This window comes from Ruditapes philippinarum, unplaced genomic scaffold (assembly GCF_026571515.1).
Source record: "Ruditapes philippinarum isolate M1 unplaced genomic scaffold, ASM2657151v2 ctg292_1_1_1_1, whole genome shotgun sequence".
Taxonomy (NCBI): Eukaryota; Metazoa; Mollusca; class Bivalvia; order Venerida; family Veneridae; genus Ruditapes; species Ruditapes philippinarum.
The window spans coordinates 174370-318548 of NW_026861516.1; the positions used below are offsets into that span (position 1 = coordinate 174370).

At 31.3% G+C, this 144179-nt stretch overlaps 3 protein-coding genes across 6 annotated transcripts; 1 reads left to right on the top strand and 2 right to left on the bottom strand.

Annotated features, from left to right (window-relative positions):
* Window positions 1-7919: 7919 nt before the first annotated feature.
* Window positions 7920-14838, bottom strand: LOC132715896 (uncharacterized). Its single transcript, XM_060699001.1, has 3 exons — window positions 14631-14838; window positions 10823-11886; window positions 7920-9718 (listed from the first exon to the last, which is right to left on the bottom strand). The coding sequence occupies exons 2-3, from the start codon at window positions 10918-10920 to the stop codon at window positions 9088-9090; spliced, it is 729 nt and encodes a 242-aa protein (XP_060554984.1). The 5' UTR covers window positions 10921-11886; window positions 14631-14838; the 3' UTR covers window positions 7920-9087.
* A 6262-nt stretch (window positions 14839-21100) lies between these two features.
* LOC132715897 (actin-related protein 10-like) lies at window positions 21101-43177 on the top strand. The gene is made up of 12 exons (XM_060699003.1): window positions 21101-21282; window positions 22076-22148; window positions 23173-23252; window positions 25351-25459; window positions 26312-26419; window positions 29243-29310; window positions 29818-29894; window positions 31067-31102; window positions 33299-33378; window positions 37417-37572; window positions 38282-38483; window positions 41339-43177. Exons 1-12 carry the CDS (start codon window positions 21212-21214, stop codon window positions 41446-41448), a joined length of 1170 nt encoding a protein of 389 aa, XP_060554986.1. The 5' UTR covers window positions 21101-21211; the 3' UTR covers window positions 41449-43177.
* Window positions 43178-46716: 3539 nt separating this feature from the next.
* LOC132715898 (alpha-mannosidase 2-like) lies at window positions 46717-115698 on the bottom strand. 4 transcript variants are annotated; one of them, XM_060699005.1, is made up of 4 exons: window positions 112584-112638; window positions 112202-112400; window positions 80337-80391; window positions 46717-55528 (listed from the first exon to the last, which is right to left on the bottom strand). In XM_060699005.1, exon 4 carries the CDS (start codon window positions 55468-55470, stop codon window positions 52240-52242), a length of 3231 nt encoding a protein of 1076 aa, XP_060554988.1. In that variant the 5' UTR covers window positions 55471-55528; window positions 80337-80391; window positions 112202-112400; window positions 112584-112638; the 3' UTR covers window positions 46717-52239. The 4 variants fall into 4 exon arrangements, with proteins under 4 accessions (XP_060554988.1, XP_060554991.1, XP_060554987.1 ...); XM_060699008.1 differs by lacking the exons at window positions 112202-112400; window positions 112584-112638 and adding an exon at window positions 115677-115698; XM_060699004.1 differs by having other exon boundaries at window positions 112202-112655.
* Between the last annotated feature and the right edge of the window lie 28481 nt (window positions 115699-144179).

The following is a 144179-nucleotide window of genomic DNA, read 5'->3' on the forward strand; positions in this document are numbered from 1 at the left end:
TTTTGCACTACATATCTCCTGAGTGAGATCTGTCCACCTTTGAAGGTTCATGTAGATATCTCAAAGGCTTTTGTAGTTATACCCTGGACAAAATTAAGTATGAAAAATAACAAAGGGCAATAACTGAAAAATAATGCACGGTTAGTTATCATTCTAGTGTGCTGCACTTCTCATCAAAAAGAGCTATCCACCTATGAAGTTTCAAGTTGTTACCTCTACCACGTTTTTAGATATTCTCCGGACAAAAAGTAAGAAAATAACAAATGTCAATAACTCAAAAATTATAAAGGTTAGAGTTATCCCTCTTTCGCACAACATTCATCCTCAAAAAGATCTATCTACCTATGAAGATTACATTGACATCTCAAAGTTTGTTTTTTTAGTTAATTTATGCTCCACTCAGGTGAAAAATTAAGTATGAAAAATAACAAAGAGCAATAACTCAAAATTTAGAAATGGTACAGTTATCACTCTTGCATTGCACACCTCCTGAGTGAGATCTATCCACATGAAGTTTCATGTTGATATCTCAGAGGCTTTTTGCTGTGGACAAAAATTGAGTTTGAAGAATAACAAAGGGCAACAATGAAAAAAATATGCAGCGTAGAGTTATCATTCTTGTGCACTGCACTTTTCCTAAATATGATTTATCCACAAATGAAGTTTCAAGTTGATACCTCCACCTATGAAGTTTCAAATTGATACTTTTTTAGATATGCTCCGGACAAAAATGTAGAGTGACGGACGGAAGGACAGACGGACGGATGGAGACTAATTCTATATCCGTCTTTTCGGCGGGGGGTAATAAACATTTTCTTGTTCATATCTAAAGGAAACTCAGAATTTTGCTCACCAAGTCTCATTTTAGAGAATTGCGCAAGAAAAATGAAATTATTAAACAAGAGGGCCATGATGGCCCTGAGTCGCTCACCAGAAACAACTGTTTTTCAGTGTTGGAAATTATTTTTTAAAAGAACTTGCTGAAAGGCAAGTCCAGCTCTTTCGGCATTTCATCTCGATCAACTTTAACTTGGCCCTTTAGTAATATACTTTCACAACACTGATTGTTTTAGCTTTTTTTCTTCATAATAAACAATAGGACCACTAAGTTGGCCCTAGATGACTCATCTAACCCATCATCTCATTATTAACTATAAAAATTGTAATATTTTGCCCTTATATTTTGGAAAGGATTTGTTAAAATATGTATGTTGCAAGTGTGTTCCTGTGAGACTATGTAGAATAAATGCAGAACAACTGACCACTAGAGCAGGATTAATTTTGATTGGACAATTTTTTAAAAACTTTTTTTGAATGAAAACACAAAATGTCACATGCAAAACATGTAAGGTGTAGTTGTTTGAAGTTCACAGTTTGGGACAATTTTTTTTTTATACATTCTGTATGGTAACATAACTGTACCTCAAAAAAAGACAATAGGTCAAACATTGTAAAAAATATGAAAAGTAGGCCAGTTAATATCAAAATTCAATTCAGCATCAGAAATTACACCCCTAGTCCAAATTTCAAGTCTGTATGTCAAGAACACAAGAATGAAAGTCAAATTATATCAAAAATATCAAAAGTAGGTCAGTTGGTATCAAAATTCATTTCGGCATCAGAATTTACAAACCTGGTCAACATTTAAAATCTGAATGTCAAAATACAAGACAGTAGGTCAAATGATGTCAGTAATACCTAAAGTAGATCAGCTGGTATCAAAATTGAATTCAACATCAAAAATTACACAAATTACACCGATAGTCCAAATTTCAAGTCTGTATATAAAAAACGAAAAAAGTAGGTAAAGCGATATCAAATATATCAAAAGTAAGCCAGTTCATATCAAAATTCAATTCAGAAACAGAAATTAAACCCCTTGTCCCTTGTTAATTCAACAACAAAAATGAAAAAATACAATTTTTTACAAAATTCAATAAGAGAATTGAGCAGATAAACTCATCTTTGATAGTAAAGTACAGGAGAAACAAATTTAATGTTTCTTTAGGCCTATTTTTTTCCTGGTTAATGACCTACAACTGACCTTACAATGATGCAGTAGTCCGAATTCCAGAGCTGAAATATATTTACACATCATAAACAGGTCATGACCCAAGCCAATGAAATTTATGAAATTCTTGCTGAAAATGTCTTATTTGGATAAAAGAATGAATATACTATGTACAGGAAACTGCATATGCTATTACAGGCAATGTAAAGATGGTCTTTTCTATAAAAAAAGAAAAAAAGTTTTTTGTAATGACACTATCATTATATTTATAATGTGACCACGAATAGTGTTAAGAGTTTAAAACATAACATATCTACTTTGTGTGAAGTCAAAACACGTATATTTCATATTTATATTTATAAGGAGACTGTGTATCCATTGTCAATATTTTTTTATATTAAAATTAGAGCTTAGAATATCTTTAAACTTTAATTTAAAGAAATGCTAGTGCATTTAAGCTTTAGCTTTAACAGGACCAATCAAACTAATATGAGCAAACTTGATTAAAGACTACCCAAGAATGCTACAGACAAAGTTTGGTGATCATCCATCAATTGGTTCTGTAGAAGAAAATGTCTAAAGGTTTTCTATTTTAAGCCCTAGTGACCCCTAAAAGGGGCCAATCAAATTAATATGAGCAAACTTGATAAAAGACTACCTTAGGATGCTACAGACAAAGTTTGTTGATCATCCATCAATAAGTTCTGTAGAAGAAGACGTTTAAATGTATTTCTATTTTTAGCTATAGCAGCCCCTACAAGGGGCCAATCAAATTAATATGAGCAAACTTGATAAAAGACTACCCAAGAATGCTACAGACAAAGTTTGGTGATCATCCATCAATTGGTTCTGTAGAAGAAGATGTCTAAAGGTTTTTCTATTTTTAGCCCTACTGCCAATCAAATTAATATGAGCAAACTTGATAAAAGACTACCTAAGGATGCTACAGACAAAGTTTGGTGATCATCCATCCATTAGTTCTGTATTAGAAGATGTTTAAAGGTTTTTCTATTTTTAGCTCTGCTGAACCCTAAAAGGGGCCAATTGAAATGACATGAGCAAATTTAAGTGTGACTATCACAAGGATGCTACAGACCAAATTTTAGTTAAATCTGCCCAGCAGTTTCAGAGAAGAAGAAGATTGTTGACGCATGACGACGGACGACGGAGTATCCCCCTTTGATACTAATAGCTCACCCTGAGCCTTCGGCTCTGGTGAGCTAAAAAAAGAAGACAATTTAAGTTCTTAATTGCAAATTGGAATGTAATGTTCAAAGTCATTTTACACGTGAAAAGATTCACTCCGAGAGAGATATAGATCCGACATGAGAACACATTAGTCAAAATATGTCGTCCCTTCGTGTTTTCGCATTTTCGCATTTTGAGGCGAAGACGCGAAAATATTTGGATGGCATTAATCAGCTACCATACATAATCCATTCAAGGCGAAGTTCTCAAGCATGTCGAAAGGATGTCCGGAAATGTGTAAATATAAAACGCTGATATTTCGTGTGTTGATAAAAATACTGTTTAGATTCTATATGGTTTTGAAAAAAAACTGTTTCTATGTAACTTTTCACGGAAATGGGCTGTACAATGATTACGTAAAAACAATAAAATGTCGGCTGTAGAAATCGAAAGGCATTTTGTCACGTGACTTTTGCCCATGCTACCGAAAACTACCCATCACAATATCACGGCGTTGAGACGCCGTGAAATAAGATATAAATTGTGCTGAAGCTTCAGGTATATTGTTTATTAATAAGTTAATAAATTGATAAATAAATTAATTAATTAATCAATTTATTTATTTAATAATTTATTTATTCATTAAGATGTTGTTTATAGTTTTCTTACAAAGTGAATTGATAGCAAAAAAAAAACAACAACAAGAAACAACAACTTGGAGTATTGATATCAATGTCAATTTTTGACAATATGGGCACTTAATCATTTCAAACAAATGCAAATGAGGTTATCATGTTCAAAAGACAAATATGCAAGTATAGACTACAGGTTTTGTTTGCATTTTCTTGATGCATATCTATTTTATTAATTGTCTGAAAGAAATTAAAGAAAATGTTGAGATATGAATGTTATATGACAGCAGAAAAAATGATAAAGGTTTTGACACGATAGCCGGAAACCAACTTTTGGAAGCGGCACGTTTCTGTTTTGTTTCTTTTATAGTTTAAATATTCAAACATCACTACGTAAGTGCTGTGCTTATTAGGAGTCCATTTTCAACAATACATTTTTTTGTCATTTTGTCTGCATTTGTTAGGAAATCAATGCTGACAATAACAGTAAAAGCGGAGGCATATAGGGTAATTTAGTGTATTGATATTGTCTATAAGTTTTTGTCAATATGAACACTAAATCATACAGAACATGCTAAAGCTATCACAATAATAAGAAAACTCATAGTCTGGAACAGACAAATATGGAGTTACTAGGACTCATAATAGACTTTACAGAATGTACATGTAAAGCATTGTACCGTCTTCAAGAATTCAAGTCAATACTGCAATATAATTATTTCTATTAGTTGCAGTAGTAATAATAACCAGGATCATCACTATTACTATTATTAAAAATGTTTAAAAAAGATTAAATGTTCATACCATTTTATGAAACACGACATTCGCTCAGTTTATATATTAAAACACCCTATTTCTAACGTGTTTTCGAAACACAGCACAATAAAAAAGAGAAGTTTCACCCCTCTTGTCAAAACATGATTGCTTATAACAACAACAACAATGGAGTGTAAACGACAATTTACAGAATTTCCACTTTTTGTACTCTTGCTGTCAGTATAGGTTCTAAATAAAGAAGAACTTGCGTCAGCTCTCTAATAGTAAGCAAACTTTACATAAAGTTGACCAGTACTTATTTCAGGGTTATTAACTTTTCAAATTCTAATCGACTAAACGTTACTAATATTTTATTATAGAGGACTGAATACGAGTTCTAAGCGAGGAAAGTCGAGAAAGATGTTATATTATATTTCGCGAACAGACTCAACTAAACCGAGTTTCTGTTGTGTGTGTTTGTTGTGTTATTTTTTTTTTTATTTTTTTTTTTTTGGGGGGGGGGGGTGTCATAGCTTTTATCGTGACAGTGTTTATTATCGGACTTATTGTAATATAACCACTACAGACTTGACACTAATTTATCATTTATATTACTATAACCTGTATACATTTATATATACACAAAATTACGTCATCTTAGATCAATGACAAATATGTCATTATCATAAAGATCATATTACACTAGAATATGTATTATTGATCATTCTTTTTCCTATTGTACGTAAAAATGTAAAAGCGCAGAGTTGTTAATCAGCGTGACAGGACAACGTCATTTTGAATCTTGGCATTCCTTTATGTTTATGTAAAAGTTTATGTAATTGCTTGGTCGCTTCGGAGTTTAGAACATCCTTTCAAAATATGCACATTAAAATGTTCTCAAAGATTAAAAGGCACATAAAACATCATTCACAATTAAAAATTATGTTAACTCTGGAGTCGTCAACAAACAATTATGAGATTGTGAACGTTTAAAGTTCAATATCGAAAGTGAAAAATGGTTAAATATGTTATCAATTAAGCTCCATCTTTATGATTATCTTACAGTGTAATATTCATTTGTCTCAAGTGATTCCATTTCAGCAACCTTAACAACAAGGTCACATAGACACCTTTACGAATTACAAAACTTGTAAATCATATAACAACAACAATTCCAAGATTGTCTAACATAGAAAGAATTTAACAGTTTGCGAGTACATTTTGATTGATTCGCTACATCGTTGAGAATATAACCAATAACTATTTTTTTATTATTATCGTGTATAACCATAAAAAAAAGAAACCCGTATATGTCTTAATGAATTGAATATGTTATACTCTGTAACATGTGTTTGCTATCGATATGAAAACGAATAACGTGCATTTAAAAGCGATCGATTCAGTGATTTTTCAACTGTTTTAAACATGTGTTTCCTTCCGATATAATATAGTTGAATTATACAGAATAACTAACATTATACAAGCAAAGATTCTTACTTTTCATACCGGATCATTGTGTACAGGAAATACATATTGTTGAATAACTAACAGAGTGAAAAGATACCATTTAGAATGACGAGAAAAACGGTCTGCGTGAAATGTTAACAGTCAGTTTGTATTTCGCCATCATTAATTTGTGAAAGAAGCTAACAGCTGTAGCTTTAGAAATATCGTATTTTTAGCATTCCGATTTCATTATCCTGACTGAAATCAGATATGCTTTTATCTAATCTTTCTGAAATGTCACTTACTTTCATCTGTATGATTTTGCAAAACAGCAGAAAAGGCTATTTCTAAGAAAGACAGATAGGGACATTATAGTTTTATGAAATCATTCGTTCAACGAACTAACGATTTCAACTTCTTGAACTTGCGATGTCAAGGTATTGAATTTACGAATTCACGATTTCAACTTTATGAATTCACAATTTTATCTTGATCGTAAATTTATGAAGTTAAATTTGTGAATCTGTGAAGATGAAATCGTGAATTCATTTAGCTAAAGGTGTGAAATCGGAAATCGTGAATTTGTGAAGTTCATACCGCGAATCCGTGGAATTCAAATCGTCAATTACTGAAGTTGTACCTAATCGTGAATTTGTTAAGTTGAAATTGTGAATGCATGAAGTTTAATTAATGTGAGTCTGTCTTAATACCGATCCAATAGACTGCAAACACATATAGTTTTCTTGGATTAGATAGTAGAACACATTTTGGCCGAGAGCATATTAGAACTTTGGACTGGTTACGGGTGTCATTGAGAGTTTATCAGCTTACTCTTTATCAACCCCTGAATACCTCAAAAATATTTTTTCCTTTTAGTTCGGTCCATGACCGGTGTACAAAAGATCTAGTGTCAAACCTTGTGTCAAATTATCATTTTTTTGTAACAACCGTCTTTAATTCTACATGAAGTAAGCAGGAAGTTTAGGTAAAAAATCTTTTGCCTTCAATGGTATTCTTTTGTGAAACGATCTTCTACAAGAGTTAAGAAATATCACCTGCTTGACCAAATTTAAAAATGCCATCAAAGTCCACTTAATCCATCAGCTTGAGTTTTATCCTTTTGTTTGATGTTAAGCTGTTTAAATCAGTGCTTTTAAATGTTTGTATGGTGTAACCTTTGTGGTATATAAATTAATGTGATACCTAAGAATCTTGATCTCTGTTTGCTGTAATCTCTGTAATATCCTTATTACAATAACTATTACGTAATACATATAATTATCATGATTCAACATGATACATTCCATAATGAAACTATCATCATTTTGTTGACAAACTTGTACAACGCCACCAATGACAGTGACAATGGAAATAAGGAGAAATTTATTTCCCTTTTTATGTAATATCTTATAATGGTGTGCAGTTGTTATTATAATTTTAAGATAAAGTACATGTTGATTTAATATTCAATATAGCCTGTCTGTTGCATTATGCATCTCATTTCTTGTAATGTTTTAAATGTATATGTTCACTGTACTGGATTAAAACCTTTAGAAAATCATCACACATTTTTCTTAACTGAAACATTTTTATGCAGGACTTCAACCATTAATTAATGAGGCTTCTGCATTATATTTAAAATACAAATGTCTCACTCGCAAACACTATGGTGGTACTATAGACGTTTTGTGTTTTGGCAATTATTTGTAGCATGTAGTATTGCCTAAATACCGGTTCAATATTCAGTTGATTTCAAAACGCTAGACAGAACACAACCAGTACTATAAATACATTAACTGACTAAACTTAACTAAATTAAATTCACAAAATATATTATGATGTAGGTGATACTCAAACTACATATATTGAAACAGTAAATAACAACGTGAAAAACAATAAAAAAATCTTTATTTATAGTTGAACATTTTAATTACTAGCAAAAGGGTTTGAGATATGCATGTATATATGAATGAAAATAAATGTGTATCGATAATTTTGGCAAAAAGTAAGTAAAAATTACTCAAAATGCCCAATAATCTAAATCATTCGTGTATACATATTTTTCGAAACATTAATAGAAAACATTATGTATTATATATAAAATGCACAGCATACATTATCCTAACAAAGAGATACAGTCTGAATGAATTGTGATATAATGAATAAGTTAATGAAAACACAATATTACAATGTATGTGATTTATGTTAATTCACATTTATTCTCTTTTTTGCATAATATAAGCAATTGGAAACGGCGCTGATTGGGAACGATACTGTTGCAGCATTTGCCACTTCTATAAAGCCAGGCCAATCGGCAAATCTGTGCAGTTTGACCAAAACTCTATTCTATTAATAGTTTTTTGTTTGTTTTTTTTTCTTGCTGTTGTTGTTTTGTTTTGTATTTTGATATATTGAAATCCCTTACACTTTGAATGGACTGTTCCAAAATCAAGGCAGGGCAAATCCATAATACAACATATACAGATTAAGGGTAAATTTGAAACAAATACAACATGAGATCTTGGCTAATCAGGATATACTTTGCATAGGGATATGACCTCCATCGAGGCTCTTACAGAATTGGAAAATGTTATATTTCAGTCTCATGTCTATCTTAATATATGGTAAATTTCCTAGAGTTTATTGCGCTGTGTTAACTTGACATTTAATTGATCATCACATTCTTTGTACCTGGAAAGTATACTGTGGGTTCATTTTTTCTTTTTTTAGTCTTCCCAGTTTGAAGAAATGAAATTATGCACAATTGTATGAGTCTGATTGTTCATTACACCATACTTTGATACAACTCGTTTCTATAAGTCGTTTAGGACATACATATTTCAATTTTAAAACTCATTCAATTTCTTCCATCTTCGCTTAACTGAAAAAAGATGCATTTGTACAATAATGGAGTGTGAATAATCGTAAACTTGCTAGTAATTAATAATGCAAATATATTCATAAAAGAATATACTATTTGCTATGTTTTCTTTTTTAATCAAAAATACTTATCTTAAAGCTCATTTAAAACAAACACATACTTTTGATTTTCGTTCACGTCTTTTTATAATCAAATTTATCAAAAGCCTTATTTTCGAATCCAACTTGTGACGTTTTCACACTGTTACCATTATTTACACCATATCTGTATGTATTAAGAATACTTTGTGATGGTGCAAAACACGGAGGTTCTTTTGGCAACCAAGAATTTTCACAGACTGCAATTTCATATGAATGTCTGCGCATCATTTTCTTTATAGCAAGACACTCTGTCGATAAATGATCAAGATTCCGTTTCCTTCGAAAGTTTGCGTCTTGAGATTTAGCGCGTTTAGGAACTACATTTTGACCGGAAGGCACGTATTCAGCAGTTACTTTTGATTTCTTTGAAGTTAAATGCGGGTTCTCGTCTATAGTATTAATACGCGTGGTACTATGATTAAATGTTAAGTTATCAACACCTGTATCAACAGAAAACACTGAACATTCGGCATGGTCTTTAACATCATTTAACATTGAAGTACCATTCGAGTATCTATCATTCATCAAACTTTGGGGTTGATTATGAGATGAAGTCATTGGTTGATTTTCTTCTATACTTAAGTCGTTTTCTTTATCTCCATTTCCTTTTTCAAGTTTTTCTTTTCTTCGCATGTCTCTTCGTTTTTGTATACGTGACCTATCCCTTAAACAAACAAGAATATTTTGGAAAATTTTAAATTGTGTATGAATAATTTTGACGAATAAATACCAATACATTTCATGACTTGTAAGTCTCCATGTAGGACAGCATTTTGTTTTTAATTTAACAGTAACTGTATGTTGTAAATCTTTGAATTCCAGATGCACTTTAATGCATAATATTACATAATTTAAGAATAAGGTATAATTCGTTTTATATACGTTTTATTCAATTTTGAAATAAATAAATAAATAAATAGTAACATCATAATTTCCATTCTGGTATTTATAATATGAAGGTTAGTATTCTGATAGCTTTTTCGTTATCAGTTTGACTTCCTGGAAAATTAAATTACTGAATATAAGAAGAATTGTCATTGGCCATTTTAAAATTACAAACTGAAATCGGTCAATCTCATTGGTCATTTTAAAATAAAACGTAAAGGATATGTCTAACCATTCTAAAATAAAATGTAAAGGTTAGGTCTTATCATTCTTAAATAAAATTAATGATAGCTCTAAAATAAAATATAAAGGATAGTTTTTGCCACTATAGAATGAAAAGTAAAGGATAGTTCTAAAATAAAATGTTTAGGAATGAGGATAATTTTTATAACTTTTAACTTAATTTGTGAATAATTATAAAATTTATAAAGTCAAACATGAAACCAGTAAAAAGAGACACCTAAAATAGAACTTATCCTTCTTTGTTTTTTGTTTTGTTTTTGTTTTGTGTGTGTGGGTTTTTTGAGGGGGAAGGTGGGGGAAGGTTTTAACTGAACTGGAAATTTGTTTTGTTTGTTTTCGAGATTTTTTTCCATTTGATAGAGTTCTATAACGATAATCTGTGCAAAATTTCAGATTATTCGTTCACTCCTTTTTTCTAAAGTAATTTCATTGCACAAAAAGACATAAAATGAAAAACATTCAACGCTTTCATCTTTCATTATCTTTCATTATAATTTCATATTTTCGTATTAACTGCTTGTTTTGATCTATGTAAGATTTTCATTTGTTTTTGTTATTTTTTTTAGCTTTTGGGCTCCTTTAATTTAAGAGTAATCGGCAATTCGAGAAATACGTAAAGTGTAAATTTAGATAAACTTACCTTACCGCCTTTATTGCAGAAATTATGCATGTGAGAACAAACACTGAGCCAAAAATTGCACAGAATACAATTCCTGACATTCCATCAAGAGCTGCCATTGTAGATTAAACTTTAAAAGTATCAACACTATTCAATCTTTAAAATCAATTCCATAATGTTCTCCTGTAAAATCCATTTCTCGATAGAAAAATCATCATCGTATACTTACGCTCATATGGTTACAAGTCCCTTTTTTAATTTTCTCTTTTCACATCAGCAAGATAAAAATAAATATCATCAATGTCTTTTTTACCTGATTGTACTGCACTGGTTTTCTGAATACTTAGTTATATATCCCACACTTTTTATATCCTAGACATGTACACGTTTGATGTGTGCATGCTACTCAGACATTATTATCCATTCTTCTGGCAGCCATATCATTTAGCACTGTAGCATGGATATAATTAATATACGAGTTTCCATTTATGGCATCTGCCATATTTTGTAATTTTTCACCAATTAAGAAATTTTCCTCTGAGGATATATTGTTTCACCTAACGGTATCTTGATTCAATATCATCGTATTTCATTCGTGCACTATCAGCATTCTTCTTTTCAGTAGCAATCAGACTTTGTTTCGTGAAAATCCTATTATGAATAAGTAAGTGCTCGTAAAACTGATACACCTAATTTAGACACGAGAATCAACCACGTGGCTTTAAATCACAACATTCATATCAAATGATTAGAAAGAATTGCTTAAGATTTCTTCAGTTCGGAGAGAATTTGGATTAGGTTATCCTTTAAACATACTTTCAAAATGAACCGAATAGTGTGAAAGTTGTTTTGATTAATCCAGAAGCCAATCTGCTATTCCTTATTTCCGTATATCTGCCCCACTTTGTAGTAACAGAAGATGTTTTTATCTGGCATTCAGTGTTTTCTTTTGATTTATTGATATACACTTACTTCTAGTATGCATTTCAGTGATAAGACTTGGCGCTGTTCAATATAATATTGTAGTATTTTCCTATAAAGCAGTTAGCAATGGCGGTAACAGATGTACTATAGCAAAAATACACCTGAAATAGAAATGACAACAATAATGTACCGATCAATGATACTGATTCTGAGCACGCAATCCTTCAGAATCGCTTTGTTATCAAATTAACTAATTGATATACGTAAGCAATGTATGTAGGCCCTTGTGGCGTATTGGCTCACAATTCTATTCTTGGTGTAATAAAATACATATACCACGATTAAGTATACATATAATTGGAAAAAATAATGTCCTAGATTGTACGTGTTTCACATTATATATCACTGTGCCCGATAATTATATATAATGTGTACCAATAACCATTGTATTACTACGTACATTCTTGCTAATTACTTTTTTCTGATGGTTTCAATAATTCTAAATCAGTTTTGATTTTTTAAATTGGCCGATGTATGTTCTAAAAGTGTGGCTACGGTACATAAGAAAAGGTAGAACCTTTAGCATGTGATATGGAACCTATGATGGAGAGTTGTATATTGTTTAGTTTTTTGTTTGAAAATACATGTATCCAAAAGATAAATTTTATTTATTCATACAGAATGCAATGTATATGTAAATGCTACCAGCAGATGTTGAATTGAAAATATACATATTGTATGTAATATAATTCTAATGTCTGCACCATCTAATTTAAACTGAATTTGTGGTTGGTGATTAGTACATTTCATTGCATATTTTATTGATCTTTTTAATTCTACATTACAATATTGGTTTGGTCTATATAGTTGAAGTTGTTGTTTCATTCTTTCGCTTTATCTTATGAATGTCTAAAAAAAGTTCCAAACAAATTTAAGCATTGCGTATCATTTTTTAAGTTTCAGATGTAAATGAAAAACACTTTTACTCACTATTGTTACAATTTCTAACGTTTTTTTATGCGACCGCTTTCCATATAATACAATATGCAACAAAAAGAATTCATATCTAGCTGTGACACTATAATTACACAATACGATCCGCAGCAGACCACACGATATCAATCTATTTTATGGTTATAAGAATAAAATTGAACCCGATCTTAATTGAAAGAGGGTCTATCTAAGGAACAAAGTGGTAACATATTAAGAGGACAAATATATCCACGATGTTAATGTTAAAATACTTTATCACTGTCTTGATTGAATAATCACAATGTCATTGGCGTTTCTCATAAAATAACTCCCAGATGAAATAAAAACAAAAAAGTGACATAAATTATCTTTAGCCTGGAATTTTATATTATATTTTATCGCTGTCAGATATTTGTTTATCTTTAATTTACAACAAGAAAAAGACAATGTTATGCAGTAATTACAAATGAGCCGCGTCAGACACACAAACAATCATTTATGGTTTGCGAACAAATGGATCCAAAACAGGCGTCCATCTAAGGCAAGTGTCTATCAAGGACCATATTTCCGATTATGTTATCTTCTACCTTTTCTATGATTTGATAACAACAGCATGGTTTCTCTAAATCAACTCGCAGATGCGCAGGCTAGGTTGATCCCTGCTGGATTTTAAAACGCTCAGATATGTTTTGTTTTTTCAGACACCTCTCAAATGATTGTTTATACACTATGACGTCTTAGATATAAAATCAAGACTATATGAAAATGTGCCTAGATGTATATGTACCAGCTACTTTTTTGAACTTCAAAGCACATTTGACATTTTAACATGCACACTTAGTCATATTCCAGCATAACCCTGAGTATAAATTACAAATCAAAAATTAACAATGGACAAAATATTGATACGCTGTTTTACCTTTTATCTGGATCCAGCAATTTCAACACTAAATGGAATTGATATAATAATAAACTTCATTTTATTTGAAGAAGACAAAACGTCAAAAACTAAAGAAAAGCGTTTGTTTTTAATGAACTGATTATATAAATGGAATTGATGTTATAATTTCTGTTTAACTCCCTTTCATCTAGATTAACAATGTCAGTAAAGAGCGAATCAATATTCATAACTGTTACAATACCGATTATATCAAGATATCTTATCAATCAAAGCACGTAAAGCGTATATTAAACGGAAAACAATTTATATAGCCTATAAAATGCTGGGATTTTCTCACAAGATGTTGTTTTATCGATAACGTATGTTCAAATCAGATTAAAAAAAGAAAAACAAAAGAAAAACAAAAAAACTTTACATGCAATAATATATTTTTGAATTTCAAAGCTCATAATGCGTTTATTATGCGTTTATAATGCGGAAAGCAATTTATATAGCTCATTATATGATGAGATTTACTTACAAGATGCAGTTACATCAGTAGTATGTAACCAACAAATTTAACAATAATAATATCACTTGAAACTGAGGAGTCCACTTTTTTAACACGTTTAGCTATAGTTATTATATTATCATTTCATATTTCTAGTAATTGCCATACGAGCATTCGTGTTTTACTAAAGAATAGCATAGAAATATACTCCGGTGAACTGTCAAAAGCTATTTAGATCTAGTTTCAATCATGCGATAGAGTAATAGGAAATAAAATAAAATGACATGTCTTCTTTAACTATCACGACATATGTTGATAAAGCATTATAAAAGTCGCTGAAATGTCGCTAAATAGATTATTATATGTTTGGTCTAGTTATATTTTAGTAAAGATGTTGTTGTAAAGATTCCTAATGCTATAAAACTTTCGAAATATTAATGCAGTTAAATAATTCCCATCCATATTTAAATATAGTGGAATTTCTATAAAAAAATAAGTAAGAAAGGGAGAGAGAGAAAGAGAGCAGTGCAAATTATACTTACCGCGCATGTAAGTAAATTCAGTTGTTTTTTACTGTTAAACGTATAACAAATGTATCACCTGTGAACGAAAATCACATAAATAATAAATCACATGTTGTTTCACAGTCAGCTCATGGTATAAAAGGTAAAAATCTATATACATACAACGTAAACATGAAATATGCTCATTTAGCGCCTTGTATTATTCAATAAAAGCAAACCCGTATAAGAGAATGAGAGCGGGAGAGAGGAAAATGATATCGACCTATACAAGTTGACGTTTAAGCTAGTGAAATATCGGATTATTTTCTTCATAAATTCTCCCTGTTCTGTTTTCTTTTAATGAATGATAGTAATTAACCGCTTTTTTTATAAAAAAAATAATTTGGTCTGGCGTTTTGACAAGAATACCACATCTAATTGCGATTTTTAATTTCTATACGACAATAAATTTGCTTTCATATTTCTATTTTGGTCTGTTACATACTTATCATTGCTTTATGTAAAAGAGTTCACAGAAAGGGAACCAGCAGACTGTACCAAGCAAAAACACGTCCCGGGTTATCATCTATCTTAAATTGCAGACAACTAATGAACTTTTCCCACTAATAATATACATGTAGATACAATTTTAATTGTGTCACTTTTTGTAAGTTTATAATCAATTCATTTCCTTAAATGATGGTAGTTTATATGAGCCTGTAATTATTGTGTAAAAATGGAAAAATACAAACCCGACGCATCAGACAGAAAAATCCGTACTGCATACTAGTGGTCCGGTTTCGTTGGTTTCGCCAGTCTAGAGCATACAGTCCTGGCTATTGCTCGGTTGATGGACAAAATAAAGAAAAACAAGGATATACCGCGATACCGAAAGATACACTGTAAGCTGCTGAAACCGGTCTCGTTGGATTTACCAGATCACAGAGCACACGCATGTGTGATTTATTCATAGCTCGAGCGCGGCTACGGGAAGCAGTGAAGAAAAAAGAAGAACCTGTGGTCTTGAAAGATAAATAGTCGGACCGAAAAAGCAAGTCCGTAAGAGGGTCTGTTCTTCTTTGTTTTAAGAATATGTTTTATTTCCAAATTGTACAACATGTAAATTTACAATAAACAATCAACCACAATGATAACTTTTGTGGATCGTAGCACAAGTCAAATATTGATATGTTTAATACTTGCAAAAGAAAACATATATTCAGTTAGAATAATATATACCGAACCAGAGCAGATAGCTAATTAAATATATCCATTTGTTAGTAATATTGTCTTATGAATAAGGAACATTTTATTTCACAAACATTTCATTGTCACAAATATTTCATTGTAATGCGAGATTAGTTTGCGGGAAATGAGATACAGAAGAAGTGGACATCAGTTTTTTAAACTTTTGGAAACTGGGATAATGAACTGACTTAGGTGCTTGTCTCTACACAAGATATGGCATGGAAAGGTAACAAAATACATGATTCTGATAAGATCATAACGAGGGCATGATTAGAAAAGTGCTGCATTGTCTCTATTTCGTCACAACGAAATGGACTTCCTATGAAGGAAACATTTCAGGGAGCTACAATCTAAAAGAAGGCGTACTTGTAATATTTGTCTTGAAGGACTTTCTACAATAAATAAAGTGGATTTATTATACATTGATTAAAAGCAACTAACGTTGCATTCAATGAATTGCTCCTGCGCTAAATAATACTAAAGGTAGCAATTAAGCAAGTATAAATACGAAGAAATGTTCAGTGGTGATATATAATGTGTTTTTGTCAATGCTTCTAGGTTTTGTCTGTAATACTGTCATGTTTTCAGGTATAAACGAGATCATGGAGGATGGTATCGAACAGCAGTCAAGTAAGGCGTCGGAAACAAATGCATCTGTTTCGTTCTCCACAAAAACATCCTGTAAATGTGAATTGAAAAGACGAAAAGAAAATAATGAATAAATAATAAGTTGATGGTAGTCATAGTGAGACTTTTGGTACGGAAAATATAATTGAAGTTTTTTATTTATCTATCTATCTCTGAGTACTGCCAACCCCTCTCTCGAGTGTTATAGGCAGGAAATTGTGCGCGTCGGGTGTGTTAGTAAAAGGTGTGAGAGAAAGTAAAAACCTGAAAATGAACATGATCAGGACAGTGAGAGACAGTCATTGTTAAAATATTTTTATTAGTAAGGGTGAAAGAAAGATTTAAAAGTAAAAACACAACAAGTCAACTAATACTGTATCTTAACCACTGCCTGTTTGTATTGATCTAGATCAGGCAGGGTGACAATGTTCCTTGGGAGCTGGTTCCAAAGTGTGATACAGTGGGGGAAGAAGGAGAACTTATGGTAGTCTGATGTGACCTGTATTTTTCTAAGAGAGAGGGGGTGCATATGTCTAGTAAGCCTAGATGGAGTTTTAATGTAGGTGGGAAGGCTAATGGCTACTAGATTATGGTAAATTTTAACAAACATAATAAGTCTAAAGTCTAGTCTGCGATGCTCGAGAGAACGCCAGCCAAGATCTTTCTGCATGGCTGTAACTGATGACAAAGGGGAGTAATCCTGTTTTACCAAGCGTATCGCTCGTCTTTGGACTATCTCTATTTTTTGGATGTTTGATTGTGTGTAGGGGCTCCAAACAGTTGATGCGTATTCTAACTGGGGTCTTACTATGGATTTATAAGCTAGTTGTTTTACTTTTTCATTTTTTGTATTGATATTTCGTTTTATGAAACCTAGGGTTTTGTTTGCATTTGATGTAATTCTTGAGATATGTGTGTTGTAGTTTAGGTCTGTGGACAAGTCAAGGCCAAGGTATTTTGAGCTAGGAACTGGTGTTAAAGCTTGGCCATGAAGGAAGTACTTGTTGTTGATGACTTTTTTTGTTTTTAGTGATGTGAAGGACTTGACATTTTGAGGGGTTGAATTCCATGTCCCTCTCCCTTTCCCATATTTGCATCTTATTAAGATCCTCCTGGAGGGATTGTGAGTCTGAGGACGAGTTTATAGTAATGTAAACCACAGTGTCATCAGCAAAGAGGCGAATTTGAGACTTGGAGACAGAAGATGGAAGTTCATTAATGTAGATCAGAAAGCAGAGTGGACCGAGGACGGAGCCTTGGGGGACACCAGAGTTTACAGGGACTTCTGTAGAGTGTTCATCTTCCAGTACAACAGTTTGGCTCCAACCTATCAGGAAGGAACGTGTCCAATTGAGAATTTGTGTGGAGACACCGTTTTCTTGAAGGGTAAGTAGAAGTTTACGATGATTTTATTTATCAAAGGCTTTACTAAAGTCACGGAGAATAAGATCTGTTTGTTTCCCTGCTGAGATGTTGTTGACAAGGGAGTCTGTTAGTTCAATAAGCTGTGTTTCACATGAGCGTTTCTCCCTAAAGCCATGTTGAAGGTCGAAGAGAATGTTGTGATTACTGAAGTTTGAAGAGAGATGTGAGGCGACAATGTGTTTAAGCGTTTTGCAAAGGATACATGTTAATGAAATCGGTCGATAGTTGGCTGGATCTGTGCTGTCACCTTTTTTGTAAATAGGGCAAACATAGGCTTTGGTCCAGTCAGAGGGAATTGTACCAGAGGATAAAGATTTTTGGAATAGAATTGTGATGATATCTGTGATTTCATTCCTCAGTTCTTTGAGGACAACCGGCCGAACAAGGTCTGGGCCTGCAGCTTTATCTATCTTTAGGTTGGCAAGAAGTTTCAGCACCCCATTTTTGCTGACAGATATATCATCCATTTGAGGGTATTTACAGTATTTTTTGGGGTCAAGGTAATAAAGTTTTTGCATGCAAGTTTGTTTTAGAGACAGTGGAGAGGCACTGGAGAAAACTGATTGGAACTGCGTGTTCAATATATTGGCCTTGTCGCGGTTGTTTGATTTAAGATAGCCTGTTGTTTGGTCTTTGAGAGTTGTTACATTTTGGGAATCTTGTTTGGAGTTTTTTAAGTGAGAGTACAGTTTTTTAGTAGAAAATTTAGTTTGGGTGTCTGTTGGATCATTGTCATCAAGTTCTAATATGTGTTCTAAGTGTTGATCGTAAGATGTTTTGATTTGAGTTTTGATGAGTGCTTTCAATTTTTTGAATTTTTGTCTAAGTTCATGATTTGATTTATGTTTTTTTTAGTTTTTGTTATAGATGGTCTCTTTTGTCATGAGTTTTTTAATTGCCTTTGTCATCCAGGGTAGAGATTTTTTTGATCCTATTCTTTTTATTGGAACAAATTTAGTAATTCCAGTTTCAATTGTTGATTTAAATTGGGTCCATAGTTCTTCAACTGAAAGTGTATCAACTTTATGTATGATTTCTTGGCTAAATATCTGCATATGATTTTTAAATTCAGGCCAGTTAGCTTTTTTGTAGATTGGGCAGTTTCTTGGTTTTTGTTTGTTTATAATTGGTCTTGCGTGTACACTTGTTGTGATGATGTCATGATCTGATATTCCTGGGATTATTTCTGTTTTGTTGACAAGTGTGTGGTTTGAAAAAAGAGATCTAAAATATTGTTGTGTCTTGTGTTTTCATTTATCATTTGAGTAAGGCTATGATTTTCGATGACTTCAAGGAATTTATCATAAGTGGAGTTTGAATTAAAGCCAGATTTGTAAGAATAATTATGTTCTGAGTCCCATGTAAGTTTTGGAAAGTTAAAGTCTCCTAGAATTATTTTTGTGCCTTTAAGATTTCTTGTTAAGTCTAGTGATTTTTCAAATTCAAGTGTACTTTTTGTGTCGTTTTCATGTGGTTTATAGTAGGATGCGATGTAGAATGGTTAGTTACCTTTAATTTCTACCTTAACCCATAAAATTTCACAGTCAGTGCTTAGTTTTGGTTGTTTACATGAGATAAAGTTATTTTTTACAAGTATTAGTACACCACATCCTTTTCCGGTTTGTCTATCTTTTCGGTAGACTGTGTACCCTAGGGATGTTGAAAAGATTTCACTTGTAAAATGCTCTTTTTTCAGCCAAGACTCTGTTATGGTGACAACATCAGGGTTTTGAGAAAGAATCATACTTTGAAATTCATGCTTTTTGTACACAATAGATTGGCAATTTACACAAATAATTTTAATTTTCGAAACATAATTGTAAGTTTGTGGTTTGGATGTACTAGTGTGGGGGTGTGGGTCACATTTGTATCTGAAAGGCTTGAAAAACTATTTTGTGATGTAATGGATATTATACTTGAACTGGTGTTGGAATGGTTTAAACTATAACACAAAGTGCATGTCCATATTTTAAAATTATACTTTTATTTTAGACATTTAACAAAATGATTCCAGATGTTGATATTTTTCTTATATTTAAATATGCCTGTTAAGTGTCGAAGATTAAAGGAAAATTTAGTTTCTGGTGCAGATAAACATTATTGGTTTATTGTATCACATATAGATTAGATCAGATCAGTAACAAATTGTAAGGTACAAAATGAGTACAGAAAAGCAAAATACAAAAACAACAACTAGCCAATTACTTTCATTTACAAATGTACATAAAGACAAGACAATAAAGCAAATCAAACACAGTTACAAAAATACAAGTTTATAAACTTAAAAAATAGAACCTTTTATCGAAAAATGTAAGTCGGATACACCAAGAACAGGACAGTTGCAAGTTAAATGTTTACTGCAAACATTTAATAGCAATTTTAAGTCAAGGGAAACAACCTTAATAATAGATATGTATAGTTAACACTTGCTTGTATCCCTTATATAAGTCAGCGTACTTATTAGCAAATATTTCTCTTATGGACCGATCGACGTCGTAAATAGTTAGGTCTACCCTAACTAACTATGCGACATCAAGAACGATCTACTTAGTGAATGTGTCATTTATCTTTGATATACGACTTATTTGTAAAAATTACGGCAATAGTACTTGTCGGATCTGACTCGTATAGTCTTGGTTATCAGGAGTCGAGTTTCGAGCCTTGTACACTGTTTTGTAAGATATCAATATTAGGAACATTGTTGGTTTTCGTGTTCTTTGGTTACAGATCCCACACATTTTTTGCGATCAAAGTCAAGATGACCTTGACCCACCGACCGAAATATTCCTTTGGGTTATCAACTATTAATTTTAGTCATACTAAATCAGATGCCTTAAATTTAGACCAAACTAAAGCATTCTCTAAAAGTCTTATTTTATTGTACCTCTTAATACGTATTATTTCGCTGTCTAGAAATATTTTATCTGAATCTTTCAATTCCAAGATCATGAATGTCTAATCAGATTTGACAAAATGATGAGCAAATAATTTTCTCATTTTGTTAGAGTAGGCATTGCCTACTGAATACATGTATTTTTAAGACATACAAACAGACAGCCATAAAAACGGAAAGGCTAATTTACGTTGTAACCGATTTAATTACATATTACTCATACTGTCAAGCCGTTTGAAAAAAGACATTGCCCGTCAAAAATTATCTCGAGCGATGTCTCTGTGACACAGCTAATTCATTGGACGAAGGAAAATATTTAGTGGTGTTTAACAAATTTAGTCACTTCCGGGCATAACAAAAATCCTTGTAACATAATTAAAATAAATTGATTATTTTTCATTCGTAATAACAATAGTTTGGCAGGAGCATGCCTTTGTATGAAGGATATACTAGCGACAAACATGTTATCATATTTGATATCGGAACAGCGTACACCAAGTATGATACAATCCTCGTTAATTTGTTTTTTTTTATCCGAATACTATTACACTTGTTAAAATTTATTTTTGCTTTTTGTTGCCTAGAGAAGAATTTTAGCAAAGTTCATTAAAGAAGTCTAATAGAAAATTTAATAAGTGAAATAAATACGTTCTTAGTCTTTAAAAGTTTTATTATGGTCATTTTTACTAGATCTAAAAACCATTTCAGTTTTCTATACATAGTGAAGATGATAGCCTACTGCTTCACACTACAACATTCCAATACACCTATTTACAGTTTCATAACCAGTAGACAACAGACTATTCTTATTAGTAGAATTGTGAGTAAAGAGAACCAGTTGTGTATCTCACTGTATAAATCATATGTAAAATGGTATATACTGAGATGAAGCTAAGATCACAAGCTTTTCATTGATGTAATAAATTATAAAATCGGACATAAAATCGCCCCACACTAGCAGTTTAAAAATGGCTAAATTTGTATTGTTTTAGTATTAGATCTAGAGATATCAATTTTACTCTAAGATAAGGGAAGCAACTCATATCTTTTCACTCACTATACCTTGGTTATTTACGTAGTTCATGTAGGGACCAAGGCCATGCACATATATATTCAAGTTTATTAAGAATTTAAACATGATTGCTTCAAATGGTTTATACATAATTTATTTAAGTTTGATTGTATAGGAAGCTATAAAATTGTAGACACACTTTCAAATCCCTTCTTAGAACCAACCAGGATAGTTTTACAAATACAGAAACTTGAGAAAGCATTGTTTTGTATTTGACAGATGTGGTGTGGCAGGAGAAATGTGTCCCAGATGTATCGTACCATCACAGTTGAAAGATGAAAAAACAGGAAAGGTACTGTATAGCGTATTTAAAATGGCAGGGGCTAGCCATACTGGAATGCGGGCCTGTATTGCTAGCCAAAAGTTCTAGCCGTACATGGGTCACATATGACTAGCCTCATAAAATGCACATTTTAGGCTAGTTGTACGGTAGCAAGACACTTCACCCTCCAGACACTTCACCCCTCAAATTTTGAAGACACTTCACTCCTCAAGACACTTCACCCCCCAAAATATGTAAAACACTTCACCCCTCATCCAATTTTTTCTAAAATAAACCATAAAAATGCTTTTATATCATGTGTTTATTTTAATTATTTTTAGTTTAATTTGATACGGCTAGAACTTTGGGCTAGCAATAAGGGCTTGTATGGCTAGCCACTTTGTGTCAAAATCTAGCATACATATACTTCTTTTACTTATTTAAGTTATAATATATATTTCAAATAAATCATTTATGATTTAATAGTTTTTCAAACATTTATAAGGTTTACAATGCACTTCAACACGGGATGTTGATATATATCATTATATGTCAAAGCTGATTTACAGAATTAACTGTATTTCATTATACACATGTATACATATACATATATTGCACATGTATGCTCAGGATCTTACCGCCTCCGTGGTCGAGGGGTTAGAGTCGATGACTTCTAACCCCGGTGAGTTACCTCTCTGGCGTGGGTTCGATCCCGGGGAGATGCTTTGGTAGTTTAGCGCGGAGGAAGGTAGTCTAGTACTGGTGTAACTCTCCAGGAACGATGGTTTGGAAACTACCTGCCTATATGACTGAAATACTGTTAGGAAAAGGCGTAAAATGAAACAAACAAACAAACATGCTCAGGATCATATTGGAGTCAAAATTTTGAAAAGGCTGAATGACAATTATTATGTTAATATTGATATTGTCTTTGTATTCAAATTTGACATTTTCTTCCTGAAAATTAAGTGATTAAAATGGTTGTAGGATAAGCAGAAGGATTAAAAACTGTCCATGTTAATGTTTTACAAGACATGCTGTCTACTGGTTTCAGGTTAGAAAGTTATGGGAGTATAACACTGAAGATGAACTCTTTGAAAACTTGAAAGATTTCCTGTTTCATCTTTACTTCAGGTAAGTTTAATAGTTCCCAGAAAGTATCCTGTAGTTTGTGATATTCTGTCATCAGCTATGATTATTTGTGTTACTCTGATATATGCTAGGACATGTATAGTTTCAGTTGAAAATTCCCAACTCCAGATTAGTGGTTAAGGTGGCATATTATAATTACTGGGATGGTTGTGTGTTACAGTAGAACTGTGCTAGGGACACTTTAATTTTTCTGTAAGAAAGCTTACGGTGACACCAGAGACAAAACTCACTCAATCAATCAAATGATTAGCTTTTATGTTGGCTGTTTTGTTGAAGATTGAAAAGGAATTGAAAGCATTATTGATCTGTTAAACTTTTCCAAGGGTTTTATATATTGTATCTTATCTGATCACTTGGCCAACACAAAGCCATGTTATAGATTATGATTTAACATACTGTACAGAAACCATGATTCTGTCAGCTGATTCACCGCAGTGCCAGATAGCACATATGGACCAACTTTATTGACTGTTATGACCTGGGATTGCATGGCTTATTTGGTTTCATTAAGACTTGTCTGCTAGCCTCCAGTGAATTTTGTTGAACACTACTGTTTTATGTTAATTATGTCTCCCCCACCTCGGGGGGAGACATATTGTTTTTGCCCTGTCCGTCCGTCCGTCAGTCCGTCAGTCCGTCCGTCCATTCTTCGTTTCCGGACGATAACTAGAGTTCCTTTTGACCTACAGCCCTCAAACTTCATAGGATGATTGGTCTTATAGAGCTGATGATCCCTATTGTTTTTGGGTCAGTAGGTCAAAGGTCAAGGTCACACTGACCGTTGGTCAATTTCTCGTTTCCGGATGATAACTAGAGTTCCTTTAGACCTACAGACCTCAAACTTCATAGGATGATTGGTCTTATTGAGCAGATGATCCCTATTGTTTTTGGGGTCAGTAGTTCAAAGGTCAAGGTCACAGTGACCGTTGGTCAATTTCTCGTTTCCGGATGATAACTAGAGTTCCTTTTGACCTACAGCCCTCAAACTTCATAGGATGATTGGTCTTATAGAGCAGATGATCCCTATTGTTTTTGGGGTCAGTAGGTCAAAGGTCAAGGTCACAGTGACCGTTGGTCAATTTCTCATTTCCGGATGATAACTAGAGTTCCTTTTGACCTACAACCCTCAAACTTCATAGGAAGCATCTTCTCATACAACCTTAACAATAGAAACCATCCATAGACAGCCTTCATTGAAGTGACTACCGGGTATTTACATTATCTTATCTCCATTTCCATTCCTGTTTCCATTCACAGTTATTCTCAGCAGTGGGGGAGACATGCGCTTTTTTACAAAAGCATCCTCTAGTTAAAAAATATTTTTAATCTTTCTAATTAAAGATATTGCATTATGTATACCAGAGGTACAATTATAGTATTCTACACTTCATAATGTGTTGATTGTATTTATGGACCTTTCCGGTGTTTACAGTTTTATGTAAATTGGCTAACTTGTTATCCAATCGCTATACTGAGATAATACATGTACATAGTCACTGGTTGACCTTGTTTGCACAAAGAGCACGTGCTTATGTTTGTGATACTGTTTGTGAGCAGTTGACCTAGCAATGAATGGAAAAATGTGGCTAAATGTTCTGCTACGAAAAACTGGAAAGGTCCATTGATGCGTTCAACTGGAAAGATTTGCAATATGGTCCTATATAATTATGTCCTTATACAGCTATTCATGTAGAATTCCCATTCTGATATCATTCTTTTTATTTAGCAATTATTCATTACATTATCTAATGACAACTTTACTCAGCAGACTAATCATTTTCATGTACAACTTGTCATTTTTTGGGAAGGAGGGCTTTTGTCCGGTTGTGCTTTTGTCTGTTTCCATATTTGTATATATAACCTGATCTGCTAGGTGAGGGTTATATTGCTAAGAACCATTTATATACAATCATATTACCTTTCACCAAAGTAACAATGCAGCAAACGTCCTGTATGACAGAAAAAATGAAATTAATTCATAAATTAACAGCAGCTTTTATAAATATAAGCATCGCGGTTATCCAATGAAAAGTAATGTTACAAACATGCAGTGTCTTAAACTTCTCTCTTATTATTTCAGACATTTGTTGATTAACCCAAAGGACAGGCGAATGGTTGTATGTGAGTCACTGCTATGTCCCGCCTCTTTCAGAGAAACATTGGCGAGGGTTCTCTTCAAACATTTTGAGGTAACTTGTTAAAGTGTTGGTGAGACTTTACACTTTAGCAATCCTGCTGGGTTTTGTAAACGACTTGTCCTGCTTTGATTTTAGCACTATCAATTGTTAACTTTTTGTTAGTGGCCACATGGCCAAGTGGATAATTTATCTGACTAGTAAATCTAGTGATTCCTGGTAAAGCTGTTGATTCCTTAAGCAAAAACTTTATACTCATTGCTCAGTGCAGACTTTGATAGAAATGTGTGTTAATATCTTTTTAAATAGTAATTACTTATATAAACAGTTAATAGTAAAGATTCAAACCAAATTCATGCACATTTTATGTGAGAGGCATATGCTATACTAGTTAAGTATTACACCTGTCATTTCCATGGTGCACTTTTTCTTGTAAAGTTGCTATCATTAGCATAATCTCTGTATTCTTGCACTAACCAAATTCAGTAATATTATAACATTCACTTAACACCAACCATTCTAGATTTCACTAAGTACTAAAATTTACAGCAGGAGTAAAAACAACTGTTGGTACATAATAATTTAATTCTTAAAAAGTGTTTATTAGCTATGTTTAAAATAAGCATAAAATACTTATTTAATCTTACCGCACTTAATATCTGAAATGGACTTGCCCATCATTGAATCTGGACATGATCATCATTTTTAGAGACAATTTAAATGTATGTACTGATGGAATAGTGAACACAGTGCACACCATGATCAGACAGGAAAGATGTACTGGCTGATCAAGGTCTGCACTGGTCACATGACTATATTTAGTTGCTAGTAGGCTAGGTTAATGTTCTCTAATTTTATTTTGAACATGTGTAATGTGTTAATAATGTGTTAATGTTTATATTTCAGGTCGGTTCTGTGATGTTTGCACCATGTCAGTTAACTGCATTGTTAACGCTGGGAACTAGTACTGGGCTTGTGATGGATGTGGGCTATAATGAAACATTAGTTGTACCAGTATCCTTTACTTACTATTCAACAGTTTAACTCTAAATGATGGTGCTTACTATACTAAACTACAAAACTAAAAATTCTTTAAGAATAGGCCTCTTTGAATAGGAAAGAAATTGGCATGGGTTTAAAGGAACTCCACAAGGGTCCAAAAGTTTAAAAAGGTAATATTGCAAGGATCCAGTGCTGAAATTGATTTTTAGCTCGACTTTTCTATGAAAAGGGGAGCTATCCTACTCGCCCCGGCGTCGGCGTCGGCGTTGGCGTCACACCTTGGTTAAGTTTTTCGTACCACCCCACTTTATTTCAGAAGTATTACAAGTATGGCTTTGAAACTTACCATACTTGTTCACCATCATAACCTCCATCTACAGACAAGAGTACATAACTCTGTCAAGGTTTTTGACAGAATTATGGCCCTTTTTTGACTTAGAAAGTGTATTGAGCTTGGTTAAGTTTTTTGTACCACCTCACTTTATTTCAAAACCATTGGAGGTATTGCTTTGAAACTGACCATACTTGTTTACCATCACGACCTTCATCAACAGACAAGAGGACATAACTCTGTCAAGGTTTTTGACAGAATTATGCCCCTTTTTGACTTAGAAAATACATTGAATATGGGTAAAATCCACTTATTGCCTTAACCCTTTGAGATATTGCTTTGAAACTTTTAATGCTATTTCACATCATTACCCCCATCTGTACGCAAGAGAAGGTAACTCTGTCAAGGATTTGTTTTAAAAATTAAGGCCTTTTATCGACTTACAATGTGTGAAAGAGATCCACTTGTGACCAACTGACAACATCTAAAAAAGCTTGATAAAATTTATCTATTACTTGTATTATAAGGTAACTATAATACTTTCACATACAAAGTCAAATCTATATATTATGCTGATTGTACAAAAATATACTGCTTCCTTGGCATAGATTTCTTGAAAAATTATGTTATTATGTCATTTACCAAGGTGTTCTGAGTGACGTAAAAATACCTTATTCTCTCAAAGTGGGTTTAATACTATTAAATTTATTTAAGGCTCAACTCAGTTTTTTTTTCTTTCTTACCAGCCCTCTTTTGACTTAAACATTTCAAACTTTGCTGCAGTGTTCAAGGGTATCACACAATTCAGTAAAATAATTCTTCACTAAATATCTTAATGCTCATGGCCATTGTTCACTTTAAAAATACAGAGATTCTTGTATTGCCTTTTACTGCAAAAACTTTTTTTATTGGCAAGCAATAAAAAAGTCGAGCGCGCTGTCTTACGGACAGCTCTTGTTATAAAGCTAGCCTGCTGTAACCTCAATATGGTCACTTAAGAAATAAGTTTTGTATATTGTATCAATCTGTTAGTTTTGATTATGCTTGTCTTATTTAATTTTACCCATGAAATATGGTGCTATATCAGTCAAATATATTTAGTATTTGATAAAAATGAATATGAAATATAACTATGAAAGTGGGCGGATTCAAAACTCATATTTATTTCAAGGGACTTCTTTCGCCATTTTGTTTGAAAAAAATGATAAATAAAAAACAACTTTTTGATGAATTTTGTTTTGAAAACTGTCTAGAATGATAGAAAATGGTCTAACTAAGAAATAAATCAGAACACCAATATCTTTAATTCATTCATTACCGCTGTACAGATGTTTAAATAGTTGATTACATGATGTCACAATGAAGCGCGAAACAGGGTGTGCAAAAACAGTCAAAACAATATATTACTGTACAAGTGCAGTTGCGTAGCAAGCAAGGGGATTCTCACCATTTTTCTTTGATAATGAAATTAAATAAAACAGTTATTTTTTTTCTTTTTTCATGAAATATGGTATATATTTTCACTCAACATGATAAAATGCCACATATTTTCACTTGCCGTCCCAGCTCATGAAAACGTGGCATTTATCATGTTTCGTGAAAGTATGAATTCCATATTTTACTCAAATGAAAAAATATCCTCTTATTATTTATATTTTTGTTATTATATTAGGGACTTAGAAATTTGACACAAATGAATACCAAGAGATAAGATAGTATGTATCTTGTACATGTATAAACTATTTTTTTAAGTTATAACTGTAAGATCAAGGTCAAATATAGGTTAAAATAGCTTATCCAGATCAATATTTTGTCATGGGGCCTCTGTGGCCATGTGGTCAAGGTCACCAATCTTAAATGACTTGCCCCTTACCACTTTGGGGTTAAATCCATTAAGGGACCTTGAATCCTTCATGTGAGAAATCTAGCTTATGGAAGGTCAGTGGTTCTTCTGCTATTAAAAAAATGCATGAAGCGAGGCATGTCTGTGGTGAACATTTTATTTATAACAATAATAATAAAACCGTAAATTGCAATTTCTGATGGTAATAGAAATGTATACATGTAAATGGATGAAACTTTTGTTTATTTTTACTGATATCATACAGGGTTTTAATTATAAACAGATTGGCAATCCATATTTTGTATCTTTATAATGAACATTTTGTTATTTAAACTTGCCTGGGAAGGGCCTTCATTAATGTTGGTAAAACTTGTGGCCCAACCCATTTGCTTCAAACTGTTAACATACATGTTTCCTTATCCGTATTTATTGTATTCTGTTTTGTATTAATGTAATCTTCATGTTACATGTACATGTTTCAAGCAATAAAATATGATTAAATCAAATGCTGTTAAAATTGTTTGTATTTTCAGCCTGTAAATTGAAATATCCCCCTTGACTCTTCTTTCATTGGCATTGTTGCCTCAGATAAAAATGATAACCCTGATCATGGACAATATTGACTTCTTTCACTATTATTTCCTTAACCAGTATTCCTCAGGTATATGAAGGTATTCCTGTACTAAAGGCTATACAGTCACTGCCAGTAGCTGGTAAAGCTATACATGAGTAAGTATTATAAACATATAGGTTTGTGTCTAAACTTTCTTTACAATTCTTTATATTAAACTTTAGCCTCATGGTGGGTACAGAATTTACTCATGTGACCAGTGCAGACCAAGGTCAGCTGACACATTAGTGTTCTGCATTGTTCGTAAATCAGTCTTTTTAATATGATCACAAAGGTAATGCCGTGAAATTTTATACTATGCACTCAAACTCCTTTGCTTTGACAGGGAAAGAATGCAGTATTAAACTAATTTTTGTTCCAAATAAGGTTATGTCTCTTTGTTGCTGCTTGCAATCAGTATTTAATTTGAAAACTTTTTTCTCTAAAATTAAAAGTGCATAGTATGTTGTGGAAAGAACTTTCAATTGTGTGTGAAAATTTATGTATTTAAGTTAACAAATCGCTGTCTTTGATTATTAAGAGAAACTGAGCATTATAAAAGGTAGTTTTTATCATTCTTATAGTTGTAACATGTTTTGTATGTCTTGAAATATTTAATATTATAGAAGAGCAAAGCAGATTTTGCTGACAGAAGGCAAAGTGAAAACTGGAAGTATAGAAAAACCTGTCTCAGAACAAAGAGGTAATATTATGTGATTTTATTTCTTCAAATGTGCAAACTTTAAAAAAAACAACAGAGTAACCATTAGTCCTATCAACTTACACCATGAAGTTAAACCATACTATTAGTATTACTTTAGCAACATTCGCATATTGTTTCATTAATCATACCATTTTATAGTAACATTCACATGTCATTTCAATAATAATACCTTTTCTTAGTGCAATTTCTCATATCGTTTCATTAGTCATACCTTTTCTTAGTGAGATTCTCATATCGTTTCATAAGTCATAACCTTACATAGTGAGATTTATCATATCGTTTCAATAGTCATACCTTTACTTAGTGAGATTTCTCATATCGTTTTAAAGTCATAACCTTACTTAGTGAGATCTCTCATATTGTTTCATTAGTCATACCTTTTCCTAGTGAGATTTCTCATATTATTTTATTAGCCATACCTTTCCTTAGTGAGATTTATCAAATCATTTCATTAGTTATACCTTTACTTAGTGCAATTTCTCATATCGTTTCATTAGTCATACCTTTTCTTAGTGAGATTTCTCAAATCATTTTATTAGTCATACCTTTTCAGAGTGAGATTTCTGATATCATTTTATTTACCCAGTTAAAATTAGTCACACAAATTTGTCCTTGGAATTAAGAACAATCGATTGTTTGCAGGTTTGTCATAATGGGGGCAGTTGCAGGTCAAAAATGATTGTCTCAAATGCATTTTTGGCTGCCTCAAAACTTAGATAACAGTCAATATTTTATGCCATACAACATAAATGAACCTGTTTTGACTTTAAACTACTTACATTAAGAAAACAATAATAAAAGTGTGGGTAATGCCGTGTGTAGGCTAGTTTGGCTCTATACATGTGGCATTGCGATGTCACCAACACTTCTAGCTCTTAGAGAATTAGTTCAGTAGAAATCCTGTTTGTATAAATGTCATAAAAGTTTCACTAAACTTTGTACAACAAAGAAATTGATGATGAGGTATCATGTAATGTTACAACCACTGTAAAGCTTGATAAGATTTGATACCATTGAATTCTAAATCTACTCTAGTTAATAGTGTGTCTAGACTTCATCAATGCAATTAAAATACCAAATAACAGTTCATTTAACATGGCAATATTACTAAAACAATTAGTATTATATGGATTATTAATTTATCATTGTAGATTGCCTGACTGAAGATGTTCTAGAGGACATTAAAGGTATGTCAATAATCTGTAGATTTTGATTTGTTTCATCAACAGCAGTACTCCTTATAAGATATGTTGAATGTTCAAGACCTTTAAATCATATAAAGATAATATTTGTTTATTTGGTGTTTTTCTTATAGAGTTAATGTGAATAATCTACTCGAAGTAAAGACCTTGACTTGTTCAGATATCCAGTCTTTTTTTATAGGAGTCTATAGATCCTATTATAAGACAAATTGTATTGTATAAAAGGAAAGAAAACTGTTTTATATGTCATTAGTTTCCTTCAAAGGTTTTAAAGTAACTAAGCAACAGACCTAATAAAGTGTAATTTTACCTATTCAAGAGTAAATGGTGTGTGTATAGGTAGAAGTCAAAAAAATTACATTTTGCCATAAAAAAATGATTTCCAACTTTTATATATTACTACGCTTAGATAATCAACAACCCATATGACAAATGAACATTTCAATGGATTTTGTAAGGCATTTATCAGTCACTTTCAGTTGATTAAAAGATTGCGAACAGCGTGGATCCTGATCAACTGCGCGGATGCGCAGGCTGGTCTGGAACCATGCTGGTCACAAACCCATTATGTTGGTTTTGTCTTGACGCGGTTCATTTGAATTATCAATTATTGGTCAATCATAAATATAATTCATCTTTTTGTAAAATATATTTCCAATTTAGATCAACTTGACACTGACAAAGATGAGCATAATGTCTCCTTAAACTGACATTATGTCCATCTGAGTGTGGTGGTGAAAAGAACATAATAACTTTAAATCTTGTGAAAATTGTTTTGATTCATTGTTTTGTTACTCAAAACCACCAATAACTCATGTGACCCACATGAAAATTGATATATAACCTTAGTAAGTTATTGGTTAAGTTCATTTTTATAAAAAGAGTGGGGCAGTCATTTTATATTATAGGTAGTTTTTACAGTTTACCTGAATCATTTGAGCCTTGCCATGACAAAACGAACATAATTGGTTTGCGACCAGCATGGATCCAGACCAGCCTGCGCAGTCAGATCAGAATCCATGCTGTTCGCTATCAGTTTCTCTACTTGCAATAGAGTTGGTAAGGGAACAGCATGGATCCTGATCAGACTGCGTGAATGTGCAGGCTGGTCTGGATCCATGCTGGTCGCAAACACACTATGTTGGTTTTTGTCATGGCGCGGCTCATTTGTCATTATCAATTGGTGGTCAATCCGCATTATAATTATCAATCTTTATAAATTTATAGGTAAATCAGCTCAAATTAACAATGGAAAAATAAGCATAATATCACTAATTTTCTTTTTTTCATACTCATTGTCAAGTTACTTTGAAAAAAAAAACCTGAAGGGAACATTAATTTAGCCTGAGTTAACTAATGAATAATATTTTACAGAAGTCGAAGTGTTTTAGGTATCTATTTTCTTTCAGGTGGGAAAAAATTTTCCAAACACAATTAAGAACGTCTTATGTTACATACTTATTTGCAAGAAGGAAATGACTGCATTTGTTTTAACAGGGTTTTAAAATTAGACATATAATCAGTGAAAGTAAATTACAAGCATAATCTGGAATGTTCAATTCAATTACTATTTAATATGGCTACATGTCAAATTATTTTTGCAAAGCAATATATGCAGTCGCCTTCAGGGCCATTCAGTACATATGAGCAGCAATTACCGCAGACGCTTCAATTTAACGGATCTAGTTTCTTAATTTCTTTTTTGATTTAAATTATGCCAAGTAGTAAAAGTGGTTGTCCCTGGATATTCCTCATACATCTTTTTGTTAAGGGGTTTGAATCCCTTAGAGACATTTAATTCTATTATTAGTTGATACAAGTCTAGTTATCCTATATAATTTTGATGGGTCTTTCACAGATGCCTGCAGGGGAATTAAATAGTAAAAGTGAGAGCATTTACAATAGCATTAAGGCTTGTTTAATATCATGAAAGGATAAGAACTTTAAGAAAGTTGAAAGTAAATATTTCCCCAATACTTTATAAAGAAATTTGATAGCACTTGCAGATATAATTACTTCACTCGTGGTAATTGATTTTATACCTGCAAGACACAATAAAATGTTATGACTCATTAGAAGAAGTTTAACCAGGTAATTAATTGATGTAGCTCTGGTAATTAAATCAGTCGTAATGGATACTTTTATTTTGTTGTTGTTTTAAATAATTTCCTGCACTTACAGTGAGATGTTGTTTTACGACTAAATTTGATCGGGCAAAGAAGATTCACAGAGTTACGATGTTTGGGGAGAATGAGAGTAATGTAAGTAGATAATGCTGTGTTAACATTGTGTTATAATTCTGGCTAAATGATTAAACAGGGTGAGGAATCAATGTTGACAATTTTGTGAGAGTTTTCCCAAGAGTAAGAATAAGGAAACAAATTATATTAGAACTATAGCAATTTTGAAGATGATCTCTCACATACCAGATTCTAAAGATGTGTGGTTCTACCAAGGTGCCTGATCATACATTAAGTAATGCAGAGAGGGACATCTGATATAGCTAGACAGCTGCCAGATTATCTTAACTGTCATGATGTGATTAAAACTTATCTAAGAAAAAAATGTAGGTTAATATTTTAATATGGGCATACAATTTTAAAGAAAGATGGTATAAGAATCATTGCCACCATTTAAATGAGGAACACAATGTAATGAGGTCAATCCTGAAATGCAGTCAGTTATTTGAGAAAGGAATAAGCTGTGGTAGGGACATTGGCAATGGTAAATAGATGACAACTATTGATATTGAGGTCATTTGATTAAAGTCCAAGTGCCATTAAAATCTTTGTCCGAACACTTCATATGAGAAGGAATAAGCTTAAATATATTCAACTTCATAAGGACATCACATTGTCTGTTGCCAGTAGATGATCCTTATTTATTTTGAGGTCATTAGGTTATATGTATGTTCACAATTACACTGAATAGTCTGTATGATCAATAACTAGAGAGGAAATAAATAAGCCATGGTTTATGTAACTTTGGAGGGACACTGCCAATGGCCAATATATGACACCTATTGATTTTAAAGAAGTTTGGTCAAGTTCAGTTGATGTGAAATCTCTGTCACAGATTTCTAAAACATATTAATAGTAATTCTATTTATATATATATTAATGTAACACTTGACAACTATGGAATAAGAACAAGCATGTAAATATGCTACTGTGAAAGGCAAATTAATTTGGACAAAGGTGTCACATTGACACAATCCAGTTTTGTTAACCAGGTTTTCAATTTTGAAAATCCTGGTTATTAGATTGGGGTATGGCGGGCGGATGGGCGGCTGGGCGGATGGGCGGGCGTCAAACGAAATTGTGTCCGCTCTGTAACTCTTCAACCCTTTGAAGAATTTTGATGAAACTTCAGACAAATGTTTACCACATCAAGATGACGTGCAGAACGCATGTTCCGCATGGCTGGCTCCAAGGTCAAGGTCACAGTGACATTAACATTGAAAATCCTGTCCGCTCTGTAACTCTTCAACCCTTTGAAGAATTTTGATGAAACTTCAGACAAATGTTTACCACATCAAGATGACGTGCAGAACGCATGTTCCGCATGGCTGGCTCCAAGGTCAAGGTCACAGTGACATTAACATTGAAAATCCTGTCCGCTCTGTAACTCTTCAACCCTTTGAAGAATTTTGATGAAACTTCAGACAAATGTTTACCACATCAAGATGACGTGCAGAACGCATGTTCCGCATGGCTGGCTCCAAGGTCAAGGTCACAGTGACATTAACATTGAAAATCCTGTCCGCTCTGTAACTCTTCAACCCTTTGAAGAATTTTGATGAAACTTCAGACAAATGTTTACCACATCAAGATGACGTGCAGAACGCATGTTCCGCATGGCTGGCTCCAAGGTCAAGGTCACAGTGACATTAACATTGAAAATCCTGTTTACATGATTTTAACTTGATTTGGCAGTCAAAGGTCATATCATCTTTGGAGGTAATTTAAAAAAGATATGATATATTATTTCATGTCTACTTTGTAACTTGAAAATTTTAAAAAATTTGAACTTTTCACAGAACCTTGGTCACCAGGTGCCCTGCGGCATATTGTCGGGGTTTTGCGATTGGATAATATTTGACCTAATTATTGCCCTTTGTTTTTTTTCCTTATATAGAATATATAGTGAACAATTTCTTCTGTGCTGAACTCCCTCTACAATTCTCAACGGATTTTGTTCAAACTTTCACAGAAGCTTTGTCATCATGTGCCCTGGCGCATATTGTCAGGGTTTTGTGATTGGATAATATTTGATCTAATTATGGCCCTTTGTTTTTTTTCCTTATACAGAATATATAGTGAACAAATTCTTCTGTGCTGAACTTGTCCTACATTTCTCAACGGATTTTGTTCAAACTTTCACAGAAGCTTTGTCACCAAGCACCCTGGCACATATTGTCGGGGTTTTTGATTGGATAATTTTTTACCTAATTATGGCCCTTTGTTTTTTTTCCTTATACAGAATATATAGTGAACACTTCTTCAGTGGCAATTCCTCCTACATTATTCATGTTTTACATTGCACATAGTTACATTGTTTGTTGCTTGTATTTGTATTTCAAATACAACATATTTATCTGCAATGGTGATAATTGAAAACCTGGTTTCATGGCATTGCCATGTTTCTTGTTTTGTTTTTAAATGCTGTAATGCATAAGAAAGATTGTTGTTGTTTTTATTGTATCTACGGAGTAGTGGCGACATATAGGGATCACTTCTCCGTCGTCCGTCCGTCTGTCTGTCCGCACTCACAGGACAGTAATTATGTGGCTAGAGGGACAATAGGTAACTGTACTTTCTCTTTGATGTCATTCATTCCGTAATGCTTTTATGTGGCTATTTTCTTTTGTGTGGCTAAAAAGAACAATAGAGAGAACAATAGAGTAGCCACATTATTACTCTCCTGTTCGAACATCCGTCTGTCCGTCCGTCACAAAACTTGTCCGGACTACTCCTCATAAACTACTGGTGCAATTTCATCCAAACTTTACAGGAATGATCAGTACCAAGTCTAGTTGTGCATATTGTCAGCATTTTCCGGTTCAATGATTTTTGTCAGAGTTATGGCCCTTTAATAAGTTTTATTTATAAAGTTTGTCCGGACCACTTCTCTTATACCACAAATGCAATTTCAATGAAACTTTACAGGATTGATTTGTAGCTCAAGTCCTTGCGCATATTGAAGGGTTTTTTGGTTGAATGATTTTTGGCCGAGTTATGGCCCTTTGATAAAAAGGTGTTTTTTTCTGTGTGTTGCCAATTACACAAAAGCTTGTCCGGACTACTCCTTATAAACTACTGGTGCAATTTCATCCAAACTTTACAGGAATGATCAGTACCAAGTCTAGTTGTGCATATTGTCAGCATTTTCCGGTTCAATGATTTTTGTCAGAGTTATGGCCCTTTAATAAGTTTTATTTATAAAGTTTGTCCGGACCACTTCTCTTATACCACAAATGCAATTTCAATGAAACTTTACAGGATTGATTTGTAGCTCAAGTCCTTGCGCATATTGAAGGGTTTTTTGGTTGAATGATTTTTGGCCGAGTTATGGCCCTTTGATAAAAAGGTGTTTTTTTTTCTGTGTGTTGCCAGATACACAAAAGCTTGTCCGGACTACTCCTCATAAACTACTGGTACAATTTTATCCAAACTTTACAGGAATGATCAGTACCAAGTCTAGATGTGCACTGTCCGTCTGTCTGGCCGTCTGTCCGTCTGTCACAAAACTTGTCCCAACATGAAATTGGCCATCATGAGGCGACACATGTGATCACTGATCGCTCTTGTCTTAATGTCACATCAACTCTGTAAAGGTCATATGGCGAAGACCTCAGGTGCCCCTCTGTATAGGATTTCAGGCACAAGCGGGCACCTGAGTAGAACCACTGACTTCCGTAAGCTAGCTGGATAGCTACCTTACATAAAGGAATCCATAGTCCCTGGCATGATGATGATTCAAACCAACAGTGGTGAGGGGCATGTTGTTTGAAGTCAACCTTAACCACTCAGCCACGGACACACCGGGTACAGTCACACCAGAAAGAATCTTGTTTAATAATTAGACATTTAAAATTTCTGATAGTAATTTCATTGCACTTGCTTTTCATTACTATTTAGAAATACTAAAGATGCATTTACCTATTAAAAAGCATTAAAATGAATGATGATTTTACTCATGTGCTTGTTTAAAGTGTGTGGAGTTGTTTGAAGTGAGACTCTGAATTATCACACACTAAAATACATAGTAGTTTAATTATACATAAACATATTTGACAGCTTCCAACACCACCTCCCAGTGTTCAGTACCCACTAGATGGAAACAGTATGTTACATGTGGATGGTAAAGTCAGAGAGCATGCTTGTGAAGTGATGTTTGAACAAGATAATGAACAACAATCTATAGCCACACTTATTCTTGATGCTATTGTCCAGGTAAACTTTATTTGCTTGATGCAACAATACACTTTAGTGACAATACTCATTCATACACAATTCTGTTTATTTCATGCAGAAAAAACATTGTGTATGCAATGAGTCTGTGCTTACAAGTACACATGTTTATTGCTGATGAGGAATGAACAAAATCTGCATTAAAATGGTGGCCAGCAACTTACTCAAAATCAGCCTTATTTGGCAGCCGGTAACCTAAAAATCATGAAATTCAACAAACACCTGTGTGAATTACGTCCCTGAATTATGGTGAAACAGATAATTTTGCTAAATTTTCTGCAGAAATCAGACAGTTAATGAGTTATTCAAGGGACCTTGTAATTATTTCAATTTGGACAATGCACGGATGAAAATGTCATCAATGTCCACGGATGAATTTCAGGCCATTCTATGGCTGCCATAATAAAGTTATCTTATATAACAAGAAGTGCATGAGGTTAGAATTGATAATAAACATTCAACTACAATGTTTATTATACTCTTGTGTTAGAACATTTTTTGTTAGAACTATTTAAAGCTTGTGCAATTTAGACTTTTGTGTGTCAGTGTGTGTGTGTCTATTTTAAATATTCAATGAAATATTTATAAAAAGAAGTAAAGGTAAAAATACCTGACTTACAGGATTTGATAATTGATACTTTTTGCTTCTTTGCCTTTTGTGTAAAGCAGTTTCTTTATAATACAATTTCAGAGTCCTATAGATATGAGGAAAGAGCTATCGCGGAATATAGTGATTATAGGAGGGACATCAATGTTGCCCGGCTTCTTACATCGTATACAGCTGGAGCTGCAGAGTCTTATACAGGAGCCGAGATACGTTAATTTTCTAGCTATTAAAAAATTTAGATTTCATCAACCACCTGCAAAAGCTAACTATACTGCTTGGCTTGGAGGTAAGCTTGATTATTTTAGAGTCAAACTTTTTATATGGTGTCTTGTAAGGCTCCCACGATTACACGTTTAAACGGATTCGTTTCGATTTTCATTCATAAATGTTTACGATATTGTTTACCATTTAATCGAAATGACCATATTGTCTTACAAAATTTCTTAATCATTGCCTGTAATCATGGATTTTATCAATTCTAATGGTTTATTCCAAAGTAAACAAACGGAAAATGGGTGTTTACAACCCTCCACACAGCATTACCGTGCAAAATTGCTTGTGACATAATACATTTTTGGTAAAAAATGGGGTTACAATGCAAAATCAAAGCACAGAAGGCGCTGAATTTGTTTGGGTCTCAGAATGTCAGAAAGGTGAAGGTTGTGAGATTATAAACCAATTTGTTTGTCAAGTGTCACTAAATTCTGTTTCCAGTGTTATAACTCTAGTAAATTGGCTATAAGACTAATTGCAACACTGATATTCAATTCAACTTTTATTTGGCTTAATCAATTAAAAAACAACAAAAAACAAAAACAAAAAAACATAAATTGCCTTAACTGGGATTTGACCGGACCTCTCGCTTCTAAAGCGAGCATGTAAACCCCACGACCACGGGGAATTTAAGAGAAAACCATATTATTCTTAATTAGAGTTTGTAACCCTTATTAATTTCGATATATTTTGTTCAAGGTAAACCTAGTTTAACACTGAAGTAAATAATCATGGAGCTGAATATAAGCATGTATATCTATAAGAATTACACAATATTAGAAATATTCGACCAATCGGGAACTATTTTTTCGTTACGAAAATTAATGCGCTTGTCATTTGACAATCTTTACGCAGTGATCTCCCCTTACCTTTTGGACGTTAATGTACATATGAAGGGAAGTAACCGCTTCGAGGAGTTTGGACTACTTTAGGCATTTGCAAATAAGAACATCAGGGTCTGAAATTTCGCTACCATTATTTGTTTGGTCTGACGACCCAAACAAATAAAAATGTGTGCTGACTCAATCGTGATGAGCCTTGCACATTCTTTATTTGTACATGTATTAAAAATAGAAAGAAAGACATCATTTGGCGACTCAAATACATGGTCACTGGTGTGTATAGTACACAGAGGTACCACCATTTAAACGGTATCGTTTCGGTTCTTAGCAGTCGTGTAAACGTTTACAAAAATTGTAAACGTGGGAGCCTTAGTGTCTTGGAATACTGGTAGTATTATGTGATTGTCCCTGGTGCAGGGGTGGGCGAGTGACATAGAGTTTTGTCTGGAGCAATTCTTGAATATGCATGGGCAGGTTTTAGTATTACTTGATACAAATATTGCATGCATTCAACAGGTCTCTAAGTCAACAGTCAAAGGTCAGACCTAATAAGGACTAACAAGGGTTGTCGTTAACACAGATATGACTGTACAGTGTTTCCCATGTCAAATTTATATCATTTTTGAAAGTGACATTATGCCCATCCATGGGTAGATATAGAGTGAACAGGTGAAAGTCAAAATAAGTTAATATTTTCTCATAAGTCCTTTCAATTTTATAATTTACTTGACATGAACGATAAATAACTCACTAGGCCCTGTGAAATGAGTGTAATTATCCGTCGGAATGTATCTGTAACTTTCAATTTATAAAAAGAGTGGGGCAGTCTTTTTATATAGTTAGGTAGATTTATTTTTTACCCTACACATTTTCAAATATCATGTGATGGTCAATCACCATTATAACGACCAGTTTATTGAAATATATAGTCAATTAAAGTCAATTTGACAATGAAAAAATTGACATAATGTCACTTTAAAGTCTTGGACTTTTTATTGGATAATATGCTAAAAGTGATTGTTTACTGTTTGTATATTCACAATCTTCTTAAAACAATAAATTGCAATAAACAAATAGATAATTAATAGAATTAAGTGATAAACAAAAAGATCATAGTAATTGTTTACTAAAAAGACAAGTTAGCTTCTTTAAAAAGAAGCATGCGAGTGGTCTTTTTGCAGCTATGGAAGATTTGTTGAATTCGAAAATATTTGGAGATATTTTTGCATAAAAGGCACAATAAATGTTTATAAATTACAATTATTTAACATAATAGAATTAATTATATATTTTGAATATAGTATCATAATGAAAATTTGTTTAACACTTTAAATGTTTTGAAAGATTATATGCCGGAGAAATGGACATTTTCTTGGTACATCAGTGATATTTTTCTGCAAATGGAACAATTTATGTTATCAAACTAAATTTAAAGTAAATGGAAAAAAAAATCTCGTAGATATTGATTATAATATCATATGGCGTAAAAAAAATAATGGTTTACTTTTATAATTTCAGTATTAAAATATAAAACAATATCATACAGTATTAAAATGTTGTATAATTATTATTTCAGGATTTAACATCTTACAAAATAAAAAATATTGTATTATTATAATTTCTGGATTAAAATATCAAAGATTCAAACAAAATAAGAGCATTGTATTATTCAGGATTAAAATATCTTACAAAATAAGAATATTGTATAATTCAGGATTAAAATATCTTACAAAATAAGAGTATTGTATTATTCAGGATTAAAATATCTTACAAAATAAGAATATTGTATTAATTCAGGATTAAAATATCTTACAAAATAAGAGTATTGTATTATTCAGGATTAAAATATCTTACAAAATAAGAATATTGTATAATTCAGGATAAATATATCTTACAAAATAAGAATATTTATATTATTATAATTTCTGGATTAAAATATCAAACAAAATATGAATATTGTATTTTTCAGGATCAAAATACATGTATCTTATAAAATAAAAAAATATTTATATTATTTTAATTTCAGGATCAATGTTTGGAGCATTGGATACTCTAGCTAGTAAAAGTGTTAGTAGGGACCAATACAAGGAGACAGGACAACTGTCAGACTGGTGTACACTTTCACAATTAAAATGAACCCAACTATATTCAACTGTTGAACTTACTGAACCATGTCTGCATATGGATTTTGTTAATTTATTGGTGCAACAACTGCCTACAAACATCTTGTCAACAAATAACTGTCAACAAATATATTTCAGATTGCTTTAACATGACATTAACTGCTATTAATAATACTTACTAGTTCACACTTTTGTACGTAAATATTATAAACTGGAACAAATTTTTAATATATTACAGTCTGTCATTGGAAGTGTAAACAATTTCCATATCAGTATGATAATTTGAGTAGATAAGTGTATTTTGACTAGTCAGAATGCTTGAAAACACAGACTGTCTTTGCCATTTACTAGTGGCTGTAGCAAGTCAGTTAGCTTTAAGTTATGTGGCAGAAGGTGTATTAAATTTTATTTATTAGGTTTCAGAGAACTCAGAAGTGAAGTTTGCTTAAATATTTTTACTTTATTAAAAGTGGTACTTGGATACTAATAAGATATTATTCATTTGTAAGTTTATGTTAATGTATGCCATTATTTAACCTTTTTTAAGTTTTTTTTTTAAATGTTTTATGGAGCTGGGTTTTAAAAGTTAGAAGTTGATTTTCTGGAACTTTCAAAAGTTGTTGCATTTCAGTTGGTATTAGGTAATTTCTCAGTCAAGTTATCACTGTCACTATTCATTGATGTGTCATTCTCGTATGCTGTATGCTGAAAATCTTTATTTCACTTCTTTTTACGTGAGTTTAAATAGGGAAAACAAATCAAAGTGGAGAGCATGTCCAAACATCATGGTCTATATTCTAAAAAAAATTTTAACTGTCAGTTTATACAAAATTTTCAACTTTATTTTAGAAGTCAGTTCATATCAGCAATGTATGAACATAACCTTAACTGTATGGTAGTGACTTATAATGCAACCAAACAAAAAAGAAAGTTTTAAACCCTTCAAAATTGTATTAAAAGCCAAATCAATGTAACGGAATGAAAAATATTTTAGTTTCCCCTAGATATGATCTAGAGAGAGGTTGTTGTTTTCTCTCCACCACTCGTAAGTAAGAAATCTTAAGAAAGTCTTGCATTTAGGAGAGATTTGTGTTGACAGTGATTGGTGTGAGGGAGACAATTTGTTGCTATTGAGATGTATACGACAGTCACCTCTTGTCTCCGACGATGAACCGTATGTCAGCGAAATTAATCCCGCGAGATTTTGTCCTGATAGTTGTTTATAGGAAAACAAAGACATGTGATGAAGGCTGGAGAGGAATGGAAATTAGATTATTTCTAGTTGAATGCATGCTCAGCAATCCTACACTCTCAATTAAGTAAATTGTAGAGGAAGTTTAATGGTGGAATGATTGTTTTGTGATGAAAAAGTGCATTTGATACTGTCAAACTTGTGGGTCATTGTAGCCAATGAATATGTAAAAGGTCACTATCTTTTTAGGTTCAGTAAAATCAGTTTGTTAAAAAAATCAATATTTTTTGTGCTATTTGATGATTATTTATACAATCTCATATAAGTATATATTTATTTATGTTTAACAAATCTCTATTAAAAATTTATCTCTTCTTTTAAATATGTCTTTTCATAGTGTAAGCATACCTTATAGAGAAATAACTTGTTTTCAAAGACTTTGTTATGGATAGGTGGTAATTACAGAGAAACTTGTACATAATTTAGCCTTTTGAAAATTAAAATTGCAAATACAAAATTAATACAAGTCTTATGTCATCATCATTGTGATATTTTCTTTTTAATATTTTCAGTTTAAATTTTTTATAAATTTTTCTTGACCTGGGATTTAGTACTTTTTCGGTGTAATGTTTAGATCATCTCCCTTAGATTATTAAATTGAATTTTCATAAAAATTTCTTTTATATTTATAGGCTTGAACATTCTTTTTTTGTAGGCAACACTATCCAGATAAGTTTTTTAGTTTTGTTTTTTCATTATTTGGAGATGGATTTAAAGTTTATTATCATATGTTTTTTTTTAAAAGTACATGTATTAAAAAGTCAAAGTGATTTTGATGGCTGAGAATGCATCAGTATTGGAGATTATCCTTTTAAGTAAACCAACAAAATGAAACAAATTAAATATCATCCCAAATATTCCCAAAGCCAATGACCTTTTTGTCTGCTGTACAAGTATTAAACTGTGGGTGGCAGCAATATATAGAAGAGAGATGCTATCTTAACATGACTTTCAGTGAGTTGATGTTAAAATTAAATAAATTATTTCTAAACTTAGCCTCCGGAGCTATAGAAGACTAATGAAATGATATCTAAATATAGGGTCTATTGTAACTCTTTTGTAATGATTTTAAAACCACAAATTAAACTGTTATTGTATATTTCATGAGGCAGGAACAAGGATTATTCAGTTATACAAGCACTAGATAAAGGGAGACATAAATTAAAATAAAAAACGTCCTATGCTCCAAATTAAGCATAGTTTTTGTTGCTTGGTATGGCATTATTGAATTAGTATGAAATCCAAGATAAATCCCCGAATATTCCCTTGGTATCTCTGTTCTGTATAGCAGTTGTCAGCAGTAAATGTTGATTTCCTGATAGTAAATGCATTACATATATAAAACTTTCAAAGGGCAGGAGGTTTGAATGAAGAAAAAGGAGACATTTATACAAATAACACATGGGTTTGTGAGTAACAGCAAAAATACCATCCCGCTTACGCCTCGGCTAACAGTATTTTTATGAAGGATGATATTTTTGCAGTTACTAACAAACCTAAGTGTTATTTATTTTATTACTCCGAACGAATACTTCATTGGAACACTGTTTATATAGCTTCATATTTTTCAGATTTTTACTGTGGAAAAGTACTGTACTGTTACCTAGGTAAAAGTACCAAAATTTTTTAGTCACATGGTACACTTGAATAAACAGTAAGGATAACTCCCAATTTGTCAGTGGGAAATTAACATTACAAAAAAGTGAGGGGTAATAAATACTAACATACCAAGATATTACCAGTATTATTTAAAAAAATTATTTGTCTTTCCATACCATTCTTTGTAGGTATGCTTCAACTGTTAGGCAATGCTTTACTCTATGTTCATAACACGTGAGCTTTCAGGTTCTTGGCTGTTTGTTACCTAAACATTACCCTTAATTGGGTTTTTAACAGTCACATGTTTGATTAAATCTCCGTGAAACTTTGTCAGAATGTTGCTCTGAATGATTTGACACTAGGTTATGTCTGGAACTTGAAATTTAAAGTCCCAGGTTGTATAGCAATCACAACTAGGTCACGGCCAGGTCATATCAAAGTGAACCTTTGTCAACACTCCCCACCACACTGCTCATCAAGTCTTGATTTTTTTTTACCTGCTTTAAAATATAATATTACCAACTGTAGTTAGTATTCATGTGTATGAGGAGATCTGAAGATACTACATTATACCTTCTTTTAAGTTTCATTTTAGCCAGTTCATTGTAATTTATGTGCCTATAATCCAGGCTTCATTTAGTTACTTAAGTGTTTTTGAATGAATATGTAATTAAAATGATACACTAAATGTATACATTATGATTAAATAGTAGCTTATTTTATTCTTCATGAACTGGAAGTGGTGTAGAATGTCTATTTAAGTTTACTATAATAACACATCTGTAACATTATTTTGTTTTTGAAATAGTGCAATACTGGTTGGAGAGATAACTCCGACACTAAATCACATATTTTTTGTAATATCTTAATTATCTTCCTGTATATTTTAAATATTGAACCACCCAAATAAAGTTCAGTTCAAAGACTTTACATTACACTACAAAAAATATGTATGAAAATGAAAATTGGTACTTCTTTAAGGTCCTGAATGGGGTATACAAAACATGGTCTTTTTACCCCTCAACAGTAGATAAAGTCGACACTTGAATTTTTTAGTAAAAAATGACAGGAAAATCAGCATCGTTAATTTATTTTTACATTTTTTATGTTTTATCTATTTTTTGTTGATGTAAAAACAAGTTTTCAAAAATATTTCCCAAGTCAGTGGCCTGTGGTCAATACATTTCTAACTACCTCATTGTAATTTAGTAAAAAGAACATTTTGAAGCAGTTTTTGCCAACGAAATGTTTCAGTTAATTGAAAAATATTAAAAAGTTTACAAACTTACAAAAAATCGTCACATTCTGTCCTGCTCCTATACTTCTAGGTGACCATATGCTTTTTTGTTGAAAAACAAAGTTATAAAAATTATATTTATCAAGTGTCGGGGTTATCTATGCGTCGGAGTTATCTCTCCCACCAGTATGCTTTTTTGGGGGAATTGTGTTGCTATGTGCTGAATATTAAAATTACATGTTAATTAAAAGATACTTGTTGTTTTTGTTATGTTACTTGCCTACTTTCATTCACTGATTGCAAGCCACATGTGTATAACCTGATCAGGCTTGTATAATGCAGTTGTCTGGACTTTTAAAGAACTACTCCAAAATCATTATTATTTGTGGCACACTATTTTCATGGTTTACATGGAGAGGTAAATCCTTCAATTTAAAACCCAACAAAATTAAATTTTTCATTACTGTATTTACAGTTTACTTTTAATGTCCTTTTTTAACAATGTATGATTTAAAAAGCGCTCAAAAAATGTCCTTTTGACAAATCCATGTAACTTCATGTCCATGTTATTAAGTGATTCGTATTTCTGTAAAATATCAAAAAGTTAAACAGTAAACTGCATAGAGTTGGGTTTAATTAAAAAGTATGTAAGCTGGCCTGGTACTGTATTGATGGCATTGACAAGTCATTTTTGGTGCTAGATTGATACATTGTATATCGAAGAAATAAAATGATATTTGTGTTGACTATTTCACAGCAATAATGGTGTGAAATTCTCTGAAACTTGATATGAGTTTTACTATGTATAAAGTCTATGGTTCGAGTGTTTATTCTTCTGTTAAGGCACAAAATGCAGCTTTCGCTGGAGAGTACGAACTCCCTACAGTCGTGTCACCAGTCATGCCTTTAAAGGTTTAATTTTGTGCAAAAGGTCTCTATACAGCTTTCAATGAGCACATAAACATACATTTACCTGTGAGAATAATGAAGGAGGTTAGCCCTGATATGGGCTGTTGTACCAAGCATTAAGAGCTGGCCTTTCAAGCCGCAATGTACTAGGGGCTCACGCACCCAAGTATCCTTTCTCATTATCCCTGCCTACTCTGTATGGCCACTCCCTTCAGCTTTAGTCAGGACATCAGCAACTGTTTAGTTTGATGCATACACACATATATATAGACTGGGAAAATAAATAATCAACCGAATTGTATAAAATTTGTGGTTTATTTCATTAGTACAATGTACACATATAGTCACACACAAAAAGCGCATTTTTGTACAAAATATCCCAAACATAAATTTACACAAACTTTTACAACACAACTTATTATTACAGTTTTATTCAATGTTTTACATTTTTAACATCAAGTCAAATAAATATTTCTGAAATAGTTATTTTATATGCAATTTTGCATGCTAACTTAAATGTTTCATTTATATGCAAATTTGCATGCTAACTTAAATGTTTCACAGTTAAATATTGTATTTTATAATATTGCAAAAAAAACTTTCTGAATTTTCATTGGTTGAAATTGGTTTGGTTATACAGATCTTATTCTGGTTATATCCTCCTATATATAACATCAAACTAAGCAGAAGTTACTTATAGCATAATTGCATAATTGTCTGAACTAATTAATTTTGTTCTCGTACCAAAACAATAAAAAAAAGTTTGTTTTATCTGTTAGGTGCATATTATCTAACCCAACCCAAACTGAATCCCAACTTTTTGTCTGTTGTTAAGTAGAAATATATCAAATTTTATTACTTATGCTATTAAAGACTAAAAAAAGAAATGTTTTCAGATAACATTTAGTTCCGTTGTAAACATTATAGCATTATAAAATTGAAATTCAAAATTACATGTATATACATGTGTATGTTTACTTGTTGTTTTCTTTTGTTTGTTTAATGAACAATATGTCATAGCTGATTAGATATTTCTCTTCATAGTTGATATGGAAATACCAATGATTATTTGTAATAATTAATCACTTTCAACAAATATTCCAGGCTTTTGTATTACAGAAAAAAATCTCTTGATATTTTATATTATTTCTACACCAGTCCTTGGTAATTAATTGCTTAGGCAATTTTTTACTACCATGGTGTGAAACATGGTTTGTTACATGAATTACAAGTTTCATTCTTAATCATAAATGTAATCAATATTTTCAATTTGCAGATACAGTTCATGAATATTTGAAGTAAGAAAAGGATTCAATTACATTTCTTCTCCGCTTATTGATTACCCTACAAAAAATACGAAGAAAACCTGTAAAATAGGAGGCTATTAACAATAACTAGTGCTTAGTGCTGTTCCTCATAAACTTGCAAGAAAATATGTGAGCTGTCTTAATAAGAAAATATAAGACATTACCTAAACTTGTAAATAAATGAAGTACAATGCAACTAACAGACTAGTTAATATGCTTAATAATGGAAATAAGCTAGTGTGCTTCAGACAAATTCCGAAATGTGTTGCCAAAATCTCCGTTTTTGGGTGTTGTTTTTTTGTAATGACTAAAATAATATTCCTCATTATAATAATATATTATATCTAAAAAAAACAACACAATTTTTTAAAACTTGAGTTTGCCAGATACAGTTATTTATCTTGCAAAGTGATAAAAAAAACTTAATAATTTGAACTTTAAAAACTTTTGTAAAGTGTTTAGGAAGATCTTTCTGAGTTAAGGCTTGATCGTTTCGAGTAATTTTTCATTTCCGTCTTGACAAGAATTACTAACCAAGTCATGAAATATTTTTTAGATATTATTGGATGAATGTCTTCTGAACAGAAATAAAACAATTATAGTCTTTATAATACACATATATAATTACAGTATTTATATTTTTTTTATAGAAAATGGTTCCACAGTTCAATATTTTTGCAACTGCAACATATAACTGACAAACAACATACAATGGAATGATTAAAAACAAGGAATTGCATCAAATGCAACAATGGCTAAATAGTGACACACACTAAGTGGGGATTTTATTTACATAACATTAAAATCTTACTGGTAGAATACCCCTAAATTTTCACTGCGCCTCTGCAGACCACTATATCTGCTGCATTTAATTATATACAGTTACAGCCATCAAAACTTGAGGCAACAAGATGTGCAATAAAAACAAGTGAGAAAAGTGATCCATTCCAAGTTCAATCTTCAACACATGAAATGTATATTGTACAATTATTGAAAAACAACAGTATATAGATATTAATAAAGAAAAAAGAGAACAAGTAATAAAATTACTAAAATCTTTAACATTTGTGACAGCTGAGGAGAAAACTACTTCACTAGTAAGCTAAATTTATCTTACAGCCTTTTTCTCTTCATCTGCTATGATTTTGAAACTGTACACGGTTATTGTTAAATGACTAGATTTCAATATCAACTTAATTAAAATTGAACATCCAAGAGCAAAGAATCTGGTCGGATTGCTGATATTTATGTCTAACTTGATTGCCTGGCTTTTTACTGTTACCATGGTCACGTCATAAAAGCCACAAGCACTTACTTGGCTAAAAATAAAATAATGTCTGACCAGCCTATAAAATTTAAACTACAAATCTTAGTTACTTTTTTTCAAATCTGACAAGAGATATATTGGCCCAATAAAAAGCATCTACTTGTAAAGATTTACTCAGCTATTATAATATGATGTATCATATTTTCCTACATATCAACAAGGTAAGCAAGTTAATAACATGTGTATTTGTACATTAAAACAATGACATTGGCAAAATGATCTGCATGTACAATAAAATGTAAAAGCCAGGGTGATAAAACTGCCATATAGGGGCCTGTATTTTGTTACATATATGTATATACATATTAAATGTACAATTGAACTAAATATGGCTGGCAACTACATTATGATTATTACATGCTTACTTATAGTCAAAAGCATCAAGCCTGTAACATGCAATATAAAATATCAAAATTTCATAACAGTAACAAAATTTCATAACTATCATCTTTGCAGTCATGTGTTTGATTGGGTGGTGGGGTAACAAATAAGGGTTAAAATAAGGTTTTATCTTTGTGTATATATTTAGTAAACATAATTTATGTCATTTCATATCAGACAGAGACCCTATGTATGTTCATGGCACATAAAATTAAAGGAACTCCACTGAGGTCCAAAAGCCTAAAAACATAAAATTTTAATTTCTTACATAAGTCAGCTGGGGCTTTTAAAAAAGAAAGATATGCAAAATATGATTAAAAAATATACACAGAAACAATTGAAAATGGTATTTTTATGTTATTCTTAGCCCAATTTTGGGCGAAAAACATTGCAACGCTATTCAATTTTGGGTCCTTTTTGACACAAAAAGAATTATAATCCTGAAAAAACGGATTTAGCGAAGGATCTAAATGTTATACACAAGTTATTGACCTACATCAAACGGAAAAAAATTCTCGAAAAAATTATTTTCAGTCCCGTCATGTCGATAATCCTCAGTGGAGTCCCTTTCACTTGCGACTACAAGAAAGAAAAAAAAAACAAAGTCATTGTGCTATGTTATATAAGGACGGACAGGAATTAAAAGCATTAATGTTAAAAACAACGCACCTATTACTCTATCACTGACAATAACTACCAAATAACAATGCTAAAAACACTAACAAAATATTCACACTGATGAAATATATATATATCACATTGATGAAAATATATATATCTCACACTGATAAAATACATATATATCTCACACTGATGAAAAATATATATCTCACACAGATGAAATACTTATATATATCTCACACTGATGAAAAAATATATATCTCACACTGATGAAATACATATATATCTCACACTGATGAAAAATATATATCTCACACTGATGAAATACTTATATATATCTCACACTGATGAAAAATATATATCTCACACTGATGAAATACGTATATATTTCACACTGATGAAAAAATTTATATATCTCACACTGATGAAATATGTATTTCACACTGATGAAATAATTATACAGTAGATAAGTTAGAGGCATCATGCCTGATTAACAATATATGGTAGTTTAGAATACAGATGTGCAATAGTTATACCACATGACAGATAACTTGACTGGTTAAATATGCAATTAGTTCTTATGTAATAATTCATATAAATTGATTATATAATAAACTGAACTTAATTATATAATAATCTGAACTTTATTACATTTATTCACAAAGGCAATCCCCTGACAATTTCTATTAACCTTTACTCTAATGAATTTGTATTAGGAATTGTCATGTTTTAAATTTGGTACTGTATGCAGAGACTTTAATATCAATATACATAAATTGAGCAGTCAACAGCAGAAGTTGAGGCTGTTGGCATTGTACTGTACTGGTGTCAAAAGCAAGTCACCATGGTCATTTTGGTTCAGCTGGTTTATATATAATCAATCAAGTTAGAAGTTAGCTTTTATCAGAGTTTGGAATTTATACATTTTCTACAGAAATTTGATGGAAGTCTAGTACAAAGTGACACAATTTTAAGGAACTTCACTCGGAGGTTCAAAAGCCTAAAAACATAAAATTTGAATTTCTTACATAGATCTACATAAAACAGAAAAATATGCAAAAGATGATGAAGAAATATACATGTATGTGCTTAGAAATAAATTAAAAATCATATTTTTTCTGTTATTTTTAGCCCAATTTAAGTTAAAAGCATTGCAATACTTTACAAACTTGGGTCATTTTTCACAATAAGAATGATTATTTTGGAAAAAAGGAGTGAGGGAATGATCTGAAATTTTGCTCAAAAGTTATTGGTCTAGACCTATGTCAAATGGAACATTAATCTTGAAAAAATTATTTCCAGTCCCGTCATATTAAAAAACTTCAGTAAAGTCCCTTTAACCTTTATCATACTAAATATCTTAAAAGTACTTGTTATACTTCAAACTGCACTAAATCGTTAAACATTCTTAGAGAAAAATTAAAAATACATGTGTATACTAATTGAATGGCAAACAATGTAGACAATGATCCAATGACTGATCTTTGTCTAAACTGGTCAAATGGTTGAATTCAATCCCCGCCAGCAGGCTTAGGGTTATACAAATCTTTAAGACAGTTAAGAATACAACTTAACAACTTGACAATGCTTTGCTATTTAAAATTAGAAATAATTCGATCTGTAAAGTTAACACAAAGAAAATTTGACAATGGTTTGCTATTTGCACTTTAGAAATAATTCTATAAAGAAAATGCAAATAAGCTTTCTATGACTAAGCATAAAGCTTAAAGTTTAGAAAACATATGTACACTTTCAGTGCTAAAATACAAAGAATATAAGAATCAAAGTTTTTTTTGTTTTTTTTTTTCACAGATAAATTTTAAACATTGTAAATATTTCATCTTATCTAGCTTTTCTTTTCATGATAATTTAAAAAATTACTAAGACAAATCATATAAATCTTGAAAAAATGTTAATTATATAATACTTTGTGATAGGTAATTAAACTAATTTCCCTAACTTTATATAATTAATGGCAACACTCTTGCAATAGAAAATGCTTATAGGAAGCTAGGATAAGTGCATTAAAATAATACAATTAGCACACAAAATAATATAATTGTCTTAAAATTATGAACATAATAATGAAAAGTTAATGAAAACTTAAATAAGATAACAGTTGGAGCCTGAAAATTGAGATCACAGTGTTACACAAATGTTTATATTAAGTGCTATGATAAATCAAGAAGAAATGACATCATTTCCATTGGACGTATGGAAAGCTCCATATCTAAGGGCACATTACCCTTACTGTGTAAATGTGTAAGAGTTGTTTCCCTTGTGCTAGTGATTGGTATATTTGGTAGTAATGAAGAAAGAGTTGGATTAGTCCTAGATAAAGGACACTGTAGTCCTGCTGCCAGGTAATTGCAGTCAAATTTTCTACGATGAATGATTAAACTGGAACCATTATAGACTAGGTCCGACGTAACTAAATTTTTCAAACCCACAACAGACATATCACATGGAATAGATTGATTCTTTGGATGGAATTTCGACAGGAGGATATCATTTCTCACTGTAGTGAACATTGTCTGGATAGGTTGCTGCAATCCTTCGTTTATTACACTACTAACTAAAGACGGGAAAGTGAAGTGAAAATTCTTCACAGGAATTGCTGAACTTTTACGTTCAAAATGAAGAATGAAATTACTTATGGTTGGTCTATTGTCAAACACACCCTCGCCAAGTCCTCTATTATCATCACTCATTACTTTACGATCTAACATCACTTCAACCGATCCTTGATGAAGCGAAGCCACCCCATGACTCTGTTTAGTATGTAAGGTCAGTCTTTTTACACTGTCTTCCAAAACTACCATTGTTGTAACTGGATAATAATTAGTTTCTATTCTACGATTGAAAATTGTTTTTCTCCCTATTAGTTGGTAGCCATTTTGATCTGTATAAAAAGAACCGTCAACATTTTTCACATCACTATTAATTCTCATAATAATTTCATGGTCTGACATATCCTTGGCCCTCATGTCAAGTTTGTTCTCAATATGTAAACCTTGTCCTTGTGAACTAGCTATATCAAACAATGTCATGGAATGGTATATGTTTTTATACACTACTTGAATTTGTTCCATAAATAGTCCCTTAATTACCCTGATTTTAGGAACTATTTTTTCTAATAAGGTTTCTGCTTTACCAGAGGGATAAAATATATAAGCGCCACTTCCTTCAGAAGAATAGCTCATAAAGTCTAATTCAACTTTACTGAATGTTCCTGATGATTTATCATACATTCTATTTAGCACCCCCTTCTTATCAAAGCTTGCTTTCATAAACTCATTTTCTATGTTACTTATTCTATCTATGTCTCCATAGTTTCTCACTTTGAATTTCATATTTTCGTTATTTTTCACAGGTTCTGTATTTAGTGTCTCTACAGTTGACCAATAACCATAAATGTTTCTATCCACTTGATATATTGTGTACGTCTCAAATCCAAATGCGGGAATTTCCAACTGAAAGACAATTTCAAACTGAGACTCATGAAAGTTCGTTGCAGATTTGAAAACTGGATTTATTTGGAATGGAATGTTAAATTGTTGGGAATTCTTTATTTCAATGTTAAAACTATCAACAACTAATGTAACCATTTCCGTCCGCTCATGAGCAACTGGATTAAAATAAATGAGTTTTGTGCCACGTTTCATGACTGCAACAGTATACTTTCCAGGTAGACTGTAAGCGTCCCTTCGGTATCTCTCTGGACTTAAGATAATTGGGTCATCGTGCTCGCAGTATGTAAGCAGATTTTGAGTGGTTATACTTATAACATCTTGTGACAGATTGAATGCTTTTAATAACTTATTTTCATAGTCTTCAACAACATGAGGCTTTGCAGTACCTGTTATTGCATCATGATGCAAAAATAGTCCCAAATTTCTACGCACTTCTTGTAACTGACGGGCCACATCATGATGGCGTTCAAAATCCACACCATGTTTCTTACACTCAGAATATGCTAATGTACTCAAAATGTCTGCTGAACGCAGGTTATTCTCAATATCACGTGATAATTGTTTATGAAATGGTCGTGTAGAAAAATATCCTGTCCAGTATTCTGAATTCTGGTCAGAATACGGGAAGAAATCTCCCTTCAATACTGGAAAGCTCCCATCAACATCTTTACCTTTACTCAATTCTTCATGTCTTAATAATCTAAAATAGTCTTTCAATGTTCCAAACTGAATTGTCATATTCCAATTCTGTTTATTTATATACTCAATCACCTTCTTGTAATTATGATAATGCTTGTCCCATTCTTGGGAAGTGTCGAACCTAAAGTCATCACCAACAGGCACCAATACTGTACTGTACTTGTACAATCCTGCTTTCTTTTTATACTGTTCATGCAAGTATCTTGCTTGTGAAGCAATATTCTTTTTAGTTATCTCCCTACCAGTTGGTTCTTCTTTCAATGATTTTGGTTTTCCATAATCATACATTGCACAAATTTGTTTGTCTGGACCACACGCGTACTGCATTCCATAGTAAACATACGGCATGACATGGCATAGTATATCACTGGTGCCACTAAAATCCCAGTTTTGCCGCCAGTTGAATTCTAAAGCTTTCTGAGAAACAAGGGTTGCTTTAATTGCTTGGTGAACTCTTTGTATTACCATATTCTCCATACCAGATTGTTTCCATAGATACGGCATAGTTCCAGAATGTCCAAAAGGGTCAATGGCCCAGCTGTTGACTGGTTTTGTGTGTAAATTTTCAGACACCCATTGCTGGCCTTCCATCAGCTGATCAATAACAGAAGGATAGTGGGTTGATGCCTCATCAGACATAACCCAACCGCCAAGCGCGATCTCAAGCTGACCTCTTTGTAGCAGACGTCTTACCTGATACTTAACGTCATCTTCTAACTCATTCCACCACATTGACAAAAACACAGTCTCCGCCCATACAAATGTCATATCTTTATACAAATTTAATTTTTTCACCATATTATTGAGAATGCCTTTCACATGGTTCACGTAGTACTCCTCTACAGATTGAAGCCATCCTGCATCTACGTGTGAATGCGGTAATATAATCACATTTATCATCTCTTTGTTTCCTTCAACTTGCGGGTGTTGCATTTTATATTGATTATTTTTGTATAAATTATAGTTTGTCTTTTCAGGAAGATTTTGCGTAAAAATTGTAGCATTGTCTAATTTTGTAAAATCTGAATTTTGCTCACACTGAACATTCTGTAATGAAGCTGACCACTGACTTGGATCAAAATCATAGTCGATGGAGAGTGCTCTTCGATGTCGTGTAGCATGATGTCCGCTTGGCACGTGCATCACACCTGGACTGTACAGGAGCAGAATAAACACAAGCCCGAGCATGGCAGCAGAAGACACCATCATTAATCTCTGCTGAAACTTCATCCTGGAACTAGTCTGCTAAGGGTTACAGTTTTCATCAACATCTTCGTCATGCCATCATCTGAAAATATATCATAAATCATCTTGTAAATTCTATTAAAATAAAATCAATGACAGTTCTGTAAAATAATTAATTTGTTAGAATAAACTGAGCTCCTTATCAGTAGACATAATCTTATAGGAAACAGTCGACTGGGAATAATTCCAATTCATAAAATAAACCGAGTCAGCAAAAACACATTTATTTTTAATTTGAGAAAAGGTACCTGCTAGTAAAATATTCCTTATTTTTTTCTATTTACCGTATTTTTACTGCACAACACTGCAAACAACGATTATTTACACACAAAAAACCCAGATTTTAAACAATAGGTTTTATTTGGTTTAAATGGAATCAACCAATAAAATCTGTTGTTGTATCCTTGTGGAAGACTGTCAGTAAACTTGTCCTTTTATCTCTATGATTATTTATTTACCAAGTGAGCATTACATAGGGAAATGTTTTTGGTCCCCTGAGAGGTTAGACTGGTAATCAGGTTAATTGAGCGGATCTTCCCAGAAAACAATGTAATTAATTACACTGACTAATAAATGCTGAGTACTGTGTAATGCACTCCTTCACACTGATCAACAATGCATCTCAGTACACTGATTTTTTTTTTCAATCAAACAAAACAGTAAAACGTGACATTTCAGTACACAAGGCACTGAATAATCTAGTAATGGAATCGCTTCTTCTTTGCGAATTAAATACAAACAAATAAACAAGCATCTGTACACTGATGAAATATTGTGTAACGTATTAATTAAGTTTAAACATGTTTATTTATATTAGCTAGAAGCTAAATATTTGAAGCTCTCTCTAAACTGATTCCTGGAATATAATATATTTGATATATTGTGATGGAAGAAATTACCTGAGTGTTCATCAAACTTATAAATCAGTTGTTGTATATAAATGCTTAATATTTTGAAATTAAAAGTTTTACCATTTTTATATGTATCTTTTATTTATAATGCAATATATATATTTTAATACGTTATCAATTTACACGTATAAATTCTATTCAATTCTGCAATTATAAATAACCATTACTACAGACAAAATAATTATTTACAATTATATTAAAATAAATGAATTACAAATAATAATGGAGATTTATTTTATTGTTCTTTTTTTTTTCATATTATCTAATCATGTCTTGATGTTCTTGAGACCTGATCACTTTTATCAGTCTATTAAGATTTAATTGTATAAGATAGAACAACACAATGTCAGGAATTAACTCTATTGGACATCATAGCCACTAGGGTCTGAATACATGATAAAATGTAGGATTATATAAAGCTATAGAAGACATTGACACTTGCTTTCAGACAAACATTCCACACAGGTCTGTTGGAGGAAAAATGTACAGAGCAAATTATCTGGCTAAGTGGGAATCTACCTGGTTTTCATTACAACAATACCTGGACACAAACTATTTGTCTATTTGTAATAATTATCCTACACTGTTGACCACTAATAATGATGAATGGCCGGGGTTCTGACACTAATAGGAAAATAGCCTTAATGAAAACCTTTCGGTGAACGTTTCAACAGTACTTGCAGGCAACTTTGATATTTCTTTGTAGGAATTTCCTACCCAACAAAAAATTAAGATCTTCTGATGAAGAACAACTCTGGCTTTTTATGACAACCCTTTTAATGCTGATTTATGTATATTGGTACTAAGATCACCTTGACTCAAGTGATGTTTCAAGACCAAAAAATTAAAATAAAGCAGTCTATAGTGTAAGTATGATCAGATTTCATGACAGGCTGGCCAATGGTTGGTTGTATAACATGACTGATACACAAATATTGTATATGTAATTTGATAAAACTATGTGACATGAAATACATGTATATGTCTTGAAAAGTTTTATTTTTTAAAGATACAGAAATTAATCAATGTACCAACATTTTTGAACATTATAATTTCAAAGAGAAACAAATTTATAAGCCTGAAGAACCGTCAAAAGATTTCAAGATTTTTTTATTCATTTTTTTTTTACTATAAATTATAACAGGAACTATAAATTATAACAGGTAAATTTTAAATTTAATGCCACAAATGAAGTCTGAAATATACTATGTTTCCATTTTAAATAAAATTATAAAAATGATCCTTAAGTTTATAGAAAGATGTATGTTACAGTTCACTTGCATTCTACCTGTTCCTTTTACAACAATTAAAGACAACAGTTTCATAAGTAATAATAGTTTTTTCTGACCTGAAACACTATCTTAAAATTGAAAATCCTATAAGCTTATTAAAGCAGCCACATAGGTATGGTATACTATTATAACAGGGGGAAAAATCTGTATTTTTACAGAAAAATATCAAATTTATTAGATTACCATGATATGCAAATCCCCATGGGAGTTTTTTCATTTAATTAGATAAGATAAATACTGATGCCTTTCAGATAACACAGCCTATTTAGAAGAACCAATATTGCGCAAATAAATTGTCTTTATATGTGATTTAAATGGAACTATCTAAACAGTGAAATTCTTGAACACAGATGTTTAATGCCAAAATTTGATAAATTAAATGAAAAAAATGCATAAATCTTAATTTAGAGTACTTTTTCCTTGTTTTAATTGAATCACAGGATGTCGAAAGAGCATTATCTTCTGCTGCAGAATGTTTATCCAGACTGGGTCTCAGTTTCAAAGATAACAACACTATCATTAGATTTTATTCTGATAACCAGACTTAAGTAGGGAGATTTTACACAGTACATCTGTGCTTGGAAAGGCAGATGAAAAACATTAAACATTTAGCAATATCTCAAAAATTCATCTGAGATTTTGGAATATTCTTGGAGCATAATCCTACAGATCTTACCCCCTTATCATGAAATAACCAGTTTCTCTGAAAGATGGCAATTAAATTGAATTTATCATTTTGTTAAGTTTAAGGTAAGCCATTAAAATGACAGGATATAAACAGTTTACATGACAGAAAAGAACATAACTCATACAAAAGTTTTCTAACATAGATCAGCAAAGTTTTTGCATGAGGTATTTTTGTAGATACATTCAACTAAATCAATTTCAAGCTAGAAAGTTTACAAAATGATACTGATAAAATGTACAATCTCTTTAAATTTTGCAAGAAACATAAATATTTATAAATACTTGTAGAATTTATAGATGCTTTTATCATTAAAAATATTATTTATATTAATTTTGTCAAAATTTCTTGAAATAGTTACAATGGCATCTTGTTTAGTTGCTCTTTTTTTGTTACTTTTCATTATAATAATCTTGAAAGAAGAAAATCAAATTTTATTGTTCAATGTAATTTAAAGGCCCATTTATAATAACGCAGGAACAAATTATTTTTTTTACTTCTTTAGAAACATTATAATAGAAAGGGTAGTCATCAATTTCATAACCTTTAAATGATGGTAGATGCTTGATACCTTAAGGTGACAACAGACACTTTCCGTGGTACTCACATAAATGTCATTTAAACCAACTTATTTTAGTGATAATTGTTATTTATTTAATCTTTGTGCATTAAATGTCGTTGATCATCATAAAAAATAACATATTTGAAAAAAATGCCTTTGTAAATGATTGATTTTTAATAAAAATCCTAAAATTTTAAATCGTCATATCAAAGTCATTTTTTATTTTTTTGTCATCAAACTTTTGGAAAATAAACATACTTATAATATCTGGGGAACCGTGTCTCAAATTTTTTCTATCTTTTCTCAAAAAAATATTACGTAACGTCAAACATTTTATGCGACTTTTTTCACCATACATATTACGTAATTAAAGATAATTAAGCCGCTGATTGAGCAAACAAAAATCCCTGACACGGTTCCCTCCGTAAATGAATTCCCTTTCATGTGCTTTAAACCGCATGTTAATTGCTTGATTATTAAAAAAGTTATGCCGATTCAAAGTTAGTCCGACCCGCATCAAACGAAGTGTCATAAATCGGCTGTTCTCTCTCGGACCCCTACGTTTCACGCTAAATAATTGCATAATACACAAATATCGCACCAGAGAGGGTCACAAGTTGCGGTAACATACTCTAACAACATTTTATGACTCAGTGACATCTGACCAATTAAAAAGTTGATGATTAGTATCAGTTTATAACAGAAATTTCTTCAATTCTTAACGTGATTTACCGTCCGTTTGGTATCGGTCGCACATGTCACGTGTCTTTCGGTTAAATTTGAGGCACTCCGTGGGGGGAAATGGAACGTATTTGCGCACCGCTAGCGGGCTATTTAATTGTTTCACTTTTGAAGTTTATTATTATTATTATCAGCATTTCAGCATTATTATTATATTATACCAGTGTCACTCTGTGTATTCGTTTATGAAATTTCGTTAAAATATAAATTAAACTAACAAAGAACTAAGCTTCTGACGGTCTTTTAAAGTCCATGGTAGATGTACAAATAAGAACGGGATTTTGTATATTTTTTCCTCCAAATTGATATAAATCTTAGACAACCTAAAATGGTTTAGAAATTTGTCAGGGACACCTTACCACAAGTCATATAGGCGTTCACATTAAAAATGTTGTCTGTTTTTGTTGACATTGTTAGAAAATGAGGTTGAATGTAAAACAAGCCCTTGAATCCGTACAAAGTCCATAAACTCAATGTAATATCTATCAGATTAACGGGACAGACAAATTATTTTCACACATTATGGATATTTTAGCAACTATATTTTTAATCAACCCCGTGGTCGTGCGATTTGCCGCTATGCTTAATGATTTCATCGTCGGATACCCACGATTGATAATCATGTCACATAACATGCAATAAATGTTAATGGTTCAGCCGTGGCTATCCCACGATAGCTTATTTATGTTTCATACATTATGTTACGTACATTGGCCGACAATTTCGTATTTTATAAAAAAGGCTAAAAAAAGGTAGACGATATTCGGTATTTGTACGATACATGAATTACGAGTAGTATGGACCAGTATGGACCGGTAATTCACGCATATATGGAACTACCAATTTCCCTCATTGTTGCCTCAACAGGGGGCGGAGCGTTATCGATAATTGACAGGTTACGCGAATAGCAGATAAAAATGGCACAGCTACCGTTTTAAAACGTTTAAAAACACATTTTTGGACTAACTGCTCCCAAAATTAAATCACGAATGTGTTCAGAAAAGATGGATAAATCTACTAAGCAAAAAATCTCATTTTAGGTATTTTCAGTGATAATTGACTCCGTTGTCACCTTAAGAAGGTAGAGCTAAAGATGTGAAATCATTTATTTCAAATGTACAAATGTAGAAAAATGAGTAATGAGCAAATTGAATAACTTTTTGGAAAATACAAGTACACCAAAAAACTTTTGAGAAATAAAATTAAAAGCATATAAATAAGGCATAATGGGCCATTAAGTTGAGCTGACTCTAAATTAGTCAGGAATTATTTTGTATGAAGCATCTATGATGACTTAAAATCTTCACATTGAAATTATCATGGGTTAAAAATGTGATGATGAGTTATAACAATTTCAGCAATTGTTATAAATACTGTCAGAAATGAAGAAAATTTTAGAAAATTATTCTAACAAAAATAACAAGTTTGTTTTATTCTTGAGAAATAAACAAGAATATTAAAGAAAAAAAGCTATACATGATGTACAAAGCTTTGTTTGTTAGCACAATCTTTTTATCCAAAATAAACCAAACTAATTTAAAAAAAATAAACTGGCTTATAGATTTAATTATCAATCACTGTTCATTAAATTACTCCCCATTAAATTATAAGTTTTCTCATTGTAAACAATGCATTGTAATAATTAATATTTTAAGAAAAAGTATAAATTAATAGAAAGACCACCAGAACTGCATTTTAAGATTTCTTACCAATAATTTCCCAAGGGATTGATTTAATGTAGATATGCTTTAAAATCACAATTACGTACTGTATTATGTAATTATTATCTTAATTTTATACACAATCTATTAAACAAGCAGGCAGACAATCAAACTGGGAAATTCCGAAGGTTCTTAGCGAATCTCAGAGCAGGCAATAATATAAAGAAATTTTATATATTATACGAGATATACTATAAAAAATTTAGCAAAATTTTGGTGTATTTGTCCATATATCGTTGTATATTGCACTATCTTCCCATAGAGGAAGCTATACAAACATTAATGGTCTGAAAATAATTTTCTGGAAATTGAAAACATACATGGAAATGACTGTCCAAGGATAATTACTCTATATGGCAAACTAATACAATGATAACTACCAAGTTTTATCTGACATGTATTATTCAGGAATCTGGGAAAATAAAAACTTGATTTATCAGTCCATCAGTAAAGAGCTAATTACATGAAATGGCCGTCAAGGTCACTTTATTGACCTCTATTGGATTCATGTACTCTCTGGAAAACACCTTTTATATATCTACCCATGTTCCCTGCTAATTTAATGTAGTGATGGGCCAGTCCATGTTTTAATTTTAGACTGCTGACTGTTGATTTAAGGGATTTTAAATTGTCATTTATTACTACTGTTCAGAAGGTAAAAATAAAAAGTTGTAAAGTGACTATATGGCCAATCAATTAATATCTCGCTGTCAAGCTGCGCTTACAGTGTAATCTGTAGACTGACATAACAGTGGAACATAGGAGCATGAAATAGTCTAGTATGAACACATTTCCTGTTCAAAGTAAAATCTAAAATCTTTTTCATATTTCCCCCACTCTGGTGCTTAAATTACTTAATATTATTTATACATATCATTCAGATAAATATGTAGTAGGGATTTACGGTATGTAATCAACCAATATTGCAAAGGGTAATTAACTTGAGAAATTTTATGATAAATCGTTATTTAATACTCTAATTTTTTTTTGGTTTTACTGGTTACCAAAAAACAAAAGGTAAATTTCTATTCTGGTAATTAAAAAACAGGCACAGACTGTCTTAGAATTCATTAAATGAAAGATTACTTTTCACTTCTGAATCATGCAATATGAAGTGGCAATTATCTACATTCATAATTTTAATGTATCTTAAAGCAGCATGCCTCCAGATTCATGCTAATTTTCATGAATTTTTTGAAAAAGTATTTTAAAATATTTGTGATATGATCAAAGAAAGTAATTTACACATTGCAAATGACACTTACACTCAACATAAATTACCAAAAAGGGGTCAAAATATGCAAAAATAGTTGACTGTCTTAGTCACACAGTAGAAATATGGTGATAGATTATACTTCAAAATCCATCATTAATCGATCATAACATGTAAATAATCTCTTGAATCTTGAATCTTTTTACTTTTATTAAGATCTTAGCACATTTTTCTCAAGGTTGATTTCCTTGAAATGTTTTGGCTCATCTGAAGGCGTGCACCTTTAAAATTGTCTAGATGCACATGCACATTACCATCAACAATAAAAGATTTTAAAGAAATTCAATTATTAACAATTGTTATAATATTTCAATTTTATGGCCTATAACTTTATAAGCTAGTTATTTCTGTGAATAATACATGAACAGTTTGATATTGCAATTGTCATATAAAAGTCCGGGATAAATATAGCATGTGAATATATCAGATCACAAACAATCAATTCCATAGATAGCGCTATCGATAATTGTTAAGTGACCTTTTAATTATCTTCATAGGAACAGAAATATGTCATGCTACTGCAAAAAAGGCAATTTTTGCAACAGTTCCAAGTAAAATATCACTCAATTGAAGCTCACTTAAATGAGTATAATTTGCAAACAATTTCATATTCATGGGAACATTAACCAATTATTACACTAAATATACCTTATAATAGTAAAACAGTCCTGGTTTTATAATGTCTAAAATGTTAATGAAATGACATATACCCCATTGATTGATCCATGCATCACTATTTCTATTTTGAAATCATTAAATTAATTATTAACAGTTGAAACTTATGCAAAATATAGCATTTAAGTGCCATTTTGCATTAAAATTCATATGTCTTAATTAGAATCTGTAAGTTACAGGAAGCCAAACATGATACGCCATTTCCTTTTGCCACCAACATAGAGCCACTGGCCAGCTTGTACATCTATGCAATCTGACCAGGCACTATATACACTGAACAACCAAAAATTTTCATTTTGAAATGTCTAACAATGCTAGTGGTAAGTTTCAATAATGGTCACTGAACCTATCCATTTGTTAAATATTAAAATGTAATATTAAGACAACAGTATATCCAGTACATGATAACTTTACTTAATCAAAACGCATTGTTTCCTTCCATGAGCAAGAAATTTAAAATGGTTTGTTCCGGGAATAGCTTTGAGGGTATTTCAATAAGCTTATAGCTTCAAATACAATCAAACTAATTAACTTAAATAAGCCCGTATTTACTAAAATAAACCTATATTAACTAAAACAATGTATAGAAAATCATTTCTCCATAATTTATTGATTGTGTTAACATAGTAAAGTTTCATGTTTTATTATTAAAATATGTTATTAAAATACAGCATTAAAATGTGTTATCAAGATATGATATTAACAGATAATGTTGGAGCAAACTCTGGTTTATGGTACCTTTGTGTATTTGAATTGATTACTTAAGCAGAAACTCACAAATCATTCTTGCCATAGGCAAACTGATGATACTAAGGTCTTGTTTCAGCTTTTATAACTTGCTGAATTTGTAGGGGTTTTTTTTTGGTTGGATTCTAAGTCACACCTACACTATGGTGACTTTCCAGCTATAGTGGCAGTGAAAGATATCAGGTGACCTTCTGTGCATTATTTCAGCCACAAGCGGGGAGTATAATTATAGACATTCCATACCCTAGCTCAATAGCGTCCTCACACGTTATTATCTGAAGTCCCTTGAGGGATTTGAACCCACAACCATTGAGGAGCAATTGGTTTAAAGTTAGCAACTTAATCAACTCGGCCACAGATGCCCCCCCCCCCCCCCCCCCCCCCCCCCCCCCCCCCCCCGAATTTGTGCAATGTACATCATTTAAAAAAAAACAAACAAAAAAAACAATACAAAATTTTTTCAAAAATCATTAAATCATTTACAATTTGACTGCTTTTATTACTCATTTAATTCCTATGTATCTAATTTTTACAAATGAACAAAAATTTCAAACGCTCAAACCCAGGCTCATTCCCTATAAGTAAATAAAAGAACAATATTATTGTGTATTACATTTAACTTGATAAATTCATCTGTTGTTTCTGTTATTTCTAAGACAAACATGTTCTATATTTTCAGTTTCCTGGTTGTGCCCATTATAAGTTATAAGAAATTAGTTATTTGAAAACTATGGTTAAATATTGTTTATATACAATCAGCTGAGCAGTAAAAATTTCCATAAATTTTGAAAGGCCTATTAATGAATATTAGTCTATAACTGAGTGGCTTATTATATGGTGTCAAGATGAATTTCATTGCAATGCCTTCTACAATGATAAAAGTTTATAAAAGTTGCACAGAAAAAAAATGCCACATACTACATGCGGCTGGAAAGTTGTTCTTTTAAAAAGATGTTTGGCTCCCTAACTGCCATTCTCAAATAACATAAACACCATAATTTAATAAAGTCAAAAACAAAAAACACTACTTTTGCATAGAATCTTAAAATTGATTTCTATTCAATTTTTAAAAAAATAAATTTTTTGTAATGAAATTTTCTACAAGATAGATTTTGAATAGATTAGTGTTAAGAAATATTTCCAAACAAACTGTTCAGACAATATTACTATTGAAAAAGCTAAAAGTGCATTAATTTTTGCATAAAAAATAATTGCAATCAGATGAAAACATGTTGTGATTTTGCAAGATTTTCCCAGTTGAAGTTGAAATTGTTTTCTTGGATTGTGTTTCACTGCAATAATAACATGACTTAAACATATGGTTGAAAAAAAAAACACAATTAAAAACTATACTAGAAGATGATGGATGATATTATTTCATGGTTCAACAAAAATGAGAACATTTGTCTTAATGTCATTATTGGTACAAAAACTTGATGTGTTTTCATTCCTTGCAGGCAAGTTTGCATTATTCCCTTGCATATAACTGTCAAACTTGAAGCTATTAGAATCACTTATCATCATTCCTGGAGGATTTATGCTGATGCATTGTTAACTTTGCTGCCATCTTTTCTGATACGCCCAATAACTTATTGCTTTCTGGCAATAGAATATATTAACACCTCTCTTTTTCAATTATATCAAAGAAAGTGGCAAATGATTTTGGACAAATTTTTTGTAATCAGTCTGAAAAGAATGGATGGAGTTTATATCTGAAGTTATCACCTCTGGCCTGAATCATGCCAGTTTGTTCAGGAAACTCATTTGTCTAGTCATCACTTCAGACATGAGCAACTTTTTTTACCTTTCAGCTTGATGCAATCAATAAAGTTGCCTAAAGGCTATAACAGGAGAAATATCAGTTTAAAGTATTTAAGTAATAGACATAACTTCCCTTAAACAATTGCCAAGTTTTATCATGGTATTTGAACACCATGACTTTCCAACAAAACACATAGTCTATGTATACTCTGGTGCACCAGTGTAGGGTTATATTCTGTCAATGACTATTTTTGAGAACAAAATTAACTCAGTATCCGTGCATCAGCCCACATGCCAAAGCAATGGACCTTTCCAGTGTTTACAGATTTATGTAAATTGGCTAACTTGTTATCCAATTGCTACACTGAGAAAATACATAGTCACTGGTTGACCTGGTTTGCACAAAAGAACACATGGTTTTGTTTGTGATACTGTTTGTGAGTAGTTGACCTAGCAATGAATGGAAAAGGTGGGACTAAATGTTCTGCTACGAAAAATGGGAAAGGTCCATACTTGCCTGAAGTATTTGCTGTTGTCTGGATGTACAATGAGAAAATGTGATCACAATCATTTAAAAGAGAAAAGAAAACAACCAGAACTAGAGATTAATCAGACAATGATTTTACACAACTGTTATAATGAGCATGACCTTCCGCTAAATTATGACCTCAAAATATATAAGGGCCGTTAACTGACCATAGGCAAGTTCACAAACCTAGACTTATTCCTTTTCAAGAAATTGAGCAAACAAGGATTTTATACTGTGTCCTTGATCTTTGACCTACTGACCTAAATATCAATATGGGTCATCTGTTGGCCATGACTTTCCTATATTCCTGTAAGTATAAAGACAGCTTGTCCAGTTATTCAATAGGATAATGATGTGGCTAAATGATGGAAACTTAGACATATTGACTGTAATCGACAAGCACTATACCATAGTGTGTTTGGGTTTTTAAAATATCATTTCAACCTTAGACCCTGCCTCCTTCCTCTGATTTTCTTTCATGAACTTGTCAAACTTTGCGTTTTTCAACTTGGAACCATTCAGAAATAATATCAGGAACTTTTAGAATTTTTAGTTGAGCTTATATAAAACTGGCATATAGTTTGGTCAGACTTCACAGATATGAAGGCTGTTTTGGCTCTATTCTGTTGGCATAGAAACATCATTAACGCCCCTTAAATTCCAAAAATTAAGCAATTCTTGGACTGGTGGCAAATGAAAGTTTCACAGTGCCAAATTATTTCAATTTTTTTTTATCACTTGTTACAAAAGTTGCATTGACATCTGTAAATAAATTTACATTTGTTGTCTGGGCCAAACTGCCAATTTCTTGGATATAAATTCATAGGTTTCTAAATGTCTTGGATATAAATAGAAAGAATCAATCACATTTGTGAGATAAATTTTGTTGAACAGTATTGATAAACAACAACCACAAAACCTACGAAAAATAGTTCAAACATAAAAGTCAGTTTGAATGAAATAAAATATGAAAATCCTAACTTGCATGTGAAATGCCTATTTCATTTTACAGTCAATATTTCACTTAGCCAATAATTCTTTTAACATTTTCAAAATGTCTAAAAAAAGTATTCACTTAACAAGATTGCCTTAAAATCAATTAGATATCAAATAAAACATAATCTTAAAGAAGGAAACCACTAAAGCTTCTGAAGATTGATAATGAAAGTGGCACATTCAAAGAACGAGTTAATTTACACTAATATTGTTGGCAGGTACACTATGATATTGGGGAAAAGAAATACATCAGAATTTACAGGCTATAAATGAGAGCTAATACAAGCAACATTCTTGGACATCCAAAACAAATAAATCATTGTACACTTGAAGGGTATCATAGAATAAACACCATATGGCTATAAGAGCACTGATACACATTTTAGTACAGGTTAAAATGAGCAGGTGAATATAGTTCTCTTTATTAGAGTTTGATATTAAACAAATCTCCTATCAAAGTGGTAAATCTAGAATCTTGCTTTAACATGATCTCAGATCAGAGGTATTGTTTCTCTTGACAGTGTATAAAGAACCAGGTCTCATATGGTCTGTGAAAAACATAAGTTTATATAAACATGGCAGGGAAATATTTAGTTGATGGTGCCACTGACTGATCATAAGATCTTAGAGAGCTGATTGGTTTATTTTTATCTGTCAGACAAAATATTCAACAGTATTTTCTAGGGAGATATTATTTTCTTATATACAAAAATTTGATAATTTGTCTGATAACCTTCTGTTGATAACAAGATTTTATCTAAGGTCATTCTAATTCCTTTGTTACCTTAAACAACTTTTGTGTAAATATTTGACCTTTGAGTTCATTATGCAAGTAATGAAAATTAAACAGTATCTTTATAATTGTGATACATTTTTCCTATGTTTCTCTTTGTTTTTTCTTTTTATTCATTTGAAGGAATGTAGATTAAATGATTATACAAAACAGAAACAATTTCTACAATTTCAGTTTACATCAACACCTGACATAAAGCTGGAACAGTGTTCAGAATTGAATTATCCTGCCAAGACAGTTTTATTTGATACTTTAGATTTTCTTAACAATTTTTAAACTATTAATTGTTCTTGCCATGTTTTATGGATTATAACACACACTTTTCAAACTTCTAATGATAAATTTTCTTATTGTCTGAACACAGAAATTTCTGCTTTTTATTAATAGTAAACATAACCATATAAAATATATTTTCAAATTAGCTGAATATGAAAAGCCAATAAAAATATCCATTATCAAATGAACAATATAAATCTGATAATCTAACAAATCTACTTGGCTGTTCTCTGGGAATCAACAGACATGAAAGTATTTAATACAATACAGGATATCTGGAAAATGGAGGGTATCTTGTATTAATCTACTGATAAGCCCTAAAACATGCTGTACTGCTAATTTGTTTTGAAATAATATATGCAATTACTGCAAAAAAATACACACATGGATAAAACTGATATGAAATGTATAGAACAAAAATAATTTCAGCATCAAAATTATGAAAAAAGCAGTTTTATTAAACTTTTCTTATATTGGAATGTCCAGCTTTCATTTTTGGAACTGTCCATTATCAACTTTGGGGATTTAAAGATAACAGTATAAAGCTTTATCATGTTGTCTGCATGGATGTACTGACTGGTTGCCTTGCTCTAAACTGGAGGCAAAGGCTGACCATTTTTAGTTCCTGCATGTGAACAGTATAAAGTACATGTACAGTCAGACTGTAGCCGTCCGTTTGACTGTGGATTGTGTTCGATTCTGTCACTTTCATTGTGATTGATAATGAAATCCTTTCCACGGTCATTTGCACTGTACCTCTACTCTGGCATGTACAGAAGTTATTAGTTCCTTGTGAAAGTGAAGGCAACTTGTATTGGTAAACTTCTTGACAGCCTATCCAGGATGATGCGGTGGCTGAACTGTGCTTTGGTAAATCCAATGTGCCTTACTGCTGTGATCCTGAGTAAAAACTACCAACACCACCACAATGGAAAGGATTCACAGTATAGCCAGAATCTATAGGGTGGAAAAGGGATGTAACTTATTTCTGTAAGCATTCAGAAGGTTAAAGACTATATGAGTTATGATACAATATGACATACAAATTAATATTTTGCATATCTTGATCATTTCATTTATCTGAATATTGCTGTTTTAATCCTAAAATACACATGAAAAGAAGTTTATTGTGAAGTACTTTACAACTGTCATAGCAATGAATAGACAATAATTTTAATCTTTCATAAATACATGTACACTCAAAAAAACTCATTTGAATATCTTTTATCAATTATGGTAGATAAAAGTAAGTAGACATGATGTAGCATTCAGACAATCTTTAACAATAATGGAGACATCACTAGCATAGAATTTCCAGTCTTTTCTATTATTTTAACAGCAGTATCAGTATCCCTGCTAAATAATGGCAATATTTGTTTGTGATCATTAAAAGTTTGAACATTAGACCTGCCCCATTGTTCTTGTCAGATTTTATCTCTACATTAACAAGTGCCTAGCTGCATAATCACAAGTAGCTGGTAAATACAAGAGCCAGGTATAGAATCCCTTCAAGTGCTTTTATCTCCATTTACTTCTAATTTGACTCTATTTTTAACCATTTTTGTGTAATTGACATGTCTTGCTATTGCATTAGAAACAATCCACATAAAATAGTTCTTGGGATTTTAAATACTGGTATCCAAGTAATACAATTCAGCATCTGGTGAGATTTCAATGGCAGCATTGTTCTCTGATACCTATGTTAAGACTAGGGCTGGGGCGAGTATCCGAGTACTCGGATAATCACGAATCAAAGTGAAAAATCGAGTTTGAATATTCGTAAGCCCAGAGATCGTGGATCGCGATCTAATTTTTTTTATATACATTCACTTTATCTCACATTCTTAAAATCGAGAAAATACGAGTTGAGTATAAATTATATGAAGTTTACCTAAAACACAATTTGCCGGTTAAAGACCATGTACCATGATACTGAGCTAGGAAGTAATTGGTTTCAAAAAGCAAAACAAAAATACTCATCCAAAGAATAAAAACATAAATCTATTTTATAATTTATATGTTTAATGTTTAGTATTGTTTTTTTTAATTAAACATATTTTTTTTTAACTAATGTACATGTTTTTATGGGTGTCTTGATAACAAAAGATTTGTGGTTCGATTTGCGAATCGTAAGTGCTGAATCGTGGTTTGGATCGGATCGTCACTTATCCAACGATCCTCACCCCTGGTTAAGACTCGGACATGCATGTATTGATTATTAAGGGTTAAAGGCACATTATACCTCAGAAAGCAATATTTCTAACTTCTTTCAAAATGTCAAACATTAATTTTGTACATTTGTTAAATAATGTTAAAATAATAAGTTAAGAACATGTTGGATGTTAAAAAATGACAACTGAAAAATTAGAGCTGATCGAACATGAAATAATGATGTGTCATTAGTAGCAAATTGTGAACAAAGTACTTGTATATTGTATATTGACTTCTGTACCAAATACTAATTCACTATAATTGTACAAATTGTCATTAATATAAGTGAGCAAAAGAAATAAAATGTACTTTATCTGAATCCCGGACAATCCCCCTCCCGGACGATTCCCCTTCCATATTATTTTCACAACCCGGACATTTCCCCTCTCGTTATTTTAATAGGGTGGACTTTTCCCCTCCCGTTAATTTTACAGGACGGACAATTCCCCTCCCGTTATTTTAGCAGAGCGGACAATTCCCCTCCCGTTTTTTTCACAGAGCGGAACGTGACATTATACGGCCCTTAATCATAACCGCCACTGTGTATAAAAAAATCTATAACCATTCTTATTAAAGATGACAGTTTTTACTCTTAACAACAAACTGTTAAAGATTGGAACTTTTAAGAAGCATTATTTCACAAAAGGTGACATTATACCGCCTTTAATCATTGCCGCCGCTGCTTAAGATAAACAAACTGTCAATAAAAAATCTTTAATCAATGATCCCCTTAATTAAATGTGTCCTTGATTGCAAAACCAATTATTTACAATTATTTTACCGCTGCAGAAATCATATCCATATCCATATCGGTACCCTCTTTGCGAAATCTGCTCAAACGGTACCCTCTTTGAACATGCACAGGTCATTCTCTGCTAAAAACAAATCAGCGATGGGTAACAATCAAGTAAAATTTCATTGTTTTAAGGAAAGGAAGTATGACACGTAGAAAAGATGTATACCACGGAACACTATAATGTTTTATTTATGTGCTGATTTGTCATTTGCCCGTTTTTCATGTACTGCAAATTCACAATAAGCTACAAAAAATCGACATGTCTTGCCTTTAAAATAAACAATATTATAACATATATATGTTCAACAGCCACGGGAGGGAAATTGTCCGCTCTGACAACAGCGGGAGGGGAATTGTCCGCTCTGCTAAAATAACGTAAGGGGAATTGTCCGCCCTGTAAAATTAACGGGAGGGGAATTGTCCGCCGTAAAAAAATAACGGGAGGGGAAATGTCCGGGTTGTGAAAAAACATTCAAATTTACTGGGAGGGGAATCGTCCGGGAGGGGAATTGTCCGGATACCACTTTATCTATATGGTAAATGAGTATTTTTTTGAAACTGTAACAAGATACCAAAATGAAGAAGGTTTTTGAGAAAAATAAAAGATGAAAACATTTCTGTTGTATAATGGGCCTCAAAGAGATAAAAATAGAACAAGGATTATGCATGTATCTTTTCATTTTAAAATTTCAGTATATAAGTTTTTACAAAAGAAAAAGCCTTTTCTAAAGCTTGAATCAAATTATGGTATTATAATGAGTTCCAGGATGTGTTAGAGGTCATGTGCATATCCGGAAGTTAATTAAACCATCCAAACTATAAAAATTTGAGCGTTTTATTGCAAGTAAATGAACAGCAGACCATCATAAAAGCCATGGAAAATGCCATCAGGTGATAAAACTGCAATACTTATTTATACTTAAATAAAATAAGTAACTATGGATTAAATTCAATTGTACATGTGTGTTCTTACAACTTACATGTACACATTTTAGTTACATGTAAATTATTAATTTTGCTGTTCTCAAAATCTAAAAACATTTTTCTCTAGTTTGAGTTTCTTGAAATATTTTGGCTAACCTGGAGGCATGCAGCTTTAAGTTCAATCTGATTTTAGGCTCCATCCTTGGACAGTTGTTAGTTCATTAACCAGCACACTGAAGACTTTATAAGATTTATATTTTGCAGTGATAAAAACATGATTTTGTTCAGGTAGTTGAATTTTTTTTCCATAAATTATCTAAAAATAAAATTAGGAAATTCATGACGTAGATTTTTTTAAGTTTGTTAAAGCCGAGATTGGAACCGACAAAATTCTTTTTTTGTAGATGTAGACTATGGTGTCAAAACTATCATACATCTATCTGATAAAACACTTGGGATGTGTTATTGTTTGATATTGTTATAGACCCTAGTGATTTACTGTTATAAGACATTTGTTTTGTCACTTAAAGCATTCAGCTTCTCTCTCATAATCTGACTGTTTGTAAGAAACTTGTCATTCAAGCCTGTTTATGTCTTCACCATGAGAGAAAACCACAAGACAATATGTCTGTGGAGACTTCAGCTTAAATAAAACTTTTACACCTTCACCCTGATATTGTCTTATTCAATTGTGTAGAACAAAAGAAATAATTCCAGACAAAAGTATACAATATATTTCCATAACCTTGTCTATAGACAAAGTTATATTGTTTTAATTTGTTTTCCTGTCAATTCCTCTCCAACAATGCGCTGTTTTTAACAGTACAGATATGTTTATTAAAACAAAATTAATTTCAAAAGATTTACATTTCATATTTGATATTTATAGAAAATCAAAGCACTGAGATCATGTTCATCATATAATAAGTCTGTACTACATTATTTTGTCATTTGATAAATCTTTCAGCAAAATCTGGCCAGCAATGATGGCAGGAATGTCACTACCAACACAGAACCAGTCAAGCAATGATGGCAGAAATATCACTACCAGTACAGAACCAGTCAAGCAATGATGGCAGGAATGTCACTAACAACACAGAACCAGTCAATCAATGATGATAGGAATGTCACTACCAACACAGAACCAGTCAAGCAATGATGGCAGGAATGTCACTACCAGTACGGAACCAGTCAAGCAATGAAGGCAGGAATGTCACTACCAACACAGAACCAGTCAAGCAATGAAGGCAGAAATGTCACCACCAATATGGTAGACAGCAAGTCCAGCAATGATGGCAGGAATGTCACTACCAGTACGGAACCAGTCAAGCAATGAAGGCAGGAATGTCACCACCAATATGGTAGACCATGAGCAAGTCCACCTGCAATGATGGCAGGAATGTTATTACCAGTATAGACTATCCTGCAATTATGACCACTTTAGCACAGTCCCCTTTGTGGTCTTTATAAAGGAGATTTTACTAAATATAATAATCATTTATCATGTTACTTTTGTTAAATCAAATTTGTCAAGATAATTTCATTTTAGACACATTTTGGGATCATTATATTTTAATTTTATTTATATTAGACACAGTCTTTGTTTAACCTACATTTACTGAATGATACTCAAAACATGACTTTTTCATATCAATTTTACATAGATATATCATTTAGGCTTCCAAAATAGATAATCAATTTTGAATTGATGAACATTATCAAAATAATGGTAAGAAGCTCATTTTCAAAAACATTTTCAGACAACCTTCTTTCTTATCCTCAGTTGGAAGCTTATTCATCAGTAACTTTATTAAACCTTCCTGACGTTCTTTTGCTGAAAACAAATACTCATGATGTAAACAGCACTTTACTACAATTCCCTGTGGAAATTTCCGGTTTTGAAGTGAAATTCTAAGTGATTTCCAAAATGTGTTTGATAAATTATTCAAACTAAAAAAAGAAACCTGTTTGAACATAGATTATCACAGCTGTGTATGTCTTCTCCCAAAAGGTAGTTTGATGTCTCAAATAGATAAAGATGTTATTTTATATAGATTTAATTTATAAACGAGAGTGATAAGCAAAATTAGAAACAAAAAAAACAACTTGTTCTATGAAGAATTTGACTTTGAAAAAAAAACCTGAAAAAAATAAATTTTGTATTACTGTCTTGGAAAACAAAAGGGAATAATTACAACCGCAGATGATTCATTCTACTGTATGATAATAAGTAGTTTGAAATTTGCATGATTATTGTTGTCACTCTTGTAACAATCATTTCCTCTGTGACAAAATGTTGTCATGGTATGGTTAAACACAATGTTTCAGCTATGAACAAAAAATAAGTATACTGAGTACACAAAATTCATAAACGCTTATTTTCTAATAAATTCTTGAAATAGTATGGCACACTGCATGTACTAAGTCTTAATAACATCCTAACTTAGGGTTGGTTCCAGATAAATAAAAATAGTACATTCTGTTATATTGTGCAATTAAACCTACAGAATGCAAGTTGTATTGTGAATTAATTAATATAATTTAAACTATAATTACATTGCATGTTTTTCTTAACTTAATTCTCTTTTTAAACTTGTTTTCTCATCTGTTGGCATGATCAAGTAATTAACCCGTACAATATAGGACTTGTTAACAATTAAATAAAATTTACAGATACTATGGCCGGTAATGTATAACTCTAAGATTTCTGGTCTAACAATTATTATCATAATGATATCAAGAAAAGGAAAATGCAACTACTGCAAACACAGAACTTAACCCATTTGAAGCTGCTGTTGAAAATTGCCTTCTGTTTTAATACTAGATTAAGTTGAGATCCTGAATATGATAATGCAATGTGTGTATGTGTGTTTTTTCTTGCAGTAATTACATTATGTCAAAACAAATTAGCGGTACAGCATGTTTTAGGGCTTATCAGTAGATTAATAAAAGATAACCTCCATTTTCCAGATATCCTGTGATTGTATTATTACTATTAACTGCCTTCACGTCTGTTGATTTTTAAGTTTACAGCCAAAAGGTTTATCACAAATAGATATAATTATTATTTTGATAATTAGTGCTTTTATTGTAGCTTTGAATGCCTTTTTTCAAATTTTCTGAGCTTTAATACTATATTATATAAAAATTAACAATCCAAGTTCAAAAACCATCTATATATATGCACACAACAAGAATTATAGTTTGAAGGAAATAAAATATAAGTCAAACTATGTTAAAAATGCTGTCTAGACTGGTTAACTAAATAAAAAATATAGTCCTATAAACATTTAAAAAAAGGTTTATTTTTCTCTAAGATTTATGTGTACAATCAAATGAATTAATTTTCACAAATCAACTTTCCAGAGTCTTTAAATTCTGCATGACTAGACTTTGATTTTTAGCTTTATCTTGAACAGCATTCTCATGAAAACATATAAATTAGAGTATCATTTTTTTTCATGAATCAATAAAACAATAAAAATATTTTTAAGCAAAACTGTGACCAACAACAAACAAAATACATCTGCAAAAGAGTTACAAAGAAACTTTTTCCAGAACAATAAACTCAAAGGTCAAATATTTACACAAAAGTTGTTTAAGGTAACAAAGGAATTAAGAACCTTAGATACAATCTTGTTATCAACAGAAGGTTATCAGACAAATTATCAAATTTTTGTATATAAGAAAATAATATCTCCCCAGAAAATACTGTTGAATATTTTGTCTGACAGATAGAAATAAACCAATCAGCTCTCTAAGATCTTATGATCAGTCAGTGGCACCATCAACTAAATATTTCCCTGCCATGTTTATATAAACTTATGTTTTTCACAGACCATAAGACCTGGTTCTTTATACACTGTTAAGAGAAACAATACCTCTGATCTGAGATCATGTTAAAGCAAGATTCAAGATTTACCACTTTGATAGGAGATTTGTTTAATATCAAACTCTAATAAAGAGAACTATAATTCACCTGCTCATTTTAACCTGTACTAAAATGTGTATCAGTGCTCTTATAGCCATATGGTGTTTATTCTATGATACCCTTCAAGTGTACAATGATTTATTTGTTTTGGATGTCCAAGAATGTTGCTTTTAAGCTCTCATTTATAGCCTGTAAATTCTGATGTATTTCTTTTCCCCAATATCATAGTGTTCCTGCCAACAATAATAGTAGTAAGTCAGCATGTTTCATTTGATATGATCAAACTTGTAATCTGCTTAATTTTAGATCAGAATCAAATTAAGCTATATTATATGGATGAAAGGGAGTATATAAATAATTAGGAAAGAAGTTTACAGCCCACAAACTGACCAGGTCAAATATCACAGCAATTCTTAAGCAGGTATGACTTGAATCAAAGTACTTTAAAGTACTGATTGAAGGTGATTTTTGAATTTTGAAAAACTATGAATAATAATCTTTAATTTGCACTTAAACAACAATCTGTCATTAACATAAACAGTCATTAGATAAAGCATATTTGAACAATTTTAAAAAGTATTGTTATAAGAAAGAAGTGCAAAAAATTGCTCCTACTATTTCTATGAAACAGCATTCATAAAGACATCTATCACCTGAAAGATATTTTTGATGGTAATTTATTCTGATTTACTTGAATCCAGGCATCAAGCTATAGTTATACATAGTGCAATTTGAAACAACAATATAGGAAGGCCATATCATCTTCTATACTCACTTCTTGAATACTCACTTTGGAGAATTTGACTTTCTGTATTGTAAATCCATACATTTCATTTAAAAGGAAGCATGCATCCCAGGACACTTCAATGTGTTATTCTTGTTATTGAAAACACAGTCTGGCATACAGAATAATATGCAGTTATTACAGCACTAGGAAGTCTTGTTCATATTTGATCCATGCAGTCAAAGGAATGGAAAGGAGGAAATTTCCAAGCCATTCATATGTTTTGCAAGCTCTTTAGCATTCTTCAGACATCTGGAGAAATCAGCAACACAAAATTATGGCCATTGATAAATGATTGCAAAAAAATGATGATATCCCAATTCATCATCAGATTTACATTGCAAATTACAGGTCACTATACCTTCACCATGTGTGCACAGACAGTATTAATCTGACATACATGACTGTGCTACCACAGAAAAAACATAGGTCATTCTAGACTGAAACTCTATAATGTAAGCAGTTCCCATCTTATATGCCCCTGAATTCAATCAGGGACAAGTCCTAATTCCAAGCTAAACAAAGCTTTTAAATTGGATTTTCAGTTACACAGTGAGTAACACTATAAAGTTAATATGGTGACATTTTCACTTTGACCCTCTAGATGCATCCTCTAAAATGTCCATCATATCAAATTAATTAGAGATGAGGACATGTAAAATTATATAGAACAGATGGATTATATGAATATAAATCTAGTTTTCCAAATGAAATGTTCATTTTAACCATATATGTTTTGGTTATGAAAATTTTAAAATCTATGAGGATCTTGATAAAATCATAATAAAGAAAGTTAAAATAAACAGCCATTTGCAAGTTGCAGCTACTATGTAGCAAGAGACACAAAAATCATTTGCATGGCAAACACATGAAAAAAATTTCATGAACAGAGGGGCATACAGACGATGGAGAATAATGATCCGTATATGTTGCTCCTACTCTGTAGAGGCGACACAAAAATGATGAAATGGAACGTAACCATATCTTATATATATAATATATATACATATATATAAATATCTGAACATTACATTTTACATTTTAAGTTACATGAAGAGATAAGTTTTTGTATCTTTTTCTAATGGTAGGAGACATCACTGCATCTGCACACATTAAAGAAGTTTTAATGAGGTCTAAAAGCCTTTAAAAACATATAAATTTTGAATCTTACATACCCTGGTAGATCAAATTTGGCATTTAAAAAACGAAAATTAAAAAAAGATATTAGAGATATACCTAAAATTTTCATTAAAAATCAATATTTACTGTGATTCTTGGTATCTTTTGAGTTCAAAGCATTTCAACACTTTTCAATTTCAGGTCATTTTTGCACAGTATATAGAAAAAACAAAACAGAAAGAGCTTTATTATGTCCTGAAATTTTGCAAACAAGTTTTTAGTATAAAACCTACATATTGTATATACAGTAGAACTTCGGTAAGTCGCAGTTGAAGGAACTTCTGTAAAAACTTTGACACAACGGGTCTTGGAGTCATGAATTAGTCTCAATTTTATGATAAAATTTAGAGCATTTGACATTTACAAGCAAATTACAAAAGGTGTAACAAAAGAAAAGGGCGATAACTAAACCAGCTTATAGTAAATATATCGTTTCACGCGGCACAGGGTCATGGTACTTCACAAACAAAACTCATTTTACTGTTTTATAATTTAATAACAAGAAGTGCAGTTTATCACACATGTTTATGCATACAAAGGCTGTTAGAACACACAACTGTGTAATTAACACCTGTCACACAAGTTGATCATAAATCATCTTCGCAACCAGAAAAGGTGTGAAAAATGTCCCAAGATCGAAAGTGTCATAATAATCTAAGGACTTCGCCTTATTATTGATGGTAAATTGTACTTAATTTATTCTATACGGAACCATAAGAAAACATGATACATCGAAAAATTGGACACATAAAATTTCGACTCGTGTATAGGTTTTTATAAACAATGTTTAGGGGAAAATATCAGGACTTTCATTTTACTTTGACACATCAAGAAAATCAACTAATTGAAGTTTGACTGTAAATATCGAAAAATATCCCCGGTCCCATGTCATGTAAAAATAAAACAACTTGACGCTAAGTCCCTTTAACTCAGGTACAATTGGGCGTCCTCTATAACATTTTCCACATCTGACATTGCCTATAAGCAACTTTATTGTTTAAATCATTATAGCTGAAAGGTAAAAAGTTGCTCATGTCTGAAGTGATGACTAGACAAATGAGTTTCCTGAACAAACTGGCATGATTCAGGACAGAGGTGATAACTTTAGATATAAACTCCATCTTTTTTTTCAGACTGATTACAAAAAATTTGTCCAAAATCATTTGCCACTTTCTTTGATATAATTGAAAAAGAGAGTTGTTAATATATTCTATTGCCAGAAAGCAATAAGTTATTGGGCCTATCAGAAAAGATGGCAGCAAAGTTAACAATGCATCAGTATAAATCCTCCAGGAATGATGATAAGTGATTCTAATAGCTTCAAGTTTGACAGTTATATGCAAGGGAATAATGCAAACTTGCCTGCAAGGAATGAAAACACATCAAGTTTTTGTACCAATAATGACATTAAGACAAATGTTCTCATTTTTGTTGAACCATGAAATAATATCATCCATCATCTTCTAGTATAGTTTTTAATTGTGTTTCCAACCATGTGACATTGTCTTAAATTTGAAACACTTTGTTAATGTTGCAGTAAAAGACATTTTTAAGGTCATGAACCCTACAAATAATACATTATAATGATATAACTGAAATATTCTGCATAATTATATGACAACTTTTAAATAATATGAAATTTTAGAAAAACACCAAAGAAAACAAATAAAAAAATGCATTTCTATTGAAACATAAAATGAAAATATTATCAAGATACTTAAAATAATAAAATTCTAGTAATGTTATAACTGCTTTGTTTCTTTTGCTTTTAAATAAATATCTAAAACTAAAAAAAAATACACATTTTCCACTTTTTAACACAAGACTGTGAGGAATCCATTCAAACTCACAAGAAAAATATGTTTATAGGATTGGTTATCTTTTTAAAGATAAAAAAGTCCCAAGTTAAAAATGTGTTGCCAAAAATACAAGAATATATCTAATTACAGATATATACCCAGACTCTTTAAATTTACAACTGTCTATGTAGTTCTTGATAAAATAAGATATTTGCTCATACAAAAATCATTTATACATAATATGGTCAGTAAAATTTTTACATACCTAAAATTCATTGGTCACTTGAGTTGCAAGGAAGCTTTCACTTTCAGGTTCACACCTGTAAAAATAGAAAACGTTTTAAATACTATAATTCTTAATATGCTGAATTTTCTGAATGAACTTAACCAGTTTCAGTTCTGGTTGTCCAGTTTCAGTTCTGGTTGCCAGTTTCAGTTCCGGTTGCCAGTTTCAGCCTATATTATCAGGTTTAGAGATGAAACAATGAAGATTTGAAAGCTGTTCTACCAACAAAAAAGCTATACTTATGATTTTTGCCATAAATTAATTGCATACTGGCAATTAAAGGCTTTGCAGTTTTGGCTTCAGATAATGTAAGGCTTAAAGAAACTATTTATTCAAAAAAGTATAAAAAGCACAATCACAAACTTTTTTTATAGATTCATTGATTTGGTTTAAATATATTTATTGAAGCTCGATTGCGCAACAAGTTCTTGCAACTTATATTAATCACTTTTGAGTCCGCTTCCTGGAACCAACCAGTACTGGAGTGAAGAAACATGGTTGTGACCAGATTAGCACTCAAACCCATGATCCCTGGGTTGAGAGGCAGGTACCTTAACCACTAGGCCACCGCTCCCCTTAAGAAATACCAAAATAGATTCATTAAACTTATTAAAAACAGAAGTTAATAAATCTGATATAGATCAGAAATTGTGATTTAAATATAGTTCCATATAAACAATAAAACAGAACACTAAATCATCTTCCATGGACATTTACAGTTCATTCCTAGACAAACCAAATAAATTTATACATATGATTAAAGTAGTTATGTGACATTTATAAATAAAATATATTCAAAGATTCTTCAAAAGAATAATTATATTCAATATAGGCATCATAAAAAGGGAATTATTAATTACTTTTAGAAAATATTTCAAATCCAGTCACTTTATGGTTTCACCGTCATTCATTGAAATGACAGAATAATTTGTAAGCATTCCGACGTAGACATCTAATATTAAAATACACAAAGGTGCCATAAAAACATATTTGTTGAAGTTTAATACATATTTTTATTATATTTCAATAACAAACTCTAATAAAATAAAATTTAACTTTTGTTCATGCAGTCAATAATTCTGAGTTATCACCTGGCGGTATTTTATTGTTTTATTTTATTATATCATTAAATGAATGAAAATTACTGCCCATAAAGCTTCCGTGTGGCCATGAATATTTGAATACCCATGACATAATTGATAAGTGTATGGAGACTCAATTCCTATAACTATGATGAATGGGTCAATTAATAATTATTGAATGATCTGTATATGGAATTAATTGGTTTGTAGGTTTATGAACAGATATTATCACATGGTATAGTCATTCCAGACTTATTATATGACATGCAATATCCAACTATGTTCATGTATTATTCAAATGAATATCAAATTTATACATTCATAGGCTGTCAGATAGAGACATGGAAACTAATTATTCTGTTTAATTGTACATTGAAATAGGATTAAGGTATGTAATTCCTTTTAAAAAATTTATATTGTTTTTATATGATCAGCATATGTTATAGTTTTTAAAGGATGAAAAATCAAATTTAATGACCAAGTTGATCAGGTTTCTACGCAATTAACTATCAATCAGTCACTTTGAAAGATTATTCATGAAATATTTATGAATAATAAAGACATTACCCAGTAGTTTTAATAGACTGTTACAGCATTGTAGTATAATTGAACATATGAGAGTCAAGGCAGTCAATGGTGATTCCCGGTAATGCAACCACTACAATATCATTGCACTGAGGCATAGGGTTAATCAAAGGTGGAGCAAGGGGCAAATTAATTATTACAACAACAAAGAACCTTAAAAATATGTGCTATTGAGGGTAAAGAAAATTACAGGGAGAGAGGTAACATAGATTTTCTGTTTGTTTGTCTGATTTTCATGCTGATTTTAACTTGTTTTGGTCATATGAGTTCGATCCATCCAACCAGCGACTCAAGGATGTCACTTATCCAATGCTCTTAGACCTATTGGGCTAAGTATTTTCAAATAAATAAAGTATCAGAAATTAATATGTCTTTTCGACTTAATCATTATTATAACAATATCTAAATCTAATTATTACCAATCAATATCATTTTTCCTTGATTCTTTCATCCCTAATTCTATTAATTGTCTTTATAATAATTTCATAACTATGACTTTTGCAGAATCCGTAAAAATCTACACTAGATAAAATAGTTACATCAATCATTACAGCTCTTGCTAAATAATTCTATACCTTTTTGTGCTTGGCTTATCTTCAATTGTTAAACAAGATATGTTTGTAAAACATGTATGCCCCCTATCAGCAGCCAATTAGTCATGTGATAAGGTTATTATGACTTCTGACCCAGTGATCAAACAATTAATAAGGGTTATCAAGTATCTACTGGTCATGACCTTAACCTTTGACCCCTTGACCCAAAACTCAATAGGGGTCATCTGCTGGTCACGACCAATCATCATACAAAGTTTGAAGTTCCTAGGCCTAAGCGTTTTTAGTTAATTGATCGGAAACCGTTTTAACATACAAGGTCAATGTGACCTTGACCTTTGACCCCTTGACCCCAAAATCAATAGGTCATCTGCTGGTCATGACCAATCACCATACCATGTTTGAAGTTCCTAGGCCAAAGGGTTCTTAAGTTATTGATTTGAAAGCATTTTTACCTACAAGGTCAAAGTGACCTTGCCCTTTGACCCCTTAACCCCAATATCAATAGGGGTCATCTACTGGTCATGACCAATAATCATACCAAGTTTGAAGTTCCTAGGCCTAAGGGTTCTTTAGTTATTGATCGGAAACCGTTTTTACCTACAAAGTCAATGTGACCTTGACCTTTGACCCCTTAACCCCAAAATCAATAGGGGTCATCTGCTGGTCATGACCAATCACCATACCAAGTTTGAAGTTCCTAGGCCTAAGGGTTCTTTCGTTATTGATCGGAAATCGTTTTTACCTACAAGGTCAATGTGACCTTGACCTTTGACCCATTAACCCCAAAATCAATAGGGGTTATCTGCTGGTCATGCCAATCACCATACCAAGTTTGAAGTTCCTAGGCCTAAGGGTTCTTTTGTTATTGATCAGAAACCGTTTTTACCCAAGAGGTCAATGTGACCTTGACCTTTGACCCCTTGACCCTAAAATCAATAGGGGTCATCTACTGATCATGACCAATCACCATACCAAGTTTGAAGTTCCTAGGCCTTAAAGTTCTTTAGTTATTGATCGGAAACCGTTATTGCTTACAAGGTCAATGTGACCTTGACCTTTGACCCCTTGACCCCAAAATCAATAGGGGTCATCTACTGATCATGACCAATCACCATACCAAGTTTGAAGTTCCTAAGCCTTAAAGTTCTTTAGTTATTGATCGGAAACCGTTTTTGCTTACAAGGTCAATGTGACCTTGACCTTTGACCCCTTGACCCCAAAATCAATAGGGATCATCTACTGATCATGACCAATCACCATATCAAGTTTGAAGTTCCTAGGCCTTAAGGTTCTTTAGTTATTGATCGGAAACCGTTTTTTGCTTACAAGGTCAATGTGACCTTGACCTTTGACCCCTTGACCCCAAAATCAATAGGGGTCATCTACTGGTCATGACCAATCACCATACCAAGTTTGAAGTTCCTAGGCCTAAGGGTTCTTTAGTTATCACTCGGAAACCATTTGGTCTACGGACCGACGGACCAACGGACCGACGGACCGACAAGTGCAAAGCAATATACCCCCTTTTCTTCGAAATGGGGGCATAATAATTGAACATTCTCTAAATTAAGATGGGGGAGATAAAATACTAAGTCTTAGAGTATATTAAATATTGCATTATGATCTATTATCATGCCTTTTGTTGGAGGCCAAATAATTCCACATATTGATTTCAAATACATTTTTATGCAAGGTCATTGCAATTGCTTCTTTTCTTCTTCTTTTTTTATCCAATTTAGAAATTCAGTCATCCCTCAGCTCTGATACACTCAGTAACTTTCACTCCTCTGGTAGTTTGAATACTTTAAAGGGACTCCACTGAATTTTTTTGACATGACGGGACTGGAAATAATTTTTTGAGATTTGATGTAGATCTATACTAATAACTTATATGCAAAATATCAGATCATAAGTTCGCTCCTATTTTCTAGAATAATTATTATAAAAGTGAAAAAAGACTCCAAATTGAAAAGCGTTTAAATGCTTTTCACTCAAATCGGACTAAGCATAGCACAAACATATGGTTTTCAATGTATGTCTTGTATATTTCTTTGTTATATTTTATTTGTCTTTCTGTTTTAAGTGCTAATGTTTATCTATGTGAAAAATTAAATTTTTATGTTTTTACGCTTATAAACCTCAGTGGAATTCCTTTAATATCACTCAGTGTTAGTCTGGCAAGTGTTTATGTCACCCATGATTATTATTCACTAGGTGCTAGAAGTAGTTGTTTATGTCATCCACGCAGAAGACTCCTCATTTATACCTATCATCAGAGAGAACAGAGCTGTAACATTAACAATATGCATCATGCATGTTAATTCCCCATGTTAATTCCCTGTGAACATTGTGCAATAAACAAAGACAGATATGCCAACAGTTTCGAGACCTTTGCATCTGACCAACTCCATGTAGTATTCAACTGTACCCTTTTGATATTTCCTTATATGGTCTTTAACAAAGGATAGTTCTAAAGCCGAATAAAGGATAGACCTTTACACAAATTTAGTATGGTATAGGTCAACTTAATTGTTACTCATTTATTGTTGTTTCGCCCATAAAAGCACATGAATTCCATATAGGTCAATAAAGTGCCTTTGTAGGTCTCCTCATTCAATTTACTCCTAGTTGATGGTGTACCAGATCAAGTGTTTATTTTCCCTGATTCCTGAATAATAGATGACAGATAAAAACATTGACTGGTTCTGTTTCTAACATAGAAATTGGCTTGGAAATTATAAACATATAAACTTATGTTTCTAGTATCCAGACTGTTAACCTTTCTAGCTACCTCATCAGGGAATAATATATAATACAATAATATCATATCATATGTTTTTCTATTTCTCTATTTTTTTTATTTTTTTTTGGTTTGGTACAATGACATGAGCTTATGAATCCTCTGTCAACTATATAAGCTAATACAAAGAATCAGCACAACACTATTCTAACCCAATGAGTTTAAAGAAACAATTACAACAGTAATGCCCTTACTGACCTCAATATATTTTTCCTTGTGTCATTTAAGCTAAGCATACAGTGATAGAGAACTTTGTTATTGGTAATTTGTTCTGATTGTTTCTTTGGTAACTTCATTCTAGTTTACAAATCAGTTTATGTATTTTGGACAGATTTCAGTCTCATACAGACAAACCTGTGCTCAGTAACATTTTATACCATCTTCAAATTGAGTTTAATAAACAGGTGACTATATTTATTGCCAAGCAGTGAAAGACCCCAACTGAACTTATTTCAAATGTAAAAATGCTTTTTGGTGTAACATTAAAGTAATTTTAAGAGTTTCAAACAACAAACATCTTGTACAATGGAGACAAATGCCAAAGCCTGTTTCAACTTCTTTTATATCAGAAGAAATTTTATGACATACCTACTTTATGCTTTCTCTTTCTCCATCTTAAGATTTCTCTTTCTTAGACTTTTAAACATTTTAAACAGTTTACTTGTTGATAACCAGCTAAACAGTAACCATGTTTTAAAATAATGTTTCTTATTTCAGTTTAAATAATTGATTAAACACTCTTTGCAAATCAAATATAAATTCACTTCAACATGTGATATGTCCCCAGGGAATTGTAGTAAAGTGCTTTATACATTTTCAAATCTTTATATTCCCTAAATTTTAACCAAAATATCCTACAGTCTACTAATATTTCAAATTTACTTTTATTTGTGCTTTGAAGGTGAGAAAAAAAGAATCTTCCTTGATGCTAGGAACATTTTCTTAAGAATTTCACTGATAAATAACATGTTAGTAAACCTTTCTCTGTTGTTAAGTTTATGTCCCAAAGTGTAACAAAAACAGTTTAACATTTATTCCAAAATATATTTTTTTTACCAAAAATGTTCTAAAATGGTTCCAAAATATATCAAAATCTTAACATCAGAATGTTTAACTTATAAAACATATTGTACTTGGCAAGGCTTAGAAAAGCATCAGGAATGTAACATTATGAACATTAAAGGGACTCCACTAAGGTTTTTTTGACATGACAGGACTGGAAATAATTTTTCAATATTCATGTTCCATTTTGATGTAAGTCTATACCAAAAACCTTTTGTGCAAAATTTCAGATCATTTGCTCATTCCATAATTCCAGAATAATTATTCTAATTGTGAAAAATTACCAAAATTGAAAAAAGTTGCAACCCTTTTCACTTAAACCAGGCTAAGAATAGCACAAAAATACAATATATTATTTATTTAAATCATCTTTTGCAAATCTTTCTGTTTAAAGTACCCCAGCTGATCTATGCAAGAAATTCAAATTTAATTTTTAGGCCTTTGAACATCAGTGGAGTTCCTTTAATGGAGACTTACTTAGTATTATCTTTTTTTACTTTATGTAATAAGTACATCACAGTTCACAACAGTGCAGACCATGATCACATGGCACGAATGGTCAGTGCACTCAGGTTGCAATTGGGAATATGTTGCTGCCACTTAACACTGAAAGTTATTTTCTAACAATGGACAGTAGACCTTAAAAAAACAAGTTTCCTTATATTTAGGAAACACTTCCGTAATCTGAGCAAACTTAGAGTTTTTACAATTTAATCCCGGGGTACAAAATTGCAAAACAAACTTTTACAGTTGATCACTCTTTTGTGAATTATAGTGCACCATGTCAGATGTTATAATGGTAAAATTCTGGATAAACTCTATTCTAAATGCTATTCTAAAGATAATGAATCATGTGGAATTTAATGTTGATTACTAACGTTTTGTCTCTTATGATTCTTCATCAGGGTTATACAATGTATTCGTGTAATAATGAAATCCCAGTACCACTAATGACTTTTGGCGGTCTACCTAGCAGGGTACATTATTCTCTCTTGCCAGACATGAATAAGCATATCGGGGTGACGTGTAAAGGTTATTTAGCTGAGTCTCCACAGACTATTGTCTTGTGTTTTTCAGGTGAAGACAAAACGGCTTGAATGACAATTCTACAAACATCAGATCTGATGAGACGAAGCGGATGCTTTAAGTGACAAACATGTCTGATACATAATCATGGTCTATAACAATATCCATTAACTGGTCTTCTAGTGTTTGCATTGCAGAGCCTACCTCAAATGAAATTCTTCAGGAATTTGGACTTTATTTAATGAAATCTTGCTCTAGAAATTGTTTACAATTTGTCTCTTTAAACCTGTTTTAACAATAATTTATATTTTATGTTTTTATGTTTTTTTTCTAAATGTGGAAATAGACTTATTCTACATTCAGCTTTTTGTTGACACAGTTTTAACTTAAAGCAGCAACAGCAACGTCTCGATTGCTAATCTGTTGCTAAGCAAATAGCAGCAAATTTAACCCTTACCAAGCTAAATATTATGAAATGATCACGTTCATCTTCCAATCCTGACAAAACCATTCATCATTTATAGGGACAATTATGAAATATATACTAACTTAATAGCAAACAGCAAATGAATACTAAAGATCATGGTTAGACTGAATGGTCTTAAACTCTGATGGTCAGATTTTTTATTATCTAAAATTATTTATGAGGAAATGTTTGATGCACATAAAAATTAAAATGAAGCTGAGGGCTTACACTGGTTAAATTGAGATGGGGTCTTTCAAATAGAACCTATTTGGAAGACCTTGAGTGAGCGGACCCCCATGACCCAGTTATAAAAGTCAATCCCATCATGCAATGTTGTTGTTCAGGTTTGTGTGACTTGAATTGCTTACAGAAGCGCACCTCAGGCCATTTAATTTTTTCAATTCATAACATGATCGTGTATCAATACGACTAATAAACCAGATTAAACATATGAAATGTTAATTGCCTTTTTAATTATTTCAATTTATTGTTGCTGACTTAAACACTAAAACTTACTTCTATATTAATTGATATAGAATTGCAGCCTGGGAAAGTACAGTCATGTTTATAATGTCACTGATTTGTCAGAAGAATTTATTATAGAAGTGGAATATTTCCTAATGAAGCCTTAAATCAGACATAATGTACATAAAAGTATCAACCAAAGTTGAAACAGAGTTTGAAAGAAATTAATTGAGTGGAATAAAAGGCTAAACACCAATATAAATCTTGGGTAAAATTACAACAATAGGTGACTTATAATTCTATACAAAAATGAGAAATAAGGAAATAAATTTATAAAGTTTATAATTATGTGAAAGACGAGGACAAATTATGGCCATAATAAACTTCTTGATGATTGGAAACAAAGGACCTCTAGTCCTCATGAAGGGTACCATAGAAATAATGAATTTGATAATTTTCTATGCTACATGATGGTTTTATAAATGATAGTGAATGAAAAGAATTAATTCTTTTTTTTTCTTCTTTTTTTTCTAAAAAAAGGAAATCACATCCTTTAAAAAATAAAATATTGATCTCTGTGGACTAGAATTATGTTTGAGATAAAAGCACTTGAAGGGATTCTATACCTGGCTCTTATATTTACCAGCTACTTGTTAATGCAGCTAGGCACTTGTTAATTTAGAGATAAAATCTGACAAGTACAATGGGGCAGGTCTAATGTTCAAACTTTTAATGAACACAAACAAATATTGCCATTGTTTAGCAAGGATACTGGAAAAGACAGAGAATTCTATGCAGGAGATGTCTCAATTAGTGTTAAAGATTGTCTGAATGCTACATCATGTCTACTTACAACACTCCTACACCTGAAACAAAGCTTGTCAAATTAGTTTTTGATATTCTCTTCTATAAAGTAAGATTAATTTGCTTATTTTTCAGTTTTACAAACAGAATTCTTGAAATACCCTGCTTCTCATGTTATTTTTCTAATAGTACAATAATGGAGGAAAAGACAAACCATAGACCCAATCTTAAATGAACCCAAGTGTTACATTAATTTTGACTTCAAAGCTGCTCTAAATCTGCTTAAAGCTTTTATAGATTTGATGTTGGTCAATAGCAAATTTTCATTTGCGAATATTTTTTAAAATATTTTTTTTCTTATTTTTCAATTTCAATTTTCTTTGTTGTGTAGGGGTATGTTTTATTTTCCATATACTTCAAGCCATGGGCATGATATGTGAGTTCTGTTACAAGCTATGGGTATATAACACTTTTGTTAACAATTTTTGTTTTAAGCCTTAAGCATGGCATGTGTTTTTTTATTACAAGCCATTGGCATGACATGTGATTTTTGTTACAAGCCATGGGCATGACATATGACTTTCATTAGAAACCATGGGCATAACATGTGATTTTCACTACAAACCATGGCATGAAATGTAATTTTCATTACAACCATTGGCATTATGTGATATTTATTACAAGCCATTGGCATGACATGTGATTTTTGTTACAAACCATGGGCATGACATGTGATTTCATTACAAACCATGGGCATACATGTAACATGTGATTTTCATTTCAAACCATGGGCATGATAAAAAATTTAATGCTTGGGGATTATGAAGAAAATATTTTGTTTACTCACTGCCCTCTGCATGGTATAAATTTCTAAAAAAACTTCTAAAATTACCAACAAAGAATAATCTTTCTGAACAGGTTTTTTTAACCTATAAAATACATTTTATAATTATCTCTATTGTACTTACTTTAATTGTCAACAACACCATTGACAACAGAAACGTGTAATTTTCATGATACACAATTTGAATTTTTGAGACAGTACCATGTCATGCACAAAACAAATAAACAGTTTAACCAATTACCAATTGTGTCAAATAGAGGACTCAGATTCCCCTTGCCTGTTTATATGTCACAAAAATATTCACTTTATCACCAGTTTTCCCTAGATAAATAAACCATTTCAAAATTCAATATAATAAAAATTGTCCTGTATAATCTGAAAATATCTCAATTTACCAGCAATTTCCTTGATTTATAGATGCTGCTGGTAATGAACCATGCCTTTTTTACATAAATTGTGTGCAAAGGAAAATGAAAGTTTCAATATGTCCAAGTCAAAGCTTTGTCTGCCATGTTAAAATAACATAAATTTCAGAAATTCTTGATTAATACCATACAACAAGAATTGGAAATTTAAATTTACCTTCAAAGCTTTTGTAAAACAGAACATACTGTTCTAAATTAAAACAGGTTTCCAGTTTCTTTGCTTGAAATTAAAACTTCAAATCAAACAAGTTTCTAACATATATTGGACCTGAGCATGCAGTTAAGCAATCATCTTGTAATGATTTTAGTACTGTCCTGTAGCTGAAGTAGGTAATGCATCATCATACAAGGAGCTAAAAGCACAACCCAAACACATTTGTAACAGAACAAAATAGGTTTTATTAAATCAAAAATGTTATGATCATAAGGGGGAATTTCAGTACTTTGAAAGTCCACATGATTGTGTCTTTCAGACAATCAAAATAATAAAGCAATTATCCCTGAAAACTTTTTTTTTTAGTTTATCCAAATTCATTTTCAACATTCTTTAATAACAAGTGCACATTTAAAATGATTGATAAAAATGTTCCAAACAACAGAACATTTATGTTAGATTTTACATTATTTTGTCTTTCATTAACACTTCAAAGACAGGAGAACTGCAATAAAACCATGAAACTTCTCTCTGTATACAAGATCTAATCAACATTAAATTGATGAGACAGTCTTAATTACCACTTAATGGATGCAGCCTCAGCATGTTAACAATTAGAACAATTAAAATCTCTTCCTGTAACACTGCAAATCACCCTTAGTAACCAGTCATGTTTAATTCAGGATCAGCAGTTTTGTAAAACCACACTGGTATCATTTTCAAAGTTGAGCACTTAAAGCACTATCATTGGCTTAAGTTTACATCCAATAATGTAACTTACAAAAGAAATGGTTTAAAAGTTTTAATTTGAAAAAGCAATAAAATCTGAATTGGACAAAAAAGAACTCTTTGTAACACACCAAACCAACCGGAACAACACAAAAAGCAGAAATTAATAAACATCAATACTAAAAATCATCACAAAAATAGATCTGTCTGTTAGTTGCAACTGCAAGATGCCTGTTGTACCCAGTGTTTGTACCTTAGAATAACTGTACCTGTAACACCAAGTGGATGTTGCAATTCATTTATTAATTGCATTATAGGCATCTTTAAATCTAAATTGAAAGTAGTTTTAATTTTACACTGCATAATGAATCTATTTATCTTGATGTGAAAAAGCCCCTAGTGTAACCTCTGCCGACAAATTTCATATACTCATATAGGAGAAAAATATTTTGGTTGTTGTGGAGATGTATTGCTATTATGAAGTTTTATTTGGTTTTTGAGAAGAAGTTGTACTGTTGTTGTAAATATTGCTCAAAAATAGACTGCTGACGGCACAATTGTTACACTGTATGGGCTGAATGGGCAAAAAGAGAGGGCTGTTGAAACTCTATACTGTTTTTTTTCCAGCCCTCTCAATAGTCAACTTTCCAACAGCTATATCCAGTTCTTAAGAAAGTTCTACATTTTTTTGAGTGACACTTGATATGCTTTTTACCTGCTAGAAATCAAAAGTCTTACCAATTAATTATTGAACAGGTATTTCTATAAACTATCTCAATGTTTTCTTTTAAAGTTTTAGTGACAGGTTTCTGAAATTTGTTGATTGTAAAACAGAAAACTGCTTAACCAGCAGTTAATGTGAACTAACTGCCAGTATGATACTCAAGTTAAAGCTTGCTTCTTTAATCCAGTTAAAACAGTTGAAATATTGAATCAACTTGTTGATAAATAAATACAAGTTGAAATCTAAAATTGAGACTGTCAATTAAAATAGCCAAGGTCTTGGACTCAACATTTAAAATAGCTATATTATTGAATTATCATTAAAAACCATTAAAAAATTAATTCTTATATTGAGAGTCTGAGAGACCATTAAAATTTGAGCCATTCAGGTCTTGATTTCAACTAAGAAAACAGCTGAATTCTGGAATCGCACATCCAATACATTATTAAATCAAGAATGAAAAAAAATAAATAAATAAATAAATAAAAAACATTCAAACACAAAGAAAAACAATTTTTAGCCTTTTATTTCAAATATCTCTAGATTGAAAGAATATTTTTAATAGATTAATTCTGGAAAAACTTCAATCACAAAAGATCTAAAACATAAAAGTGAGACTTGGGAGAGTACTGTAAGATCTGCCAGAACAACTTGAACTAACACTTGATCCCCAATTAAACAAGCACTTGTTACAAATGATACAATCTGACAGGTACAATAGACAAATGTAACAGTAAAACTTCAATGGAATGCAAACAAATAGTGCCATTGTTTAAAAGTGTCAGAAACGGAATACTCTCTTTGTAGGAGATGTGTTATTTAGTGGTAGAACAATTGTAGAAAACTCAAATAGCATGTAATGATTAAACTGAAACTCTTTGCTTTACAGGAAAGAGAATGCAGTGTAATTAAACATGTCAGCTATATTCTCACAAGTGTCTACTTGTCATTTCTACTATGCTTTGTTCTCCTCTTGCATAAAAAAAACTTGCATAAAAAACCAAAACTACCACTGAAGTACCTAAAAAGTATCAAAACAACTGTCAAAGTAAAAAAAAGAAAGTAATTTTGAATTCAATTACATGTCCTTTTACTTTTATTTATTTATTTTAGTTTTTTAATATGAAATTAGGCAAAGCCTTTAAACGAGGAGGTCGTAATAAAAGTTTCTTTTATTTTTCTGTTCTAAAGGTGTCATTTGTCATTTCATGCACTGCTTCCATTTTCACTCGGAACACTCGACGATTATTATTAATCTGAAAAGTTGAGATTTGATCTGTTATCGGAATACCCCGCCCGCCTATTATCATTGGGTTACATTGTAAATAGTGGCATCCAACTAGAACTGACACTGAAAATTTCATTGATAGGTATAGAATTGTATATATATTTTTTAATTGTTTTTTTATTTCATATTCTTTTAAATATACACGCGTAGTCTTTAGCCAGGCAAGCCAAAGCTTCGCGAGCCTGGTTTTTGACTTCCCTGTATTATTTTGTTGAATATTATATTGAGATAACAAAAATTAATTTTTTAAACTTTTATTCACAATCTGTACTCAAATAAATAATATGATCCATAAATCATTTCAAAGTTAAATCTGAAATACATATACAATGTACTTTTAAGTACTGTTTAGTACTCGGTAAATGATTTTGAAGCAGTTAAAATTACGAATGCTTAGTTTAGAATAAATCTTCAATAATGTGCCTCATTATGAGCCAGAAATCAAAGCAATACACCCTTGAAACTGAAAAAAGCAATTCATCTTATAAGTTAGGGTGAAAGACTAGGTAACTCCCTAGCAACTAGAAACTTCTCTATCCCATTAAAGTCCCTCCCAGATAAATAACTCATTCAAAATATAAAAAAAATAATGTATTTGTACAATCTGAAAATATCTCAATTTACTGGTAATTTTCTTGATTTATTTCCTTTACTGCAAATGAACCATGCAATTTTTACATAAATTTGTGTTCCAGGAAAGAAGTGGTTCCAATATCGTTCCAATAATATGTTTTCAGCGCAGCCATGTTTTTCATGCCAAAAGTACATAAATCTAAAAATTTTGCCTGACTGAAACTCAGGAATGCAATCACCAGCTTTGACCAAAGTTAATATATTGCTTTTTAAAATATATTAATAATGTGAAGTCAAGCATGAATTTAACATAAAAATTGATATAGTTAAGGTGACATCAAATAAAACAAGGTTAATTAGGTATGTTGTAGGTGATTAATGGAGATATTATATAACCTAATAATTAAGGTATTTCATCCATACACTGGTCATATAAACTATACACCATCCATCACATCTTTATCCTAAAATGATTAGACAGAAAACTATTGATAGGCATGGTTTTCAGCCCTTAACCTGTTGAAATGATATAATGAAATTTGCCCACATGGGCTTTGAATTTTGAACAGTCCATTCAATGTTCAAGGAGTTTCAATATCAAAAATACAAAGACAGTATTGTTTGGTCAGACTGCAGACTCTATCTGGTAGCAAATGCTAAGACAAAGAATGAAGTTAACATCCTAAACTGCATGTATGACATTGAAAAATATTATACATGTATTTCAGATGGTTGTTTTAATGCTGTGACCTATGCCTAATATTACTTATAAATGACACTGGCAACAATTATCATTAACAACTCGCTATGGAAAACCTCAGGACAAAGGCTCCTCTGTGCATTATTTCAGACTTCAGCAAAGAAAGCAGGAACCCACAGGAAACCACAAAAGTAACCACAGCAGTGGGAGCAGGTAACCACAGCAGTGAGAGCAGGAAACCACAGCAGTGACAGCAGAAAACAGAAGCAGTGAGAGCAGGTAACCACAGCAATGAGAGCAGGCAACCACAGCAGTCAGAGCAGAAAACAGAAGCAGTACGAGCAGGTAACCACATCAGTAAGAGCAGTAACAACAGCAGTGTGAGCAGGAAACCACAGTAGTAACAGCAGGTGATTACAGCAATGGAAGCAGGAAACCACAGCAGTGAGAGCAGGTGACCTCAGCAGTGAGAGCAGGTAACTGCAGCAGTGAGAGCAGGAAACCACAGCAGTGAGAGCAGAAAACAGAAGCAGTGAGAGCAGGTATCCACAGCAGTGAGAGCAGGTAACCACATCAGTGAGAGCAGGTAACCTCAGCAGTGAGAGCAGGTAGCCACAGCAGCAAGAGCAGAAAACCACAGCAGTGACAGCAGAAAACAGAAGCAGTGAGAGCAGGTATCCACAGCAACAAGAGCAGAAAACCACAGCAGTGAGAACAAAAAACAGAAGCAGTGAAAACAGGTAACCACAGCAGTGAGAGAAGAAAACCACAGCAATGAGAGCAGGAACCACAGCAGTAACAACAGAAAACCACAGCAGTGAAAGCAGGTAACCACAGCAGTGAGAGCAGCTAGGGCAACTGATCCCAAGTCAACACTCAGCCATGCATGCATGCCCTTGACTAATATAATACATATAACTAAACAGAATGGTAAATCAACAAAACACATCATACTTATAAATTAATAAAAGATCTGTAGATAACAGAATGTTACTAGTATATACTATAGAATATTTTCTCCTTTTTTTTTAAACAAAAAAAAATGCTTTTTTTTAAAGACTTTGCTTCATGTGTTTTTATTCCAAAGGTGTTTTCTGAAAACATAATTACACTGAGAGGTTTAAAAACATCAAAGTAGCTATAAAGAAGTTTAAAATCTCCCTCAGTAATGATTAAATCAAAATTTAATTTATGAGACAGCTATAACGACACCTTTAATTACTTATCTCACCTTTACAGCAATTAAAAAACAATGATTTAGCCTGCTGGAAAAAAAGCAATAAGGAATTAGTCTCTTTTTTAATGCCTGTCATATTTCAGACAATTATCTGATCTGATTAAGATGCAGTTTATTACTCTCTTTAATTTACATCATGAAACTTCTGTGGTTCCCTAATGTATAATACTTTTCCATTATCTTTAATTAATTGCTAGACGTAACCTGAAATTTCTCCAACCACTCATAAATAACTTTACAAAATGCCTGATCAGGTAACAGCCAGCTAGTTGACGTATTTTACAGACATTTCTTCATATCAATATTTGAAAAATGATATATAAATTTTTTTAAAAATTTCATTTTAAATATAGTTACAATGTATAATATATAGAACTGGTGTGTTGTATAGTAAAGTGTTTAAGGTTTTTAGACTTGATTTATTGAACAAAAGCACTACATGCTGTGCTGTTACGTCCATCTGTGAAACATTATAACAATGTCATGGAAAAATGTTGCCTTACCCCAGGATCAAACCAACAACCCCTGGATTACTAGTCTGATGCTCTCCCTATTGAGCTAAGGTGGACAGACTTATACAACTTCCCCTTAAAGCCATGTCCCTTTCAAAGGGAAAGCACTTTCAATGTCCCTTTCAAGCAAAAAGCACTACATGTCTCTTAAACAATTAAAGTTTTGTATCAATTATGAGGGTCGTTGAATTTTCTGAGACATTTTAATAATCTATATCTCAAAATAGGTTACTGATGCAATGGATGTACCTACATGTGCCTGCCAATCCAATCTTGTTTGAAATCCTGCAAAGAATGATAGGCACCTCCAGCAAAACAATGCATGGGACAGAAAATGAATCTTATGTTCTTTCATTTAATTACAACAAAAGCATAAGAACTCACTTATTTATCTGACATGCCAGATATAAAAGTAAAGGTAAGTGCTTCATAATAGAGTATAGAAGTAAAATTTTATAGTATAGAAGCTGCAAGAACAACTTGAACTAACACTTGATCCCCAATCAAACAAGCACTTGTTACAAATGATACAATCTGACAGGTACAATAGACAAATCTAATGTAAAACTTCATTGGAATGCAAAAAAACAACTAAATATATTGTTGTTTGCTACAAGTGTCAGAATGGCAAAAACAATTGTAAATGTTTCCTGTAAGTGTAGTATAGTGTTTTAGCATTGTAATGGACTTGCCTTGTATTGAGGGATTTCAAAATATCAAAATAACCTACTGTAGAGTCTGGTCAGACTTTCAAAATATCAAAATAACCAACTGTAAAGACGTCTGGTCAGACTTTCAAAATATCAAAATAACCAACTGTAAAGAGTCTGGTCAGACTTTCAAAATATCAAAATAACCAACTGTAAAGAGTCTGGTCAGACTTTCAAAATATCAAAATAACCAACTGTAAAGAGTCTGGTCAGACTTTCAAAATAACCAACTGTAAAGAGTCTGGTCAGACTTTCAAAATATCAAAATAACCAACTGTAAAGAGTCTGGTCAGACTTTCAAAATACATGTAACCAACTGTACAGAGTCTGGTCAGACTTTCAAAATATCTAAATAACCAACTGTAAAGAGTCTGGTCAGACTTTCAAAATAACCAACTGTAAAGAGTCTGGTCAGACTTTCAAAATATCAAAATAACCAACTGTAAAGAGTCTGGTCAGACTTTCAAAATATCAAAATAACCAACTGTAAATAGTCTGGTCAGACTTTCAAAATAACCAACTGTAAAGAGTCTGGTCAGACTTTCAAAATATCAAAATTACCAACTGTACAGAGTCTGGTCAGACTTTCAAAATATCTAAATAACCAACTGTAAATAGTCTGGTCAGACTTTCAAAATAACCAACTGTAAAGAGTCTGGTCAGACTTTCAAAATATCAAAATAACCAACTGTAAATAGTCTGGCCAGACTTTCAAAATATCAAAATTACCAACTGTAAATAGTCTGGTCAGACTTTCAAAATAACCAACTGTAAAGAGTCTACTCAGACTGAGCAGGCTGGTCTGGTTTTAGGTCAGACTGCATGGATGTGCAGGCTGGCTCGGTATTATACTGGTGGCAAAGGCCTATCACTTTAGATACCAGCAGGGATTAAAGACACAACATAAACAAAAGTACAATACCCACAGTTTCTGGAAAGATCAAGCCCAGACAGACAGTGCTCCAGTGATTTGAACTATTTGACTAGAAATCCAGGAACAGTGGGTTTGATCACCAGCTTCACTTTCTAAAATACTTACAAGTATTTCACGTTGCCATGTAATTTAGCGGTTTTACCCTTTTGGAAATGGGGTAATTTCTTATTACAGTTTTGGTGTCATTTCAGGAAATTTAATTCACAAGATTAAGACAAAACTCACAAAATTGTTGTCATGAGAAAACAGCTAAAACCATGATCATTTATAATACTGGATTATGGGAGGCAGACACTTAAATCATCTTTTTTTTTTAAAATAAGTATAATTTCTCCTAATTTCTTCTCAAAATTCACAAGAACATTTAAATCACCTTACAGTTGGTGTGTATCTCAACAACTTTCATGAAGTCTGTACTTTTAAGTACTGCTTTTTCTTTTTTCCCATGCATTTAACACTCTTGTCTCATTATGTAAGGACAAAATAAATAGAGTGAGAGACAAATTAACCTCTTAGTCAGTTACACCCCCAGCTATATTTCACAGAACAGTTCACTTTGTCAATAGTATTTCCTAAATAAATGAAAAGAGATAGTCTTGAAATGTTCTTGACAGACAGACATTTCTAAGAAATGGAGAGAATTAATTCCCCTGCAAGATAATATAAATCAACATTGGCATATCAGACATAAAACTTGTCACCTCGAAGCAAGAATATTGTAAAAGCGTACAAATGAAAAGGGGTGATATTATAGTCTCGCGCGGAGGTGATGAAATGTCCGTTCTAATGGACAATCTGTCAGGTAGACATTTGTATGGATTCTATGTGTAGTACCATACAAGCACTTCTAATGCATCTTGTCACAATACATCTGTACCTTTCTCATGGCTTCTTGTCACAAAATATCTGTAATTTTCCTTTTTTAGAAATTTAATCTCTTAAAGAAGCAAACTTTCATAGCAACATTGCAAATCTAATATATAGGACAGTTGCCTTAAAAGCCATATTATAATATTACTAACATGGTTACACTTAGGTCTTACAATGAATGTAGAGTATCTGATTCCAAAAGATGTTTACTTTTAAGCTTGCGCAGTTTTTATGCAAGAAAAGATGCTTGTGAAAACTATGCCATTTGCATGTATCATCACGAGCAAATTTATATTATCTAAGCAATAAGGCATAATTTAAAGTTTTGAAGACATCGCCATAAACTTTTTGCAGTTTTGCATGCAAAAAGTTTATGGCGATGTCTTACAAAAAAAAAATTTAAATCACAAAGAATGGCAATCCTTAATTGAACTTTAATTAAGTTATTTATTATCCAACTATTACATCAGTAGGAGGTAGAATCAGTGAAGACAAACTGCAGACAATTATATGACCACAGAGAGAATTCAAAATGAAAACGACCCGCATAATAAGCCGCAAAATGCACAGTAGCCTATAAATTATTCAGAAAAATAGCACCACGGAAATGGTGACACGCTTTAGAAAATACTAGCATGCTGCAGAATAATTCTGTCAGGAGTATTTCCATGGACATCAAACTGTCAATTTATGCCATTAAATACAGGAAACTTTCTGTTTATTGATGAAATAAATATTTACTTTATGGGACAATCTTAATATAATTGTATTGATGCATTTCACCTATAAAACAATAAAAAATACTCCTACAGAGTTACTGTGACAAATAAGTATGCCAGGTTGATATTCTTGTTTCATTTCTTTTCTTTTTTTTCCACCCACATAAAACATAAAATTTAGGGATAGAAAAAACATGAAAATGGCACTAGATGATTTTCTGTTGTAAGACTTAAAGAATTAACAGTTATTCTTATTCATGTAAATGAATGAATGAATGAACTATTATTATTAATCATTTAATTAATGTAATGTAATTAATTAATAAATTACACATATTATTTATTAATTATTAAACGATTAATAATAATTATAATTATATGTGGAAAGATAGAGTATTGAAAGTGGACCCGATCGTTTTGTCAATCACAAGATTGAAGAATTACGTTTAAACTGACTCAGAGCCCTTAATGATCAATGGCTGATATGGTACCTTAAGCTAGACTAGAAGCATAAAATGTATGCCATTTGGCGCTGCGTTTGGACAAATCAACCATGGTGCATAAAAAAATTTAACCCTTATATGATGCTAAATGCACTTGCTCTGGCATGGGGTGGGGGGAAATCATTTTTAGGGAAAATTTTAAAACAAGTTCTGACTGAATATCCTACAGCGCAGATTGTGACCATGATCTTGGTCTGCACTATAGTCACATAGGTGGATTTGGTTGCTGACAGCATAAGTCAAAAGTTAAAACAATAGCAGAAGTTACATTGAAAATAGATCCAGAACCAAATTCACTGCTTTCAATGTACATGCATTTTGAACACCTATTCTGCACTGCAAATTATTATTTCGAATGGTTGTATAGGTCAATATGTTATAAACAATCTATTTAATATAATTAGATAGTTCTCATATGGTTTTCCTATTCCACACAGACAAAACACTCTCCATAAAATGATATTCATGTGGGACCAAGTTTTGATAAATCAGCCAGAGAGAAAATTCAGTCTCAATTTACAACAAAATACTATACTTACTACTGGGATACATTTAAAATATCAACATTGAGACTGATGATTTCCATTGATACTTACATACTAGATGTAATGTAATTAAAAATGTCACTTAATGAAAAGTCTTTTTTCAAATTTATTTCTTCAGACAATTTCTTTTTCTAGAAACAAGTGAATTTCCTTTAAATAAATGAGTTGATTGGTTCAAATTGCTAATTTCCTCCACCCGTTAAGAAATGTATTTTAACATATTTTAAGTTTGCATCATGTATTGAAGTCATAAAATTAGTGATGGAAATCGGATGAAATTTGTCCCAAATGATCATCGGTTCAGTCGGATGGGACATTATCGATAACTTTTCGAATAAAGTCGAGTTAAAAAGAAATAGGGAAGTAACATTTTTTCCCGAGGCATTTGATTATATCCAGTAACATGAACTTCATTTAGCACTTTTCAACACAGTTTTTACCTTATATAGTCATAATTTTACGACATATATTTTATTTTCCAATGGATGTCAAATAATAACATTCACATCACATTATATTACTATTGTTTAAATAACTTATTGATCCTGTTTAACTCCAAATTGTCTCTGAGATGATTTTTTGCGATCGGCGAGGTGTTCCTAAAAAAAATTACCGTCAGAATTTTGAATTCCCTTTGATACTTTTAACATTTTCGACGATGTCGCGGAACTATTTTTTGTGAATCGATTATTGTCGCTTTACATAACAGTAACTGATTATCGGCGACTTGCGACAATCGGAACATCACTACATGAAATCAGTTACAATAATATTAAAGGCACATTATGCCTAAGAAACAAATAAATTTTTTTCTTTAGTAAGGGCAAATATGAGTTTTAAAATGTTTAAATAAAGGTTTAAGAGAATGTTGGATGCTTGCTTCCTGAAAAAGTAGCGAGATAAAATTAATGTGAAATCATCTGTCATAAAAGTTAGAGCAATTATATACTGTAAACAAAGTAGCATTTTGATTTCAATACAAAATACTAACTCAATATAACTGTATTTCTTGCCAGAAAGCAACAGATGAAAAAGCTGGTTCAGGTAATTAGCCTGACTACATGAATGAGTAAAGTTTTGAATATCATAACTCAGTGCACCAAAATCAATAGGCTTTTGAGAAATAAAAATAAAAGCATTTCAGAGGCATGATGGGCCTTTAGAAGCATGATGGGCCTTTAAGACAAGATTTTATAGAGGGGAAAACACTACAGAATCTTTGCACAATTTAGTCCTTCTGTAAGCCAACTCACGTCAAAAGAGAAGGGCTAATGATTTAAAATCAGTGACATTTATCCCTTAGCCGACTGAGGTTCTGATCATGAAATGGGTTCATTATTATAATGTTAATCTTCTAAATACCTTGTTTAATTCAGGGTAAAAAATCCAAAAAACTCTCTGCAAAAAGACAAAACTTTACAATACAGATCATAAAAGTACCTTTGCCTGGTGTGTGAGAAAAAAAAAAGAGTTGTTATTGCTTGAAACTACTGTGTTGCACTCCTGGAAACATACATTACTTGTTTAAGGTAAAGAATGAAAATTAATCTCGGGAAAATTGAACAATCTAATTTGAAAGATTAACTTAAATAAACCTCTGTAACAGATTAACTAGCAGGTGGTGCATTAAACTTGCACAATAACATTCTTTAACCTAATTTCAACTGTGAAAATGCACACTACTTTCAACTGCGAAAAATGCATATCACATGTATGTGTACAATTATGTAAAACACTTATTACTCACACAAAGAAACAAAAGATATGGCTGACAGTAAACAGTTACAATTTAAACTGATAATGGTGTTAGCCAATAACTCCCTATATGTCAAAACAATTACTAGATATTTCTTACATAAAGTTATCAACAATTCTGTACTTTCATTTTAGAAAGATAAATTAATTTTTTGTATTTTCTGATACAGAAATCAGATTTTCTGCAGAATACTTTTTTGAGGACAAACTGAAATGCAAGTAATTCTTTATTATAAAAGTAATGATCGTACATGTTTACATTACAATGTACATCATATTCTAACACAACCCGCATTTTTCTATTTAACAGAGAAAGACCGAAAGTGTGTGTTATTATGCAATAAAATCTCTGTTGGCGCTCTATATTTAGACATTTGACATTATTAAACCATTAGACATGTGATGTTACCATTAGATATGTGACATAACCATTAAGAAATGCTATGTTCTGAAAATAAGTATGGACACAAATTTGGCACAATTTAGCTTGATATCAGGTATGGCAGCATTTATTTGTTGAAGTCATGTTTAAGTATCAAAATAATATATCCAAATCAGTGATTCTATTGCTTGATAAAATCACTGATCGTGATACATATTATTTCTTTATTATGATAAAAATTAAGTTTTAGTGGTCTCTGCCTCTCAACCCAGGGATCGTGGGTATGAACCCTTGGTTGTGGTCATGACCATGTGTCCTCAACTGACACCACTATTAAAATTTGTAAGTTCCTGGAAGTGACCTTGAGAAATTAGTTCAAACAAGCTTCAAGATCACATCATAATCAAGCTATAAGTGAAATACATTTGAATTAATAGGCTTGCACTGTGTATCCAGAAAATTTTCACACAATATTTCTAGGTATATATTTCTCCTTGCAGTTCTTCACTAATATCCACTGTTATAGTAAATCATTGTTTTCATACGTTATCATGCAGTGTTATGTAATAGGCCTATTTCTTACCTAGCATGATATCTACATTATATAAACATCATCAATAGAAGAAAAGTACCAGTATCAACGATGCATGCTGACTTTTCTAAAAGATATCCCTACCTTCATACACTATTATCATTTAATTTCTAAAATGCAGATTTTTCCTATCTTTTAAACTATCTGAAATAAAGGTAATTTTATCAGGAAATGAGGCCTATATCTGTTATTTATGTCTGCAATTATGGTCTCTTTAATTTCATTTGTTTAATGCAGTCATTACATTGTTGCCGAAAGGTGCTAAGTTATCAAGTGAGGTTTCCTGAAAAGAACAAAAATTGGATTTTTTGTACTTTGATGTACGTTTTTACCTTAGTTATACTCATGTATGATAAAATATAAGAGTTTAAATTTTTAGACTTATGCATAAAACCTTATTTTTATTTTTTTTAGTTGCTTTTGTTTGCATTCACTAGACATTCAGTACATATTTAGAAATTTCCCCTAAAAAAGAGGAATTAAGTCTTGTCCAGATTTAAACTTGGACAAGCCCATTTAAGATATTTAATATGGAAAGGGGAACAATGACTGGCGCCTATCAATACTGAGTCAGATACCATTTTTTAAAAAAAAAATTAAAAATCCAACAAATTAACTTCATCTTTCATCATAAAAATGCAATTAAAAAACTTTATATACATTTTCTCATACATAAAATCATTTTTATACTAAGAAAGAAAGTTAAGTGTGTTTTCTCAACAATTTAAATGCTGATACATTCTGTTTTTGTTAAGCCCAAACAGGTGCACCATTATCAAACCCTACCAATAATTACATGATCCTGCTTAAAAGGCTTATAACACAAGGATGCAAAACAATTTGCACAAATGAGTTTTATCCTCTTCATTCAAATCAGCATGAATCCCCTTGAAAAAATTATGAATTTTAGAAATAATTCTCACAGATCATCCTGTCATTACTTTACACTCCTTCTTGATAAACTGAAATGCAAAAAAATAACTCTGCAGTGATTTGTAACAAAGTATTTCATTGGTCAAAATGCTTTTATTCCATAATTAAATTAAAACTAAATATTTTCAATTTTCAATTTTTAACATTTACATTTGTAACAATTATAAAAGATTTTCATAATATTTTTATACTTATACAATAAAGGCAATTTGATCAAACCGTGCTAACTATAATTATGCTACATTCCACCTTATAACACTGGCACTGCCGCTGGCAACCCTCGGCCCTTGAGATAAAGAAGCCTTGTAGAGTCCCCAATTTGTTATTGTCTCTCTTTGTCCTATAAATATCGGGGATACATTATTCTATGTATAGTTTTCATTGAAATACACATAAACAAAATGAATGTGTCTCTGATAAATTTACATGAAATGAGTAAATTAATGTTTGTTATAATTACGACAATTCTATTATATCACTAACTGTACACAATGCTATTTTTATACAAGAATCGTTTATAATCCAATTAGTTAAATGAAGTGAACGATGTTGGCACGATATATGCCAGACAAAAGTTCAGACATAAGATGTACAGATATGATGGTAAAGTAGAGACAATAGCACTTTGTAGTTGGAAATACATAATTATTTCAATTAATCAGGATATCTGTCTAGCCCAAGAGCTATTTTCTAGCTTTTATCGAACTGACATTTTATAAACAGTGCCTTAATGTGTCACAAATCAACATGGCACCATAAAAACATGGTATCAACAGTGTCAATGTTTATTTGAAATTAAAATACGGAAAATTTCCAATCACTGCATCTTTAGGGAATTTTTTCTTTTTTTTTATATTTCAAATGTGACAATTTTAATTTTTCCCAGTTGTATTAACTGAATGTTAGTTAATGAGATAATGTAAGAGATTCAAGGGTAAACTGATGCCTAATATCTCATCCTTCGGAAAAAAAAATCTTATTTCTACAGAATCTGTATAAAATCTTTCTTTTTTTGCAGTAAATCGCAAAGCAGAAAGAAACAAAATAATGTGAAGGATTTGAGAGGATGTTGAGGAAAATTTTGACTGACAGTAATCTGTCTCTTATCACCCAATCATAATCTGTAAAAGGTTAACTTAAAAGAAATTATAAAGCCATTCATTACATTAAGTTTCTGAAATTAGATTGACAGTGTCTACCATCCATTTTTAAATACATTTTCTCCACATTTGTTTCCCAAATTTCTTGCAAATTTTTTTTTTACTAATGGTTTTCCGTAAGATTTATGTTTGCGTAGGAAATTATGTTTATTTTATTTCAAGTACATTTATCATTAAAAAATCTGCCTACTGTGGTTCTAAAAACTCCCGGTGTGGCGGCCATAAAACATTTTAACATGAAGACAAAAAAATCCCTCTATCTAAAACCACTCAAAATGAAACAAAAAAATGTTGCTGGTGTCAGAGAATTATTCTTGAAAAGAAAAAAAAAGAGTAGTTTTACAAGCCAAAAAAAAAGAAACCTTAATTAGAAAGCTTCAGGATACATTAACATTAAACAGTTTTGCATATTACACAATCAACAAAAAACTTTTAAACATTTTGATAACATTATTATAATATCATGAAATTATTATTTCAAAAGAGAGATAATCCTTAAATATTTAATATTATATTAACAAATGAATTACAATGTTAAGTTTAAATAAAACTCTGAGGTAGCATCTATTAAGGTGAGCAATCTCATCAAAATCTGCTCACCCATTCTGCTCCCATTCTATGCTAACTATCATATTCTATGCTACATAGCGTACCCAGCATACTCTATGCTACCTAGCATTCTTTATGCTACCTAGCATACTCTATGGTACCAGCATTCTTTATGCTACCTAGCATAATCTATGCTACCTAGCATTCTTTATGCTACCTGGCATAATCTATGCTACCTAGCATTCTTTATGCTACCTAGCATATTCTATGCTACCTAACATTGTCTATGCTACCTAGCATACTCTATGCTACCTAGCATACTCTATGCTGCCTAATGTACTCTATACTACATAGCATACTTTATGCTACTCAGCAAACCATATGCTATATTGTGTACTCTATGCTACCTAGCATACTTTATGCTACCTTGTGTACTCTATGCTACCTAGCATTCTCTATGCTACCTAACATACTCTATGCTACTTAGCATACTCTATGCTACATTGTGTACTCTATGCTACCTAGCATTCTCTATGCTATTTAGCATACTCTATGCTACATTGTGTACTCTATGCTACCTAGCATACTCTATGCTATTTAGCATACTATATGCTACATTGTGTACTCTATGCTACCTAGCATTCTCTATGCTATTTAGCATACTATATGCTACATTGTGTACTCTATGCTACCTAAAATACTCTATGCTACCTAACATACTCTATGCTATTTAGCATACTCTATGCTACATTGTGTACTCTATGCTACCTAGCATACTCTATGCTATATTGTGTACTCTATGCTACCTAGCATTCTCTATGCTACCTAACACATCTATGCTATTTAGCATACTCTATGCTACATTGTGTACTCTATGCTACCTAGCATAGTCTCTATGGTACATTGTGTACTCTATGCTACCTAGCATACTCAATGCTACCTTGTGTACTCTATGCTACCTAGCATTCTCTATGCTACCTAACATACTCTATGCTATTTAGCATATTCTATGCTACATTGTGTATTTTATGCTACTTAGCCTACTCTATGCTACCTAGTATACTCTATGCTACCTTGTGTACTCTATGCTACCTAGCAACCTATGCTACCTAACATACTCTATGCTATTTAGCATACTCTATGCTACATTGTGTACTCTATGCTACTTAGCCTACTCTATGCTACCTAGCATACTCTATGCTACATTGTGTACTCTATGCTACCTAGTATACCATATGCTATCTTGTGTTCTCTATGCTACCCAGCATACTCTATACTACCTAGCATACTCTATGCTACCTATTTTAATCTACGCTACCTAGTATACCATATGTTATCTTGTGTTCTCTATGCTACCTAGCATACTCTATGCTACCTATTTTACTCTATGCTACCTAGCAAACTCAATACTACCTAGCATACTTTATGCTACCTAGCATACTGTATGTTACCTAGCATACTTTATGCTACCTAACATACTCTATGCTATCTATCTTTCTCTATGCTACCTAGTGTACTCTATGCTACCTAGTATACTCTATGCTTCCCAGCATACCATATGCTACCTTGAGTACTCCATGCTACCTTGTGTACTCTATGCTTACCTTTGTACTCTATGTACTATGCTATCTATGCTTATGCTACCCGCCCCTACCCATGTTACCCAAAAAAGCATACTTCAGCTTTTCTGGACAAATTTAAAAGGATATAAAATTTTGATTTAAAAGAAACAATGATATTAAAAAAACATTTTTAATATACATTATAAATTCCAAGTTTATTTGGGCAAATAAAATTTTCAAAAAAATTTTATTTTTTTATAAAATTTAAATCTATTTAATTTTTTTAATAAATAATTTTTATAAAATATTACTTTCATATCCACATTATTAAGTCTGTAAAATTCAAATTCCATTCACAAAAATATAACTTAATTTTAAACTAATATCTGATATCATTATAAAATTTTCTGTAAAGTCTGGGTTTTGAAAAGTAAAAAATTTCTGTAAATATTTCAAAGGACCTTTTTAAAAAAAGTTATAAAGCTGCTTTTTGCCAAACAAAAACAAAAGCCCTTTCGTGACCCTTTAATTTTTGCTAGGGTTTACCCTGGCGCCCCCCCGAGTTATTCCCAAATTTTTTTAAAAAATAATTTTAAAACACCCAAAATTTTTATTGTTTCAATCCAAAGAACAAATTTTTAAATTTTTTCTGTTCTCAAAAAATTTAATTTTAGAAGAAAAGGGATTTAGAATTTGGGGTGGTAAAAATGTTGTTACATTAAGTGTATAAAATAGGTGCAAATCATCTCTTAAAGCAGCACACTTCCTGTTTTTTTGGTAGTTTTTATTAAAAAAGAAATTAAAAAAGTATTCTAACTTTAGTAAAAATACCGAAAATTTAAGTATACATATTATGCAGTTTTTACCAGTTTTCTTTTTTTACACTCTTCATAACCATAGAAATTGCCTCTAAAAAACAATTAGTCAAAATATTCTATTAATAACTGGGTAAAAATGTTTTAATTCTTGATAGAACTAGTTAAATTGTCTCATATTTTACATAAAAATAATTTTGCAAAGTCTCACTTACTCTTTGTGAATAGTAGGAATTTTTAAACAAGTAATATGTTGTTTTGTTTTTTTATACTCAAATTTTCATTTGTTGTGGAAAAATTTGTTTTCCTCATTTACAGGCATACAGATTCTCAAAACCTAATTTCCATTATAGAAAAAAATCCTGTTGAAAACTTTTCCTATTTAATATGAGGCTTAATAGTCTTCAAGCCTGACTTATCTCTATAATCAGATCATTTATAATTAAACATTCTTAATAGGAATTCTTGATTAATTATATATAAAACTAAGTAACAGATAAAAGTAAATCGCCAGAAAAGATATAAAACAACATCTTATATTTTTTGCCTTTTCTTCATGTTCTATCAATATATATTTACTTATCTCTCATTTTCCTTCTAAAACTCAAAATTTTGAGCAAATAAAATACAGAATGCAGGCTATTTCAAATTTCTGTCAACTTCTTTTTTTAATCCAACCCACTGATTTTCTAAAATGGACTTACCCAGCTTCCATTTTCGGAACAGTCCATTGTCAATTTTAGGGATATTAATATAAAAATTTGAACTTGGTTAGAGCTTTGAAAGTGCAGCCATTTCTTGCCTCCTGGCACAGATTTTCTTCTCTCAGTTCCAGCAAGTAATGGGTTAACATAAATATAATTGAAATAATTTGTACATAGCATGTTGTTTTTAAAACTCATTATTTTCAAATAAATAAAACAAGATAAAATATCACCCACTTCAACCCCTTTCAATATGAGAACTAATGTCTTTAAAAAAAATAAATGCCATAAAACTTTCATACTGTGAGGAAATAAAAGATACAAATCTAAACTTAGTGCCATCAGCTTAATGCATTTCTTAGGAGACCATTTTCACTTCTGAAATAAAATTCAAAACACACATTCTTAAACACTTCTGCTAACACTTAATTAGAGAGAACAAGCTTTTCTTTGACAAACTTTCTTTATGAGACATTAGGCAGCATTTTTTGTTTTACACAAAATGAAAAATAACCTCACATTACCCCAATGATATAATCCAGCCCACTTCAAGAACACTTCAACCCTCGATTGCACCAAAAACTTCGAAATTCCGAGCAAATTAAATGCAGAATGTCGGCTATTTCCAATTTCTATCAACTTGATTTTTTTTTAAAATCCAATCCATTCATGAAAATACCACAGACACAAAACAGGTATTCGCAAATATTTTTATCCGCAGTCAAAATACATTTTTATTTGTTTGGGTCGTCAGACCAAACAAATAATGGTAGCGAAATTTCAGAGTCTAATGCTGTTAATTGCAAATGCCGAAAGTAGTCCACTTTTGGAAGCGGTGACTTCCCTTTATATGTACACTAACGCCGAAAATTCAGGGGAGATCACTGCGTAAGATGGTCAAAATCAGGCACATTAATTTTCAAGCAAAATAATTCTCGAATGGTCGAAGATTTCTAATATTGTTTTATTGTATTTTCTGATCGAAAATAAGTAAATACAAAGCGGACACTCAATCTCTGACACAGAAGTTTACGACAAACCTAACAAGAAGTAGTTCTCAGAACAAGCTTAAAAACTAGCGATTTAAAAGAAAGAGATATTTTTATTTTGTTACAAGTATCCAACAAATTACAACGCATTCAAAGTTTGAAAATAGCGTTGGGCTTATAGAATTGTCAATAAATGCACAATCACAAAATTACGCAGATGAATAATGATTTTATCAATGAAAATACTATTTTAGCGCTGTCGGATTAACCGAATACTACACAAACCGAGTAGTGGATATATATAGATTCTACATGTCGGACTGTTTGGGCGAGAAGAGATTTTCGCTAAATTATTTACTTCAGGTTTATCCTGAACAAAATACCTCAAAATTAAAGGATTACAAACCCGAAATGCAATGGAAGTTCTAAATTTAGAATGACTTGATGTTATTCAGACATTGTTTGTATAGCTTCTCCGTGGTGCAGGGGTAACGCGCTCGCTTAGTGAGTGAGAGGTCTGGAGTTCAAATCCCAGTCGAGGAAACTTTTTTTAAATTCATTTTAAGTGTCTTTGTAAGGAAGTAGCCATGATATGCAAGGATAAAGTGTAGCTGTCGTAAAAAAATGAACATAAAATGATATTTGGTGCAACTCTAGTTAAGCAGAATTCCTTATGTATCAAAACTCTGGTGCCTTGCAAAATGAATTATAAATACATAAAATTAAATTTATACAGGAAAATACATACAGATATACAGTACGATTAAGATTGCAAAGATCAGAAAATACCACAGAACTTGCAGCCCTTTGATTCTTTTAAAATATACATGCTTATAGTAAGCTCCAGGAGTATTTACATCTGTGTTAAACAAACAGTTAAAGTCGTTACAAGCCCAAATTTAGAATAATATGGTTTTCTTCAGGCCGTTCACATATAATTCACCCGTGGCTGAAGGGTTTTCCGCGCTCGCTTAGGAAGCGAGAGGTCTGGAGTTCAAATCCCAGTAAAGGCAACTCATTTTTTTTTTTTTCAAATTGTTTTAAGTCAAATAAACATTGGATTGAATATCAGTGTTGCAATTAGCTCTTATAGCCAATTTACTACAATTAAAACGCTGGAAAGCATTGGTGGCACTATACATATAATCTCACAACCTGTACCTTTCTTACATTCTGAGACCCAAACAAATTCAGCGCCTTCTGTGCTTTGATTACTTCTGTTTCGGAAATGAAGACAATTCCGGGGGATAATCTGGCAGTCGGATATTTTTTATCATTTATTTATGTAACATTATAAATAAAGTGAGAATAGGTAATTGGAAGTTACAGTTGCAGCCAAATTCAATCAGAATAAAGATAACCTTGTGTAGCTGATTTTATCATTTGATCATAAATCATATTTCTAGTTATTACACCAATTATCAATATGGCTCCAGATCATACATTTTATCTTTAAGTGATTTAATGTAAAAAAAAAGTTTACCTTAAATTTTTTCAATCTTTTTTTTAAATAAAAAAATAAGAAACTTATTAAACAAATTTTTTTTCATTATTTGTACATGTGTTTTATCCTTAGAACATATTTTTCCCCTTATGTTCATTTTTTCCCCATAATCTATCTCTATTATATTATTGATGTATAATAAAATCAAACCTGTGTATTATTTTACAATTCAGTAATTCTTGTTAATGTAACTTATCATTTTAATTACCCATTAACAGATTTTTTAGGTATACATTTTAGAAACTGATTAAATTTTTAACTAATTATAAATTAAGTTAATTCATGTCAATTAAAGCTTAACTAAATTGAAATAACTTTTTTAAACAATGTTTTTTTAATCAGTCATCAATGAGTACTAAAACATTTTTTTTCTATAAACTTCTGTTCTTTATAAGTATGAATTTGTCAATTTTTGAAGAATAAATTCTATCATTACAACTCAATCTTGTTGGGTTTTTTTTTATCCAATAAACAACTTATATTACAAGCCTTTTGCAATAAATGTTATCTTAACTACATTTCTAATATAAATAAATTTTAAAGAGAAAATTATCACATAATATTATCTTAATTATCAGATAAACTTACCAATTCAACAATTATTCCATGTTTTAACTTCTCAAGAATGATTTTCTTTTCAATTTACAATAATAAGTTTCTCTGGCAATATTTTTCTGGATTTTTGATTCCAAACCAAAATAATATCTGCCTTTGTCCCATGAAAATATTTTCAAACTTGAATTATTCCAAAAAGCATTTCACATCTTCATCCAGTAAATCGCAATGCCTGGATTGTTGATAATCATAAAAGCAAAAAAAACCAACAAAATAAAGCTTTCTTTCAAATGCTATAAAATTTGTAATTCTAATTCTAAAAATATCCAGATTTTATATCGAATATTAAAATCAAATTACAAAACAACACGATAATTAAAATATAGAAAAGAGATAGTTTTATTGATAAACTGACTGTATATTTTTTCCCCTCTCTACGTACTGAGCTGACTGACAGTTCATCAGAGAATGACGATAGACTCTCTCTCTATGATAGCAGGGAGATATTTACATGGTTAATATTCCATGAAATCACCTGCAAGCACGGCTCACTCCACCAATATATCTCTTCCCGTTATCTTAGTGGCTCTACAAGACCACCTTTAGTAGGCACAATTAACTTACATTTAATTAGAAAATTAATACTCGGTAAAAGAAGAATCAATTTTACAATAATGTGAATTATGCAATAAGTTACAAATAAGATTTAGATGTGAGATAAATTTAGTTATTAAGGTAATTAATATTTTTCTATAATACTACAGAGTCTTGAAGTGTTGTTTATATCAAGATATGTAAGACAGTTAATTCAGTAAAATCTCTGTCTGAGTATCTGGTATATCTCACAGACAAGTTCACATTTCACAGAGCAAGTGCAAGATATTAAGCTAAAAACAAGTCCTATAATGTATCTATATAGACAAAGTCCCAAAGTCCCATTATTACAGAAGCAAAGTGCTATTATCTACCAGACAGTCCCGGGTTATACTTTAAGACAAGTCTTTATATCTAAAGACAATCCCGTGTCCTATATTTACAGGGACAAGTCCTATATCTACACAACTCACGGGCCTATTACCGAAAGGTCTATTTAATATCCTACAGGACAACTCCCTGCCTATACTACGAAACAAGTCTTGTATTAAAAGACACCCTGGGGGTTCCCCATAAACTAAAAGACAAAAATCTATATTACGAAATCCAAACCTATCTCTAAGACAATCCCATATCTAAGAACAAATCCTGTTTTTCTAATTTTTCTAAAGACAAGGGCTTAAAACTTAAGACAACTTTTCCCCTGTTCCCATATTTAAGACAAGTCTAATATTACGACAACTTCCGTGTCCTGTAATTTTACAAAAGTCCTATTTTTAAAAAACAAGTCCCATAAACTACGACATCTCCCTTGTCCCAATTTTCTTAAAAGACAACTATAACCTAAAGTCAAGTCTTTTTAAAAATTTCAGGGAAAAATTTTGTGTTATATCTACAGACAATTCTTAATTTACGGGCAATTCCCAAAATCACAGACAATCCCCGGGCCTATCCCCTTTAAGGGAAAAGTCCAATATATCCTTTCAGGACAATCCCCAAAATTTGCAGACCCAATCTATACCCACAGACCAAAATCTTTTATTTAAAAGACAACTCCCGGGGCTTTTATTTTACGGACAAGGGTTTTCCAAATTAAAAACCCAATCCTTTTTTTACAGAAAAACTCCCTGGAGTTATTTTCAACAAAAATTTTATTTTAAGCAAAATCCCCTTTCACTTCTAAAAGCTAAATTTAAATTTATGCAAAGCATATCAACGATATATCAATATCAGATGACAAATATGAACGATACACGAATATATCAATAATTACCTCTAATTACTTGTCTGTCCTTTACTTTCATACCTGTTTAAATTATTTTTGTAAACATGTTCTGTTCAGTTTCTTTTGTGTAAAATTTAATGCCCATTGCATAATTTTTTTTCCTGACCATATTTTTGCCATCACTGCTATGAAATGTGTCCATAATGTAACAACAGCATAGTGTTAGACACGCAAACCTGCTTCTGTATATGTTTTATGTAAATTTTCATAATTTATAGACATCAAAATTATCAATTTTTTCAAATGTATATTGATAATTGATTGACAGAAAATATCAACGATACATTAATATGGTCTCTATTGATGACAGCTCTAATATCAACATACATATACTTCAAGTCATTCTACAGACAAGTTTATATCTAAAGAAAAAAGTTTTTATCAAAAGACAAAAATCTTAAAAACAAAAAGAAATGTTATTTTTCTTTAAAAAAATTATATCTACAAAACAATCCCCAAAATTCCCATAAAATTTTACAGAAAATGTCAGGAATACCCACCGACATTCCCCCAGGAAAAAGTTCTATAAAATTTAAAGACAAATCATTATATCAAAATACAAAATATACCATAACACAGATTGTCTTCTTTGGGTTAAAAAAACTATTTTATTTAAAGTTTCGTATTATAATTGGAAAAGACAATCATAAAAATGATTTCAAAAAGACAAGTTTTTAAATCCAATGTTGTTTAAAAAAATTGTTATTATTTAAAACAGAAATTAAAGGGGATTTTGGGGATGAGGTAAAAAATTAACAAGAAACTAATTTATTTGTTTGACTTTTAAACTTTGGGAAATTTTAGGGTTTTGGGAAATGGGTCAGCCCTTTCAATAGAAAAACACAGGGGTTTACCTGAAATTATAAGTTTGGAAAACAGTGTACTTAAAATCATTTTCTTAATAAATAAGTTTAAACAAAAAAAATTTAAAAGGTTTTTTTAAAATTTAAAAAAAGAATTCCCCAAGGTTGCCAAAAATTTATTTTTGTACACAGTTTGTGGTAATTCATTAAAAAGCCATTATGTCAATTGGTTTTTACAGCAAGACATTTACTCATTACCACAAGACATTTACTCATTACCACCTTTAAACAATGTTTGAGAGAGACACAAATGTAATTAAGTTGTTTTAAGTCATTTAACTTTAAAGGATCACATTTCCTCTAGGTAAAGAAGTTAGAAGATGAAATGAGTTTACTGAGGATCATACTGTATAATTATATAGTCCTTAAAAAAACTCGAAGCTTAAGGCTCGAGGTGTAACACTTTAGAGTCATACAAATGACATACTGAAAAGTACTGATGTAATTAGATAGAAAAAGTTGATGTGCATACGCCTGGTGTTGATGTTGGATTTATGATATTAAAATGACATTAACACTGTGTAGGATAAGGCAGGACAAACATGCATTGAAAGATTTATCAGATCAATCTTTAGGTTTTTTGACATGTTAAAAACCCAGAAATTTTGCTCTTTTCCCTGCATGAACACAAGACATAATGCTGCTTATTGTGCAAAACACTGTCAAAATTTTAAGTTGCACACCTGTCACAGACATGTTTAAACTATGGTTTGACTATGGCTTTACTCAAGGTAAATATTAGTATTCAATAAAATTTGAATCTTACCTGAAGCTATATCTTGTAAAGTTACTAAATATCACAGAGGAGTCATCAAACTGGAAAAAAATGAGGATATAATTGAATGTGAGGAAGTTGTAAAATCCTTAATAAAAGTATGAAGCACATCTGCGTGTTTGTATGCCTGATATTTCTTTTTCAGTTACAAAAAGAGAGAGTTGTATTATGTTATAAAACTAAAAAAAATATTACATTTTTATTCCTATTTGAGGAAGTAAACATTGACAGAGGACAGAGAAAAAAGGAATCCTTAAAGAATGCCTAAAATGGCAAAATTGAAAATATTGCAGGCTTGGTGTTGTGTGATCAAACCTGTAAATGCAAGCTACTTTTCATGCTGCCTAGCACTGGCCTAAGCAAAATTCAACATTTAAACATGATAAAGTGAAAAATGAAAAAGCTTCAATGAAGCAAAAGGCTTTACCTGTGTATTAATGTAAAGGTCATAGGGCAGACATAGATTTATCACAGGGAGTGGGTCACACATCCTCACATGCAGGTCTGGGACTGATTCATCTGATAAAAGTTGAAACATGATCATAATGAAAGACTAACAGTTGGTGAGGAGTAGATAAACAAACAACATCATGTACAGTAATGAGGCATGATAACAATGTATCACATCAAGTGTCTGGTGTACATTATCTACATGTATAGATAATCATCTACATTGTATGTTCATTACAGGTAAGAGCTGGGCAACATGTTAACATTGATCAATACAATAGAATACATAGCAAGCATAAAACTTTGGGTCAGAGATTATTTCAAATTATTGAAAATCAAATGAAAGTTTAATTATACTTTGAGTATGAGATTATTAAAACCATTCTATGGGTGCAGTGCTCCTATTTTTCAAATCTGAAAATACATACAAGATACAAGAAAATTTATTTTTCGTCGGATACATATAAACAGAAAACAATTTAGCTCATGAGCTATTTTCCGACAAACAATAGTATATGAACTAAACAAAAGTAAAGCAGCTAAAATTGACAATATAAGCATAAGCACAATTAAGTACATGGAAGTAAGATATTAAAGCAACTAAAAATTATAAGCATAAGCACATCTAAATACATGGATTTAAGTTATTATAGCACCATGCATGCTTAAAAGTTACAATAATTACAAGCAAGATAAAACAAATAACAGATATATATAAATAATGTACATTCCTGTAAAAGAGTTATATATTAGTTAAAGACAGACATGTATAAAAATAAGCGTAAGCACATCTTAGAATATGAAATTAAGAAAATAAAAATTTAAGATAAGTTAAAAACTACAAAAGTTACAAGAAAAAGAATACAAAAATAAGATATACATATACACCAATGTACATACCTGTAAAAGAAATATAATAGATATATAAAAAAAGAGACATAAAAGAAAACAAAAAAACAACAAAAAACAATGAAATTACAAGGACTATCACATAATGCAAATAAAAAGTAACATTAAACATTTATTGGTATAATATTTGCAACATCTAAAGACATACAGTATTAACCAATCAGAATCTGAAATTTGCAGACTGCTTTTAAGTTTTGATTTTTTTTTTACCTTGAACTATTGACTGGTGAAAGCTAAATGTCAATCACCCGATGAAAAGAATTTTTGGCATTTCACTTAAGTACTACAGAACTAAGCACTTACTTGAATTTGTCAGTAGATATATGTTTTATCACTGACACAAGATACTATTTCTCTTTTCTGCTTACTAGACTCACTTATTTAGAAATACATCATCTCTGAAAAGTATTGAATTTAATGGTTCAATAGCCAGTTTCAACAGTAATTTTATTTTGATTCTTTTGGTTAGTTAAATAATGATTTCAGCAAAATTTTCAATTTATGTACCAGTGCTTGTATATATAATAAATGATTAAGTCCCACAGTAAGCATACACCACATGATCTATGTTTTGCAAGACTCAAACACAGGACTCCCATCAACAGACAAACCTTCTAAAAAATCATGAATAATTTACAAATTAAACTTAAACCTCAGTCACCAGATTTCATCTTTTTCTTGTCACTGTAGCATTAATCAATTATGTATTACAGCTTCCTCTAGAATACATTTACCTTCAAATAGACAAAAAAACTTACAACATCATTTTTAGAACCACAACTAATTTGAAGTGAATTCTCATTTGAAAGATGTAGAAAATAACATATTGTAACAGATTATTTGCTATAAACAAATTGGGTACGTTGGTTAAATAAATACAAATCACTGAATAACATAGCGCTTATAAACCCTTGTGGCGCTTCTGTCGTGAAAATATGACTGCAAATTAATAACAACTGTTGCTCTTTTGCCATCAAATTAAACAAACGTCTGAAAAATAATTTGTACTTTAAGGGCCTTTCCTCAATATATTTGGTGCCATAAGGGCTAAAAAGACAAATTTTATGAGTTCTGCATTAAAACTTCTTAACAACAAATGTTTTTTGTTTTTTTTTGGCCAGGAAACTACAGTGCATGGTTAATACATTTTCCCAATTAAGAGCTGTAGAGTAATTTTTTTGTTCAACCTTGATGAGTTTTCAGGAAAATTTAATTGAAAAAAGCAATAACTGACCAGAGATCAGCCGAGCTCATTGCTCATTTAATTAACTTCCTGGATTTACCATTCCCAATCTGTGCAATGGCTCATAAAAGTGGAGGCTAATATATCAGCAATTTTATGTCCTTTACAGAACTGCATGCTATAGTATTTAAGGTGAGTTTATCTTGACTGATGGTGGTCAATATCAGTGAATGAAACAAATAAATAATATTCTTGACATTAATGTTGCAGATTTTGCAGGTAAATCAAGGTGTCTGACTATCAGTGACAGCGTTTATTATAAGCCTTAAACCAGTCTACATATATTTCTGTTTACAGACAAGTCATGGGTTAGAAAATCAGGAAAGCTCTTTGATTTTAGCTTTTGCTTGTGAGTAATATTAATTAGCCCTCTGCATGCTGGCTGGGATTGAATCTACACATACCAGTGCAGACCAATATTAGCACGCAATCATGGTCTGCACTGTCCACTATTCAATCGGTTTATATTTTGATATTTTCCCTGAAAAATGATATATGATTTGGTCATGATTGAAAGATGGACAAGTTTTTAAATTTATGATATTTAATAGTGTGATTTATAACAAGGGTTAATAACATGTAAGTTATTCTGACATTATAAACCAATGTTCTAAAGATTTATTTTGCTATATTTTTCTGTTTTTTTGATACAATTTTTACAGTATTCTTGGTCTAAATGTACCATAAACTGGCAGATATCTTGTAAGCATATTAAATCATCTCAATCAATGATCATAGAATCTGAAACAAATAAAGTATAATCCAGACCTTTACTGTCACATACAAGTAATGTTAAAATGAAATGCTTATTTAACTTGTTTTATTTTGTTGGTTGTTATGTTATGCATATTTAATACTGCTTATTTCACATGTGTCATGTCTTAAATCAAACTTAGTATCACAATTTAGCTTCAATAAAAAATTAAAATGTTGATATTGGTTTCAACAGTTCAACAGCTGACTTCAAACATACTGATATAGATAAAGTATATAATAATACATTCACAAGGAGATGTCACCTATTTCACTGTACTTGTTGGAGAGAATATCTTATAATCCAATATCTCAAGGGTCAATAATTTCATATTATACATCTATACTGTTATAATATATTGTTGACATGTGTCCCTTAATAAATATTCCATATTAGATCTGCAAAATAGGCAAATATTTCTGAAAATATCACTTATGGGAATAAAGATATGAATAATGTAGATTCTATCGTACACATACATGTGGTTTACAAATTACTGCTCAATATCAAAGAGGCACAAAATTAGATTTCCTCTATTTCCTCAATTTGCTAAAATAACTTAAATAATTTAAGTTATTTTAGCAAATTGATTCTTTGGTTCAATAATGAATATATGTAGGGATAATGAATTACATGGGCGTGAAGCCATAATATCCAAATATAATGTATATTTGTGCCCGTCCATGCACATACACTTATCAATAATATGAATAAAAACTATATACGCTATTCTGAAATATTTTTTTCAACGTCTATTTAATGTACACTCACCACTATACGTGTCTGTGACTGTGAGTGTCCTAAAGTCTCGCTGGCGCCGGAATACTAATGAAGCTGACACTAACAAAGGGGAGTAACTACAGAAGATCTATACGTGTTGGCGGACTGCGGGTAAAAAAGCTAATTGATTCTAACTATCAGAAAATTTAAAAAAATTTAATGAAACCTTTTAGGTCAGCTAGAAAACGTATAACATATTTCAAAACCGAAGTTCACCTACTAACGTATATGTACATTGTGTATTCTATTTACTATAACTCATTTACATGTACAGTTGTAGTACAACCAGTTAACTTTATTCTCTGTTTCACCAATCTACAACAATAAGAATAGCTAAAATTAATTAGTGATCATTAAACCACTGTAGACTTGACTACCTTCAGTTATTAAATGAATAACTTCATTGTTTTTATTTTAAAAATAAAACCTGCATGAAAAGATTTTTGCACCCCGACATAAGTTTTCTAAAGAGACTGATCATTTGCATGAAAACGCATGTTTACTGTTACCTAACACGTGTTTAAATGACTGTAACTCAATCACAGGTATTTCCATTGCATGTAATTTCCCAATCGATATTAATTATCAACTGTCTAGTTTAATGGATGATTAATTCTTACTCCAATAAGCTTTTATCATGCAAAAAGCTCATCATTCGTTTATGAGCCATTGATCACTGAAGGAGACCTAACCTCACATCTGAGTATTGATTCTGGGATGACCGAGAAAATTACCATTTAACATATTTGTTACATTTGTAAAGTTACCTTACTACCGTTAAAGTGTGCCGCTTTTAATTGGCGTTTGTCTTTTTCTTGCCCCGCGAAGCAATAGATAGAGACATATTGTTTTGTCTGTCTCTCTTGAAACACAACAACTTCATACTTCAAGTCAAAGACACAATGCAACTCTGCTTAAAATATGACGTTGTTCGTCGTTGTCAAATAATGGAATCATAAATAGTTATGTCAAGCCTATGTGGTATTGTCTTTTATTTAGACTTTATGTTACGTCATAATGTCTCATTTTTATTCAATTCTGATTTCATTTATGTCGTTTTAAATCAAACAAAGTGACAAATAATTCTAGATTCCCAACAGAAAAATAAATGCATTTAAAGAATCATACCTACTGAAAGAAAAACAACAAAATGACACAAAACGCGTTAATGTATAACATCGATTCCTAGTGATTCAACAAGCGTTTACTAAATCATATTGCGGTCTTTCAAATAATTTTGTAAACAAAATTTTGAATGGTCATGGTAAATACCCTGTATTTCATTCATTGAAATTGTTTGTCATTCTGAAATAAAACTTTGACTGAAAAGGAATCAAAATCAATTGTACCCACTTGTAGCTACTTCATGCCAAGTATATAGTCCTGCTGTTTTTCGCTTGCTGTCAAATTACCCGCTTGAAGTGGAACCCATTGGCGCATTGGACGAAAGAAGCAATAAGAGAAGTAATGTCAATATTTACAGGAAACGTCATCAAGAGCAACACTGAAAGCTTTCAGAAGGCAAGCAAAAATAGATTAAAATGAATTAGACAACCATGTAAAATTGTTTAATTTATGAAAGTTTTCTAATGATATTACTTTACTTGTTTTGAATCGCATTTGGTTAAACCCTGTAACACTGAACATTTTAAATGGACTTGCCTATTTATGAATACTAGACAAAACCATTCACCAATAATGACTGAATAGCGAACAGCGAAGGACATGATCAGATGGTACTAATGTGCCAGCTTATCTTGATTTGCACTGGACACGAGGTTAGAAATAAATTTTCTATGTTCCATCTCTGAGATCTCCAGTATTTGATTGGTCAAAAACAAGCTCAGAATGTACACTGACTAATGTAAATCCTGAGATTTGAGGCTGAACTCAGAAAAAAAGTTTTATAACCGCATGGGTAGACTCAGTTGTGGTGAGTAGGCTAGGGGTTGATTATACAACCCCATTATTACAACCCCATTCCGAGATAACTGCGTGTTTTGTGCATTGTTTGTAAAACGTGTAAGGTTTATTATGCAACAAGTTATTGAAAAATTCGTTAAGTCAAATACATTTAATAATGCTGCATATTTTTATTCTATTGTTAGAAAAGCCAACCAATTTAAATATTAAATAAATAGCTAAACGCTAAACCCAATTATCTTTCCATAATTTTTTTTACAAAATGTCTTGATTTTCCGACAAATTTGTAATGGATATACATCGTGTATTGTTACATATTACCTGTCTTTATCTTCATAGAATCATTTTTAGGTTATGAAAAACCAAAGCCATTCATCTTCGTTTTGTTTTCAAATGGTAATTTCATGCCGAGTAATTTTGTTATTTTCAACAAATGGACTTCCTTTGTCTTAAATCTAAAAGTAACCATACGTTCACCCGACTTTTACTTTTTTCACTGATCTTTTCAACCTTAATCTTGAGAGGAAATGTTTAATCCTTCACGAAATCTGTTCATAGCAGGGGCCCCTCATTACGATAAAGATTGGATTTATATCTATAAGTCGACTAATAAAGATCTCTGCATGCGAACGTTTATTAACAGTTTCTTTCTAATCTGAGTGGGAGACAGTCTGTATAGTTTATACCAAATATCTAAATATAGATACATATGTATAAAACCTCTTGTGCAATGATTACTTTGTTTATTATCATGGATAATTGGTATTATCTTAACATATAATACAATTTATCGTAATACCGCTTTTATTTGGATAATAGTACATTACATATTGCAATAACATTGACAAACATGTTTATAATATATCAATTACATGCATTTTTAAAAATGTAATGCATTACGTTACATTTACTTTGGCAAAAGTAATTCATCAAATTCTCTTTATGAAAATTAAAAATGGTAGAACTTACAAGTTTTATTAATGATAATAAAAATGGTGATGATTATAATAATACATACGTATGTTAAAGCAAGTCATTTGCATTATGCAATGTCACAACAAAGCGGAGAAATATTACATGGCGATTCTGGGACAACAGACATCCTTAACTGCCCTTGAGGTAATTTTCATGCAGCATTCCCCTATCATTATGTATTATCCTGAAATAATACCAACTACAAAGACAAGCACAACAATATCAGTATAATATAAGCATGATAGGTCGATAACAAATAGCAATATGCTAAGTTCTTTCATTATAGTCCACATTAAAATGATATATTTTAGTTTTGGTTTTGTTACAGGCAACACATTACTTAATTTTCACATATTGTCAACATTATGTTGCATTAATATGTCTATAAATGATTTTTTTCTGATAATTAATTATATAGAAATCAACATGGCTGCTACAATTACAAGACTTTTACAAATAATTGGTAAGGGAATTCGTGTAAAATGACACTTGGGGATTTCATGATTACACACTTTCCTTATTACATATGTTACACATATAGATCTGAAATGAACCCGAGATGTCAGTATGTGTTTATTCTTCGACTGGACATCTGTTTGTGATGAACCATGTATTGAAGGAGTACATTTATTTTTGATTAAGTATTTTGTATGGAAGTCAAAATACTATTTGTTTACGTTTTATTATCTTAATGAAAACCTTTGTCACATTCAGCACTCCATTCTTCAAGTGATAGCATTTAACATACCTGAAATGTTTAAAACAGTCATGTTTGCTCATTCTTAAGAAGAAAAGAGTTATCATGGCTCAAAGCATTGAAACGGCCGGCTGACTAGCTATCGAATACTGAACACGTTTCATTTTAGAAATTTAATAGGCCTAATGTTTTACGATTTAGAAGAAAATAGGTTCATCAAGTGCATGAAATCATCGAGTAAAATCTTATAAAGGATTAAGGAAACATACAATTATATTGCATTATCTTAAATACGGTAAAGGCTTACATCAAGTAATTTAGCACTTTTTATAAAATAGGTATTGAGTTGTCCTGTAATACTTTCAAATTTATTTCCGTTAATTTTACCGATCAACGTTATGTCTATACAACGGTAAACTAATTCCCAAGGAAATAAAAAAAGAAAAACTTATAATGTTTTAATAAATCTGGTTTAGATTCAACAAAATATATTATATACAAAGTTTGTGAAAATCAAATATGTTCACAGTACACAGGAATTCGGAGGTTTACAAATATAGCTTCGAAATTTGCCGAGATACTGTAACATTTATTTGGTAAAAAATAGAATTATAGAAAGGTATTCCGCCAGATCATTATAAAAAAAGGTTGAAGTCTCTTTAGCATTGACCAACGTTTTTATTCTCGATATGAATAACCATTGAATTTATTGATTAGATGCTTCGGAAAGGTAGACCAGTTTGGTTTCAGTTTAGATTAAAAATCATTCCGTCACATCATGTTATTTGTTTAATCATATTTTATTGCTATATACATGTATATACAATACAGATACAAATTTCATATGTATTCTAAACAGCAAAAGCAAACGGGTTGGGCCCAAGTTCTTACAACATTAGTATTATTTGTGGTGGAAAAGAGAGGATTTCTTCTTGTGATTTTCACCTTAAGAAGACATTGAATATATTGAAAGTCCCATGTTTGTGATTTTTATGATATCTGTTATTGCAACATTGTCAACATACATTTAATTATATTACAGTGTCACCAGTATGATTTTAAAAATAAAGAGAAATAAAGAATCCCTAAAGAACGCTCAAAACGAAAATAATGAAAATGTTGCAGGATCGGTTTGATTGAGCCTGTTCATGGACGGTTATGATTAGTGCAAGTCACCGTCCACGCACCCTAGCACCGGCTTAAGCAGTATACAACATTTAATATGAACTGGTAAAATTTGGAATTTTGAAACAACATCCACAGATGTGTTCATCAGGCGGATATCATGGAACCTTCAATGTAACACATGAAAAGTGGCATATTTTGAAAGGGGATCAGAGATTATAAAGCCTGCACATCACAGACAATACGTCAAAAGACAACTTAAAAAAGCAGGCCACATATCCTGAGGTTGATTCAACAGTATTCAAGTAAGGAATGCTGGAACCATCCAACAAGAAAATAGCAAACTAGAAAGAACTGAAATACCATAAGCACAAGAATGATATCGTGCTGAACGATCTTCAAGGATCGAAAATATAACATCGCTGATTGAATGTACGGGGCGACTTTTTACAGTCTCCACACGGCAAAAAACGCTGCTGTGGCAGCGTTTAGCTATGCATTTAATATTTAAATAAGATAGAAATAAAGAATCCCTAAAGAACTCACAAAATGACAAAATTGAAAATGTTGCAGGTTCGATTTGGTTGAGCCTGTTCATGGACGAAAAATGTCATTAAGTTTGTTTGTAAAATGTTTTCTTTAGACATAGATTATAGTAATACAGTATCATCGCTTGATGTGTATAACTAAGTCAAATATACGAATATTGTAGAGTCACCAGTGCCGTATCTCTCTTATCAAACAAACTAAAATACGTATGTTTATATCTTTGAAAATATTTACAGAATGTCGGAATAGGATGGAACAAATCTGAAGAAGGATAAGATGATCTAGAATTTGCCGAGATACTGCATTTTGGTAAACATGTTGATCCTCGTGAACATAGTTCACAAAAGCATGTCAATGGGAACAAAATGATTTTAATTATCAAAAAAAAACAACGAAAAAAAACAAGAAGATTCTATTTGAAAAGCAACAAGAGCACCGCTAGGCGGAGCATTATATGCCCGAAAGTGTTTTTTGTTGTTGTAAGGATGAAGCATTTGTAAGACATGGAATTCGCTGTTCATCCTATAAAATTTTACAGCTGTAGGTTGATTAATACGTTATTAATAATGACCTTAACCTTTGACCTTGTGACCCCAAAATCAATAGGGGTCTTCTACCTTATATGGACAATCATCCTAAGAAGTTTGAATATTGTGGGCCAATTGGAACTTTAATTATGCTCTAGAAACTGTTTTCAGTATTAAGGTAAAAGTGACTTTGACCTTGTGACCCCAATCAATAGGAGTCTTCTATACAATATGGACAATCATCCTATGAAGTTTGAACATTGTGGGTCAATTGGAACTTAAGTTATGCTCCGGAAACTGTTTTTAGTATCAAGGTAATAGTGACCTTGACCTTTGACCTTGTGACCCCAAAATCAATAGGAGTCTTCTACCTAATATGGACAATCATCATATGAAGTTTGAACATTGTGGGTCAATTGGAACTTATGTTATGCTCCGGAAACTGTTTTCAGTATCAAGGTAATAGTGACCTTGACCTTTGACCTTGTGACCCAAAAATCAATAGGGGTCTTTTACCCAATATGGACAATCATCCTATGAAGTTTGAACATTGTGGGTCGAATGGAACTTAAGTTATGCTCCGGAAACTGTTTTCAGTTTTAAGGTCATAGTGACCTTGACCTTTGACCCTTTGACCCCAAAATCAATAGGGGTCTTCTCCCTAATATGGACAATCATCCTATGAAGTTTGAACATTATGGGTCGAATGGAACTTAAGTTATGCTCCGGAAACTGTTTTAAGTTTTAAGGTCATAATGACCTTGACCTTTGACCTTGTGACCCCAAAATCAATAGGGGTCTTCTACCTAATATGAACAATCATCCTATGAAGTTTGAACATTGTGGGTCAATTGGAAGTTAAGTTATGCTCCGGAAACTGTTTTCAGTTTTAAGGTCATAGTGACCTTGACCTTTGACCTTTTGACCCAAAAAATCAATAGGGGTCTTCTACCCAATATGGGCAATCATCCTATGAAGTTTGAACATTGTGGGCCAAATGGAACTGAAGTTATGCTCCGGAAACCAAATTGCTAACGGACGGACGGACGTACGGACGGACGGACAGACAGACGGACGCCAGGGGGTATAACATAATATGCCCTTTCGGGCATATAAAAATTAATACTTTTTGATTGCCTATAAGATTGCATGTGCAAAGGACTTAAGACTGCCAGCTCTGTTAGAAAAAATCTTGATTTCTTTGGTAAAAAATATTGGTATTTTCTAATGATTTTCATGATCATTGATCTGTTTTTCATATTGAAAAAATGTTTACCATCCTGTTGCCAAGCTACAAGTAGCCTACCACTTTAAGAAATTTCATTTTTCTGATTTATGCTTTGCGAGAAAGCAGAACAGATGTTAAACATTTGTAGAACTTAGCGCATAGGGTCAATTACAGAAAACAAAAATACGTATGCTCATCACAAAAATAATGTATTTTCTTGAACCTTTAAATGTATTTGAGAAAAAGTGCTTTAAACTGTCAAAATTTACCAGAACTTCAGAAACACTGGTAACTCTGTCAATGTACTATCTTGGATATACGTGTACACGTAATCTTACCTTTCTTTCGTAAGATACATAATTTAAATATCAGTATTAGACACCATTATACAGACACAATTCGAAGTACAGAAAATCACAGGTCGTTTTACAAATAATATATACAAAATCTATTCTTATGCAGACAAAAGAAAATATTTCATATTTGACAACAAACCACAATAAACCCGGAAATATTGTAATATAGCAGCGAATGAGCAAGATCTCAATCAAATGGATACTTAAAATAATAGAATTATGAGTTTAAAATTTAAACATGTATTTGTATCATTAGAAATATTTATAAACTATCGGCAGTGAATGCTTTAAAGATAAATATAAATTAGATACCCTGCTCATTTGCCGTGATTCGACACTTTGGTTTCAATTATAATACTTTATTATACTTATACTTAAATAAATCTAGAATGTTTTGATGGAAGCCAATCTGATAAAAACACATTCTTTATTTTCATTACAAAGTTAAGATACATCACTACATTTTTTTACAATAAAGCAATAGAAACACTTTTTAAGATTTTCCCATCATCAAGAAATTAAAATATGATTGTTACGATATTAATACTTCATGATCATATTGTATCAAAGAGAATTACATTCAAACAAGTCAAGGTACCCAGTGAAGCGAAATAAACAAACTGGAAAGAAACTGTATAAAAATGAGAATAATTTTCTTTTTTGTCAGTCTGTTAGATGCAAATTTCAGGAACTTGAAATAGACTCGCAACAAATAAGTTAATTTACATAGTATACACAACAAGGGTGGGTAATTAATTATCATTAAATCGTTTTATGACCGCAACACCCATTTATATCCTAGTTAATACCACTTTCAATCTTATATTACATCCGGTATTAAACTGATTTCTTTGAATTCAATTCTATTTCTTTATAGTGTTTTTAGTATAATATTGTTTATTATCTTCAAACTTAAGCTGCGTGCAGAAATAAACTAAATCGAATATTTAGAGTTTATTGTATACAAAATGTGTTGAATAAATTTTATATATAATACATTTGTTACCATTTTTAGTTAAAAAACACAACGAATGTCACAGTTTATTAGTTATCTATATTTGTCATAGTACTGCCAAACATCACTGCTTTATAGCCAAAGGAAACACACAAATATATTATAGCAATAGCTTTTTGTATTCAACTGTTTTTGATGAAACATTGTATAGATATCTCCATATCTTTGAGTTCCTTTCACAGAACATTATTGATAAGTAAGATAAAAGAGAAATGCAAATTGTTACATCATTTCAGAACAGTAATCTGCATCTCTTTGTGTTGAACTAATTATGTTCTCAATTATAGAATATTCATTTAAACTACGTCCTTCTGTAGTATACATATGATATAATGAAGTACACGAGGAGAAATATAAGTATATCACATAATGTACTCACCGATTTCTATTAAGCAAACTAAAACTTTAACTTACGCTTACAACGATAATCGGAACGCAACAATAAGGCCAGCTTTACTTTGCAACATGATGGCTAAATGTCGGCAGTAACTTAGCTAGTAACTAAAATTTTTTCTCATACATACGCTTATTTTGTAAAGATTATCACTATCATTAAAACACATGAACTTTATTTATTCAGGGAGCTTGTACATGCAAAATAAATCTTCATCTGTCAGCGAGACAATTACCCCTGCAAATTTTAACATGTTCACAGAGTGTCTAATCCATTACTTACAGAGATATTCTCACTGAAAACATACAGACGAGGTCTTGTACATTCACAACACGTCATTTGTATTTAACGTTATTGTATATAATAAACAAAACATATCGCGAAGTAACCATCATTGGCGTCCGCGCCGAAGCGCGGCGCTCTTATGGAATGAGATCAGATTTTGTGAAAGGGCGACAGCAACTTCTCGAGCCTTTTAGTCGGTCGTGGTAAAAGCCGAAAATTCCGATCGGTATGAGGGTGCTTGATTATTAATTAAGAATGAAATGTCGCGATATGATACAATGAATTTTCGCAATGCAAACATTTACAAATGAAATAACCTTTTCCGTCAATAAATCGCGCTCTTCGGGGTTTTTTATTTATCATTTTGTAGTACACAGTCGGTTATCATGTCATGGTATGTTATTGTTGTACATGTATCCTAGAATGATCAGTTGATGACCTAAATATTCCAAAAACCTATTTATAGATATATCTTTTTATCACTCCTATCGGTAAATGCCGGTCTCTCCCGGTCTATTTTGACCAGGATTTACTAGTGACCGGCGAATAGTACCACACGTTTATTGTCCGGTCTCTCCCGGTTTTGGAGTAGATGTTTGATATCGTTACAATTAGAAAAAAAAAACAATAGCATGTTTCATTTTATCTATATGAGATAAAAAAACAATAAATATGTACACGGATTTATATGTAATATAAATCCGTGATATATACAATAATTGAGAAAAAGGTACATTTTTTATGGTATTAAAATGACATTATCAACTTTGAAACATTTTATTTAATTATTCAATTTGTTATCCGTGTTTAGTAAAGATGCCGAGGAATTATTCAAAGTTACAAATTAGATTTTATGAATTATTCAATTGATCGATAATTTAAAAAAATGATAAAGAAAAATACAATGTACATGTACATGGTTTAAGAATAAACAATATTATATATTGAAAGATAAACCATAATTTACTGACTTTTTCCAGTTAAGCTTTGACTCATAATCGTCGGTCAATATGACAATTGAATTCTTAAAATTTATTTTACAATTTTAATAAAAAAGAGTAGTAAAAACTCAGTATTAAAATAGCACATAAAACACAAAAAAGTATAAAAGAAAACAATATTCATAAAATTTGTATTTTTTTTTAATTAAAATTAATAGATATCACAATTATTGTATAATAAACAATTATGCTCAACATGATCAACATGGTAATATAACCAGTGTCATATTTTTACTAACTTAAAGTGTGAACAGATACCTTAAGGGGGTCTTCGCTAATAGCGATAACATGTACATAATAAGGGACAAATGTGTGGAACGTGTTGATCATGCGTTACACATATGGATTATAAATGATTGCATACATGTATATCCGTTGCTATTAATAACCACGATCATAAAGAAATAACAAGTACTGAAGTAATATTCTAATCTCTAGCATGCCAATCAAAGTTCATAATGAACAATGTCTTTCGTCCGCTGATTCATAAGTGATATACATTTCTGGTAGTTTATAAGAATATCTTGTCATCATATGTGTACTAGTTCATCTTCACTTGCTGCATTTCTTGCTTGGACGCCCTTTGATGCTTTGCATCAATGCTTTTCTTGTTTTTAACTCGAACAAAAAAAGGCAATTACCTCCAGTAATAGTAGCAAATCACTTTTACAGATAAAGTAACATAGTTTTGCTTTTTTCATGAAAATTTTATATTAAACAATAAAAGAAGGAAACACTTTATTTCTACATAAGTGTCCTTTATTTATTTCAAATTTAAAAAAGATATTTCTACAGTTACTATAAATTAACTTTTACAAACTGGGATTATTGGAAATATAACACCCGAAAACTAAGAATTAGAGATAAATCCTTGAAAATATTTAAAGATAATCGTAATTTCATCAGTATAAACAGTTATCCAGTGAAAGAAGGTCTACATTTTTTAACACAACAATAAATGGAAATCTCACATAACAAGGAAAAATTGCTGCAATTAAACATGAGATAATTGGAAGATAATGAGGGATAATTGTTACAGGATGTTGATACGACATGATACAACGTACAAGAATTACAACTTCACTGTGAAATGGATATATTATTTTCATTCAAAAGCATGAATAAATGTAGCGTTTTTTCATAGACCTCTTCCTTTCAATTAAACGTCTTTAGTTTTATATTCATTTAAATCAGAATTTTAATAAACTTCTGCTTTTAATTCGTATTTGATACATTCACTTAAATATGTCATTTCGGTGGTCAAAATTGTCTTTAATATGAAACAATGTCGGATAGTCATTGCCCAAAGTAAAAAATATATGTTGCTATAATGTTAACTTATTATTTTCCGTAATAAATTGTTCAGTTTACAATATAGGCTCACCTATTTGAAAAGATCAACAATGGGAATCAAGAATAATGTATTGCACACCCATGCATACATATGGTTTACAATTACTTTTCTATCTGAAGAAACACTCGCTTAAAACGGACAGCACTGCCAATCAACATGGAGCGATCATTTTGGATAACATTTCACAATAATAACAAATCATCACTTCACAGTATGAATAAATCATTTTAACGAAACAAACCAAGTCCCTCTGTCTGTTTTTAGAAACTCTATCACTGCAGGCGTAGATTTCAATAGTGTCTGGTGACAATTTTTCAATCTTAATCATAACAAATTCATGTTCTTGTCTTCGGAGACTATCAATCTCGATAAATGATATTGGATATCTAATGTAGAACTCTTACATAATTCAGATGCGGTAATTTTGCCAATAAATTGGAAAATCTGCGATGCATGTATGAATGCAAACTATTTATTGTAGAGTTTCTTTTAGTCGTGAGTGTAAATTTTTATACAAATCAAATGAAATACGCAAGAATAAATGAACTAATAGTTCATTTTAGAATGTACGAGGAAGGCTGTTTTCTCCAAGGTACTGTATATTACTTTGTCGAGTTTTAAAGACATCTTTCACGGTTCCAATGTTTTCCCTATTTTATGTCGAATAGAGTATAACACTACTTTTAACTTCTAATTTTCTCTTTTTTACAAATCTAAAATCCATTGACATAAAAGACGTTTTTTAAAGTTTTTTTTTGTTCATAAAGAAAACAATATATCATTAGAAAATAAAGGCAGTAATGCGCACGTATTACTGATTCTTTCTTAAAGTTAAACTTATATACAACCATTAAATATTGTAAAAAGAACACATTTTCAAACTTTATATTTCACTATTTTTAGTTCTGAAAAAGGTCAATAATCTATAATGATATAGGTATATAATTTAACCACTACATACATTTTCAAGGGAGATTAGTTTGAAAAACCTGTTTACTGTTACCTAACACTTGATGAACAGATATTTATATCGCATGTAATTTCCCAATCGATATTAATTATCAATTGTCTATAAGCCATTGCTCATCGAAGGAGGCCTAACGTTACATTTCTACATTGTTTCAAGAATGACCGAGAAAGTTACCATATAACATCCTTTGTACACTTGAATACCTAACAATCTACTCTTACTCGGCATATGACTTTTTTTCTTGCCCTGTAGCAATGGATGGAGACATATTATTTTGAATGAATCTTTGTGGACAAAACAGTTCCATACTTTAAGCGATTATCTGACACACCATATCTGTAAAGTGAATCATACCTGATTTGACCTTTTGTACATGTCAAAGCTATCGTGCTTTATCTTTTGTGAATATTTTAATAAGATATGTATTGATATAATATATATGGATTCAATACATGACACATTTTTTGCTCTTCAAATATCAAAGAAATGACGAATAATGCTGGATACTATACACTTTCCTATGAAATAAAGATGTAAGCATAATTTTCAATGGTGATGTTAAATACACAGTATTTCATTCATTAAAATTGTTTGTCAATCTGGAATAAACTTTTGACTAAAAAGGAATCAAATCAATTATACAACTACAAATGTATACCCACTTGTAGATACTTGATGCCACGTTTTCAGTTCTGCCGTTTCCCGCTCGCTGTCAAATTACTCGCTTGAAGTGGAACCCACTGGCGCATTGGACGAAATAAGCAATAAGAGAAGTAATGTCAATATTTACTGGAAACGTCATCAAGATCCACACTGAAAGCTTTCATAAGGCAAATGAAAACGACTTGAAAGCAGATTGAATTGAATTAGACAGCCATGTTAAATTGTTAAACTTTTGAATGTTTTCTAATAAAAACCTCTTCATATAAAGAATTGTATTTACAATCATAATAGAAATTAGTTAAATAACATACTAATTCTCATAATAAGCATTTTATCGAATCATCCTTAGATGATAATTAGCCAAAGTCATCTATCTTCGTTATATGTATTATTTTCTATAAAAATATATACTCTCATGTGCAGTAATTTTGTTAATTTCATTAAATGGTCTTATTTTATTTGGGATTGTAATTATATATAGATATAAAATTGTAGACGTAAATCTTAAAGTAGCCACATCTTTCACCAGACTTTCACTTTTTTCACAGAACTTATCTTTCCCTATTTAATCTACAGAGGAAATAATTAATCCTTCATAAAATCTGTTCATAGCAGGTATCCCTCATTACGATCAATGTTGGATTTATTTTTAGTCGACTGAAAACGATCACTGTATGTGAACTGTTATTAACAATCTCTTTCCAATCTGAGTATGAGACTTTACCTAATCAAAACTCTTATATATATCACAATTTTTACATTAATTATCTGTCAATAGATGTTATGTAGATGTATATTTCACTAGTTATGAGGTTTATTTTATGCTTTTCAGTGGATTACTGATTTATCCGTGAAAATTATATTTGATTATTTCACAGTGAAAAAAATATCAAAATAAAGTTTCACACTTTTCAATGATGAGACTACTTTTTAAGATTTCCCCCACGCGGTACCTCAATTTTATTATTGTTGATAATTCTGACATTGAGAAAAGCAAAGCTGAAATTGATAAATAACTGAAATTTCAAAAGTAATAAAAAGAAGAAAAACTTACATCAATCCATTCAAAATCAAATTACCAATCACCAAATATCCTCTCTAAATTTTTGTTTCATTTTTATAGTCTGAAAAATACAATTCCTTCCATATGCAAAACTGCTCTTGATGATATTGGGCATATTTAGGTATCCTACGAGTAATCACTCCCTAATAAAGCTATAATTAGAAATCTTTCCAAATTTATTTACAATGCTTTTATACTTATGCCTTTGCTTTGTTAACTTTGCCAATTTTATGGAAGGAATTTACTTCACTTTGATTTTGTTTAAGATATTGATTCATATATATGTAAACATCTTATTCATCCTCCACGAACAATATGTTGACAATGTAAATTGTGTTCACTGTTTGTTAAATCACATGATAAAATTATGATATTTATGTATATGCAATTGTATGACAAAAAACTGTACTGTTTACGTCAATAAAATTATCTATCCTATCCTATCCTAATAACTTAAAAAGCAATGACATACATCAGCCCAAAGAATAAGTAAACAACCCAGCGTTCCTAAGGCAGCCTTTCAAAAAGTCCACGTTTTCCCAATTTCCTAGCCGCTTTTTGAATGTTTACAGATCTGTCAACACTTATTTATTGTCTGTAACAATCCCCAAATAGGTTTTCTTTCTTCTTAAAAAATGTATGACTAACAAGTCCAAATGATATCCCTCTGAATCAATCACAATTATTTTCCTCCTGTGAAATACACAACTTTTAAAAATGGCGGCCGCTGACATTTCACAGAGCCACGTCTTATATAAACTTGCCATAAATAACAGAAATATGGATGGATGGTTTGAATCTTTCTCCTACTAAAATTGTTTGTTTTTATTATTAAAACAAGCGATCATTCATATTATTTGGATAAAATGAATAATATCACCGCCATTTTTAACGTTGATTGTCGAACTTATTTTTTAGCCCAAGACTTCTTGTATTTTATGAGAAATTCGACTAATAGAGTTGGGGAAAACATACTTTAATATTAAAGGGTATAAATCTAGAACTTATGAAACTTTTTTATAAAATCTAACAACAGTAAAATTATATTGGTTACATAAGTATATGGTTGATTTCCGAAAAAGTTGTAACATAAAATGTCTATGTTATTTAACACACTTGAATAATGTACACAAGCAGAATAAAATGTTCCAGAACAAAATATTATTTTGCTATTTTAAGAAGAGTTTTATCTGTTTAGCAATGGCTTTGTGCTTTTTTTAAAATTCAAACAAAAATTTTGCATCATATATATAGCTTTATACACTTTAAAGTTAATATCAAGGACATTTCTAACTTGTTTTTTTAAGCATAAAATAAAAAAAAATGTTTGTTTGTTGTGTAAGATGTAATTTTATTTCATCTCGTAAAACAGTATACGCGACTCCTGAGAATACTGTTTTTATCTTTTTTCAGATTCTTTTGCAAAAAAGCAATGATATCACGTGTTTCAATGTCCGTCTTAATTTCATTTTAAAAAGGAAGAACACTTTTAATCAAATGTCCAAAATGTTTATCTATGAATTAGGATGATGCCAGATATATAGCAGATATGCAATGTATTTATTTGCAAATTCTTAAATTCTTTGACAAGGTTAACTTTTGAGATTACCAGTGATTGAAGTAAATATAAATGGAATTACATTCTTTGCAACGAGCACTTATTAATAAAGTATGGGTAGAGCAAATGTCATTAAAAACACATTGCCTTCTTTTTGAAACTTAAATACAAGCTTATCACGCGATATTGGCCGAATATGAAAGAACATTTAACAATGTCTTTATTTGCCTTAACACAACATTGTGGCTGCCAGTTTTAGACAAACACAAAGTAAATTTTATTACTTCTTAACTATGAAATATTCGAGAAATATGGTAGAAATATTTTACACGGATAGGCAATTTAGTCATGTATATATCATATGATTACCAACTTTAACAAGTGCCTATTAAATGTATACTACCATCTGTCCTTGAACATTTTGAAATATCTTATTTTTTATTTGAATTATGACCTAAAACGACAGGTAACCTGTTGCCGAACACGATTCATATTATATTAGAAATTTAATATGTCTTATGTTTTATGATTAAGCAGATTAGAGAAAATAAATGGGTTCATTAAGTGCACGAAATTGTATGCATGTATTTAAGTTCTAGACAGCTTTTTAACATTATACTAATGATAAAAGAAACATACACTTTATTACAGTATAATCCTATAAGCTCTTTCAGATATGAAAATATTTATCACATGTTTAAAAGAATATGTAAAGAGATGATGTGGAATACTTTGAAATTGATTTCTCTAAAAAGGATTTGCATAATATCGTAAGTGTAGAATTTTCCTTACAACTTATGTATTTTCATAAGGTCAAATAATTTCAAGATAAAAATGACTTTAATGTTAATACTTAAATGTCCCAGCGCTTTATATCATATTTGTATTCTGTTGATTCTAAATTTCATGCAACACAATCTAAATTCGACGGCGATGAAAATAATTTTGTTGAGTAAAACCTTTATATCTTTTTATCTAGCATGTAAGGGAATCTCAAAAGTTGCTTGAACAACACACCAACAACAAAAGAAACAAAAAAGCAACAAAAAAAATCAAGAAACAATATACAATATACATGTTTTTTTATTTAAATACTTAAAACAACAACAAAATAACAGCAACATCAATTAAGAAACAACTAAAACACCAACAGAACAGCGTCAGCTTCTTTGTGTTGGAAACGGTCTTTATTTTCCACCTTTCCTTTTATAACTTAAGTTTATATTTTAGTCCTGTCATTTCGAGATTCGAATAATATATTCCTTGCAGTGTATAAGTGTATAAAAGTTTGCTTGTAAGATATTTATAGGCCATCACAGATGATGTATATGTAACAGTATTCATTGGAAGTCCATTATGATGTAATTCTAAAATCAGTCAAAATCAGTCAACTTAAATAAAAAAGAATGTAAGAGTAAAATACATGTATATAACGATGGAAGTATTTATACAATACGCACCTGGAGTAACCCTGAGACAATATGCGATCTAGAATTTGCAGAGATAATACGGTTTGAGTACGTAACAGATGACAACATTGGGACATTTTTGAACATATTTTATACTCAAATCAGATAAACCAAACGCACTAAGTATGCTAATATAAAAATGAAAGATGTCACAATATTTTTGCTATTAAACACAGTACGAGTGTACTGTGTCATTTACAAATTTATGATAATGCTTCATTACAAATAATTCAGCTTTCTCTACAATCTGTGAGACAAAACTTTATAAATGAATTAAATGCTGACAAAGAAACATATTTTATTAGTCTGTAGGATTGCATTTATTATATACAGAACTGAAAAAAGCCAGCTTGGAAAGTGTACTAACTGATAAGCCCAAGTATTTAGAAAGAAATTTCCTAGTTACTTTAGTCATGATTTTTTTTAGATTTTATCATAAATTTAATGATCGTGGATCTATTTGTCATGTAGAAGAATGTATACCATCTTATTGCCAAGCAACGAGTAGCCGATCACTTTTCATTCAGAAATTTAATATGTCTGATTTATGTTTTACGATAAAGCAGAACAGAGGTTATAAATTGGTAGACAAGTGCATGAACTTAACGCCAAGGTCAATTTATACAGAGCGATATATGTTTCCTCCCTCATTCCATGAATGGAAATAATATTTCTGATATTCTAAGTCTACAGAAAATCAAGTAAACATACTGCTTACATAAAATAAAGAACAAAAAAAGACTAAAAGAAATTAAATCAACAATGTGTACATCGACCATAAACTGTTATGATAATAATTACGTGAATAATGGGTTAATTGTAAAGTATGATTAACACAATTTAACGCATCTCCTTGATAGACGACAGAGTGACATATATATTTTTCCATGTTCAATAGGCTAAGATATGCATCTGGCAAGTCAAAATAAATATATGCAAGATTGTTATCACGATTATGGTTATTCATGGTCATATTGCATCAAAAGAATTCATGAAATGAAAATTAAGCAGGAACAAGTAAATGCAAGGAAGATGAAAATGTTATTCAAAAACAGTATATAAAACATAACAATAATTTCATTTTTGTCAGTCTGTAAAATGCAGATTGTAAGTATTGGATATTAGTGAGGCACAGAACAACGAAGAATATTTAAATAAGAGGCACGGAACAGCACGGGTGGGATGATTAATCATCATTTAAGTACTTCATGTCTGTTACACCCATTTGTTATCTAGTTAATATTATCTTTAAACTTAAATTACATTCAGGATTAAACTATAGTAAAATTTATGATTTCGTTATATCTAGAAAGAATAACAAAGAATTTTATTAGAGGAAATCATTATTGTCAAATCTCCAACCATACTTAAACTATAACGAATGATTTTATTCCTATGTATCTAAATATGTTTCATGGCATTTTGTTGATATCTACATATCTAAAGAAAATAGTCCATGGAATGAAGTTCATTTTTTTTGATAACTTCCAAACCTTCCGATTGACAATACACACAAACTATGTACAAACATAGAATGTCATTTAAGAATTAGACAAAAGAGAATCTTAACTTTTGTTACGCTATTTTGAAACATTTTTGCATCGTTTGATTTGATTCTTACTATAAACATGAATGAATATTTTTATTTAAACTACGTTTACAAATTCAGATAAAAAGTAAATGGCCCAGATTAAAGAAAGAAAAAGTAAATGACAGCATTAATTGTTAGATGCGCTTTGCAAATTGATGACTAAATATCGAAAGTAAACTGGCTCTTAAAAAAGTTTTTCACATTCATACCTTCATTTTGTGAAGAATCACTATCACATGAACTTTATTTATTCAGGGAGTCTGTACATGCAAAATTAATCTTCATCTGTCAGCGAGACAATTACACCCGCACATTTTAACATGTTCACAGAGTGTCTAATCCATTACTTACTGAAATATTCTCAATGAGGTCTTGTACATTCACAACACGTTATTTGTATTTAACGTTCGTGTATATAATTAATAAAATATATCGTGAAGTAACCATTACTTTCAACTCGAACAGAAAAGCTATTATCATCAGAAACAGTATCAAATCATTTTCGCAGATATTGTAATATAGTTTTTTCATGGAACATATCATATAAAACAATAAAAAAGGAAATACTTTATAACCGCATTAGTGCCTTTTATTTCAAATTTGAAAAGATATTTACTAGTAACTATACATTTACTTTGACAAACTATGCTAGAGATTATGGTAAACATATATCAACACTATAATTACATATCCAGTGAAAAACGAATTTATTCAGCAGTTTACACAACAATGAATGGCAATATCACATAACCTGGAAAGATTGCAGCAATTAAACATGAGATAATTGGAAGATAAGGAGGGACAATTGTTACAGGATGTTGATACGGCATGATACAATGCTACCAGAATTACAACTTCACAGTGAAATATATAGATTATTTCCATTCAAAAGCATGAAAAAATAAAAATGTAGTGCCTTTTTCATAGACCGTCCTTACAATATTTTTTAGTTTCATATTTCATTTAAGTCAGGATTTTAATAATTTTCTGTTTTTTATTTTGGCACAGTTTCACCTGATTCTCATCGAATCCATTCACTTTAATACTTATGTCTTTTTGGTTCTCTTTTTTGTCTTAAATATGACACAATGTCGGATAGTCATTGCCAAAAGTAAATAATTATAGGTTGCTATATTGTTGACTTATTGTGTTCCGTAATAAATTGTTCAGTTTACAACACAGATACACCTATTTGAAAAGATCACTCATGGGATAATGCACTGTTTACACATGTAAACATACGGTTTACAATTACTAATATATCTAGAGATGATAGTACGATGTCGCTTAAAACGGACAGCACTATCAACATTTTGCAACGATCATTTTGGATGGCCTTTTAATAATAACGAATAGTCATTTCACAAGAGATATCAAGTCTGTTTGTCTGGTTTTAGACATTCTATCTCTGCACGCGTAGCTAGTGACAATCTTCCCATTTGTTTAACAAATGTTTACATCTTACACAACAAACATATTTTTTTTATTTTATGCTTAAAACAAGTTAGAAGTTTCCTTGATATTAACTTTAACGTGTATAAAGCTATATATATGATGCAAAATTATTGTTTAGATTTTTAAAAAAGCACAAAGTCATTGCTAAACAGATAAAACTCTTCTAAAAATAGCAAAATCACATTTTGTTCCGGAACATTTTATTTTGTTTATGTACATTATTCAAGTGTGTTAAATAACAGACATTCTATGTTACAACTTTTATCGGGAATCAACCATATAATAATGTAACCAAAATTATTTTACTGTTGTTAGATTTTATAAAAAAAAGTTTCATAAGTTATAGATTTATACCCTTTAATATTAAAATTTGTTTACCCCACTGGTAGCCTCCATTAGTCGAATTTCTCATAAAATACAGGAAGTCTTGGGTTAAAAAATAAGTTCGACAATCAACGTTAAAAAAAGGCGGTGATATTATTCATTTTATCCTAATAATATGAATGATTGCTTGTTTATATAATAAAAGCAAACAATTCTAGTAGGAGAAAACCATCCATCCATATTTCTGTTACTTATGGCGAATTTTTATTAGACCTGGCTCTGTGAAATGTAAGTGGCCGCCATTTTTAAAAGTTTTGTATTTCACAGGAGGAAATAATTGTGATTGATTCAGAGGGATATCATTTGGACTTGTTAGTCATAAATCTTTTATGAAGAAAGAAAACTTATTTGGGGATTGTTACAGACAATAAATAAGTGTTGACAGATCTGTAAACATTAAAAAAAGCGGCTTAAAACATGGACTTTTGGAAAGGCTGCCTTAGGAACGCTGGGTTGTTTACTTATTCTTTGGGATGATGTCTGTCATTGCTTTTTAAGTTATTAGGGAGTGATTGATCGTAAGATACCTAAATATGCCCAAATGTCATCAAGAGCAGTTTTGCATGTGGAAGGAATTGTACTTTTCAGACTATAAAAATGAAACAAAAATTTAGAGACGATATTTGGTAATTGGTAATTTGATTTTGAATGAATTGAAGTAAGTTTTCTTCTTTTTATTACTTTTGAAATTTCAGTTATTTATCAATTTCAGCTTTGCTTTTCTCAATGTCAGAATTATCAACATTGATAAAACTGAGGTACCGCCTGGGGAAAATCTTAAAAAAGTAGTCTCATCATTAAAAATGTGAAACTATATTTTGATAATTATCACTGTGAAATAATCAAATATAATTTTACGGATAAATCAGTAATCCACTGAAAAGCATAAAATAAACCTCATAACTAGTGAAATACACATCTACATTACATCTATTGACAGATAATTAATGTAAAAATTGTGATATATATAAGAGTTTTGATTAGGTAATTTGGTATACAGACTGTCTCCCTTTCAGATTTGAAAGAAAATGTTAATAACAGTTCACATACAGTGATCGTTTTTAGTCGACTAAAAATAAATCCAACATTGATCGTAATGAGGGATACCTGCTATGAAAAGATTTTATGAAGGATTAAATATTTCTTCTGTAGATTAAGTAGGGAAAGATAAGTTTTGTGAAAAAAGTGAAAGTCAGGTGAAAGATGTGGCTACTTTAAGATTTACGTATACCATTTTATATCTATATATTAATACAATCCCAAATAAAATAAGACCATTTAATGAAAATAACATAATTACTGCACATGAGTGTATATCTTTATACAAAATAATACATATAACGAAGATAGATGACTTTGAATAATAATCATCTAAGGATGATTCGATAAAATGCTTGTAATGAGAATTAATATATTATGTAACTAATTACTATTATGAACGAAATACAATTCTTTACATGGAGAGGTTTTTTTTTATTAGAAAACATTCAAAAGTTTAACAATTTAACATGGTTGTCTAATACAATTCAATCTGCTTTCAAGTCTTTTTCATTTGCCTTATGAAAGCTTTCAGTGTGGATCTTGATGACGTTTCCTGTAAATATTGACATTACTTCTTTTATTGCTTCTTTCGTCCAATACCCCAGTGGGCTCCACTTCAAGGCAGAACTGTAAACGTGGCATCAAGTATCTACAAGTGGGTATAATTGTATAATTGATTTGATTCCTTTTTAGTCAAAAGTTTATTCCAGATTGACAAACAATTTTAATGAATGAAATACAGTGTGTTTAACATGACCATTGAAAATTATGCTTACATCTTTATTTCATGAACCGTTATAGGAAATTACATAGTATCAAGCATTATTCGTCATTTCTTTGATATTTGAAGAGCAAAAAAGTGTCATGTATTGAATCAATATAATAGTTATATTATATCAATACATGTCTTATAAAAATATTCATAAAAGATAAAGCCCGATTGCCTGGACATCTACAAAAGGTCAAGTCATGTATGATTCACTTTACAGATATAGTGTGTCAGATAATCGCTTTAAGTTGTCCGCAAAGATTTATTCAAAATAATATGTCTCCATTCATTGCTACAGAGCAAGAAAAAGGTCAAAGGCCGAGTAAAAATAGGGAAAACGTTGGAACCTTGAAAGATGTCTTTAAAACTCGACAAAGTAATATACAGTACCTTAAAGAAAACAGCCATTTTCGTACATTCTAAAATGAACTATTTGTTCATTTATTCTTGCGTAGTTCATTTGATTTGTATAAAAAATTACAGTCACGACTTAAAGAAACTCGACTTTAAAATAGTTTGCATTCATATATGCACTGCAGATTCCAATTTATTGGCAAAATTACCGCATCTGAATTATGTAAGAGTTCTACATTAGATATTCAATATCATTTATCGAGATTGATAGTCTCCGTAGACAAGAACATGAATTTGTTATGATTAAGATTGGAAAATTGTCACCAGACACTATTGAAATCTACTCATGCAGTTATACGGTTTCTAAAAACAGATACAGGACAGACTGGAATTGTTTCTTTAAAATGATTTATTCATACTGTAAAGTGATGATTTGTTATTATTGTGAAATGTTATCCAAAATTATCTCTCCAAAATGTTCATTGTCAGGGCCGTTCGTTTTAAGCGTTTTTAGAAAAGTAATTGTAAACCATGTATACATGTGTATACAGTGTGCATTATTCTTGATTCCCATACGTGATCTTTTCAAATAAGTGTGCCTATATTGTAAACTGAACAATTTATTACGGAACATATAAATAAATAAACATTATAGCAACATATTTTTTTTGGACAGTGTTTCATATTAAAGACCATTTTGAATACCAAAAATGACATATTTAAATGAATGTATCAAATACGAATTAAAAGCAGAAGTTGATTTAAATGAAAATAAAACTAAAGGTGTTTTATTGAAACGAAGGTCTATGGACAAAGCACTATATTTTTGAATGAAAATAATATATCCATTTCACAGTGTAGTTGTAATTCTTGCAGCATTGTTTTATGCCGTATCAACATCCTGTAACAATTATCCCTCCTTATCTTCCAATTATCCCATGTTTAATTGCTGCAATTTTTCCGTGTTATGTGAGATTTCCCTTCATTGTTGTGTTAAAAATGCAGACCTGCTTTCACTGGATAAGTGTTTATACTGATGAAATTACGATTATCTTTAAATATTTTCGATACGAGGATTTATCTCTATTTCTTAGTTTTCGGGTGTTATATTTCCAATAATCCCAGTTTGTAAAAGTTAATTTATAGTAACTATAGAAAATATCTTTTCAAATATGAAAGAAATAAAGGGCACTTATGTAAAAATAAAGTGCGTCCTTCTTTTATTGTTTTATATAAGATTTTCATGAAAAAAACTATGTTACTATATCTGTAAAAGTAATTTGCTACTATTACTGGAGGTAATTGCTTTTTTGTTCGAGTTAAAATTGATGGTTACTTCGCGATATGTTTTGTTTATTATAAACAATAACGTTAAATACAAATGACGTGTTGTGAATGTACAAGACCTCGTCTTTATGTTTTAAGTGAGAATATCTCTGTAAGTAATGGATTAGACACTCTGTGAACTTGTTAAAATTTGCAGGGGTAATTGTCTCGCTGACAGATGAAGATTTATTTTGCATGTACAAGTTCCCTGAATAAATAAAGTTCATGTGTTCTAATGATAGTGATAATCTTTACAAAATGAGCGTATGTATGAGAAACATTTCCA

What these genes read in the sequence shown, in the direction of transcription:
- LOC132715896 (XM_060699001.1), bottom strand. Translation starts at nt 10,920, where the DNA reads ATGGCAGCTCTTGATGGAATGTCAGGAATTGTATTCTGTGCAATTTTT. An exon ending in TCTGCAATAAAGGCGGTAAG is followed by an intron (nt 9,719 to 10,822) that starts GTAAGTTTATCT and finishes TGTTTGTTTAAG; the next exon opens with GGATAGGTCACGTATACAAA.
- LOC132715897 (XM_060699003.1), top strand. Translation starts at nt 21,212, where the DNA reads ATGCCTTTGTATGAAGGATATACTAGCGACAAACATGTTATCATATTT. An exon ending in AAGATGAAAAAACAGGAAAG is followed by an intron (nt 22,149 to 23,172) that starts GTACTGTATAGC and finishes TACTGGTTTCAG; the next exon opens with GTTAGAAAGTTATGGGAGTA. An exon ending in TTCTCTTCAAACATTTTGAG is followed by an intron (nt 25,460 to 26,311) that starts GTAACTTGTTAA and finishes TTTATATTTCAG; the next exon opens with GTCGGTTCTGTGATGTTTGC.
- LOC132715898 (XM_060699008.1), bottom strand. Translation starts at nt 55,470, where the DNA reads ATGAAGTTTCAGCAGAGATTAATGATGGTGTCTTCTGCTGCCATGCTC.